The sequence below is a fragment of the Ovis aries genome, chromosome 24, assembly GCF_016772045.2.
Source record: "Ovis aries strain OAR_USU_Benz2616 breed Rambouillet chromosome 24, ARS-UI_Ramb_v3.0, whole genome shotgun sequence".
NCBI lineage: Eukaryota > Metazoa > Chordata > Mammalia > Artiodactyla > Bovidae > Ovis > Ovis aries.
In genome coordinates, this window is record NC_056077.1 from 20,701,440 (window position 1) to 20,845,618 (window position 144,179).

The 144,179-nt window shown below is 44.2% G+C and overlaps 1 protein-coding gene across 1 annotated transcript; it reads left to right on the forward strand.

The window, feature by feature from the left end:
* The first annotated feature begins 9,252 nt into the window (after positions 1-9,252).
* On the forward strand, positions 9,253-93,391 carry OTOA (otoancorin). The gene is made up of 29 exons (XM_027961995.3): positions 9,253-9,409; positions 20,573-20,667; positions 21,002-21,030; positions 21,123-21,153; positions 21,269-21,296; positions 23,271-23,358; positions 27,080-27,211; positions 31,166-31,401; positions 34,732-34,835; positions 39,088-39,188; positions 41,439-41,578; positions 44,019-44,142; positions 46,965-47,180; positions 48,879-49,046; positions 49,887-50,027; positions 51,639-51,697; positions 51,873-51,990; positions 55,135-55,208; positions 61,024-61,159; positions 62,120-62,310; positions 64,367-64,460; positions 71,027-71,156; positions 74,773-74,960; positions 76,794-76,949; positions 86,339-86,481; positions 86,716-86,852; positions 87,359-87,456; positions 90,524-90,719; positions 92,821-93,391. The coding sequence occupies exons 2-29, from the start codon at positions 20,577-20,579 to the stop codon at positions 92,889-92,891; spliced, it is 3,420 nt and encodes a 1,139-aa protein (XP_027817796.2). The 5' UTR covers positions 9,253-9,409; positions 20,573-20,576; the 3' UTR covers positions 92,892-93,391.
* The last annotated feature ends 50,788 nt before the right edge of the window (positions 93,392-144,179 follow it).

The following is a 144,179-nucleotide window of genomic DNA, read 5'->3' on the forward strand; positions in this document are numbered from 1 at the left end:
TGTCCTACACTCAGAATTTTGCTTTTCTGGACAATCTCAGGTTCTCAGAATTGGAACATTCAGTTTTGTCTACTGAACACAACCTAATATTCTTTTAATTCAGCTTCTTAACTCTGTCCTTGTATACCTTTTTCACAGAACTTGGCTCTTCTTGAAATCCGTAACTGAGTTTATAGTTTGCCAGGAGTATGGTTTGAGAAAACCACGTCAGACTCATGCATTCTAGAATCCGTGAGTGCCTCCAACCATATATCCAGAAATGTTGCAACGAGGAGCTCATTACCAAGATCGATCAATAACCATTGTGGATGTTCCAAAGAGCAGAGCACTTAACCCAGAATCTAAAATCTCAGTAATCATAGAGATGCCAATTTGAGATCATGTCTATTAACAGTATGTTATTCTCACAACTTGATTTTGTCAGCCAGGTGTTTCATTAAATATTCTCATCTATATGCTCATAGAAGTCATCAAATCAGCACATTTACTGCAGCACCTGGGTATAAAGGCGAATTAAAGTCTTGAGAAGAATGACTGTATTATTCATTAAGAACCGCATTCCCACGTCCTCACACCAGTATCTTCCACCGTTACTGTGTAGTCATAATAAGAGTTGGATTATGTGATTTATGCAAAAGCGTTATTGGTGCTTTCTAATGCTTTCCACCCCCCCCCCCCCCCCCCCCCCCGGAATTCAAATAAGTGAAGTGCTCCTTAGATTGTAAAAATGGAGGAAATGAGTAAATTTAATGTAGTTCTTGTACAGTTCAGTTTTGCTTCTTTATAAGCTGTCGTCATCAGGGGTTGCTGTTTAGACTGCTGAACAAGAGTGCAAGAGTGACGACGGATGCTCAAAGAGGCAGGTTGCTCCAAAGTGATTCATTAACTTTGAAATTGAGAATTAATTTGATAGTCTACTTGGAAAAAAAAAAGAAACAAGCCTTCTTTTCTCCCCCAAATCAGAGAAAGCACATACATTTATGCATTTTAAAGACAAATACTTTCTCAAAATCTGAGGTTCTCTGAAAATCAGCTTCTCAAAAGTGCTGTTTTTTGGTGAAAATTTAAACCGACAAATCCGCTCACATTTCATGCCTGGTCTTGAAAGTCTTGGTGGTATATCATCATTCCACTAGATGGCAGTGTTTCTTACTGAGCGTCAATGACTGTTTTATTTCCCCTTAAACGGAATCATGTTTTTTCTCCCCAAAGTATTGATACAATAAACTGCCTTCTTGTCTGCACCATTCCTTGTGTAAGTGTTTCATATCAAGTTAAGGTTGTACTGGAGGAATTAAGACCTCTATTTGCAGTCAAAGCCAGCTAACCAGTTGACCTTAAAGGTCACAGAGAAAGGAAATGCAAGCTGCACCTGCGAGTCAAAGCTCTTTGCACCTGCAGCTGTAAGCCTCTGGAGTGTTTAGATCACTGATGTCAGCGAATGGAAGGGAAGAAGACACAATAGCCTTAGTCATTTCTCCCTTGTGCAGAGCTGTTGAGAGAGACAGTGAATTTTCTACCCTTCTCTTATGTCACGTCTGTTTTTACATAATTGACCTTTAACAGAAAAGCAGTTGGGCTGGGAAATAAAGTAAAACTTAGCTGTTTCAAGTCGTCTTTCTGAGTAAAGCTTTGTTTTCACTTAGTTCTGCTCTACCATGTTTCATTAACTTTGAAATCTACTCCTCAGAGCAGCATATTCAAGCAGACTCATAATGAAGCAAGATGTTTTTACCAGTTGTTTCCTACTGCTTGCTGCTGCTTAGTTACTGATAAAAGCATTTCATGATCTTTTTTCTCTAAAAGCTGCAGTACCGTCTGTCCATGTGGGCTTCCAGTGGCTAAAGTGACTTAGCACGTTTATGCGGATACCTAAATACTCCTCAAATAGGCTTATATCCAATGCATCTGTATTACAGCTGGAAGCCAGTGCACTGAGCCAGGGCTAGTAAAATGGACAGCCAGGGCTGTCCAGGTTGAGTTCTGCTGCGTAGGAATCCACTGAACACAAAACTGGGCTTGTCATTGACTGGAAACAACCAGGATGCTCACCAAGTAACACATCAAAGATATAAAATCATGAATTGGCAGAAGGAAGATCACACTGTCCCTGTCAAGATCTAAGTGAAAAAATGCAGCCAGTATCATGAAGGAAATATTACCACAATATAAAATTCAATAGCCTGCCCTTTTGCAATTGTATGATAAGACAGTAGCTAGGCAACAGTGAACAACACAAGAAAAATAATTTCACATCTCCTGTAGCTGTTTGTATAGGTGTTCATATTTTGGTGTCTACTTTATCAATTCGAATATATTTGTATTGTCTTTGTCTTCTGTGTGGGCTTCCCAGGTAGCTCAGTGGTAAAGAACCCGCCTGCCAATGCAGGAGAGGCAGGAGACATGGTTTTGATCCCTGGGTCGGGAAGATCCCCTGCAGGAGGAAGTGGCAACCCACTCCAGTATTCTTGCCTGGGAAGTCCCATGGACAGAGGAGCCTGGTGGGCTACCGTCCCTATAGTCGTGAAGAGTCAGACACAACTGAGCACATTTGCACTCGTATCTTCCATGTAGGAGTTGATTCTAACATTTTTAGTTGTTACTTTTATTTTGGAATAATGTTAGATTTCGAGAAACCTGTCAAAGATAGTACAGAGAGTTCCTGTGTACCCTTAACCCCCTAACTTTTGTCTTGCATAGTAGCCACATTATGTGTCTAAACTAAGAAATTAACATCGATACCCTATTATTAGTAAGCAAACTACTGACTACTGCAATTTTGCCCATTTTTCCATTTCCTTTTTCTCTGTTCCAGGAGCCTATTCAGCATACTACATCCCATTTAGTTGCTTACATTTAAAATTGCTTAGTGTTTATTGACACAGTACCATTATTTATATTTTTCTTCCAAATTTTTATTGTAAAATCACATGAAATTTCCCATCTTAACCATTTTTAGGTGTTCAATTCAGTGGTATTTAGTACATTCAAATTGCATAACCATCACCATAGTCCATTTTTACTGTTTTCACATTTTGCAAAACTGAAACTCTATAACCATTAACACTTAACTCCCTATTCCTTTCCCCCTTCCCCCACCCCCAGTCCTGGCAATCACCAGTCTACTTTCTTTGAATTTGGCTATTCTAGGTACCTCATATAAGTAGAATCATACAATATTATTTTGTGTATGACTGGCTTATTTGATTGAGCACAATGATCTCAAAGTTCATCCATGTTATAATGTGTGTCAAAGTTTCTTCCCTTTTTAATGCTGAATAATATTCCATTGTGTCTTTTGCTTATCCATTCATCTGTCAATGGACACCTGCATTACTTTTATTTGTTATTGAGAATAATGTGACTATGAACATGGGTGTATGAACAGTCTGTTTTGAGTTGCTGTTTTCGGGATCCTTACCCAGAAGTGGAATTTCTGGATCAGACACTAATTGTATGTTTAATTTGTTGAGGAATTGCCATATTGTTTTTCACAGTTGCTGCATCATTTTACATTCCCACTAACAGTGTACAAGGGTTCTAATTTCTCCACATCCTCCCTAACATTTGTTATTTTGTATTTTTCTTGATAGTAGCCGTTCAATGGATCTGAGGTGGTATACAGTGGTTTTGATTTGCATTTCTCTGGTGATTTGTTTTTCTAGTACAACTTGTATGGCATTGGGTTTCATTTACTAGTAACCTGTACTTTGTAGCTTGCTATCCATATTGATATCAAAGATTTGGAATCGGTGTACACTGATACCAAAGTACTTTTTCATTAAGAAATTTCATACTGCTGGAGAATTAGAATTATTATTGCTTAACTAGAACTTAAGATTTCCCTCTGGATTTTAGAGTCAATATGCTGTATTCACATGAATTATATACTAGTCTATTTTTTTGTGCAGGACCATTTAAAAATTACTTTCAGTAAGTATAAAATGAAAAGTAAAGATCCCCTCTTCATACCCTCAAATAAATAACCATGTAAATCTGGAATGCCTTATACACCTGCATTTCTTAAGTTGTGGAAAATAATTAAGAACAGATACGATGTCCAAATGCTATTTTCTTCTATCCTGTTCAGGAATCAACATAGTACATTGGTTTTATATTTTCATCTTTTTTCACTTTTTAAAACTATTTTGTATTCAGGTATAGCCAGTACACCGACTAAATGGACATGAGTTTGAGCAAACTGGGAGATAATGAAGGATAAGGAAGCCTGGTGTGCTGCAGTCCATGGAGTCTGTGGGGTCACAAAGAGTCAGATGCGACTTAGAGACTAAACAACAACAACAAATAGCCGATTAACAGTGTGTTAGTTTCAGGTGAACAGTGAAGGGACTCCGCCATACATATACATGTGTCCATTCTCCCCAAACACCCATTCAGGTTGCCACGTAACAATGAGCTGGGTTCCTACTATACAGTAGGTCTTTGTTGGTTATCCGTTTTATATAGAGCACCGTGTACTGGCAACCATAAGTTTGTTCTCTAAATAATTTTTTTTTTTTTTTTTTTGCTGTGGAAACCCTGGAACCAAGATGCAGGACACTGCTTTTAAACTTGGAACCCTCAATGCTTTTCAAATGGTAGAGTTGAAATGTTTGAGAATATGTTGGCAGTCTGTTTTATACTCAGCAGAACAAAAGTTTTCCCTCCACTTGACTTTGCCATCTTGTTTTTTTTTTATTTTTTATAGGGTAGCTGTGACTGATCATAAAGCACTACTGGTTTTGGCATTATAAGTAGCATGTTTGTTATAGAAAAAAGTAGAAAATACAGGTGTAAAGAACATGCAAGTAGATTTTAGCTGAACCATACCCTTAGAGGACCACTATCAACATTTTGGTATTACCCTTCTGGACTTTTATACATACCTGTATGTGTCCATGCATACACATTTACAAATTTTTAACATTAACAATTTTGACAATAAAAGATACCTTTATTCTTCCAAGATGAGTCATGTGAAACTCATAGACACCTATTTTCTAAATCAAAAATTGACAAAAGATGGAAGACATTTTCTATCATCTAGTGCTTGAGAGTAAGCTTCTTGTTTGAAGGATTAAACCAGGAGCCTAGGAATAAAAGGATGTTTTTGAGAATGCTGATAAATATTATAACTATTTATAAATAACTAATAAATATTTATAAACCATCAACTGAGCAACAGAGCAGCGGAGTCGGTCATTTTTGAAGAGTATATGTCATTCTGCCACCAACAAAGTAATGTCAGCATTATACATTTCAGTTTTTAAAAAATTTCAGGCATTGAGAGGTGTTTCATTAAATGTAAAGGATTTCGAGAAGATCTCTAGAGTTCACAATTAAATTCGTTGTTCAGTTGCTCAGTTGTGTCCTACGCTTTGGGGACCCCATGGACTGCAGCATGCCAGGCTTCCCTGTCCATCACCAACTCCCAGAGCTTGCTCAAACTCATGTCCATCAAGTCAGCCATGCCATCCAACCATCTCATCCTCTGTCATCCCCTTCTCCTGCCTTCAATTGTTCCCAGCATCAGGGTCTTTTCCAGTGAGTCAGTTGTTCACATCAGGTAGCCAAAGTATTGGAGCTTCAGCTTCAGCGTCAGTCCTTCCAATTAATATTCAGGACTGATTTCCTTTAGTATTGACTGGTTTGATCTCCTTGCAGTCCAAGGAATTCTCATGAGGCTTCTCCAACACCACAGTTCAAAAGCATCAATTCTTCAACGCTCAGCATTCTTTATGGTCCAACTCACATCCATACATGACTACTGGAAAAACCATAGCTGTGACTAGACGGACCTTTGTTGGCAAAGTAATGTCTGCTTTTTAATATGCTGTCTAGGTTTGTCATAGCTTTTCTTCCAAGGAGCAAGCATCTTTTAATTTCATGACTGCAGTCACCATCTGCAGTGATTTTGGAGCCCAACAAAAATAAAGTCTGTCACTGTTTTCATTGTTTCCCTGTCTATTTGCCATGAAGTGATGGGATTGAATGCTGTGCTCTTAGTTTCTTGAATGTTGAGTTTTAAGTCAGCTTTTTCACTCTCCTCTTTCACCTTCATCAGTTCAGTTCAGTTGTTGAGTCGTGTCCAACTCTTTGCCGACCCCATAGACTGCAGCACGCCAGGCCTTCCTGTTCATCACCAACCCCCAGAGTTCACTCAAAACTCATGTTCATTGAGTTGGTGATGTCATCCAGCCATCTCATCCTCTGTCATCCCCTTCTCCTCCTGCCTTCAATCATTCCCAGCATCAGGGTCTTTTCAAATGAGTCTGCTCTCTGCATCAGGTGGCCACAGTATTAGAGTTTCAGCTTCAGCATCAGTCCTTCTAATGAGTATACAGGACTGATTTCCTTTAGGATTGACTGGTGGATCTCCTTGCAGTCCAAGGAACTCTCAAGAGGCTTCTCCAACACCACAGTTCAAAAGCATCAATTCTTCAGTGCTCAGCCTTCTTTATGGTCCTACTCTCACATCCATACCTGACTACTGGAAAAACCATAGCTTTGACTAGACGGACCTTTGTTGGCAAAGTAATATCTCTGCTTTTTAATAAGCTGTCTAGATTGGTCATAACTTTTCTTCCAAGGAGTAAGTGTCTTTTAATTTCATGGCTGCAGTGATTTTGGAGCCCCCAAAATAAAAGTCTGTCACTGTTTCCACTGTTTCCCCATCTATTTGCCATGAAGTAATGGGAGAAGGGAAGGGAGTGGCAAACCACTTCAGTATTCTTGCCTTGAAAACCCCATGAACAGTATGAAAAGGCACCTTTGTCAAGAGGCTTTTTAATTCCTCTTCGCTTTCTGCCGTAAGGACGGTGTCATCTGTATATCTGAGGTTATTGATATTTCTCTTGGCAGTCTTGATTCTAGCTTGTCCAGCCCAGCATTTCGCATCATGTACTCTTCATATAAGTTAAATAAGCAGGGTTTCAATATACAGCCTTGATGTTATCCTTTTCCAATTTGGAATCAGTCCATTGTTCCATGTCCAGTTCTAACTGTTGCTTCCTGACCCGCATACAGGTTTCACAGGAGGCAGGTAAGGTGGTCTGGTATTCCCATCTCTTGAATTTTCCACAGTTCGTGATCCACACAGTCAAAGGCTTTAGCATAGTCAATGAAGCAAAAGTGGATGTTTTTCTGGAATTCTCTTGCTTTTTCTGTGATTCAACGAATGTTGGCAATTTGATTTCTGGTTCCTCTGTCTTTTCTGAATCCAGCTTGAACATCTGGAAATTCTCGATTCATGTACTGTTGAAGCCTGGCTTGGAGAATTTTGAGCATTATTTTGCTAGCATGTGAAATGAGTGCAATTGTGGGATAGTTTGAACATTCTTTAGCATTGCCTTTCTTTGTGATTGGAATGAAAACTGACCTTTTCCAGTCCTGTGGCCACTGCCGAGTTTTCCAAATTTGCTGGTATATTAAGTGCAGCACTTTCACAGCATCATCTCTTTGGATTTGAAATAGCTCAGCTAGAATTCCATCATTTCCACTAGTTTTGTTTGGAGTGATGCTTCCTAAGGCCCACTTGACTTCGTACTCCAGGATGTCTGGCTCTAGATGAATTATCACACCATCGTGGTTATCTGGGTCATTAAGATCTTTTTTTGTATAGTTCTTCTGTGTATTCTTGCCACCTCTTCTTAATATCTTTTGCTTCTATTAGGTCCATACCGTTTCTGTCCTTTATTCTGCCCATCTTTGCATGAAATGTTGCCTTGATGTCTAATTTTCTTGAAGAGATCTTTAGTCTTGACCTTTCTATTGTTCTCTATTTCTTTGCATTGATCACTGAGGAAAGCTTTCTTATCGCTCCTTGCTATTCTTTGAAACTCTGCATGCAGATGGGTATGTCTTTCCTTTTCTCCTTTGCCTTTTGCTTCTCTTCTTTTCTCAGCTATTTGTACGCCCTCCTCAGACAACCATTTTGCCTTTGTGGATTTCTTTTCCTTGGGGGTGGTTTTGATCACTGCCTCCTGTACAATATTATGAACTTCTGTCCATAGCTCTTCAGGCACGTGTCCATCAGATCTAATCCCTTGAATCTATTTGTTACTTACACTGTATAATAGTAAGGGATTTGATTTAGGCCATACCTGAATGGCCTAGTGGTTTTCCCTACTTTCTTCAATGTAAGTGTGAATTTTGCAATAAGGACTTCAAGATCTGAGCCACTGTCAGCTCCTGGTCCTTTTTGTTGACTGTGTAGAGCTTAGAAAAGATAGAAAAGATAGTTATGCATAATTCCACCATGCACACTCAACACTTCAGTGTATTTCCTGTTTTAATACACGTGCGTATATGTTGCACGTGTGCATGCTCAGTTGTGTCTGACTCTTTGCAACCCCGTGGACTGTAGCCTTCCAAGGCTTCTCTGTCCATGGAATTTTTCCAGGCCAGACTGCTGCAGTGGGTTGCCATTTCCTCCTCCAGGGCATCTACCAACCCAGGGATGGAATCTGTGTCTCCTGCATTGGCAGGCAGATTCTTTTTCACTGAGCCACCCAGGAAACCTTTACATAAACATATATGACTTCATGTTTGACTTTTTTAGATATAAAATTATTTCCTTGTGTGTTTATTACACAGTCTTTGTTCATACCCATTTAGATAGCTGTATAGCCCATGAAGTTGATGTAGTATAGTTCATGTAACCATTTCCTTAATGGGAACCCCAGTTGAATCTTTTCCCACCTGACTCTCCTTTTGCATTCATATGCAGTGCTGCTGCATTAAATATTTCGGTGCACAAACTTTTTTTTTACTTCTGAGGATTTTTTTCCCCTTTATATAAATTTGGTCACATTTACTGACCAAGGTGTCTGAATATCTTTACAGTTCTTTTGTTTGTTTTTTAACCGCTGTATTATGGAAAATTCCAAGCACATGAAAAAGAAGAAAATAGATAATAATAACCCCTGCTCGGGAGACAGCTAGTATCAACACAGGACCCAGATTGTTTCACCCATATTCCTGCCCCTCCTTGGTCCCTGTTATTTCCAAGCAAGTCCCAGACATCATGTTTCAGCTTTGTAAATATGTATCTGCAAAAGATAAGGACTCTAAAAAAAGAGCCATATTGCAGTTGTCACACGTAAAAAAAACTAACCAGAATACCTCCAGCGACCACATTGCTCCAATTGTTCCATCATTTTTAAAATAGTTTGTTTGAATTCAGATCCAAATAAAGTCCCTACACGCAATTGGTGGATGTGTTTGGAGAGCCCTTCAGCCTCTTTCCTCGCCGCTCTTTCGGAGAGGGGCGAGGGAGAGGGCGCGCTTTTGTTGGCGTCTTGCAGCTGCGGGACTGTGACCCCCACGGCTCTCGGGGCCCGGGTCTCCACTCCGGCCGCCGCAGGGACCGCCCGCGTTGGACTCGGAGCAGCGGCGCCGGGCACCGCAGGTGAGGCATGGGCGGCGGGGACGAGGCCCCCCTGGGGCCCGTCGCAGGGGATGCGGGCGGCAGCTGCTCAGGCGCTGGGGTGCGCGGGGGGCCAGGGACTCGCCGCGAGGAGCTGCCTGGAGAAGGGGCGCAAGGTACAAGGAGGGCGGCGGGGGCCAGAGGGAGAAAGGAGAGTGGGCAGAGGAGATTCGGCGACTTGAAGGGCTCGTGGGGAGGGCGCGTCCATGGGAGGGGAGGGGAGGAAATTTCTAAGAAAGGGATCCGAGCCCGCTTAATAAGAGCAGACATGAAGGCAAGGACTTTGTCATGATAATAGCAACAACAGAAGCATCAATAATAATAGCTACTATTTGTCCAGTGTTTATATGTGCCAGTGCTGGGGTCAGTTTTTTTTTTTTTTTTTTTTTACGTATTTTACATACAAGGAAATTTCTTTACATATTTTTCCAATTATATTTCATGGCTGTTGTGAGCAAGAAATGAGAATATTCAGGTAGAGCAAACCGTTACACATTGGATAAATTGATGAACTTTAAAATAACATTTACACAGTCTTTGTGCCTGCTTAGGGGTTTCAGTCATGTCCAACTCTTTGGGACCCCATGGACTGAAGCCTGCCAAGCTCCTCTGTCCATGGGATTCTCCAGGCAAGAAAATGGAAGCCGGTTGCCATGCCCTCCTCCTGGGGCTCTTCCCCATCCAGGGATGGAAGCTGCGTCTCCTGCACTGCAGGCAGATTCTTTACCATCCGAGCCACCAGGGAAGCCCCTGCCTTTGTGAGGCATTATCACCATCCGCATTGTACAAAGAAGGCAATGTAAGCCCAGAGAGGTCAAGGAGTTTGTTGAAGAGCACACGGCTAGTAATCAGTGGTCTAAATGAAAACTGGGGCTTCTAGCCCTGAGGTGGCACTGGCCATCTGGAGTTCAGGTACAGGGCCACTAAGCAGAGGCTGGAGAGCAGAACTACTCAGTGTTTGGAATCATTTAGCTCAGGGCTCGGGAGCTAAATGATTAGGCCCTGCCACCTAATAGTTGTGTGGTCCTCGGCAGGCCACTCGACCTTTTAAAACCCATTTCCTTGTCTGTGAAATAGAAATTGCAGTAATATTTGCCTCGAAGATTCTGCAAGGACTAAGTGAGGCCGTGTGTGTAGAGGGGTGCGGGCTTAGTTCTCACTCATTTAGTGATCGCTACAATTATGATTCCTAGAGAGCCAGGTGGCCCTGCGTCTGGGCCCCCCTTCTGCCATTTGCTCACTGTTTGAGTTCTGTGTGTCTGTTGAATTTGCCTGAGTGACCAAGTAAACCTTCAGGGCTGGTGGACGGAGCAAATGTTTTGGCCCAGCAGGCAGAGGATGCCCAGTGAGACAGCATCCTCCTCTCTCTCCTTCTATCACAGAATCCCAAGCCTTCCATGTTGCTTTCCTGAGACTCAAAGACAGGGAGGAGAATGACAGGCCAGAGTCTCACCGTTAGGGACAGAGCTGGGAGCAGCACTCAGGCCTGATGCCTCTAGTCTAAAAAGAAAGCACACGTTCCCTTGAGTCGGGGCTGTTTCAACACCACAGTTAGAAATGAAATCCAAATCCAGTTCAAATAGCCTGGTAGCCTACAAACCAGACAAGTTAGACCACTTTGCATTAATACTAATGAAAATGGTCTTGTGGGGTTATTTTTTTGCTTTCAGTAGAAAATCTTCAGGTTAGTATCTGTAGACCTGTATCTTTGTATCCATGATACGAACCTTAAATGGCACTGCTTTGCAGACAGTAAAACTCCATGTAATTGTGAATTGTTGGTTTCCGTCTGGGATGGGATGCCCCAGCATGGGGGATCCTCCCAGTATCTTTGCAAAATGTCTCTCATGCATTGAATGACCAGTTCATCCCAGTTTGCCTGCAACTTTCCAGGTCTTAAAGCGGAATCCCTCAGTCCCAGGAAACCCCGATGGTCAAGGTTTTTAGGAACCCACGTTCAGTTCAGGTTTGTGGTTATTGTTACGGGTTTCGTTTTGAGTTTCTTCAAAGCAGTCCTTGCCTGCCTGATTTTCGCCCATCTTGCAGGCCTTTGGGTGGGGAGGGGGCTGGATGCATGGAGAAAGCTATTGACCCCCAAATCACCATTGTCCAGCTCAGTCCTTTTAATCCTCTTGGCCAAGCTCCTGAAAGAGAGTGACCTGAGGGACTTTTAATTAAAACCAAATCCCATCCTGGCTTGGGACTGGAATTTCGTTGGAACGAAGACTTAATGTGCAGCAGAAAGTGGAGCTTCTATTTCAGTAATTGTAAACCCCTTGTAGAATTAATAGGGACACTGCAGCAATAAGCACAAGAAGCCTCATTGTCTGGGAAACTGGAGAATTGTGAATGAGGCCAATGCCCCAGGGCAGCTGACCAAAGGGAAGGGAGGGAAAAAGGGCCATAGGTTCCCCAAAGTCCCAAAGCATGTAAGAGCTCTTAGGTGAGCTGAACATCCCCGCCTGCGGGGTGGGATTGATGGGGCAGAAGGCGTCTACCAAGTGCTTTGAGATCAAGTTCGCTCAGAATCTATTAGAGTGCTCTGCCTTCCTTGTCTGGAGGTTTCCAAAATTTCAGTTTGTTTTTGCCCTGAGCAGTAAAATGAACGTAACTGTTCCCAAAGCTGGTTGTGGAAGTCCCCATGGGGGGATAGAGAATCTATTTGCATAACAAGCCAGACAATAGCAGGGAAATCTGTATTAGAGGATGCTGGGGCGCCTATAAAGTAATCTCAAGAAACCATAGACATGCACTGTGGGGCTCCTTTTAATTTCCCGAGAGGGTGGCATCTGGGGATCGGGTTGTGAGCTGCCTGGGAGTCACTTGTTTTCCTATCAGCCCTCTGGTCACTCCTTTTAGAACCCTTTCCTAGTTCCTCCACATCTCTCCACGCTTTTATAAAAATAAAAACATAGTTCCTTTTATTTTGTTTTTCTTTTAAAAATTAATTTATGTTTTGTATGTGGAAAATTTCGAACCCATACAAAGGTAGATACAGGAATATAATGGGCTTCAGCTTCAGTGCTCAACTTGTTTCCTCCATACTTATTTCCTCCCTCCTGTATTATGTTGAAACCATCTCAAACATCACATTTCTTCTGTTAAGTATATAAGAATGTAGCTCTAGAGGAGGCTTGGCAAACTTTTTCAATAAAGGAAAAGAGAGTAAGTATTTGTGGGGCCACACAGCCTCTGTTGCAACTTCCCAGCTCTGTCATTGTAGCTTGAAGGCAGCCATCAGTTCAGTTCAGTTCAATTGAGTTCAGTTGCTCAGTCATGTCTGACTCTTTGCGACCCCATGAATTGCAGCACGCCAGGCCTCCCTGTCCATCACCAACTCCCAGAGTTCACCCAAACTCACGTCCATTGAGTCGGTGGTGCCATCCAGCCATCTCATCCTCTGTTGTCCCCTTCTCCTCCTGCCCCCAATCCCGCCCAGAATCAGAGTCTTCCAATGAGGCAACTCTTCGAGTGAGGTGGCCAAAGTACTGGAGTTTCAGTTTTAGCATCATTCCTTCCAAAGAGCACCAAGCACTGATCTCCTTTAGAATGGACTGGCTGGATCTCCTTGCAGTCCAAGGGACTCTCAAGAGTCTTCTCCAATACCACAGTTCAAAAGCATCAATTCTTCAGCGCTCAGCTTTCTTCACAGTCCAACTCTCACATCCATACATGACCACTGGAAAACCATAGCCTTGACTAGACGGACCTTTGTTGGCAAAGTAATGTCTCTGCTTTTCAATATGCTCTCTAGGTTGGTCATAACTTTCCTTCCAAGCAGTAAGCATCTTTTCATTTCATGGCTGCAGTCACCATCTGCAGTGATTTTGGAGCCCCCCCAAATAAAGTCTGACACTGTTTCCACTGTTTCCCCATCTATTTCCCAGATGCCATGATCTTTGTTTTCTGAATGTTCCAGCTTGTGCTTCTTCCAGCCCAGTGTTTCTCATGATGTACTCTGCATATGGTGACTGCAGCCATGAAATGAAAAGATGCTTACTGCTTGGAAGGAAAGTTATGACCAACCTAGAGAGCATATTGAAAAGCAGGGACATTACTTTGCCAACAAAGGTCCGTCTAGTCAAGGCTATGGTTTTTCCAGCAGTTGTGTATGGATGTGAGAGTTGGACTGTGAAGAAAGCTGAGTGCCAAAGAATTGATGCTTTTGAAGTGTGGTGCTGGAGAAGACTCTTGAGAGTCCCTTGGACTGCAAGGAGATCCAACCAGTCCATTCTAAAGGAGATCAGTGCTTGGTGCTCTTTGGAAGGAATGATGCTAAAGCTGAAACTCCAGTACTTTGGCCACTTCACGTGAAGAGTTGACTCATTGGAAAAGACTCTGATTCTGGGCGGGATTGGGGGCAGGAGGAGAAGGGGACAACAGAGGATGAGATGGCTGGATGGCACCACCGACTCGATGGACGTGAGTTTGGGTGAACTCTGGAAGATGGTGATGGACAGGGAGGCCTGACGTGCTGCGATTCATGGGGTCGCAAAGAGTCGGACACGACTGAGCGACTGAACTGAACTGAACCTTGAGAGAGCAATGTGTTGCAGAGACCACCTGGACTTGACCGAGATCTGTTAAGTGCTCTATGTAACCTTTCCAGATTCTGGGGAGGTGAGGGTAGAGATCTACTCATCTTGGGGCCTCTCAAGACAAGCCTACTGTATAGCACGGGGAACTCTCCTCAATTTTCTGTAATAACTTTTATGAGAAGAGAATCTGAAAAAGAATGGTTATATGTATATGTATAACTGAATTACTTTGCTGTACACCTGAAACTAACACATTCTGCTTGGTAGTTAGAATAGGGAAACAGGGTCCCAGATGGCAGTCAGAGGCAGCAGCTGCTAGAAAAAAACAAAAGGGGAAAACTTCCCAAGGGACTAAGAACCTCGGGTGGGAAAACACACCCTTTTCTCTGATTGGTCTTGCACGTAACCAATCAGACCCCAGGAACAGTACGATATCTCTATTTGCAGAGGGCATAGCCAATCAGGGCCCAGGAATCTGCTCAGGGGCAGGAACAAGGGATATGAAAGAGGGGAGCCAAACTAGACTGGGTCACTCCAAGGCGGGACAGGTGTTGGTCCGCTCTTATGCCTGGAGATTGTACTGCTTACAGCATGCCCAGTAAATCTTGCCTGTTTGAGGTGTAACTGGTCTGTCTTTTCAGCCTTTTGCTAAGGCAAGACATGGGAGAAGGAAATGGCAACCCACTCCAGTATTCTTGCCTAGAGAATCCCATGGACAGCATGGTGGGCTGCTGTCCATAGGGTCGCACAAGAGTCAGACATGACTGAAGCGACTTAGCATGCATGCATGACAAGACAATAACATGGAAGAAGAACCAACCTGACAATTATAAGTCAACTATACAATAGAAAATAAAAAATTAACAAAACAAAACAAAATCCTCATAAAACATTCAACAACTAGCTTCCCTGGTGGCTCAGTGGTAAAGAATCCACCTGTCAGTGCAAGAGATGTGGGTTTGATCCCTGGTCTGGGAAGACCCACATGCCATGAAACAAGTAAGCCACACTATTGAATTTGTGCTCTAGTGCCTGGAAGCCAAAACTATTGAGCCCTTGAGCAGCAACTACTGAAGCCTGCAGAGTCAGTGCTCTGCAAGAAGAGAAGCCACCCCAATGAGAAGCTGGAATACCGGAAGGAAGAGTAGTCCCTGCTAATGGCAACTAAAGAAAATCTCAGGCAGCAATGAAGACCCAGCACAATAAAAAATAAAGAAATAAAAAAATTATTTTAAAAATATAACAGCAACAAGAGAAAAGACAAGCATTGTAAGTAAGTGTCCTTGCTTAGTACACCTGCCATCTACCAATCTGGAGGGGCTGCTTCTTTCTCCAGTCTCTCCTTACCCTACCTGTATGGGGGCCAGATTGTGAACCAACATCCTTCCTTTAAAAGATAAGTACTCCTTTAAAAATGTAGCCACATTTCTGTTATCAAAAGCATTAACAGTAATTCTTTAAAATGTTCAAATATCCAAGTTTCCACAGTTGCCCCATAGTTTTTGTTTTTCATGGTTTGCTTCTATTAGGATCCAAAGAAAGTCTATATGCTATGAATAATTGTTACAGCTCCTAAGTTTTTTAAGTTCCTAGTTCCTTCCTCTGTGTGTATGTGTGTGTGTCTGTGTCTATGTCTGTCTCTCTCTTTGCAGTGTGTTTGCTGAAGAAACTAGGTCATTGATTCTGGGGAATTTCCTACAGTCTTGGATTTGCTGATTGCACCTGGTCTACCTAACATTTTAACAAAGGAACGCCTGGGTCTCAGTCCTTAAAGCTCACTCACGTTCTCCCTTATGTTCATTTTCTTGGTGAACTCATCCAGTGGCCTGGGTTCAGGTATCTGCTGGCTGCTCTGTGTAGATAGCTCCAGTCTGAGCCCTGCTCTAACTGCAGACTCAAACGCCAGACTGCCTACTTGTTTTGTCCACTTGGGTGTTTTATGGTCATCTCAAGCTTAGCTTGTCCAGATCTCCAGGGCATCTTCCTCAAATCTGCCACTCCTATGGTTTTTTCCTATTTCTCACCTCTCTAGATGCTCAGGCCCAAATCCTTGGACGTGTCTGTGACTTGTCTTTTCTTCCTCACATTCAGTTTATTGGCTCTACCCTTCAAAAAATCAGCAACCTCAGATATGCAGATGCCACCACCCTTATGGCGGAAAGCAAAGAGGAATTAAAGAGCCTCTTGATGAAAGTGAAAGAGGAGAGTGAAAAAGCTGGCTTAAAACTCAACGTACAAAAAATGAAGATCATGACATCCGAGCCCATCACTTAATGGCAAATAGATGGAGAAACAATGGAAACAGTGACAGGCTTTATTTTCTTGGGCTCCAAAATCACTGCAGATGGTGACTTAAACCGTGAAATGAAAAGATGCTTGCTCCTTATAACAAACCTAGACAGCATATTAAAAAGCAGAGACATCACTTTGCCTACAAAGGCCTGTATAGTCAAAGCTATGGTTTTCCTAGTAGTCACATATGGATGTGAGAGTTGGACCATAAAGAAGTCCAAGTGTCAAAGAATTGATGCTTTTGAACTGTGGTGTTGGAGAAGACTCTTAAGAGTGCCTTGGACTGCAAGGAGCTCAAACCAGTCAATCCTAAAGGAAATTGATCTTGAATATTAATTGGAAGGACTGATGCAGAAGCTGAAGCTCCAGTATTTTGGCCACCTGATGCCAAGAGCTGACTCATTAGAGAAGACCCTGATGCTGGGCAAGATTGAAGGCAGGAGGAGAAGGGGACGATAGAGGACAGGATGGTTGGATGGTATTGCTGACTCAATGGACATGACTTTGAGCAAGCTCCGGGAGATGATGAAGGACAGGGAAGTCTGGTGTGCTGCAGTCCATGGGGTTGCAAAGAGTTAGACATGACTGAGTGACTGAACAACAACAACCCTTCAAAATATCCCCAACCACTTCTTGCCACCCTCACTGCCATCTGTGACTAAGTCATCACTGTTCATCTCTTACTGGTCTCCTTGCTTTGCCTGTTGCCCTTGTTCAGAGCATTCTCAACAAGCAATTGGGGTTATGGAGCTAGTGTTTTAAAAGTCAGAGCGTGGCTTTCACACTCAGGCTGTGCTGTGCTCAGCCACTTCAGTCGTGTCTGACCCTTAATGACCCCATGGACTATAACCCACCAGGCTTGTCTGCCCATGGGATTTTCCTGGCAAGTATACTGGAGTGGGTTGCCATTTCTTTCTCCAGGGGATCTTCCCAACCCAGGGATCGAACCCAGGTCTCCTGCGTCCCCTACATTGCAGGCGGATTCTTTACTGCTGAGCCACCGGTGAAACCCGCTCTCATTCTAATAACCCTCAGTGGCTCCTGTCTCCCTCCAAGTAGGAGTCAAGGTGCTTATGATGACCTAATCTCACCTACTGCTGTCATCTTCGTGTGATTTATTGAACATGTCAGTTGCATTCCTAACGTCACAGCCTTTGCACTTCTGATTCCCTTTTTCTGGAACATTCTTTCTCCACACTTTCCCATTATTTGGATTTTGAAAACATCAGTTTGGCTTGTTTATTCCCTAAACCCATATGTGGGGCTTTGTTCCAAGCGTTGTTCTAAGTGATTTACTTCAGTAACTAATTTTATCCTCATATGATGTTATGAGGTAGGTACCAGGGAAGCCCTTATCTTCTCTTTTTCACATTCTTTCCCTGTATACATCATTACAGAGTATTGAGTAGAGTTCCCTGCGCTATATAGTGCATCCTTATTAGTATCTATCTTATACATAGTAGTGTGTACATGTCAATCCCATTCTTCCAATGTACCCCACCCCCTCCCCTGTCCCATAACCGTAAGTTTATTTTCTATATCTGCAACTCTGCTTCTGTTTTCTAGATAAGTTCTTTTGTAGTCTTTTTTAACATTCCACAAGTAAATGAAATCATGTGATATTTGTCTGTCTCACTTCACTCAGTATAACAGTCTCTAGGTCAATCCATGAGGTTGCAAATGGCATTATTTCATTCTTTTTGTTTATGGCTGAGTAGTTTTCCGTTATATGTACGTACCGCATCCTCCTTATCCATTCATCTGTTGACGGAGACTTAGGCTGCTTCCATGTCCTGGAGGGAATGTAAGTAGTGCTACAATGAAGAGAGGGGTGCATGTTATCTTTTCCTGTTATGGTCTTCTGTGGCTACATGCCCATGAGTAGGATTGCTGAGAAGGCAATGGCACCCCACTCCAGTACTCTTGCCTGGAAAATCCCATGGACAGAGGAGCCTGGTGGGCTGCAGTCCATGGAGTCGCTAAGAGTCGGGCACGACTGAGCGACTTCACTTTCACTTTTCACTTTCATGAATTGGAGAAGGAAATGGCAACCCACTCCAGTGTTCTTGCCTGGAGAATCCCAGGGACGGGGGAGCCTGGTGGGCTGCTGTCTATGGGGTCGCACTGAGTTGGACACGACTGAAGTGACTTAGCAGCAGCAGCATGGTAGCTCTATTTGTTTTTAAAGAACCTCCACACTGTTCTCCAGAGTGGCTGCACCGCTCCTAGTTCTACCACTTAAGAATTTGCAAGGACTTAGGAGCCCTGTATCAGGGATGGATCAAAAACCAAGTATTAGAACAAGAGATGCTCCTCGTGCTCTTATCATTTAGGAAATTACGAGGGATTTAGTAGCCCTGTTGCATGAACTGGGGGCAGAAACCAATACATATTTTCTATTTTCTCACAGTTTCCCTTCTCTCAGGGGTCTCAGTCTTGTTCTACCTGTCGTCCGATGTCTGAAAACCTTTGTTTCATTTGTTTTCTAATTGTTTAAGGCAAGGAAATTTATCTGCTGCCATTTACTCCATCATAGCTGGAAGCAAAAGTCCAACTCATTCCTTATTTATTGATGAGTGGTGTTCCATTGAGTGGGTATACCGTATTTGTTTAACCTTTCATCTATTGTTGAACATTTGAGTTGTTTCTAATTTTTGGAATGGAACTCTACAAATCTTTGTATGGATGTATGTTTCAATTTCTCTTGGGTAAATACCTAGGGGTATAATTCCTAGATTGTAGAGTACTGTATATTTAACTTTATAAGACACTGCCAAACAGTCCTCCAAAGTGGCTGTATCAGGAATGTATGAATTCACACTGCTCCACATTATTGTCAACACTTAGTATTGTTAATCTTTTCAACTTTTAGCCATTCTAGTGCATATGTAATGAAGTTGTTACCACACCAAATTTGGGTCCACTTGCTTGCGCATGGTAAAGCCAATCTACAGACACCAGGGTGTGGTGAAGGAAAGTGTTGTGTTTATTGCAGGGCGCAAACCAAAGAGTCCAGGGCAACCGGTGCTTAAAAGGCTCCCCCAACTCCTCAAATTCTTTCAGGGAAAGGTTTTTAAAGACAGGGTGAAGGAAGGGGGGGGACTCGGGGTGATCAGCTCATGGACATTCTTCTGATTGGTTGCTGGTGAGGTAATCAGGAGGGACCATCTGGTTCCAATTGGTCTGGGGTTTATGTGCTTGTGGGCAGCATACTGGCTTCCCCGGGGGCTCAGCAGCAAACAAACTGCCTGTGATGCAGAAGACGCAGGAGACCTGGGTTCGATCCCCGGGTCAGGAAGATTCCCTGGAGGAAGGCGTGGCAAGCCGCTCCAATATTCTTGCCTGGGAAATCCCATGGACAAAGGAGCCTGGCCGACTACAATCCATGGGGTCACAAAGAGTTGGACATGACTGAAGTGACTGAGGATGCTCACATGCAGGGACAGAACACAGTTAACTTCTTCCACCTGTTGGGGGCTTTAGTATCTACAAAACAGCTCAAACGACGTGGCTCAGAATATTATCTTCAGTCCTTGAGGAGAAACTAAAAACAAACTAAAGGTCCTTGATGCTGTTTAATGGCTAAAGTATGATTATTTTGTCTTGCTTGACTGTTTCCCTTCCTTTCTGCATTTTCTCACTTCTCTGAATTTACTCTTTGGAACTTGGGGACGGCCTAGGAAGCTAAAGTCTTTCTTTACACAAGAGGCAGGCAAAGGGCACGATGTCGGGGGGGTCCATTCTGGGAAGGCTCCACAGGGTCTGACTCACTTACAGCGTCTCATTAGTTATCAACAGCATGTTCTTGAAAACTAATATTTGCCTGGCGTGTTGCAGTCCATGGGGTTGCAAAGAGCTGGACACGACTGAGTGACTGAACTGAACTGAACGACACCGATAGTCCTTGAGATGCGTATTGGCCATTTGTATTTTTTTAAAATGAAGTTTAGGTTCATATTTTTTCCCTGTTGGCTTGTTCATCTTCTACCTACTGAATTGTAAGAGTTCTTTTTATTTTCTAGATGTAAGTGCCTTGTCAGCTCTAACAGAGTCCATGCTTTTAACCACTCCTCTTTGTTCAATTGAGGGGAATGAGAGGTGGTTGTAAGAATATAAACAGGCCATTATAACTGAGGAGAGAGATGATTGTGTTTTACACCAGCAAAGAAGTTTAGATGGAGCAAGGTGGATGGAATTAAAAAAAAAGTCTTTAAGGGATTCTGGGTCTATCTGTTTTTCCCTTGTCTTCTGATTATTCTTAAATATGTCTAAAATATACAACCCTGAGTCATGTCTGTGCTTGAATTAACTGCAGGAGAATGTCTCAGGAACCTCGGAGATGCTCTCTTTGGCTGTTCCTTTTCCTGAGCCTTGGAGTGGCAAGTTACAGTGTTCCAGACTCCCGGCAGGGTAAGTCCCGAGGGAGGAGTCATCTGTCACAGTTTCCACACATCTCAGGGGATGGAGTGGGGTTAGGTCAGTTCAGGTATATGGTGCTACAGAGTGTTCTGGGATGTGTGCGTGCCTGTGTGCCCTGTATATGCCTGTATGTGTAGAATTTTCAGGGTTATTCTAAAAGGGTTTCTCAAACCAAGATTTCCTCACATTGGCACAAGTATAATAAAAATTCACTAAAAATTTCCGTCATGAGTAACCTTTTCTGGGGGATCTTTTCTTAACACATCTATATTTTTGAAGGTCACCCCATTCAATTCTGTTTATACATTCAATGGCTTTGTTGCAGATTTGCACCCATTGTTGCAAAAGATGGCGGTGAGTATACCATTTTCTTCTAAACAACATCCCCTCTGTTGAAACCGCCAACTCGTGGATGTTATACTTGATGTTATCTCTTTGCCTTTTAGGAAGAAATAATAGATGGAAGCTACCTGAATGGTAACATTCCCACTGTCCCCGCTTGTTGCGTCTAAGAATTTCAAACAGGAGGTGCCTGTGATCTCTCTGGAATGATTCCTTTTTAAGTTGTCTTTTCATTTTATTTCCATTGTAGCATTGCTGGATCTCATACAGTTTCAAAGGTAACTCATCCTAAAGGGGAGGTGGAGGGATGGAATAGATTTTTTTAAATGGAAGTCCCTTAACTATAAAAAGTACTATATACTCGTTTATCCAGTTTATCCAAAATTTAGCCAATGCACACGTGTTTTAGAATAGATGCATTGTTCCATAGTTTTGGCCCCCTCTGCTGTAACACAAGAGCTAACATTTACTGAGTGCTTACTATGTAGCAGGTACTATTCTAAGTGCTTTATGCATAGAATACACATATAATCCTCACAAACCTCAGTCTCCTCCCACCCAGGTATGTCCTTTTGTTATCTCATTGGATAGAATAATGAAACGGGGCCCAAGGAGGTGATTTAAGGCTGATTCCCTCAACTGGGAAGTGATGAAGCTGGGGTGTGTATCTAGCAGCCTGGCCCTTGGGTGCACCATCACTTTATTTTTTTAGAGTGCTCTATCATTTTATTTTATTTGGCCACACCATGTGGCATGTGGGATCTTAGTTCTCTGACCAGGAGTCGAACTGGTGCCACTTGCGATGGGAGTCTTAACCACTGGACCACCAGGAAAGTCCCTCACTGTCCCTTTATGTGCTGTTAGATGCCACCCTGTGGAGCAGGGCACTGCATAGTGTGGTGGCAAGGTAAATATTAACAGATGATTCTAATATAACAAGTACTATGAAGGACAGATGGGAGACTTGGGGCCCTATGACAGGAGCGCTCAATCATATTGAAGTGAAAGATCCCCATAAACACTCTTCTCCCTAAGGTAACTCCAGTTGACAGTATTGAATATATTCTTGCAGGCTAAAATTTTTTATCTGTCTCTAACTATCCATCTATCTAGCAGCACCTATGTATCTATCTATAACGAGAATGTGATTATAAAAGGCCTTCTAATTGTTTAAGGCAGGAGAATTTATCCACTGCCAGCTACTCAATAATAGCTGGAAGCAAAAGTCCCACTCATTCCCCTTTTCTGAGTGAGTGGCATTGCATTGAATGGGTATTACCACCTGTTGAACATTTTACCTGTTGTTGGACATCTGAGTTGTTTTCAATTTTTGGCTGTTATGAATGAAGGTGTGCATTTTCTGTGTGTTTGGCAATGTTTTAGCACTTTACATGTGTGGACAGATTTAATTCTCACAGTTAGCTATATTACATCGGAGAAGGCAACGGCACCCCACTCCAGGTAGGCTGCAGTCCATGGGGTCGCTAAGAGTCGGACATGGCTGAGCGAGTTCACTTTCACTTTACACTTTCATGCATCGGAGAAGGAAATGGCAGCCCACTCCAGTGTTCTTGCCTGGAGAATCCCAGGGATGGGGGAGCCTGGTTGGCTTCCATCTATGGGATCACACAGAGTTAGACACGACTGCACTGACTTAGCAGCAGCTATGTTACATAGAAAGGGAAACTGGGGCACAGGAAAACTCAGTAAATTGCCTGAGTCCACACAGTTGAGTGGTAGAGCCAGGATTCAAATCCAGGTTTTGAGCCAACAGTCTTAACTATGCTATTCCAGCCTCTCATGATATACACAGCATTTGTTTTGTAAATTGAATATAGTCAGGGGGCTTCCCTGGTGGCTCAGCTGGTAAAAAATCCACCCGCAGTGAGGAAGACCTGGGTTTGATCCCTGGGTTGGGAAGATCCCCTGGAGGAGGGACACCTGTCTAAGTCCATCTGTTTGGATTGTTAATCTGAGTGGATTGTTACAGGATTTAGAATATAGCACACAGCTCTGAAACTGATTATTGTCTTTGAGAGGCTGGTGTTTGGGTAGGTTCCTAATACTGGAAACTCCCCTACACTGTGCCAAGGCAACACATTGCGTTCCTCCAAGCACAGAGTTCCTAGCATCTTGGCCCACTCCCACTGTCCTCTCTGAACTTCCGTCCCCTGAGCTCTTAGCTAGCAGGGGGACTACCCATCCTAGCGGAACCTGTCATCATGACCTTCTCTGTCTGTCTTTGACTAAAGCTCCCACGTGTGGACGGCAGACCTGTCGCACAGAGTCCTGGCCTATCTGAACTCACGGCACGTTGCCTTCACCATCCCCAGCCTGAAGGTGTGTATCTGAGACCCTCCCCTGTGTTCCCTTCTCAGTGCACAGGGATTGCAAACTCAGGAGCCAGGTGAGTTGGAGAACTGGCGGAGAGCTAGTCTTCACTTCTGCAAAGAAGCATGTTCTGTCCAGTTTTTTTGGAAATGTGCTATAAGCTCTTTTGTCTTTCATTTTTCTACTTTTGATGGAGATATGGTGTCTGTATAGGGTATAGGCTGAGCTGCTGTCTCTCAGCAAAGCCCCCTCAAATTATAGCAGCTCAGCCATGAAATTAAAAGACGCTTACTCCTTGGAGGGAAAGTTATGGCCAACCTAGATAGCATATTAAAAAGCAGAGACATTACTTTGCCAACAAAGGTCCGTCTAGTCAAGACTATGGTTTTTCCAGTGGTCATGCATGGATGTGAGAGTTGGACTGTGAAGAAAGCTGAGCGCCAAAGAACTGATGCTTTTGAACTGTGGTGTTGGAGAAGACTCTTGAGAGTCCCTTGGACTGCAAGGAGATCTAACCAGTCCATCCTAAAGGAAATCAATCCTGGGTGTTCATTGGAAGGAGTCATACTGAAGCTGAAACTCCAATACTTTGGCCACCTCATGCGAAGAGTTGACTCATTGGAAAAGACCCTGATGCTGGGAGGGGTTGGGGGCAGGAGGAGAAGGAGACGACAGAGGATGAGATGGCTGGATGGCATCACCGACTCAATGGACATGAGTTTGAGTGAATTTCAGGAGTTGTTGATGGACAGGAAGGCCTAGCATGCTGTGATTCATGGGGTCGCAAAGAGTTGGACACGACTGAGTGACTGAACTAAACTGAACTGAAACAATTAAGCTTATTTATATTATGTGTAATAGTCCACACCACCCTTATGGCAGAATGTGAAGAGGAACTAAAAAGCCTCTTGATGAAAGTGAAAGAGGAGAGTGAAAAAGTTGGCTTAAAGCTCAACATTCAGAAAGCGAAGATCATGGCATCCGGTCCCATCACTTCATGGGAAATAGATGGGAAAACAGTGGAAACAGTGTCAGACTTTATTTTTGGGGGCTCCAAAATCACTGCATATGGTGACTGCAGCCATGAAATGAAAAGATGCTTACTCCTTGGAAGAAAAGCTATGACCAACCTAGATAGCATATTCAAAAGCAGAGACATTACTTTGCCGACTAAGGTCCATGTAGTCAAGTCTATGGTTTTTCCACTGGTCATGTATGGATGTGAGAGTTGGACTGTGAAGAAGGCTAAGTGCCAAAGAATTGATGCTTTTGAACTGTGGTGGTGGAGTTGCTGATGGACAGGGAGGCCTGCTGTGCTGCAGTTCATGGGGTTTCAAAGAGTCGGACATGACTGAGCGACTGAACTGAACTGAACTGAGGTGGGAAGTCCAGAGAGGAGAGGCAACTCTACGGCAAAAGGCCATCGGCGGGGCGGGGTGGGGGGCAGGTTCCTTCTGTCTGATTGCTTTATCATCATCTAGGGAGTTGCTGCTTGTGTGGTTGAAATAACATATCCATTCTCCAACCCAGAGAGGGTGCTGTGGGAAAGAGGAAGTGAAAGGTCAACAGCCTCTCTTTAAGGATGTGACCCGGAAGTTGCATACTTCCTCCTGCTTTCATTTCATTGGCTCACAGTCCACAGTCACATCTTACTGCAGAGGAATAAGATGAGAGGCCATGTACCCGGATAAAACTTGTGGGCTTCTGTTGCTAAAAGGAATTACAAGAGAGAGGATCTTTGGGTATAATTATCAGTCTCTCAATCGCAGGTCCAGGAAATATTTTTCTCCCCTTTAAATTCGATCATAAGAAAAACAGTTGCGCAAGTGCGTAAATAGATGGCAATGGATATTTACATTAGGGAACAATAGGGCATGGTAGGAACTGCAGTGAGCTGGCCAGCCTCTACCTCATTAGCGTAATTAGTAGACGGGGTGCAATGTTGTGCTCTGTGAAGAGCACAGAAAACTGAAAGAACATTCTTTCAGAATTCAAAGACTGTTACTTGATTCAGCAAAGAGGTCATATCATTTATGAATGAAGTTCCGACATACGTCTTTGTTGTTTCAACTTTTACTGACTTTATGGTGAAGATGAACATTCATGTGAGAGCTAAGCTGAGATTGCTGGTTGTTAACCACTTACAGCCACTAGACGGAGGTGGCTGGTGGCCTCACGGCATCTGCTTTCTTCGTCTTGTTCATCAGTCTGTGTAATCTATAAAGAAGTGGTGCTTGCCCTTTTCTCTCTAGCAGTAGGGCTCCTCATGAAATGTGTATATTTTAACCTGATTTGAGCTATACTCCCTCTCTTCCTGTTTGTATATTCATTTATTCATTCAGTACCTACTCATCCAGCCTCTAGTCTCTGCCAGGCACGGTTGTAGACACTGGAGGCTCAGAACAGGCAGTCACCTTACCACCCATGTGGGCCTTTCAGTCTAGAGGGAGAGACATTGAGTTAACAATTCTTCAACTCATTCAAGACAGAGGATAATGGCTGGCACTGATTGAGAACACTTTACGTACTCATTTACTCCTTGTGATATAGGATTAATCCTTACTTACATAGTAAGTTTGACTCTTGTCCCTACTTTTCAGCTGAGAAAACTGAGACCTGGAGATACTGTTGCCCATTTATCAAAACTCAGGCATCTCAGTTCAATTTGATTTGCAGATTAATAACAAATACATTTTTAGTATAAGTATGTCCCATGCAATATTTGACATATACTTATGCTAAAAATTATTAGTTGTTTATATTTAATTCAAATGTAGCCAGGCATCCTGTATTTCATCTAGCAATCCTAGTTAAGGAAATTGCGTGAGGCTGCACAACTAGTAAGTGGCAAGGTGGGGATTTGCACATGGGTTGTCTGGTTCTGCCATAAAGGTGGTGTCATCTGCATATCTGAGGTTATTGATATTTCTCCTGGCAATCTTGATTACAGCTTGTGCTTCTTCCAGCCCAGCATTTCTCATGATGTACTCTGCATATAAGTTAAATAAGCAGGGTAACAATATACAGCCTTGATGTACTCCTTTTCCTGTTTGGAACCAGTCTGTTGTTCCATGTCCTGAACTGTCTGGTCCTAGAGCTTACCTTTTGTCCATGATGCTTTGCTGCCTTTCTAGAGCATTTTTATTTAAGGAAGATTTAGAAAATAGCTCCCCAGGTAGCAGAGGAAATCTCCTCTAGGAGAAACTGCTGGCCTCTGCTCCTTACCCTGGAGGGGATGCCATAGCCAGTTCATGCTGCCTGAATGTTGCTCCTGTGCAGAGGGTTTGGAGCATGGCAGAGGGTTTGGAGCGTGGCAGAGAGTTTGGAGCATGGCAGAGGGTTTGAGCAGGGACCATCTGGGCATAGTAAAATATCTGGGTAGAGGTCAGCTGCTCTGGACTTGAAACCTCAATTGCCTGCAGGGACCAGGCAGCTATGGCTGGAGGGTGGTGATCAGGAAGAGTAATTACAGTGAGCGACTGCCGCTTGGCCTGTTGATTATTATACAGAAGGGGATATGTATCTAGCACTGCCACATCTTTGTGGATTTTTGTGAGGAATTTCCTGAATTTTAAATGTTGGCAGCTCATTAAAAATTTTGGAGTCAACTCAGCCAAACGCGTGCAGGCTGCCAGCTTACGGTCCCTGCAGGGAATTAGGTGGCTTGGCTGGGTGCTGGCTGTGTGATCCTGTCCTGTCCTCACTGACTCGCCCAGCATTCCGTGTCCAGGCAGCAATGGAAAACCTCCTGGAGCAGCGTTTGTACCAGCCCCAGAAGCTGCTGGAGGACCTGAGGGGGACAGATGCTCAGCAGTTCCACACCGCCATGAAATGCCTCTTAGAAGACAAGAAGGACCACCTGGTGAGGCTTTCTTGGCATCCTGGGAGTGGGAGAAGTCCCGGGCATTCAACTTGGTGCTTGTCAAGTTGAATGGAATTGTGTCATTCTGCCTTTCTTCATTTCCTCCCTGAAAACTCCTTGGGACCTAGATTTTCTGTCTTACTTCCTCCAGAGTTCAAATGAAATGCCTTATAATTCATATTCTTATGGTAACTCAGATAGTAAAGAATCCACCTGCTATGCAGGAGACCTGGGTTCAGTCCCTGGGTTGGGCAGATCCCTTGGAGAAGGGAAAAGTAACCCAATCCAGTATTCTTGTCTGGAGAAGCCTGTGGACAGAGGAGCCTGGTGGGCTACAGTCCATGGGGTCATAAAGAATTGGACATGACTGAGAAACTAACACTTTATAAGTACTAAGAAATGAAGGATGCCCAGACAAGCCAGTGTAGAAACTGGCAAGACAGTTCAGTGGGCTGTGCAGCTGGAGCTCTCCCAGCTCACTGCAGCTCTGAACCCTCAGGAATGCCACCTGGACACACTCACACTCTGTCCAGGGTCCTTGCCTAAGCGTTACCAAGATACCGGTCCTGGTTTGGGGGGATTCTGAAACCTCAAACGAACAGAGCTTTCTTCTTTTCTAGTAGGTATAATCCTTCCTCAGTTTCAACTCTGTAAAAAAATGCTTTGTAGTTAAAAGCAGTCTGAGGAAGGCTGGTATAAAAATATTTTGATCAAAAAAAAAAAAAAGGTATTGTAAAGGCACAGTTGTGGCAGTCAGCTTTTTGAAAGTAACTTGTGAAGCATTTACCATATCCTAAATTGCACTCTTTGCAGACTTACACACATATGCTCTGCTTTCAGAATAAATTTGCAAATTATACACAAAAAGGAGGAAGCTTTTAATATAGATATTGCATTTATAAATGATCTGTATTAGAATATAAAAATCTCCAGTTATATTCAATTACTATCCATGTTGTACAACAGGTACCTTTTATTTTAGTTGCTAACAAAAGGCTACACAACACACACACACACAAAGAAATGAGGGGTATTGAGGAGTCCTAGTAGTTTGGCTGCATAAATACCCATGAATGATTATTGTGTACCAGGAGACACTGGGTTCTAGATGAAAGACAGTCTCTGCCCTCAAGGAGCTTATGGTCCAGAGGAGACAGAAACAGATAATTTTCACAAAATAAGATTGGCTATGTAAGAGCAAAGCAAGGCCTCTGAGACACAGAGAATCACTGGGAATCAGAAAGGTGAGGTTTAGAGTTTTTCAGAGACAGTTGAAAGTGGAGCAGCATTTTCCTAAGGGAATTGAAGCATTTAAACATTTTAATAATCATAAAATAATTTCAATGTCTGTTATTAAAATACACATCAAAACTATGAGTTTGATGGAGATGTAGTTTTTCCTTTTGAAATGAATTTAAGTTTTAAGAAGAGTCAGTTTAAAGTAAAAAATTACGGAGAAGGAAATGGCAACCCACTCCCATAATCTTGCCTAGGAAATCCCATGGACAGAGGAGCCTTGTGGGCTACAGTCCATGAGGTGGCAAAGAGCTGGACATGATTGAATGACTGAACAACAGCAAAAAGTACCTAGTGTACAATCCTAACTAGCTAGCTGATCATTTAGAAGCTGAGTGTGTCAAAGCCACAGAGAACCTGTCTGTTAGAGCTCATTCAGTTAGTAACCTTTATCGAGTCCCATGTATGTTTGTTAAAAATAAAATAAAATTGAAAGCCTTTGTATTAAAAAAATAAAGTAAAAAATTAAATAATTATAAAGGTGATGAAAGATACGGCAAAAATGAGGATGGTGGCCTAAGAAAATGGTCTGGATTAATGTTTATTGAGGGTTAACCATGTGTCAGGTATTATCCTGAGGGAATGATCAGTGAGCTGTTTCTGATAGAAACAGGGCCTGATAAGAAATATTTCAGGCTTTGTAGGCCGTACAGTCTCTGTCACAACTACTAAACTCTGTGGTTGTAGTGTCAAAGTAGATGACAGGTGAATGAATGGATCTGGATGTGTGCCTATAAAACTTTATTTACAGGAACAGGCGGTAGGCTGAATTGGGCCCGTGGGCTGTATTTGCCAACACTCTTCTAAAGGTTTAACAAGCCAGGACTTTTTGAAATAAGGATAACTAGAATCTTACCATTTCAATATGCAGATGAGGAAACAGGCTTGGAGAGGTTGAGTAACTTCAGGTTACACAGCTTGAAAGTGGCAAATCTGAGGTAAGAACCTGGGTTCCTGACTCTTAGCTGTGAGCCCGTGGCAAGGCCCGCAGGCTCCTTCTCAGAATAAGGTGTTAACATCTATACAATGAAATACAAAGGATGATAAAGGAAGTTGATTCTATTGAAAGACATTTATCAAAATACATAAGACAAAGTTGGGGGTCAGTAATTCTTGAATACTTTCAATAGTAAGGTTTAGTGGTTGGTCTAACAGCTTCTGTAATTTTGAGGAAATGTTGAGTGTAAGCGAGATTTCAAGTCATTTACAACAACGGTAGTGAGTTATGAAAGTGTTTGTGATTTTTAGTGATGACACAGCAAAGCTTCTTGCTGGTTCAAAGCCACCTTGCTGGCTCGCTGCCTATGTTCATCCTTGAAGGAGATGCTGGGGGTCAGTTCCACAGCTGTGAAACGGAGGATGCAATTCCCTCCACTCCCCACCCCTAATACTATCCACAGACCCCTGCCTCAGAACCCCCAAGTTACACTCTTAACCATTGCACTGTTTGGCCCCAACTGGCAATGACGGAAGTTAGGAAACTTGTAGACGTGGTTAGATGAGTGGGCTTGGATTCAGTACCCTTGTTTCAGATCCCAGCTTTGTGTGCCTTTGGGCAGGTTGTCTAATCTGGCTTTTGCTTCTTGTCACCTGTGATAGTGAGTTAATTATAGCATGTAGTGTTTGCTGAGCGTTCACTAGGTACCAAGCACTCTCCATTCATGAAATCTCATTCGGTTTTTATAAATCTAGGAGGTAAGCACTGATTTTTATCTTCATGCAAGAGGAAGACATCGAGACTTAAAAATGATAAGTGACTTACGCAGGGACACACACATATAAGTCAAGGGCCTGGGCTTTGAACCTAGGAATATCTGACCCTCAGACCTGTGGGTGTCAACCTATAGGACTGTTGTGAGAATAACAGGAGAGTATGCATGGTTGCTCCATGCTTGGCACAGTGCCTGGCGTGTAGTGCATACTCAGTAAATTGTGGTTGTTATTTTTGGAAGGCATGTTGGGTGAAGGACAGAGTTGTGAGCAGTCAAATTTTGTGTAAACTCTGTCAGCATTCCTGAGGTCTGTGGTCCAAAGGATGTAGTCAGTCATCCTAACAGGCTATTTCTCAACATCTTCTGCGTACCAGGAATCCCACTGGGCACATGGCATGGGCCTCAGCATTTTCCTGGCTCAGCTTCATCTATACACTGAAATCAGATGCCAGGGCTCCACCAGAGCCTGGTGAAAGCAGGCTCTATGGTGGTGCTTGGGATCATCTCCCTTGTCGTTCTTATGTACAGCCAGGGTTGAGGTCCACTGGCTTGGAGGAAAGATAGGTTTGTAAGCATTTCTAATCCCGGAGTTTGGTTCAGGATGTTCTTGGAAGCCCAGAGTGGAGGGAGGTTTGATTTGACTAAAGTAGGACAACCGAGAAGACTTCACTGTTTCAATGATGACTGACCTTGACCTGAAAGAATCAGCTGGAATTCGCTGAGACAAGGAGGTGGGGATTCCAGCTAGAGCAAGGGCCTGAGGTGTGACAGTCATGATGTATCTGGAGAAGGACAAGGCATTCTGTAGGTGACAGAAAAGTCTAGAATATTTGACATAGCAGCATAGCGTTTAATAGTGGTCCTGAATTTCACCTCTGCTGCTAAGCGTGGTCCCGCCCAGTGTTTCCAGATTGAGAGGCAACCCTGACTTCTGCCACCCCTTTAGGAGCTGGACAACATCGTTATTGACTTGGGAGAGATTCGGAAACAAGCCTTGCAGAGCCCAGGTGTGAACCGCAGCCTGTTTCTCGTCACGCTGGAGAGGTGTTTCCAGGTGCTGAACCCCCTGGAGTGTGTGGAGATCCTGGGCATGGTGCTGAGGGGATCCTCAGGCTGCTTTCTCCACCCGGACATCGCAGAGAGTCTCCCGCATGACCTGCGTGAAGATGCCTTCAAGAACCTGTGAGTGTCCTCCCCACAACCCGCTGACTCCACTCGCTGCCCCTCAGAGTCTGTCCTGAGGTCAAGGAGATAACACATGAGGGAGGGGAGAAGGCAGGTGAGGATAGGTTAATATTCGAGGTCAGTTTAGAGATGGCTTGATTAAAACAGTCTCGCGCATTGTATCATCCTCATAATTTTTGCTGTATTTGTATACTGCCTGTATTTTTTTATTTCGTGTATTTAAAAAATAGTGATTCATTCTATTTGCTTAAAATATCTATATTAAAAATAAAAAATGATACATGCTACTGTATATAAAAGAGATAACCAACAAGGACCTCCTGTATAGCACAGAGAACTAGATTCAGATTTGGTAACAATCTATAAGGGGAATGAATCTGAAAAAAATAGATATATGTATGTATAACTGAATCACTTTGCTGTACACTTGAAACTAAGGTAACATTTTAAATCAACTGTACTTGAATAAAATTAAGTAAATTAATTAAAAAAAAGTAAATATGGTATAGTTACTATAAATGGGAAACCAGTATCATTTGTCTTTGTTGTTGTTTAATCACTGTCATGTAAGGAATCATAAAAATAAATACAACAGCAATTTAAAAAGTGTCATTAAATCCTAGCTAGATATATTGCTCTGAGCTTGGGACCTGTTCTCGGGTAAAAAAGGAGCTGAGTGTGTGTTGAAGACTCCCTAGCGCTAAATTGAGACTTTCTCCTTGAGAGGTAGCAGGACTGACAGACACAGTTGGATCCAGGAGCTCAAATGACACCATCAGCAACATCTCTGTTTTTTTTTTTATCTCTCAGCTCTGCCCTCCTCTGCGTTGGCCTTGCTCCCAGGCAAGCTCTCTCCACAACGGAACATGGGCAGTTCCAGGCCCCTCCTCAGAGTGCCTGGTCCAGAGGACTTTCCCAGCAATTCCAAGCAGAGTCCTAGACCTGATTCTCATTGGTCCAGACTAGGTCATGTGCCCATTCTTGAGCTGATGACTGTGGCCAATGGGATCTGGGGAGATGAATGGCTTGCACGTGGGTCACAGTTCCACCCAAACCACATGGATGTGGGAGAAACATCATTTTCCCAAGAAAAACTGAGGTGCTGTTAATGCAAGAGAGGGGGTGGATGCTTGACAGTCAAAACTCAGATGTCCAGCACAAAAGCTTTATAGAAACCCTGAATAAGAGTCCAGGAAAAGATTTTGGGCCCTACAGAGAGAAAGACAATAGAACAATACAGGTATAACCCTGCATGACTCCAGGTTCTCATCATCACTGGGGAGTCCAGAATATGCCCCCATTTCCTGTTTCCCAATGAGCATCATTTAATCCAACCTCTTCTTTCACAGATGAAGAAACTGAGGCCCAACAAGGGGACGGTATACCTGAAGTGACCCCACAGGGTTTGACTCAATCTGAACTCAAGCCAGTTCTCCTGAACCTCAGTTTTGCCTACTTCTTACTCTACCCTTCGACTTGTGAGGATGATGTCATTAACTCCATTCCCATTTTTCAAATGGGAAAGTTGAGGCAGTGAGATTGAATAACTTGACCTAGGTCATGATAGAAAGTGAAAGTGAAGTCGCTCAGTCGTGTCCGACTCTTTGTGACCCCCATGGACTGTAGCCCACCAGGCTCCTCCATCCATGGGGTTCTCCAGGCAAGAATACTGGAGTGGGTTGCCATTTCCTTTTCCAGGGGATCTTCCAGGCCCAGGGATCGAACTCAGGTCTCCCACATTGCAGGCAGACCCTTTAACCGCTGAGCCTTAAGTCCAGATCCTTAGGCCATGATAGAGCATTGTTACAAATGGGCAAGCTTTCCCTTAAATGATGTTTACCATTTTCTCAGAATTACTGAACATAGCTATCTCCTGTCCCTTCCACCCCCTCTGCTGTTATGAAAAACAAAACAACAGCTGAAAGAGAGAGAGAGAAAGAAGAGGAAGAGGAAGAAGAAGAACTGGAATAAGAGGAGAAAGAGGAAGAAAAACAAGAAGGAGGAGGAGGAGGAAGGGTGAGGAAGAAAAAGAAGAAAAAAGATACAGAGAGAAGACCCTACGATGGATTGAAAGTTTGTCTCTCCGCATATGAAATGACTGGGAGAGTGGCGGGGACAAACCTGAAGCCTAGGAAAGGCTGGCGAATTGCTCATTTGGTGAATTGATTTTCAGTGGTGGGTGGAATTGAGCGAAGTCTTCCGAGATGAAGAGACTCAACTGTTTTGCCAGGATGAGCCAGAAGGGTGATCAGTGCCAAATGCTGAAAGGTCAACTCATATTGGACCAAACGGAACTGCTGGGTGTGGTGACAAGGAGGTCATTTGGGATTTGGGCCACAAGGAGTAGTGTGGCAGCGGGGAAACCAGATGACCCTGACTTAAAAAGTGACCAAGACACTTTATACCCACAGGATGTCTGAAATTGAAATGTCAGATACCAACAAGTGTTGACAAGGAGGTGGAGAAATCAGAACCTTCAGACACTGTTGGTGAGAAAGTAAAATGGTGTAGCTACTTTGGAAAGTAGTCTGGCAGTTCCTCAAAAGACCAAGTATAGAATTGTCATTTAACCCAGAAATTCCACTTCTAGGTCTACATCCAAGGGAAATGAAGCATGCTATACAAACACTTGTACGTGAATAATTATAGCAGCATTATTCATAATAGGCAAAAGGTGGAAATAGCCCAACTGATGAGCAGATAAAGAAAATTGGTATATTTGTACAACAGAATAGAATTTGACCATAAAACAAAGTACTGATGCATGTCCCAACATGCATGAACCTTGAAAACATCATGCCATGTGAAAGAGGCCAGATACAAATGTGACATATTGTATGACTGCATTTATCTGGAATATTCAGAACAGAAAAATCTATAGAGACAGAAAGTACATTAGTGGTTTCTAAGAGATGGGGTGACTAGAGGTTCAGGGGTGATAGATAAGAGTACAGGGTTCCTTTCTGAGGCACTAAATGGGTTCTAAAATGGCTTGAGTGATGGTTGGAAATGTCCATGAATATACTGAAAATCATTGAGTTGTGTACTTTAAATGGACAAATTGTATGGTACACAAGTTACAGCTTAATGAAACTGTTATTAAAAAAAAATGACCAGGTGGTTGGGAAATGGAGATCAGTCTTTGGCAGATATTTAAATGTGATGGAAAGAGGAAAAATGGGGAAATAGCTACACATAGCAAGGGGATGGGAAAGGCTTAATGACGGCTTAACCAGTGACGGCTTTGGGTGCATTTGCTGTTTGGACCCTGCCTGCAGGCCTGCATCTGTTTGTTTCTTAACTGATACCCACATTTTCATCGTTTAGGTCTGCGTTATTCAAAGATCTCTATGACCAGACCTCGGCCCATGCCCAGAGGGCTGTCTACTGCTGGATGACTGGGATTCTGAAGACATCCTCCAATGTGACTGGTGAGCCCAGGCCTTGAGGTGGGAACACTTTTTAGGCGGAGTCCATCCTTAAACATGGTGGTGCTTCATCTCTATAAATAGGGATTTGATTTCATTGTCACTTAAGACTTTTACCTTTCTCAGCTTCCAAAAAGGACGTGATGTGGCTTGTGGGAAAACACACATACCCCATTTCATCAATGCATTTTTCACATGTTGAAGTCCCTGAAGTAACAATCATTTGTATCTTAGAATCAAAGGTGTGTCCTAGTTTCTTAGGAAATAATAACAAGTTTACAAGTTCAAAATCTGTGTTAAAAATCTATATCAAAATGGGACAATATAGTTCTTTTAAAGAAAATCTCGACAGTAAAGCCCAGAAATTCAGCACTAAGCTTCCTGGCAACCAAAGCAGAAATAGGCCAGGATTTATTTGACCGATGTTTATTTTTTTGTAAATTAATTAATTAATTTTAATTGGAGGCTAATTACTTTACAATACTGTAGTGGTTTTTGCCATACATTGACATAAATCAGCCATGGGTGTACTGATAGATGTTTATTAAAAACCTACTATTTCCTAGAATAGTCAAATTCATAGAGATGGAAAGTAGAGTGGTGGTTGCCAGGGGTTGGGAGAGGAAGGAATGGAGAGTATGGAGAGTTACTATTTATTTATTTCATTTTGTTTATTGGCTGTGTCGAGTGGCTTGTGGGATCTTAGTCACCTGACCAGGGATTGAACCCCAGGCCCATGGCTGTCAAAGGGCTGAGTCATAGCCACTGGACCACCAGGGAATTCCCAGAGTTGCTGTTTAATGGGTACAGAGTTTCAGTTTTGCAAGATGAAAAAGTTCTGGAAAGGGATGGTGGTGCTGGTTGCCCAGCAAAGTGAAGGTACTTAATGCCACTGAACTGTGTACTTAAAAGTGATTAAGATGGTAAATTTTATGTTATGTTTATTTTACTACAATTGAAAAAAAAAGAAAAGAATAGCGATGCAGATTAGTGATGCAAACAGTTTCACAGGTAATGTCAACTTGTTGAATCTTTAATGTTAGTAATGTAAACAGAACAAACTCAACACCTAAAAAGAGCCCACTGGACTTACCTGGTGGTCTGGTGTTTGGGACTCCAACATCCAGTGTAGGAGGCGCAGGTTCATTTCTTGGTCGGGTAACTAAGATTGCACATGCCATAGGGTGTGGCCAAAACTTTTTAAAAAAATCTCATTTATTAAAAAAAAGCCTACTATGTGTCAGCCACTGGAGATACAGAGGAACAGAAGACAAGTCTTTGCTTTATGGAGCTATAGTTTTATTGTGGGTGAGACGGTGGAGAAAACTTTTAGGCAAGTAAATAAAAAGAAGAGAGGGAGAGAGGGAGGATATAGATGTGAGTACGGCTCTGCAGAAAATAAAATTGGTAAATGCCATGGAGAGGGTTACTGCTTTAGACTAGAACAGGGCTTGGCCATGGTTTTCTGTAAAGGGCTAGAGTAAATGTTTTAGGCTTTGTGAATGTAACAGAAAAGCAGCCGTAGACAGCAAATAAGTAGGTGTAGCTGTAGCCCAAGAAAGCCTTATTTACAGACACTGACATGTGAATTTCATGTAATTTTCAAGTGTCACAAAATATTCTTCTTTTGATTTTCCCTTAACCATTAAACAATGCAAAAACCAAGCTGAAGTCTGTGCAAAAAGAGATGCTGGGTGGGTTTGGCCCACAGGCTGTAGTTTCTGACCCCCAGATTAAGGAGTCAGAGAAGAGCTCTCTGAGCAGGCGACATTTGGTTTGAAACCAAAATGAGAAATGGAATCAGACGTGTGAGGCTCTGGAGGAAAAGTATAACAGGCAGGGGAAGCAGCAGATAAAAGGCCCTGAGGTGGAAGTGAGCCTATGTGTGTGGGGGAGACAGAGAAAGCCAGTGGGTGGAAGTGGAGGGAGTGCCAGCCAGTCCTTTTCCTGGAATTCAGCTCTGAGATTTGTGTATAAAGAAACATTAAAGAGTGGAATAATAAATGTCTTCCATGTGCAGCAGAATTCCCTCTGCCTGGTGCATAATTGTGACCTCTGGGAAACTGAATCTCACACTATGTAACCTGGGAAATTCACTCAACTCGCCCACTAGATTCTTGTTGTTCGGTGGCTAGGTCGTGTTCAACTCTTTGCAACCCCATGGTCTGCAGCATGCCAGGCTTCCCTGTCCTTCACTGTCTCCTGGAGTTTGCTCAGATTCATGTCCATCGAGTTGGTGATGCCATCCGATGACCTTATCCTTTGTCATCCCCTTCTCCTCCTGCCCTCAATCTGTCCCAGCATCAGGGTCTTTTCCAGTGAATCAGCTCTTCACACCAGGTGGTATTGGAGTTTCAGCTTCAGTATCAGTCCTTTCAATGAATATTCAGGGTTGATTTCTTTTAGGATTGACTGGTTTGATCTCCTTGTTGTCCAGTGGGACTTTCGAGAGTCTTCTCCAGCACCACAGTTCTAGACTGTCGACTTCCCTTAAGTCCTTGTTGCCAGAATGTAATTAGAGACAGACTCTCCTAAAATCCCCATGTGGTATATTTCATTATTAAACTAAAGTGAATTAAAATGAATTCTATTTGGACTTAAAAATTTTTTTTTTCATGAAGTTCCTTGAGGTAACTTGAAATACTTTGGGTGTCAAAAATATCCTGAATTTGGGGATCATTGATCTTCAGAAATATAGTTCATGCTTAATAATTAGTTAAAAATGGACATCTCAGCTTAGTTCTCGGTGAATTTAATGGCTCCCCCACAGAATTATCTAGCCTTTGGGGCCACCCTTTCTTCTAATAACCAAGTCAGGTGTTCAGAGTTCCCATCTAGAGGCTGTTTACCTGTGCTCACAGCAACAGCTGTGATTCCTGGGTTGGGGAGGCACCCTCTTGTTCTTGTGATGTGGTCCACAGATCAGCTGACCCCACCATCTCCTTTGGGCATCAGCCGTTGGCCAAGGCTTCTTGCAATAGCTTTTGGTGACTGATTCACGGCACCCTAAAAATGCTCCCTGCTTTTTTCATTTCCCTCAAATGCTGCCAAAGCAATGTTGTACTTTGTAAATCTTTTACTGGAGGTGGAGGATTAGGGGCAATGGCAGCCAATCCTAGTTCACTGAAACGTAAAAAAAAAAATTTTTTTTTTGGCCCCACCCCACAGTTGGGAAGATCTCTTGGAGAAGGGAATGGCTACCTACTCCAGTATTCTTGCCTGGAGAATTCCGGAGACAGAGGAGCCTGGTGGGCTATAGTCCATGGGGTCACAAAGAGTCAGACAAGACTAAATGACTTAACACTTTCACTTTTACTTTTTCACAGCCTGTGGGGCCTTAGTTCTCCAACCAGCGATTGAACCCTTGCCCTTGGCATTGAAAAGTGGATTCTTAACCACTGGACTACCACAGAAGTCCCAGTTCACTGAAATTTGAATTTGGATCCTGGCCATGATTGTTCCTAAAGTCCCACTGACATTCGCTGATGGGGAATTTCAAATGTCTGAACAGATGATCAAGTTCTCTGGGAATTCAGAGAAGAGAGAAATTATACTGCTGGCTAAGGAGATGAGAGAGGGCTTCAAGGAAGAGGAAATATTTGAGCTCAGTTTTTAAGGTTGGGTTTGGAGAAGGCAACGGCACCCCACTCCAGTACTCTTGCCTGGAAAATCCCAAGGACGAGGGAGCCTGGTAGGCTGCCGTCTATGGGGTCGCACAGAGTCGGACACGACTGAAGTGACTTAGCAGTTTGAAGCAGAAGGGTTAGGGGAAAGGCAGTCTAGCTGTTGGGAAAGTCCCAAGAGAGGAAAGATTTGGAGACCATTAGGGGTGCATACAAGAAAGGGCAAATGGTTTGGGTTGGCTCATGTATGCAGTGATAATCAATAAGGAAGATAAGGATTGTTACTGGCAGTAATAAAAGAATCAAATATATTTCAAGTTAGTAACTAAACTAAAAATGAAACTATATTTTGTGGTCTTAGTATTAAAAAATAATCTGCATTTCTAACTAGTTCCCAAGTGATGCTGAGGCTGCTGGTCCAAGGAGCCGAACTATGAGTAACTATTGGCAATCCATCATTGCCTATGTATAGTGTAGCATCTCGTAAGCAGAGGGCTCTCAAAAAATGGCTGTTGAATGAATTCATGGATGCAAAAAGAGGTCCTGATATCAAAGATATTTCTGACAGTCATTTACCAGTGCATAGGCTTTTATTTATTTACTTTTTAACCCATGTTTTGTCTTTTTTGCAGATGACTCTGTTTCATGGGTCAGTGCAGAAAACTTATGGATTTTGGGCAGATACATGGTTCACTTACCCTTTGAAGAAATTATGAGAATTAGTCCCATAGAAGTAAGTTTGAAAAATACGTTTACATGTCTCCATCACCAATACATCTGAAGTAAGGTGTGTTCTGGACTTCCCAGGTGGCGCTAGTGGTAAAGAACTTGCCTACCAATGCAGGAGACCTAAGAGACGTGGGTTCTATCCCTGGGTTGGGAAGATCCCCTGGAGGGGAGGGCACTACAACCCACTCCAGTATTCTTGCCTGGAGAATCCCACGGACAGAGGAGCCTGGCGGGCTCCAGTCCATTAAATCACAAAGAGTCAGACACGACTGAGTCGACTTAGCATGTACACAAGGTGTGTTCTAAACCTCTCATGTTCAGCCAGCCACTCACCTTAGCTCAATATAACTTGAGCATCTAAAGAAAACTCCTCGAATAAGGCCTCAAGCAGTCAGTTGCTGGGTTGTGTTCTAGTGTAGAAGAGCCAAGAAAACAAAAAGAATTGTGGACAACTAAGACAGTTCTGATGTCAACAATAGGATCTAAAGAGAAGGTTGACTATGAACCAAAGGTCGTTTAAGGGTATTTTTGAAGTCAAGAAATGCCAAGGATCGTAGCTATAGAGTTTACAGTCACTGGAAGCACAAACCCAAGTCAAAAGCAACATGGATCGATTGCTACTTCTATTTATGGCAACTTCTATTGATAGCTACTTCAGCATGAGCGATGATTGGACTTTAAAGTTTACAGTGGAGAAGGGTACATATTCATGGTGCTCAACTCACTGCTCAGGAATTACTCTCCTTTTCCTAATGTTGTTCTGATGATACTAAAATCCCTTGGGAGGCATGATGCTAGAACTCAGCCTCCAAGGAATACTGCCAACAGGGAGGCTTTCATAAAGAGTTTGGGGCTTGCTACCAGTTTGTACCCTGTGTGCCCTAACTTTCTCCTGGCCAGTGAAAGAAGTGTTTGCATCAAATGACTGGCCCGTTCAAGGACTGACTGACCCAACCACGTCTGGTTATTATGAAATCAGAGGCAGAAGTAGGTTCCTCTTTCTTTAAAACAAATATTTCCTTATTTGGCTGTGCCGGGTCTTGGTTGCAGTATGTAGGATCCTTAGTTGTGGCACGTGGGTCTAGTTCCCCGACCAGGTTTAGAACCTGAGCCCCCTGCACTGGGATCATGGAGTCTTAGCCACTGGACCACGAGGGGAGTCCCTAGGTTCCTCTTTTTACCTGACAGGCTGGGAATATTTCAGATGTCTCTCAGTTTCATAACCCTCAGTTTAAAATGGATTAGACCTCCATTTTACTTTTTTAAAGTTGAGTGAACTTCAGAAAGTCGAAAGAGGTTAAATTCTCAGAAAACTGGGCCCCTAGCAGGGACTTCTTGAGATCCAGGGGCTGTTCACAACATTTCTTCATCTTCTAAACATGTAGAGAAGGGAGGTGAAGCCACAGGGTACCAACACTCAGAGGGAATTTCTTATGGACGTAGAGCACAATCCATGAGGGAGAGACAGCTTTATGAAATCTTTAAGCGAAGAATAACAGGGCCTCAAAATATAGGAGACCTCAGTGCGACACTCTTGGACACACAGGCAAAAAGTGAATAATAATAGAAAGAACCTGAAGAGTATATTTAATAAAGTTGAATGCATTATGTGTATATTTACATAAGTGTGTGTTAAATATTATGTAAACATGTATTTACATATATATTGTATACATATATCCAACTTTATATCTTACAGAGAGAACACACATTCTTTTTTTAAATCACCTGTGGGTCATTTACAAACCAATTTATCTATTTTAAAAATTCTGATTCCCCAAAGCAAACAATTTGTGGACCACATTCTCTGACCTCAATAAAACAAATCTAGAAATAAATATGCAAATATTAGCTTGAAAAAAGTTCAGCTGCTCATATATTAAAAAAGAAAAACTTTCCTAAATAACAGGCGGATTGTAGAAGAAACTGAAGCATCGGTTACAGACCATTAGGAAATCAATGTCACTTAGTTACCAAAGAGGAAATGGGATGAGGGACCGATCAGTTAGGAGTTTGGGATTAGCAGATCCATGCCTCTCTATATAAAAAAGATAAACCACAAGGTCCTACTGTATAGCATAAGGAACTATATTCAATATCTTGTAATAAACTATTACGGAAAAAAAAGAAATCAATGAAAATGAGGAATGGGCATCTCCAGGGGTCTGGGGGCGGGGCGCAGCACAGGCCACCGGGGCGGGGCTTCACAGGGCTCCTGCAGCCCCCCACTGATCTTCCTGGCCTCCTCCACCAGATTGGGCTGTTTATCAGCTATGACAACGCCACCAAGCAGCTGGACACGGTTTATGACATCACGCCTGAACTGGCCCAGGCGTTTCTGGAAAGGATCAGCTCCTCCAACTTTGACATGAGGAATACCTCTACCATCCACAGGCAAGGAGTGTGGGCACTGGGCCCCCAGAGCTGTTTCCTACCTAAGCATCAGCTTCCTCTGAGCAGCAAAAGAGCTGGGGAGGGGAGGGAGGTGGTTGATCCATCTCTTTGAATTGTCCCACGTCGCTGTGCATGTGAGGGAGGTGTTTCCCCAAAGAGATCCCTTTAAAGAGGTTATGAAGGGGAGAAGAAAACAAAATGCGTTTAAAGCATCTTCTAGGTGCTAACATTTTATACAGCCTTACCTATTAAGTGCTAAGATTCCAGCTCTAAGCACAGAAGTGGAGCTTTTTACATTCTTGGTATTCCCTCCATTCCAAGTTGTAAATGTGTCATTTACAATTGGTTAGGTTGAGTATTGGAAATAGCTCACGGGCCTCATATTTGTGAACCTGTTGTATCCTAGACCCTCAAGCAGGGAGCCCTGGCGTGAGGTCAGCTCTAGAATTTAGTGATTGTAACTTGATCCCCAGGAACTGGAACCATTTCCAGCAGGGAAGGGCCAGGAGCTGTGTACTTGGTGACCGCAGAACGGGTTTGAATGTTGGGGGTAATTGTGCAGTGAGGAGGGGTGGTGGGCACCGTTCACCCATCTTCTCTCCATCTCCCAGGGTCTTACTGTCACAGATCTTCCTCTGACAGCATCACATGACCTTACATTTTCCAAAGTCACCTGCAGAGAATATTCTCATATAGAACCCTTACACCCTCTTCCTCTGTCCTTAGTAATTTTCACTCAGTAGCATGGGCCCTATTTTTTCTAGTCAGTTCAGTTTAGTTGCTCAGTCGTGTCTGACTCTTGCAACCCCATGGACTGCAGCAGGCCAGGCCTCCCGGAGTTTACTCAAACTCACGTCCATCGAGTCGGTGATGCCATCCAACCTTCTCATCCTCTGTTGTCCTCTTTCTCCTACCACCTTCAATCTTAGTAACACAAAAAATAGTGTAGTGATTAAGAACATGGGGCCTGGAGGCAGAAGTCCTGGGTTTGATCCTGGCTCTGCCACTTACAAGTTGGGTGATCTGCACCTCCCTGTGAATCTACTTCCCCATCTGTGAAATGGGAGCTAATAAACTGCCTATTTCATTAAGACCCTTGTAAGGATTAAGCACATTTGCACATAGAAAGTGCTCAGTAAATACTAGTTATTCTTAACATGGTTATTAATATTCAGTCTTCACTTCCTCTGAGTATTTTTTTCTCCTTAGACACACTTTAAAATCCTTTCCCTGAGCTGGTTGCTTTCCTGGGGACCTGTCTGAGAGTGTCACTATTTGATCATGGCCAACTAGGTGGTCCAACCACGCTAAGTCAAGTAGATTTCATACTAATGCTAAGAGCATCCATTTCAGAATAAGTGCTTAGCATCTACCAGGAAGTATGCTAATCACTTGGTATGCATCTTCTCATTTAACCCCCACAGTACTCCTTATTCTTTCATTCATCATATTTATTATGACGTGCTATGATGGGCGGAGAAGGCAATGGCACCCCACTCCAGTACTCTTGCCTGGAAAATCCCATGGATGGAGGAGCCTGAAAGGCTGCAGTCCATGGGGTCTCTAAGAGTCGGACACGACTGAGCGACTTCACTTTGACTTTTCACTTTCATGCATTGGAGAAGGACATGGCAACCCACTCCAGTGTTCTTGCCTGGAGAATCCCAGGGACGGGGGAGCCTGGTGGGCTGCCGTCTATGGGGTCGCACAGAGTCAGACACGACTGAAGCGACTTAGCAGCAGCAGCAGCAGCTATGATGGGCAAAGGAAACCTCCCCATTAAAAGCTTAGAGAGGCAGGGTTATGGTAGAGTGTGCGCTGCACAGCCGTGTGTAGCTTGCAGAGAAGTAACTTGCTGGAAGTCAGATGTCTCACAGAGCTGAGCTTCAAATTCCAGTTGGGGTGAAGGTGTGTTCTTAACCGATAGATGCAGTGCTTCCAGCTAGACCAGGGGTCAGATCTCATCTCTGCTCCTACATTGTTCTGACTCCTATCTTTTTATTTTCTTTTGAAGCATCATCATCTAGGCGTGTTGGCTGTAAATAAATATCCTGGAAAAATCCTGGAAATAAACTTCTGCTTCAGAGAATCCCTCAGGGTGGGCAAATCCCTTATCTCTGTGTGGATAAGGAATGCTTTCTTTGTATCCCTTAATGCCCCAGGAGGAGAGACAGCATAGTTGGATGGATCTAGATTTAAGGCCTGGTACCACTTGCCTTGATCTGTCTGAGGCTCAGTTTACCCTTCTGTGAAATGGGGCTAATGAGAGCACTCACCTTGCAGGGTTGTGATGAAATAATCCAGGTTAAAGGGCTCAACACGGTTCCTGGTGCTTAGCAGCTGCTATGATTGTGACCTCTTGGTTCTAACTGGAGTGGAGTCTTGGTTGTGGCCCCCTCCTCTCTGCCCTCCACCAGCATCCCTTTATCTTCTTTCACAGGCTGGGGCTGCTGGTTTGTTTCTACGATGACCTGGAGCTGCTGGATGCTGCTGTGGCCCAAGTGCTCCTTCACCAGATGATCAAATGCAGCCGCCTGCGGGGCTTCCAGGCTGGTGTTCAGAAGGTGCAGAAGTGCTGTGAGGCCCCGCACCCTTGGCCTCAGTTTCACTAGCCAGAGAAAAGGGAAGAACCGTCTTGTCTGCCCTTTGCAAGAAAGGGTGAATCGTGATCTAGGTCCAGCCACAGCAGAAACCCCAGCATGAACTTAAAGTAGGGAGAAGCAACAACCAACTGTAGGACGAGCTTGAATCAGTTTAATCAAAGTGGCCACCTCAGACTGAAATGCCGTGCGTGAGGTTATTTGGGTATCTCAAATGCAGATTTAAGGTCTGGGTGGGGCCTGAGACTCTGCATTTCTAACGAGCTTCCAGGCGATGTTGAAGCTGCTTGGCTGGTGACTGTGCTTGGAATAGAGAGGAAGTAAAAGAACTCAAATCTGGTTCTACTAGTGGCATATCCCTTCCCCAGGCTCTGCCCTCAGAGATTCTCAGGTTATGGTCTGGGGTGTGGCCTGGGTGTGGTAGGTCTTCAAAGCTACTCAGATGATTCCGATGTAGCCAGGGGAGTTACTGAATTCCTAGACCAAGGTTTTGGGCAAATCAGCACATGGGGACTATCTCATTTCCCTCCCGACTTCATCTCTTTCTCTCCCTTCTTCCCTTGAAGTCTTAATTTTGCCCGGCTTCTCTCCCTTCTTCTTTTTTTTTTAAGATTTTATTTTTATTTATTTGTTTATGGCCATGCTGGGTCTTTATTGCTGAATGGGCTTTCTCTCTAGTTGTGATGTGCAGGCTTCCCATAGCTGTGGCTCTCCTCTTGTGGAGGACGGGTTCTAGGCCCGTGGGCTTCAGTAGCTGCGCCATGCGGGCTCAGAAGTTGCAGTCCCCAGGCTCTAGAGCACAGGCTCAGTAGTTGTAACACATGGGCTTTGTTGCTCTGCAGCTTGTGGGATCTTCCCGGACCAGGGATTGAACCCTGGTCTCCTGCATTGGTAGGAGGATTCTTTACCACTAAGCCACCAGGGAAGCGCCTCTCTCACTTCTTTTTGTTTTTCTCATTTTTCAAATGGGAACGATAATATGAGAACAATATTCAAGAAAATTTTGGTCACCTCATCAGTTATTCCACAGCAGTGTTTCACACATCACCAAATCCTCAGGAAAAGAATCCTTCCCAAGCAAGCTCAAGCAAAAATAAAATAAGTGTAGTTTAGGGCCACAGGGACAGTTGTGACCAAGAAGAAAGTTAGGTGTGATTAGATATGAGAGAATCCTTTGGCTCATTTGGGTCAATAGTTCTTACTGGGAGGGTGCATCAGAATCAGCGGGAGGGCTTGTTGGAAACAGCCTAATAAGATACCCTCATCTGATTCAGGGGCTTCCCTGGTGGCTCAGATGGTAAAGCGTCTGCCCGCAATGCGGGAGACCTGGGTTCGATCCCTGGGTCGGGAAGATCCCCTGGAGAAGAAAATGGGCAAAAGTACCCACTCCAGTACTCTTGCCTGGAAAATTCCATGGACAGAGGAGCCTTGTAAACTGCAGTTGCAAAGAGTCGGACACAACTGAGCGATGTCACTTCACTTCATCTGATTCAAGAGAGCTGGGGTGGAACCTGAGATGTTGTATTTCTAACAACTCTCCAGGTGATGCTGAAACTACTGGTTAAGCCCCACACTTTGGGAGCCACTGCTGTAGGCATTTTGCAGATGTGGAAGCTGATCTCTAAGGAAGGGGAGCTGCTGATTTTGGAGAAAACCAGCTGTGATAGCTGTCTCTTTCACTTTACTCTGCTGCCCCCCAGTGGCCATCTGGAATACTTGCGTACACGCCTCTGACATGATTCTATATATATCTAAGTTACTTCAGTCGTGTCCGACTCTGTGTGACCCCATAGACGGCAGTCCACTAGGCTCCCCCGTCCCTGGGATTCTCCAGGCAAGAACACTGGAGTGGGTTGCCATTTCCTTCTCCAATTCATGAAAGTGAAAAGTGAAAGTTAAATCACTCAGTCGTGTCCTACCCTTAGCGACCCCATGGACTGCAGCCTACCAGGCTCCTCCATCCATGAGATTTTCCAGGCAAGAGTACTGGAGTAGAGTGCCATTATGGTTCATGCAAACTCAGGTGTTAAAATACAAACCGTTCTGTTGTTGTTTTGGTTTTGTATAGAGGTCACGTTACAACAGATAAATCGATTGCCTTCTTTACTGAAAACAGTTGGGAAACACACTTGACTATAACTGGACAGGCATGTTATAAAAAATAAGGGAATCACAAAAACGTGAAAACTTGTAAGACGTAATTTTAAATGAAAAATTTTAAATAGAGCAGGAAATTGCATTTCTGTTCATGTTACATCTATATAAAGACTAGATACCATAGTTTATTTATATAGGCATAAGAAATTTTGAAACATAAACAGTTACTAACCACAGTAATTTTTTTGAGGTATAGTTTTCAGGAGACTTTTACTTTCTTGTTACTGTTGAGAATTATTTTTACACATTTATATATTATCGTAAAGCTTCCCGGGAGATTTCATAAAAGAAAAGCAGCCATATAAACAGGATGTAGAGTTCAAGGTCACAAAAGAAATAGATGCTACAGGAATGGTGGTTATGAGTGAACAAAATTTCCTTCTGCCATGCTTTAAGGTTGATTTAATAACAAATTAATATTTAAATGAAGCATAGAGTGAATTTGCAGCATAGGAAGGTCGAGGCCAGAGGAGGTGGCATTTTCAGCAGCGTGACTCGTGGTCTGGTCTCAGCAGGAGCCCCCTTCTTTTTGATGAGCAGGGAAGGGGAAGGCGCATGCTGGGGTATAGTCCGGAGGAGCCGCCATCCTGCTTGCTGTCAACTCTCACCCTGGCTTGCTCCCTTTCTAGCTCAAAGCTGAGCTCCTGGAAATTGCCACGGAGAACCAGACCCTTAATGAAACTCTGGGCTCTTTGTCGGATGCGGTCATGGGCTTGACCCACAGTCAGCTGGAATCCCTCTCCCCCGAGGCTGTGCAGGGCGCCATCTCAACCCTCAACCAGGTCTCTGGCTGGACCAGGAGCCAGGTCATCATCTTGTCTGCCAAATACCTGGCCCACCAGAAGGTCAGTTGGAGCGTTGGACTCTGTTTTAATGGCCCAAGACCGAAGGGCTGGTTATAGACCTTCAGCAGGGGCAGCCAATCGGTAAGAAGATGGTGCCAAGGAAGGCTACCTGGGTGCAAATCCTTGTCTTCCATGTGTGACAGTGTCTGCTGCGTGACAGTGGGGAACTGACAACTTCTCCTTGCCTCAGTTTCCCTCTGTAAGATGGGGATAACAATAGCTCCTATTCCATAGGTTTATGTGAGTTGTTCCACAGGAAGAGGTTGGATAACACGTGACCTAGAGTCCAAGCTCAGTGAGTGTTAGCTATCACTGAGTTAATCATTTAACCTTCCCAACAGCCCTATAAGGTCAGTAATGTTATAACCTCCATTTTCCAGGTCGTTCATATGAGGCACAGAGCGTATAAGGGAATTGCCAACGCCACGTGAAAGGGACAGGGCTGGGATTGAACCCAGGGCATCTGGCTTCAGAGCCCACTTGCGTCATTCCCATGCTGACTGCCCATGGCACCATGACCACTGCCCACTCATTCTTCTTTCTGACTCAAAGCTAAGGGTAGACCATCCATCTTGTCCCTTCAGGACTTCTGGTGACTTTAGTTTGAAGGCTTTGCGGACCTTCTGTTTTGACGGGGGCCGCCTAAGTCCACTCTGTGAATGTGATTTTAGAGCACTGCAGGAGACAGTCTTGTTCCTCCCAGCCCTGGACCAAGTGGCTCTTCTCTTTCCTGGCGTCCAACTCTTCTTAAAGAGGAATGAGGTGACTTTTGCTAAGAAGCCAAGTGCTCAAAAGTCTTTGCCTTTCTTAAGGACAGTAAGAGGCTGTTCATTCTACAGGGAATAGCTCAAGGAAACCACTCAACTGGTTTTTAAAAAAACCAATAAATTTTTCTGATTATATTACATTTAGCCTCTTTACACCAAAGGAGGGGTTGGGAAACAGTCATGATTTCTGTTAGGGTGTCCAGCTACAGTCATATATATTTCACCTCAAAGCTTCCACGTGAAGATAGATGAGTGTGAGGCTTTGCTGTGTCAGTTGCCTGATGGGTGATATACGGAGGACAGCAGGCTTCTCCTGGTCCCATGAGAGGGGTGTGCAGGGCAAACAGAGGCGCCATGACTCACCCCAAGGTTCTTGCCCATTGTTGCCACTGTGGGTACTGACTGATGTTTGGGTTTTTTTTTTTAAATAAAGCAGAAACTCTAATTTGGATTTTTATAGGATCCCCCCAATTTTTAAATCTCGTCTGCCAGGTCAGATTACGCACAGAAGAGCCCGTTGCCTGGTCAGCGGTGGCATATGGGTCACTGTGCGGTGCTTAGTCGCTCAGTCGTGTCCAGCTCTTTGTGACCCTGTGGACTGCAGCCCACCAGGCTCCTCTGTCCATGGGGTTTCTCCGGGCAAGAGTACTGCAGTGGATTGCCTTGCCCTCCTCCACTGCTCTTTATTAATTCTGCTGTGGCCTTGGATGGCATAGTGGTTACCCCAGCGGCATGGTTACCTCTGTGTTGTGTTTTGATATTTAGGTCTCTTTCCTGATGGAAGGAGGGGGGTCTGGGAGGGCAGCTTGTGTCTTGCTCACAGTGGTGCCCCAGCGCCCCTCCGGATGCCCAGCCTGCAGTGGGGCCTGGTACACGCCCTTGAGGTGCAGCCCCGAGGCTGGTCCTCACCCTCCCTTGCCGGCGCCCCCAGGTGCTGTCCTTCTACAACGTCAGTCAGATGGGCGTGCTGCTGACTGGGGTGGGCACGCAGGCCTTCCACGCCATGGACCGCAGGGACCTCATGCAGCTCCTAAGAAGCGCCACCTCCCTGCATGTGTCCGACTTGTCACCTGCCCAGCAGCACGGTGTCCTGAGCAAGGTGAGAGGAAGATGTCTGGTCCGCAGCCCCTGGGGCTCTCAGGCGTGTGGTTTTGGGACTTTGTGAGGGGGCTCTGTCTTTGGGTGGGGTTGTTCTAAGCCTGGAGAATGCCTTCTTCTGATGCCCACCTCCCTTCCTTTCTGGAAAGTGCCTCTGGGGTCGAACCTGATTCTCCCCAGACTCTGGTGCTGTCCCCAGCAAGCTGAATCCGGAACACTTTTCTTCAGTTGGATTTCTTGCTGTCATAATGTTTTAGGGGTTTGGTTTTCAAATGTGGAAATGAATCCTGAATTCCCCTGCTGCTAAGTCGCTTCAGTCGTGTCTGACTCTGTGCAACCCCATAGACGGCAGCCTACCAGGCTCCTCCGTCCATGGGATTTTCCAGGCAAGAGTATTCCCCTAGTGCTTCAGAAAGGCCCCCCTTTCCTGTTCCAAAGCCATGTCCACATTTCTCGCCCTCACTTGCAGTGGGTCTTCTGGGCATCATATCCCGTTGGACCTGCCATGTCTAATTGCACAGTCTGCTAAGAAAGCAACTCAAAGGGTTGGGCCTAAAATACCAATACCTTGCAGATCGCTGTAGCTCTTATGGTTAAAGGGTGTGGGTTTTGGAATAAGACAGAGTTGGGCTTGAATCTCACGTTATCAAATTTCAGCCAATTACTCGTTAAGCTTTGGTTTTCTTACCTGTAAAATGGGGATAAGGACTGTCCCCACCTCATTGGGTTGCTGAGCAGATCTGGTGGGACTTATTGCCCATGAAGCACTCGCCTGGCCCTCACCCAACACTCAGTCCATCCTCTGCAAACTTGTTATTATGCTTCTTTCCACTTTTGACAGGTGATGGAAGCGGGCGATACTGTCTCTGGCATTGTTGAAATACAGGGCGCTTTCTTTAAGGAAGTGTCTCTCTTTGATTTATGGAGGGAACCTGGATTCAACTCCACAGTCCTGAAGGCAAAGGAGATCCGGAGGAGTCAGGTATGACTGCAATGCCCAGAGGTGGTGCCTGGACTTCTGATTGTCTTATGGGAAAGTCTGTTCTAAGGTTAACTTGGTACTTGGTAAAACAAACTTATTTCTGTGTGAGTAAACTCATGAACTTGGGCATACTCCGGGAGATGGTGGTAAAGGACAGGGAAGCCTGGTGTGCTGTAGTCCATGGGCTTGGGAAGAGTCAGGCATGACTTGGTGTCTGAACAACAGCAACAAACTCAGGAGGCAGAATAGTGTTAAGTTAGATGAAACCCAAGTGTGAATTCCAGGGCTACTGTTGATTAACTTTGGGGTCACTGCTTTGCCTCCCATGGCCTCAGTTTTCTCATCTGCAAAATGGGGCTCATCTCTCATGAGACTCTGCTGGGCATGCACTGTACATGAGAGCAGTTACTACTGGGGCCGCCTGGGAAGAGTTGTGCTCTGGAGGCCCTTGAACTTCCTCTGACTTGCATTCATTCATTCATTCATAGTGTTAATGGAGCCCCTGGCCGCTTCTCTCCCCTCTCAGGTGCCAGGTGCTGTTCGTAGTCCTGGGGACACGGAAGTGAAGGGAGCTTCCTTCCTAATAAGGGAGATAGTACAAAAGATCAGTAGTTAAATGTATGCCCTGCTACCTGTTTTTTTTTGATCCCTCTGTAGGGCTTGTGGGATGTAAGTTTCCCAACCAGGGATCGAACCTGGGTCTTTGGCAATGAGAGCATGGCATCCTAACCGCTGGTACTCCAGGGAATAAATGTGTGCCCTATTAGATGATAGATGCTGATGAGTGGTAAGGAGACAGTAAGCCAGGGGAGCAGGCAGGGGTTCCAGGGGGTGGGGAGTGAGCTGCTTAGACAGGCAACTTGCTGAGCTCAGAGAGGTTGAAGGGGCCACAAAATCTTAGCTGCAGCATGTGGGATCTAGTTCCCTGATCAGGGATTGAACCCAGGCACCCTGCACTGGGAGTGTGGAGTCTTGACCCCTGGACCACCAGGGAAGACCCAGGAGATTCTTTATCTATGGAACTTTCTAGCCCATCCTGGTCTAGTCATCATCAGTTTTACTTCCTGGAATGCTGTGTTCAGGAACCAGCAGGTGGGCATGAAATAGGGGCTGCAGGGGGTCCTCAACTGGGCAGCGGCTTCTCTGAGCACAGGAAGCAAACCTCCCTCCTCTCTGTCTTGACTTTGCTCCTCGTTCACCTCCTGGACCACCTAGGGTGTGAGAGCTCTGCAATCACTGGACACCAGCTCAAATTCCAGCCCGGCTGCTTAGCGACTGTGTGAAAGTGAAAGTGAAGTCGCTCAGTCGTGTCTGACTCTTTGGAATGCTGTGGACTGTAGCCCTCCAGGCTCCTCCATTCATGGGATTTTCCAGGCGAGACTACTGGAGTGGGTTGCCATTTCCTTCTCCAGGGGGTCTTCCTGAACCAGGGATGGAACTCGGGCCTCCTGCATTGCAGGCAGACTCTGAGCCACCGGGGGATTCCTACAATTGTGTGATTCTAGGTAAATAACAAAGCTTCCATTTTCCCATCTGTGAAATGGGAGCATAGGACTCATGATGATGGCCCATGAGTGCTCCATCAACGTGGCAATCATCCTCTTCCCTCAGGCCTTGTTCCTGTTTGAGCTTCTGTCAGAAACGACCAGGAGACCTGAGGAGCTCCTGAGGTGAGCCTGGGACTGACGCGCCCACTGCAGTCTCCCTCTCCTGGAGCCTGATTCCCCAGGAGGGAGAGTCGAAGTCCCGCCTGCCGTGGGTGTCGGATCAGATCTGCCGGCTCTTGCTCCTTCTTTCTTCTTCCCTGCCACCCCTTTCTCCTGGGCCCCTTATCTCGTTTTCTAGTGCAGGGCAGCTGCTCAAAGGTGTGACGTGCCCCCACATTGACGCCATGAGCGCTGACTCCTTTCTGGCTCACTTCCAGTATTTCGAGAACAACTTCTCTCTGCTTTCACCGTATCAGGTACCATCAAAGCCCTTCCCTGCTTCTCATTCTCTCTCCCTACCCCGGTCACCGGGTGGATTAACTGTGGTGTCTTAAGATACTCGTGCCAGGATCACTGATGCAGGTGATGATATGGGGCCAGGTATTGAGCCAGCTTTTCTCTAATTTCTCTTTTAAAAGCTCCACACACCCATGCCTCTGCAGCCAGAGTCTCAGCAGACGGGCTATTCTATACCCAGATGCGAACCTCAGATTTCAGCTGGCAAGTAGACCATTTTTGCATGTTCACAATTATGCTCCTGGGAGTGCTCCTCACACCCTCATCTGCCTTCCTACCCTTTCCAGGGGTAGCCTCTTTAACTCTTTGGGGAGACCAGAAGCAGTGCCTGATTTTCACTGTATCTAAGCAAGGTAAAGCAGGCCTGGGGAGCAGCGTTTGGACTTGGAGTGTAAGCAGCGAGCTGTATAGTGTCTGAGAGGGTGAGCACATGGCCTGTGCATTTCAGATCTGAATGAAATGTTTCCAAGCAATAACATTTTCTTTTTTTCCCCTTCCATATATTTTTATTTTTTATTATTTTAAAAAATCTTATATTTTTTCTTTTTCTTTTTTAAATTATGAAAGTATGATAACACATTTCCAAGGAGACTTGGAAAATACAGAACGAAGTCACACACAGCTCCACTATATATTACAATTATTTTTTTAAGTAGATAATTTCAGATTGGAGTTTCTATATCAAACTCTCAAAAATTAGTAGAATGAGTAGGCAGAAAGTTTATAGTAGACCTGAAAAGCATTATGAACCAATTCAACATAATTAAGATTTATACAATTTTCACACAACAGCAGGATATAGATTCTATTCAAGTTCTTGTAGACCATAACTCAGGAGACACTGGAACATATCCAGGGACATAAAAACAAAGTGCAAACATTTCCTGGTCTAAAGGCATTGAAGCCATACAGGGTCTGTTCTCTTATCACTGTGGAATTGTGTTAGAGATCAATATTAGAAGATATTTGAAAATAACCCACATATTTTCATGTGCAATGTAACATTTACTGAGAGAGCTCTTTGACTTAGCCATTGAAAACCTCAATAAAGTTAAAAGACTGAAAAAACAAAGAGGGTGATTGCAGAGAAGAAAGCATTTAAATGAGAAAATTAATATCAAGGATACTTAAAAACACCCATGTATTTGGAAGTTAAATGTCCCACTTTTAAATGTTGGGTGTATCTAAGCAGCCATAACAAGGAAAATTAGAAAATATTTGCAACAATTTGCAAAATATTTGCAAAATGAAAAGAGAAATTTCTCCCCGAGAGCCAGGAAGGGTAAAGCCAACTATATAATCCTTTGAAATCATTAGAATAATGTGCAAAATTTTAATGAAGTCTGTCATTCCCTCGGATCGTTTGTTCTCTCAGTGGTTCTCAAAGCCGAGCTTGCATCAGCACTGCTGGGAAGGCTTGTTTGCTGTGCAGCGCGTTTCAGTTCTGCTGGGTGAGTGAGCTGTGATGTGCTGTACCACACAGCGGAGAAGGCGATGGCACCCCACTCCAGTGCTCTTGCCTGGAAAATCCCATGGGTGGAGGAGCCTGGTGGGCTACAGTCCATGGGGTTGCTAAGAGTCGGGCACGACTGCCCGACTTCACTTTCACTTTTCACTTTCATGCATTGGAGAAGGAAATGGCAACCCACTCCAGTGTTCTTGCCTGGAGAATCCCAGGGACGGGGGAGCCTAGTGGGCTGCCGTCTATGGGGTTGCACAGAGCCAGACATGACTGGAGTGACTTAGCAGCAGCTGTTAGCAGTACCACACAGCACCTGCAGTTCACAGTATGGTATCTGCACTTCACAATTTGCTAAGAGGGTTGCTCTCAAGTTATGTGCTCTTTCTAAAGAACCAAAGCAAAGGGACAGAAGGACACTTTGGGAGATGCTGGGCACGCCTATTACCCTGACTGTGTGCTTGCCATCACGGGTGTTTGCCTGTGCTCGTCTCATCAAAGAGTATGCATTAAATATGTGTAATTCTCTGCATATTGATTATACCTCAGCAAAACTTGAAGAATACAGAGCCCCACTTGTGGAGTTTCCCTGGGGCTCCTGGTGTGAAGCCTGATACTTTTCATTTTAACAGTTCCCTGGTGAGAACCACTGAAATCTACAAAAAGCCTTGCCCGGGTAGGGCGGGAAGCAGGTAATTTCTGTAACCTGGACCTTGGCGTGGCTGTCTCCTTCCACTCATCCAACTGATGCAATGGATGGAGTTCAGGCCCTCTTTGAGGAATACCTGCACCTTCAAATAGGAAGAGATGTCTCCATAAACCTCCTTACCTGACTCTGCCCAGTTCTAAGAACCTTCAGATACCAGTAATTAGAAAATTTGCCTTTATTGTTTATCTTTTTGCTGAAAACACATAATTATTATAAAACAAAACAATAGAGAGAAAGTAAAATTTCTCCTAGAGCATAGTTCTCAATAGGGAACCGTTTGGACATATCTGGAAACACCTGTTTTCATGACACCTGGGGAAGATGCTACTGGCATCTAGTAGGTAGAGGCCAGGGATGCTACTTAACCATCCCATGATCCTGAGGACAGCTCCTGCAACGTGGATTTATCCTGCCTCAAATGTAAGTCATGCGGCTTCAGAGGTATAACTACAGAGGAAGTTTGCTATTGACTTGGAGAATTTTTGGTATATCTAAAGCATATCTACATGTAATTTAAAAAACACAAATAAGCTCATACCATACACAACGTTCTGTTTAAATTTATATGATACACACACACAGAAATCTACCATATGGAAACAAAATGGTTGTGTAATATTCCACCATATGACTATACTATAATTTACTTAGTTCCCTAGTGCTGTATCTTAAGGTCACATCTCATTTGTAGTTATAAAAGAAACTGTGGTGAGCATTCTCAGACTTAAATTTTTGTGGGCATCTTGTTCTTGCCCCAGTTTCCTCATCCATAAACTTGGTGTAATACCGTTACCTACATCTTAGGGTGTTAAAGTGAACATATAAGTTAATAAGTGAACGTATTCAAAGCACTTAGAACAGTGTCTGACCCTCCGAAAGCACAATCTGTGTTTGGTCTTATTGGGCTCAATTTCTAGAACTGCTTTAATCTTTCAGGTTAACTGTTTGGCGTGGAAATACTGGGAGGTTTCCAGGTCCTCTATGCCACCCTTCCTCTTGGCTGCACTTCCGTAAGTGAACACCAAGTCCCCCTTTTCGGCAGTATGATTGGCGGGTGTCCTCCAAGCCAAAGTGACTCTCTTTCCCTGGGTGTTGGTGACGAACTGGAAGCAAGTAGGGAGTGCCTTCGACTGTTAAATCCTTGAGGTCCAGCATATAAATTCTGAGCCCCATGTTGATGTTTCAGGCAGACTCTCTTGCTTTTTCTTGTTATTGAAAAACCAAAGCCAAGGCAACCTGAGCTTGAATGAGTGAACGCCAGTAAAGCAGGTCACATCTGAGCTGGCTTCATGGCTGGGTCCAGGCAGGGGAATCAGGACTAATGTGGACAGTGGGATTTCTCCTAAGATGAGTGGGTGTTCAGGCCTGGGGGGCAGCCCTGCTTTTTAAATATGGTCTGGACACAGTTTCTCTCTGTTTCTCTTTATTTCCCTCTTCCTTCTTTTGCTGCCATTGTCTTCACTGAATTAAAAATATTTGTCGAGTACTTACTACATACTAAGTTTTAAGAGGTAAGTCAATTTTCCCCTTATAAAAGCCTACATTCTCATGGAGGAAAAACAGACAAGCGTTAAGCCAACTATAATATCAAGTTGATATTTGATTGAAAGTAACAGAACCTTAACTCAAACTGGCTTAGACAATAAAAGGTAATTTTGTGTTCAGGAAAATCCAGGGGTGGACTCCAGGCATAGCTGGATCCAGGGGCTCAAATGAGAAGGCCAGAGAGGTCAGGGAGGGCTTGTGTGACACTCCGGGATGTTTTGTATTCTGGGCACAGTTCTATGTTTCAGAGAGATCATCATCACGGTCCATAGAGAGGATGGAGTGCGGGGGGCCTGGCTGGAAGAAGAGAGACAGTGGCGGCTTATTTCTATAAACTTGACCTTGGCACGGTTGTCTTATTACACATACCCCTGTCTCAGCTCAAACAGCACTCCCTTCAGAGGGGTTCCCCTGGCTGTCCCCACATCATCCTCCATGATAGAGCCATTTAATTTTCTTCCTTCCATTCATTACTAGCTGAAATAATCTGTTTTATTAATTGGTCTCTGTGTTTCTTCCCCCTAGAGAATCCTGACGGTAGGGACCTGCCGCTCATGTCTTATTCATGTTGGTAGCTGGTGCCCAGCACAGTGCTTGGCATACAGCAGGCATGCCTGCTAAGTCACTTCAGCTGTGTCCAACTCTTTGCTACCCTATGGACTGTAGCCCACTAGGCTCCTCTGTCCATGAGGTTCTCCTGGCAAGAAGACTGGAGTGAGTTGCAATGGCCTTCTCCAGGGGATCTTCCTGATCCAGGGATTGAACCCATGTCTCTTTACATCCTCTGTGCTGGAAAGCGGGTTCTTTACCACTAGTGCCACCTGGGAAGCCCTGGCATGCCACAGATGCTCTTTATATATTTGCTGAATGAGTAAAAGTAAAGTGTGAAAGTGAAAGTGTTAGTCGCACAGTCATGTCCGACGCTTTGTGACCCCGTGAACTGTAGCTTGACAGAATGTGGTCCACTGGAGAAGGGAATGGCAAACCACTTCAGTATTCTTGCCTTGAGAACCTCATGAACGGTATGAAAAGGTAAAATGATAGGATACTGAAAGAGGAACTCCCCAGGTCTGTAGGTGCCCAATATGCTACAGGAGATCAGTGGAGAAATGACTCCAGAAAGAATGAAGGGAAGGAGCCAAAGCAAAAACAATACTCACTTGTGGATGTGACTGGTGATAGAAGAAAGGTCCAAAGCTGTAAAGAGCAATATTGCATAGGAACCTGGGATGTTAAGTCCATGAATCAAGGCACATTGGAAGCGGTCAAACTGGAGATGGCAAGAGTGAACGTCGACATTCTAGGAATCAGCAAACTAAAATGGACTGGAATGAGTGAATTTAACTCAGATGACCATTATATCTACTACTGTGGGCAGGAATCTGTTAGAAGAAATGGAGTAGCCATAATGGTCAACAAAAGAGTCAGAAATGCAGTACTTGGACACAGTCTCAAAAACAACAGAATGATCTCTGTTAGTTTCCAAGGCAAACCATTCAATATCACAGTAATCCAAGCCTATGCCCCAACCAGTAATGCTGAAGAACTGAAGTTGAATGGTTCTGTGAAGACCTACAAGACCTTTTAGAACTAACACCCAAAAAAAGATGTCCTTTTCATTATAGGGGACTGGAATGCAAAAGTAGGAAGTCAAGAAACACCTGGAATAACAGGCAAATTTGGCCTTGGAGTACAGAATGAAGCAGGGCAAAGGCTAATAGAGTTTTGCCAAGAGAATGCACTGGTCATAGCAAACACCCTCTTCCAACAACACAAGAGAAGACTCTACACATGGACATCACCAGGTGGTCAACACTGAAATCAGATTGATTATATTCTTTGCAGCCAAAGATGGAGAAGCTCTATACAGTCAGCAAAAACAAGACCGGGAGCTGACTGTGGCTCAGATCATGAACTCCTTATTGCCAAATTCAGACTTAAATTGAAGAAAATAGGGAAAACCACTAGACCTTTCAGGTATGACCTAAATCAAATCCCTTATGATTATACAGTGGAAGTGAGAAATAGATTTAAGGGACTAGATCTGATAGATAGAGTGCCTGATGAACTATGAACGGAGGTTTGTGACATTGTACAGGAGACAGGGATCAAGACCATCCCCATGGAAAAGAAATGCAAAAAAGCAAAATGGCTGTCTGAGGAGGCCTTACAAATAGCTGTGAAAAAAAGAGAAGCAAAAAGCAAAGGAGAAAAGGAAAGATATAAGCATGTGAATGCAGAGTTCCAAAGAATAGCAAGAAGAGATAAGAAAGCCTTCCTCAGCAATCAATGCAAAGAAATAGAGGAAAACGACAGAATGCAGAAGACTAGAGATCTCTTCAAGACAATTAGAGATACCGAGGGAACATTTCATGCAAAGATGGGCTCGATAAAGGACAGAAATGGTATGGACCTAACAGAAGCAGAAGATATTAAGAAGAGATGGCAAGAATACACAGAAGAACTGTACAAAAAAGATCTTCACGACCCAGATAATCATGATGGTGTGATCATTCACCTAGAGCCAGACATCCTGGAATGTGAAGTCAAGTGGGCCTTAGAGAGCATCATTATGAACAAAGCTAGTGGAGGTGATGGAATTCCAGTTGAGCTATTTCAAATCCTGAAAGATGATGCTGTGAAAGTGCTGCCCTCAATATGCCAGCACATTTGGAAAACTCAGTAGTGGCCACAGGACTGGAGAAGGTCAGTTTTCATTCCAATCCCAAAGAAAGGCAATGCCAAAGAATGCTCAAACTACCGCACAATTGCACTCATCTCACATGCTAGTAAAGTAATGCTCAAAATTCTCCAAGCCAGGCTTTAGCAATATGTGAACCATGAATTTCCAGATGTTCAAGCTGGTTTTAGGAAAGGCAGAAGAACCAGAGATCAAATTGCCAACATCCACTGGATCATTGAAAAAGCAAGAGAGTTCCAGAAAAACATCTATTTCTGCTTCACTGACTATGCCAAAGCCTAGTCTTGACTGTGTGTATCACAATAAACTATGGAAAATTCTTCAAGAGATGGGAATACCAGACCACCTGACCTGCCTTTTGAGAAACATATATGCAGGTCAGGAAGCAATAGTTTAAACTGGACATGGAACAACAGACTGGTTCCAAACAGGAAAAGGAGTACGTCAAGGCTGTATATTGTCACCCTGCTTATTTAACTTATATACAGAGTACATCATGAGAAACGCTGGGCTGGAAGAAGCACAAGCTGGAATCAAGATTGCCAGGAGAAATATCAATAACCTCAAGGTTGCCAGGAGAAATATCAATAACCTCAGATATGCAGATGACACCACCCTTATGGCAGAAAGTGAAGAGGAACTAAAAGCCTCTTGATGAAAGTGAAAGAGGAGAGTGAAAAAGTTGGCTTCAAGCTCAACATTCAGAAAACGAAGATCATGGCATCTGGTCCCATCACTTCATGGGAAATAGATGGGGAAACAGTGTCAGACTTTATTTTTGGGGGCTCCAAAATCACTGCAGATGTTGATTGCAGCCACGAAATTAAAAGATGCTTACTCCTTAAAAGGAAAGTTATGACAAACGTATATATCATATTAAAAAGCAGAGATATTACTTTGCCAACAAAGGTCCATCTAGTCAAAGCTGTGGTTTTTCCAGTGGTCATATATGGATGTGAGAGTTGGACTTGGAAGAAAGCTGAGCACCGAAGAATTGATGCTTTTGAACTGTGGTGTTGGAGAAGACTCTTGAGAGTCCCTTGGACTGTAAGGAGATCCAACCAGTCCATCCTAAAGGAGATCAGTCCTGGGTGTTCATTGGAAGGACTGATGTTGAGGCTGAAACTCCAATACTTTGGCCACCTCATGCAAGGAGCTGACTCATTGGAAAAGACCCTGATTGGGAGGGATTGGGGGCAGGAGGAGAAGGGGACGACAGAGGATGAGATGGCTGGATGGCATCACTGACTCAATGGATGTGAGTTTGAGTGAACTCTGGGAGATGGTGATGGTCAGGGAGGCCAGGCATGCTGCGATTCGTGGGGTTGCAAAGAGTCGGACACAACTGAGCAACCGAACCGAACTGAACTGAACTGTAGCCTGCCAGGCTCCTCTGTCCATGGAACTATCCAGGCAAGAATACTGGAGTGGGTTGCCATTCCCTTCTCCAGGGTATCTTCCCAACCCAGGGGTTGAATCCAGGTATCTTGCATTGCAAGCAGATTCTTTACTGTCTGAGCTACCAGGGAAGCCCTCTGATGGAATGAATGAAAAAATAAATAAGACAATGACATTAGGAATGGAGAGACAAGAACAGATTTGAGTATTATTGAGGAGTCAGCAAAGGAAGATTTAAGGATAAAGAAATGAAGGAGTCTTGGATGGCAGAGAGAAGGCAAAACATGTTTGAAAGGAGGAGGTTGAATGTGGTTTTGGAATAGTGAAGTGGCAATGATGCCACATGGATCTTTCTCAACCTTTATTTCATTATTGCCTCCCAAAGGAGAAAAATTTAATTTCTCCATAATGACAGAAATTATAAGGAGTAAGATTGTGTTAAGTAGGATCGAGCTTTGGCAGGTCACAAATCACTGTAATAATGAATATTCCCCACCCCCATTCCCTCTTTCTCCCTGAACCAGTTTCTCCCCATTGGGGGAAATATTGCTTATCTTGAGAATATAAGGTCAAGAGCTTGGAGGAGAGTTCTCAGCTCAAACAGTACTCCTTTCAGAGGGGCTTCCCTGGCTGGTCCCCATATCATCCTTCATGATAGAGCCATTTAATTTTCTTCCTTCCATCCATTACTAGATGAAATAATGTGTTTTATTAACTGGTCTCTGTTTCTTTGCCCTAGAGAATCCTGGAGTTGACGGAATTGGGAGTCATTTCTCTCCCCCTCTCTCCTCATCTTTTTCCCTCCACTTTCTATTTCATTTTTTTCTCCTCTTTGTCTCTTTCTTCTTCTGGTTTTTCATTTCCTTTCTCCTCATTCCCCCTCAACCAGTCCAGCAGGCAGCTTCTGTCTATGGAGAGCCTGTTCTCATATCTTGCTGTTGGGTCATGGAAGAGGAGCATGATGGGAAACTTGTTTCCACCTGTGAGAGAAGAGCATTATGGGAAGTTTGTTTCCTGCCAGTAAAAAAGAAAAATGATGAATGGGAGGCTTGCTCCCTGCTCAAAGGAGCCAGGACATCACTGGGGAGAACCAACACTTAAGGATCAGCTCTGTGATAGGCTCTTGGGCAAATACAGAGCAGCCCCTGTTTTCCTTCCCTCATTCTCCCGTCTCTCTCCAGGGCTCGCTACCTGGCTTCTCTCCCAGCTTCTCAGTGTGTGCCCTTCCTGATCAGCCTGGGGAAGAGTCAGTTGGACTCCTTGGTTTTGGATTCCCACAAAAAAAATTCCGTCCTCAAGAAAGTGCAGCAGTGCCTGGTAAGGAAACTCTTCCTGGGTGACACTTTGACTCGTGACCCTTCCCCTCTGGGGCCTGAGGGCATCCTGGGGAGCCCTCAGGGGAGCTGGCTGGGTTCTCAGGTCTGATGTGAGGGCTGGAAGTTTGATTTGTGGGTCTCAAAGCTGGCTCTGAAACCACTGGGTCGACACTCTTGGCCACTGGTTCTGGGGACTTCCATTCTGGGGCCTGAATGAGGGGAGGCTGCCCTGGAGGACTGGAAAGAGCACAGTACACAGAGCCTGGGCTCTGGACGAGTCTCTGCCAGTGGTTGGTTTTGTGGCTTTGGGCAGGTCACTTCCCGTCCTTGAACCTCAGTCTCCTCATCTGTAAAATGGGTACAGTAGCACTTTGTTCATAGAGCTCTTGAGGACATGAAATAGGTAATATATTGTTTAATGCAAAGGCTCAAAGGGCCAAGCTGGCAGTTTCTTTATCTTGAAAAAGTGGATGATATTAGTACTTGTACAGTTACTTTGAAGATGAAGAGAGTAAGACCTGGAAACACTTACAACAGTGCCGAGCACACAGTAACCACTGAATAAATGTTAGCGATTTTTATCATTTTGAGAAAAAGCTTTGGAGGCTTCCAAGGGCCTACAAACTTGAAAGTACTGTTACTGCTGTACTCTCATCATAATGGGTACTGAACAGTGGGGTGTCCGCAGAGCAACACCAGCGACAGTGACCGCAGCCTCAGTGAGTGAGTGAGTGCTCACAATAGACACGTCTTCTGCCCACACTTGCCCCCACTTCGTGTGGTCGCCCAGACTTCTGAGGCCTACTCCCTTGGGGTGAAATTAGGCCTTGTGTGAAGCCACGGTAGGGTAGGTGGTTCGGATCCTGGAACCTTGGTGAGGTTTGGGGTCAGGAAGTATTTTATGGGATCCTGATCTGAAACCCCACAGGCCCTTTCCACCAACTCCACTTGTCAATTTCAGAGCTACGTCATTGCTGACGAGTATACCGTGGACATCCTGGGGAACTTGCTCTGTCACCTGCCAGCAGCCGTCATCCGCCACGAGTTGTCCCCCAGAGCCTGGGCCACCGCCCTGCGTGGTCTCAGAGACTGCCTGGACCTCAGCTCCCAGCAGAAGGCGGCGGTGAGGCTGAGGCTCCTGGAACAGCATGGGTGAGGAGGGCCCCAGGCTCGGCTCTGGGGCTGGGGTGGGGCTTCTGGCCAAGGGGCCCCCGGCCCTGGCTCTTCCGCCTCAAAGCAGAGTCTCTAACTTGTGATGAGGTCAGACCCTGGGATTTATTCTGGAAACTTGACCTTTCTTCTTTTGGACTCAGGTGAAGGTGAAGTCGCTCAGTCGTGTCTGACTCTTTGCGACCCCGTGGACTGTAGCCTACCAGGCTCCTCCATCCATGGGCTTCTCAGATTCCCTATAAAGTGAGAATGATAGCTTCTCTTCAGGCCTCACGTGGTTGTCACCAATACATCTTGGCTTATGGGAAGGGAAGGAGTCTCGAAAAAGATGGCACTTTATGGGACTTCTCTGGTGGTCTAGTACCGTGCTTTGAAGGCAAGGGGAGTGGGTTCAATCCCTGATTGGGAAACTAAGATCCCACATGCTGTGAGATGCAGCCAAAAAATAAATTTTGAAAAAAAAAAGATGGCACTTTACAAATGCAAGGAGGTGTTATTATTATTGTTGTTAAAACAACAACAACAATGATAATACAAATAACTGAGGCACTGTCAGCTCTAGGTGAGTGAGAACTCCCTGGGGGAAAATAGAGCTGTCCTTTCCCATGCAGAATTTTCTGAAGTTAGGTCAGATTTGATTACGGCCTAGACGGAGAAGCCTGGTAGGCTGCAGTCCATGGGGTCACTAGGAGTTGGATACGACTGAGCGACTTCACTTTCACTTTTCACTTTCATGCATTGGAGAAGGAAATGGCAACCCACTCCAGTGTTCTTGCCTGGAGAATCCCAGGGACGGGGATTCTGGTGGGCTGCTGTCTCTGGGGTCCCACAGAGTCAGACATGACTGAAGCAACTTAGCAGCAGCAGCAGCAGACATCAGTTAATGGTAAGACAACAAATGTCTTTGGAGTAGTTACTGTGGCCCAGGCACTTAATATTATATACAGTTTAAGAGCCGGGACTTGGGAGCCTGAGTCCCTAGGTTAAATTTTTCTATCATCTACCACCTGTGTGATCTGGGAAAAGCTACTTAGTCTTTTCACATTTTATTTTTGCATCTGCAGGATGGGGGCAGCGAGAGTCCCCACAGGGCTGTTGTTGCAATTAGCTGAGTTAATGCATGCAAAGGACTTACAACAGTGCTCGGCCCATAGAACTGAGTATTTGACAACTGTTTTATCAGAAGGAATGAAGATTCAGTTGTTATTACATGTGTTATTACCTGTTGTCATGGAACTTACAGTCTAATGGGATATTATTGTTAATGAAAGAGATAAAGGGAGGTTTTTTGGCCAGGGATGGTTTGCCTTGGTCCTAGCAGAAGGATAATCACTGCTAATTAGGCAGATCTCCTTTAGAGATATCACCAGACATCCTTTAGGGATAGTGTGGGGTACGTCCCTGTAGACATTTGTGTCTCCTTAAGAATAACAGTGGATCCTGGGTTAGTGCCAGGATCCTGGCAAGTTATTATTCTGCCAAGTTTGAGAGGAAATTTTATCTTGCTATAGGATGAGACTTATAATGGTAATTATAAAAGGAACAAATATAGCATTACTTTTCTGTTGAGGAAAGGGAGGAAGGAAACACTCTGATGCAAATGAAAGAAATTCAGGAGCTCAATTCACACTAAAAAATGGGAGTTGGTCGAGTTTAGAAGTGAATGTGACTTCAGTCATGGCTGGATCCAGGGGCTCAAATGATGTCATCAGGAAAATGTTCCTCCCACCTCTCAGCTCTGTGTTCTCGGATGTGGCCTTTATTTTCTCCATTTGGTGATAGTATTCGCCTGCAATATCCTTTTTATTGCTAGAGATACCAGAAGAAAGAGAGCTTCTTTCATAGTTCCATCAAAAATCCCCAGGATGATTCTCATTGGTCAGCCTACATCACATGTCAGTTTTCTTGGTTAGGGATGTGGACCGCATGATTGACAGCTTCTCCAGGTATATAGATAATCTTTTCCTAAAAGAAAAAGATGCTGCGGGACAAGGGCAACAGCACGACCTTACCATTTACTGCTTATTCTCTCTCCTAGACTCCCCCAGAACTGGACAGCCGAGACAGTGAAGGATTTAGGATCCTTTCTAGTGCTTTTCTCAGGAGATGAATTAAGCTCTGTTGCCACAAAGGTACCTCAATGTTCTATCTTAGAGAAGGCTGAAGGAGTTTGAAGAAGAGAAAAATGTGGTTAGTTATATTCCCTTGGGTTTGCTGTCAGTTTGTCTTTCTGGAAACCTCTTCCCTGCCTCAAAGAGCTCGGATGTTTCCAGCTCCACTTCAGGATGCCCAAGGTTCAGGGAAAGGCAGTGAGGCAGCAGCTAAAGGTCCTCTGAGCCTTTCACGTGGCTTCTAGGCAGATGTGTGTGACCTGGGAGCTGTCATTTGGCTGCCACTCTGCTATCTATGTGCTTCCCACATGCATGTCCGTTGGAGGGCTTACACGCATCAGCACAATATGTACACAACACGTGTGTCCAGTATGTGGAGTCACATGGGCAAACATATTTGATCTAAAACCAAATCTTAATTGAGCATTGCCTTTGGATGTAACACTCTCCTTGGAGCAACTCCCCAAGAGTTCGACAAGGCTAAGAGGTGTGCCAAATGGTCATGTACTAGTCATCTCCTGCTGTGTAACAAAGCTGCACACTCTCAATGGCATGCAACAGGAAACATTTATTTTTTGCTGACTGCTCTGTAGGTCTGGGACTATGAGTCTGCCTCTGGGGCTAGGCTACCTGGAACCTGTTTTTCTTGCTGTGGAAATTTGAAACTCTACAAAAGGGAGGGCAAAGTGCAGTTCTCTTTAAAGCCTGGGCTTACGTTTCACTAGCCAAAGTAAGATATGATCAAGCCCACCTTAGTGGGGCAGGAAATTTCCTCCATGCAGGTGGAGGGTGTGGTAGGAGGGGATGTACTGAACAAGAGTCAGATAGACTGCAAAGCACCTCCACACACTTTCATTCTCTGTATGCACACATGTAAGATGTATGTTGTCATACTCGCTCAGGGTACCTGAATACCTGGCATGTCACCCAGATTTAAGAACAGCAACATTCCGGTGTCCAGTCATGGTAAAATCTTCTCTTTGGGTGTCCAAACCTAGAGTCATAAGCAGCAGATGCATGTGTCTTGTAGGTTTATCTAACTTTTTTAAAAATCAATTTTCAGAATTGAAAAAGTTTTGTATCAACATAGTTAAAATCTCAGAAACATAATGTGTGATTAAAAAAAAAGTTGCAAAAAATACATACAGTAGGATACTAAGTAAATAAATACTAGTTAGATTAATTTTAAGCACATTCAAAATAATTCCATATGTAATAGAAGTTTAAAAGTGCATGAGAATGGTTAATTATCAAATACTGAATTTGCAGTGAGAGTTACTTCTGGGGAAGGAGGGAGGCCTAGGATGAGCTATCGGTTATATTTGTGATGTTTTACTTTTTAATCTGGGTTGTGGGCATGTGGATGTTTTGTTGTATTATTCTTTTTTGTTTTTGTTCTATTACTCAGTCGTGTCTGACTCTTTGTGACCCCATGAACTGCAGCATGCCAGGCTTCCCTGTCCTTTACTGTCTCCTGGAGTTTGCTCAAACTCATGCCCATTGAGTCAATGATGCCATCCTACCATCTCATCCTCTATCGTCCCCTGCTCCTGCCTTCAATCTTTCGCAGCATCAGGGCCTTTTCCAGTGAGTTGGCTCTTCACATCAGATGACCAAGGTATTGGAGCTTCAGCTTCAGCATCAGTCCTTCCAGTGAATATTCAGGGTTGATCTCCTTTAGGATTGACTGGTTTGATCTCCTTGCTGTCCAAAGGACTCCTGAGTCTTTTCCAACACCATAGTTCAAAAGCATCAATTTTTTGGTGCTTGGCCTTCTTAATGGTCCAACTCTCACATCCATACATGACTACTGAAAAAACCATAGCTTTGACTAGGTGGACCTTTGTCAGCAAAGTAATGTCTCTGCTTTTTAATATGCTGTCTAGGTTTGTCATAGCTTTTCTTCCAATCAGCAAGTGTCTTTTAATTTCATGGCAGAAGTCACTGTCTGCAGTGATTTTGAAGCCCAAGAAAATAAAGTCTGTCACTGTTTCCATTTTTTTCCCCATGTATTTGCCATGAAGTGATGGGACTGGATGTCGTGATCTTCGGTTTTTGAATGTTGAGTTTTAAGCCAGCTTTTTCACTCTCTTTCACCTTCATCAAGAGGCTCTTTAGTTCCTCTTTGCTTTCTGCTATTAGTGTGGTATAATCTGCATATCTGAGGTTGTTGATATTTCTTGCAGCAGTCTTATTCTACTTTTAATTTTAATGACTGAAATGTTAATAGAACAAGAAATACATACTTGGGTTAGAAAAATCCCAAATACATCAAAGGCTACAGGATGTGAAGTTCCTGGCTCTGTGTTTCTGAGTCCCCAGCCTCTCCCATCAATGGTAGTTGCTCTTCCTAGATTCTTCTGCATCCTTTATGAAAAATCCTCCTCCTCCCTTTAAAAATACAAAATGGAAAATACTCTGCTGTGTAATCTCCTCTTAAAAGTTTATCTTAGAGCAGCCGCTCGTGACCTTAGCTGCATATGGGAACCCCTAGGGTACTAAAATGGACAGATACATGGCCCCACCCCAGACCAATGGTCTCAGAATCTCTAGGGTAGGGCCCGAGTGTCTGTGAATTTCCCAGGTGCTTCTAACCTACAGGCTGGACTGGGAACTCCTGGCTTAGGCTGTGACTCTGATTCTGAAAATTAGAATAGAAGGAGGAAATACATGTAACCTGGGTGACTTTTGGGACACACGCAACTTCAGGGGAGAGTTTGATGAATTCTCTGGACTCTTGGACAGACTTACCAATAATATTCTGAGTCTTGAAAAAGTGTATCAGCTCTGGATAAGAAGTGGCACCTTTCTTAGGGCAACTAGAAGCCCCCTCATTGCTAGTCTTTACCTCGAACTCAGAGAGAACTCTTTACTCCTCCTTTTATACATATATATTTTAATGCAAATTGAAAAATAGTACAACCTCCAAAGAGACAGGCATACATACATTTTTATAGATATTATCAGGCGGTAATGATGCACCATCTAATAGTCCCATAAAGAAATAAGTATACATAATTCCTACATCTTGGCTAGCATTAGGTATTGTCACTTATAATTCCTTACAATCTGATGGGTGAAAGCAATATATACTTGAACATGTATTGGATTAGCACTAAAGTTGGATATCATTTTATACGATTCTTTGTAGAGACTAGGTTAGTTGGGCTAGGAATTAAATTTATATGAGAAGCTGCTACAAGCACACCTCAGAGATATTGTGGGTTGGTTACTGACCACCACAATAAAGTCAGTATTGCAATAAATTGAGTCACATGAATTTTTCTTTTTTTTTTTTGGTTTCCAAGTGCATACGAAAGTTATGTTTACACCATACTATAGCGTGCAATAGTATTATGCCTAAAAAACAATGGAAATACATTAAATAAAAAATACTTTACTGCTAAAAATGGTAACTATCATCTAAGCGTTCAGTGAGTTGTTAATATTTTGTAGATGGAGACTCTTGTCTCAGTGTTGATGGCTGCTGACTGATCAGGGTGGTGGTTGCTGAAGACTGGGGTGACTGTTTTAATTTCCTAAGATAAGACAGCAACAAAGTTTGATGTGTCAATCGACTCTTCCTTTCACCAACGATTTCTCTGTAGCATTCAATGCTGTTTGATAGGATTTTACCCACAGTAGAACTGCTTTCAAAATTGAAATTAATCCTCTCAAACCTTGCTGTTGCTTTATCAACTAAGTTGTGATTCTATAATATTCTTAATCCTTTGTTGTCATTTCAATAATCTTCATCAGGAGTAGATTCCATCTCAAGAAACCACTTTTGTGCTCATCCATAAGAAGCAACTCCTTCTCCATTAATGTTTCATCATGAGATAACAGCAATTCAGTCACATCTTTAGGCTTCACTTCTATTTCTAATTCTCTTGCTATTTTCACCACATCTGCAGTTACTTCCTCCACTGATGTCTTGAATGCCTCAAAGTCATCCATAAGGGTTGGAATCAACTTCTTCCAAATCCCTGTTAGTATTGATGTTTTGACCACTTTGCTTGAATCACAAGTGTTCTTAATGGCATCTAGAATAACCATCCTTTCCAGGAGGGGTTCAATTTATTTTCCCCAGATCCATCAGAGGAGTTATTACCTGTGGCAATCATAGTCTTAGGAAATGTATTTTTAAATAATAAGGCTTTAAAAATAATAATAATTTAATTGAATAATAAACATTTAAATAATAAGCCAAAAGTATTCCTTGATCTATGGGCTACAGAGTGGATGTTTTGTTAAGTGTGAAAACAACATCAATCTCATTGCACATCTCCATCAGAACTCTTGAGTGCATTGTCAATGAACAGTAATATTTTGAAAGGAATCTCTTTTTCTGGGTAGTGGGTCTCAACAGTGGGTCTCAAATATTTAATACACCACACTGCACTCAGATGTGCTGACATCTAGGCTTTATTGTTCCATTTCCAGAGCGCAGAGAGTATATTTAGCATAATACTTAAGGACCCTAGGATTTTTGAAATGGTAAATGAGAACTGGCTTCAACTTAAAGTCACCAGCTGAATTAGCCACTAAAGAGAGAATCAGCTGGTCCTTTCAAGCTTTGAAGTCAGGCATTGACTTCTCTTCTCTAGCTATGTGCATCCTAGATGGTATCTTTTTCCAATATAAGGCTGTTTAGTGTAGCCATCTTTGTTAATTAGCTTAGCTAGATCTTCTGGATAACTTAATGTGGCTTCTACATCTGCACTTGCTGCTTCTCTTGAAATTTTATGTTATAGATGAGAGAGTCACTTCCTAGGCAGGTTGATAAGAAGTCTAGGGGACCCTAAGGAGAGAGGGGTCTGGAATTCTCAAGGAGGAAGAAAGGACAAACTTTCTTTTCCCTCTACATTCCTTAGGATTATAGAACAATAATGTATCCTGCTTGAGGACAGTCTCTGGAAAAAACCTTCTGGCTAACCCTGTTATCTTAAAATGTAAATTACAGGAGTAGGTCTAGTGAGGTCTTTACAACCTCCAGATATTCTTTTGATTCACTGTAATAACTAATTATGAGTTTGAGTGAACTATGGGAGTTGGTGATGGACAGGGAGGCCTGGCGTGCTGCGATTCATGGGGTTGCAAAGAGTTGGACATGACTGAGTGACTGAACTGAACTGAACTGAACTGAACTGAATAACTAATTAGAGAATATATAACTGCATTGCTAACACCAGCAAGGGGGTACTCTCTCTGCCCCTTCTGATGCCTATGTCAGAAGCTTTCTCTATCTCCTTTATACTTTAATAAAACTTTATTACACAAAAGCTCTGAGCGATCAAGCCTCGTCCCAGATTGAATTCTTCTCTGGAGGCCAAGAATCCTGGCTTTTTTGCATGGTTCACCAACAACCTTTCATAGAGAAGAATTCTTTTCTTAAACCTCATGGATCAACTTCTGCTAGCTTCAGTCTTTTCCCCTGAAGCTTCATCACCTCTCTCAGCCTCTCAGTTCTTCATAGAATTCAAGGTTGGACTTTGCTCTGGATTAGTCTTTGGCTTAAAAGAATGTTGTGGTTGGTTTGATCTTCTATCTGGACCACTAAAGGGCTTTCCAGGTGGCGCTAGTGGTAAAGAGCCCACCTTCCACTGCAGGAGACATAAGAGAAGCAGGTTTGATCCTTGGGTCAGGAGGATTCCCTGAAGGATGGCATGGTGACCCACTCCAGCATTCTTGCCTGGAGAATCCCCATGGACAGAGGAGTCTGGTGGACTATAGTCCATAGGGTTGCAAAGAGTTGGACACGACTGAATTGACTTCATGTACACACCAGACCACTAAAACTTTCCACATCAGCAATAAGACTGTTGTGGTTTCTTATCATCTGTGTGTTCACTAAGTAGGACTTTTTATTTGCTTCAAGAATTTTTCATTTGCATGCATGATTTCATTTAACTGTTTGGTGCAAGAGGCCTAGCTTTCAGCTTGTCTCAGCTTTTGACATGCTTTCCTCACTAAGCTTAATCATTTCTAGGTTTTAAAGTGAGACTTATGACTCTTCCGTTCACTCTGACACTTAGAGGCCATCATCAGGTTACTAACTGACCTGATTTCAGTATTGTTGTGTCTCAGAGAATAGGGAGGTGTGAGGAGAGGGAGAGAGATGGGAACAGCTCATTGGTAGAGCAGTCAAACACACACTACATTTATCAGTCAAGGTCACTGTCTGATAAGGGTGTGGTTTGTGGTGCCCCAATTATAATAGTGATATCAAGGGTCATGGATCACAGATCACCATAACAAATACAGTAATGATGCAAAAGTGAGAAATATTGTGAAAATTACCAAAATGTGACACAGAGACTTGAAATGAACAAATGCTGTTGGCAAAATGGTGCTGATGGATTTGCTCATCACAGAGTTACCACAGACCTTCAACATGTAAAAATGCAGTACTGCAGTGCAATAAAATGAATGATGCATGGATGAAACGATGCATGTGTGTATAAAGAAAAAACAAAACAATGGAGGCAATGCAGCAGTGTTCCACTTTAAACTCTGATTTAAGTCTCTGTTTAATGTGCTTTAATTATTATTCGTTCCTCGTCGGCCATCTTTTCTGCCCCATATAGTTTCCTGACATCCTGCAACAAACAGCTTCCAAGATGGCCGGGACTTTGCCCCCCAAAGAATTCCTCCAGACTGTCTTTGAATCTGTTCGGAACATCAGTGTGGAGAACCCCAGCTCTGACCCCAGTCCTGGTGAGTGTTTCTGGAGTATCTGAGTCTGTGCCTGGCAGCGGTGAAGGCTGATTTCCTGGTATCAAGCGGACTCCTTGTCCCAGGGACTGGATGCCATGTCTGCAAAACAATGAGTAGCAAAAATCCACAGGGCAAAAATTACATCTTTGTAAAGTGATTTGAAATCATATCTTGTTCTCCTCGGTTAGGCCAGTAAGTTTAATGGGTGAACATATGAAACAAACATTTCAGAACAATTGATTTAAGGGCCAAAATGTCTGTGTGACTATGAATTGCTGTGCTGGGACCAGGCTGACTGGGTTTGAATCCTGGGGCTGCTACTTGTGGACTGTGTGACTTTGGGTAAACTCTCTAACCTCTCTGTGCCTCAGGTTTCATCCTCTGTAAAATGAGGATAATGAAAGTCCCTCCCTCACTAGATTATTGTGAAGACTGGTGGGTTTAAACCTAGGAAAGTGAAAGTTGCTCAGTCGGGTCCGACTCTTTGCAACCCCATGGACTATACAGTCCATGGAATTCTCCAGGCCAGAATACTGGAGTGGGTATCCGTTCCCTTCTCCAGGGGATCTTCCCAGATCCCAGGGATCAAACCCAGATCTCCTACATTGCAGGTGGATTCTTTACCAGCTGAGCTACCAGGGAAGCCCCTTAAACATCCTATAAACCTATAAACATGTTCACAACAGTGCCTGGCACATAGGAAATGCTCAGTAAGTATTAGATATTAGTAAGTGTTATTGTACACTTATTAAGTGTAGACTTGCGCCCAGCAGGAGGAGACAAAGTTAACCAGACCAAAGAATAATTGTAATAATGATAGTTGACAATCCATGTTTACTTTGTTTCCTGCAGCAAATAATATTTGAGCACCAACTATGTGAACAAAATAGAAATCCCTGCCCTCATAGAGCTTATTTTCAAATGGTGGCAGGGGCGGGGTGGGGGTGGGGTCGCTAGACAATAAATTGAAGGCATAAGTGAAATACGAAGTGTGTTGTGTGATAACTATCGAGAAGGAAAATTTGTTTGTTCTCTGTCTATGTCTCTATTCCTGCTTGCAAATAGGTTCTTCTGTACCATTTTTCTAGAACCCACACATGTGTGTTAACACATGATATTTGTTTTTCTCTTTTTCACTCTACACGACAGTCTCTGGGTCCATCTGTGTCTCTGCAAATGGCTCAATGTCATTCCTTTTTTATGGCTAATATTCCACTGTATATATGTGCTACATCTTCTTATCCATTCCTCTGCTGATGGACATGTAGGTTGCTTCCAAGAGGAAAGAGGGGCTAGGAAGAGTTGAGAGATTGGGCTTGACATATATACACTCCTCTGTGTAAAACAGATAACTAATAAGAACCTACTGTGTAGCTCAGGGAACTCTGCTTGGTGCTCTGGGGTGACCTGAATGGGAAGGAAATCAAAAAAAGAGGGGAGATAAATATATATGGCAGACATGCATCTCAGATTCATTTTGCTGTACAGCAGAAACTAACGCAACATTTTAAAGCAACTATCTCCAATAAAATTTTTTTAAGAAGGAAATTAAAGCAAGGACAGGAGTCAGAGAGTGTGGGGTGCAGGGTTGTAATCTGAAAGGAGATGGGCTAAGGAAGGTTTCACAAGGTGACATTTGAGGAAGGACTCAAGGGAGTTGGGAGCGGGGCCAGTGGACATGTGAAGCTACGTCTGCAGACAGAGGAGTGGACAGGACTGGGGGAGGAAGGAGAAATGGAGGGCGGTGTGGCTGCAGTGGAGCCTTGTCTCCCTGTAAAGGAAGTCTTAAGGCGAGGGTTTCATGGGGCAGCAAGCCCAGCAGCATCACAGTCGGATTGATGCTCATCTTGGGTACTCACCTCTGTCCTGTGGGGTGGGTGGTATGTTCCTCCCACTTTCTTGACAAAGGAAATGGAGTTTCAAGAGACTCAGAGATTCAGCCAAAGTCTCAGAGCTAGTAAATGGCAGCTCTTGGAATTGAACCCAAAGCAGGTGAAGATCACCACTAGCCCCCACGGCCCTCACAGCCCAACAGTCCAGCTGTCATAAGCTCCTCCTGTGCCCGTGGCGATGAGAAAGTAAGACTTTTCTCACCCGGGGAGGAGGCCCTTACCTCCAGTGCTTAGTTGGCGTTTTCTTTGGTTGGTTCTGGGTATTAATTTCTGCTGTGATTGTAGTAACTAATGGATTAGCAGAACTACTACTTGGTTTCACTTTGGTAAATTGTGTGTGTTGATTCATTCAACAAACATTTGCTGAATACCTACTATGTGCCAGGCCCTATTCTAAGCCCTGGAAGCACAGCAGTGATAAGCCCAAATCCCTGCTGCACTTTAAAACCATTCTTTTCTCCTCAATTCTGTACTTTTACTGGATCCTGTTTTCATTGGAAAGTGGGGCCAAGGTGGTCTGGGAGAGACGGGTCTTTTACATTCTACAAGTGGGCTGTGATAAAGATGTTTGAGCACCAGACGTGTATCTTCGACCTGGTCCAGTTTTGCCTCTTGATTGATGTCCAGTGAATTTCCACTGAAGATGCAGTGAGAGGGGTGTGGCCACAGGGCTCTTGAAATGTCCAGCCCTGGGTGGTGCTGGCGAGTCTGTCAGTATCAGGGGCTGTCAGCTACTAAGACAGGAAATCCAGGACTCTTCTTAAGACAAGGGGCCTGGTTTCCTCTCAGACGGTGCACATCTGGGCCAGCTGAGACAGTATCTCATTTGTGTATTGGTGAGTAAATGGTTTGACTAGGTAAGGTTAAGCTTATTCAAAGACTGACGCAGATGGGTTTCTGCTGTTGCCAAGGAAAATGTAACAGACCCATTTCTATTCTCTCCTGGGATGGGAGGGCCACAGCCTCCACCAAGACTTTTATGGCAGGCAGGTCATCTTCCCTTTCCACACTTAGATAGGAGCACATCTTCCTCATAATTCTGGAAGCCCTAGCTCTAACTCTGGGTTGCAAACTCAAATGCATGGGGTGGCTATGACAGGTAGTATAAGTAATAAAAATGGCTAACATATATTGAGTGCTTACTGTATACTTGGCTTTATATGTAATGATATGTTTAGTCCTCACAAAAATTCTGTAAGGTATTCAAAATTTTAATCCTCATTTTATAGACTGGGAGTATGAGGCACAGAGGGGTTAAATAGCTTTGGATTTGAATCTAAAGCCAGAGTGAACAGCTCCTACTGCCCAGTCAGAGTGATGCAAAGCTTCTACTGTGTGCACGCGGCTTTGTACAGAGTTAGTAAAACATAGCAGAAGTTTAATTCAAACTGGTCCCTGGGTGCCTGAGCTCAGCTTCTACCCTACACCGCTTCTCTTGGGTAAATCTGCTTGGAGAAGAACATTACTCACTTCAATAAAGAAGTAGACTCAGGGAATTCCCTGGCAGTCGAGTGGTTGGGACTCTGCACTTTCATTGCAGGGGGCCTGGGTTCGATCCCTAGTCAGGGAATGAAGATCCCACAGGCCTCACAGCCAAAAAAAAAAAAAAATAAAAAAATAAAGTTACTGCAACCAGTGATCACCGGGGGCGGGGGAGGAGGAAAGACTCACATTTACTGAAATTCTCTTTCCGCTGTTCCTTCTCCACATCATCCATTCCTCAGGTTGCCATGGCATCGTGGCTCCCTCTTCCGATGACATCATCAAGCTGGCCGAAGCCAATGCCTGCTGGGCCCCCGAGGACCTGCTCTGCCTGGAGGAGGACACGTTCCTCAGGAGCGTGGAGCTTCTGGGGGCCGTCAGGAGCTTCAGCCTGGCTCAGCTGAGGAAGCTGAAGGAGAAGGCAGTACAGGTGAAGCCCGAATCAGGGAGGAAGCCCTCACAGAGGGAGACCCAGCCCAGGGTCCCAGCCCTGCTGAGCACAGACCCATCTCATGGAGTCTGCACTTGGGTCATCTTGTTGGGATCTCACTGCGCCCGCTCCGAGCCAGAGCTGTGACCTGTGAGCCTGAGAGAGCCCTAGCTCCTCCCTCTCAGGACTCTGTAGAGGATGGGATGAGATGTCTTGGCATCTAAAGGGTGCTCCATAAATCAAATTTTGGGGATACCCTGGTGCCTCTGACGGAGGTGGTTTCCAGGAAGCATGCCTTTTCTTTCCCCACTTGGAGAGCCCCACTGCTGCTTGCAGGAGGCTTTCTCAGAATCTGTTGCAAAGTCACCTGAGAACAAAGCAGAAAGGCATAAAAGGAGAACTCGAAGTAATTTGCCATCTTTATAAAGGTTCCCTTGAGTGGCTTGTTTCAGCTGTTAAGACTGTCCATGCACTATGTAGTTATGGTTGTGGAGTTAAGACATTAAATTCCTTGAAATGATACGTCTGTTTTGCATATAAGTAATCCAAGTTTATTGTAGACAAGTCAGAAAATAATAAAGAAGAAAATCAGTCAATCTTTTACCTGGAGATAACTGGGTGGCTCAAATGGTAAAAAATCCACCTGCAGTGCGGGAGACCTGGGTTTGATCCCTGGGTTGGGAAGATCCCCTGGAGAAGGGCATGGCTACCCACTCCAGTATTCTTGCCTGGAGAATTCCACGGACAGAGGAGGCTGGCGGGCTCCAGTCCATGGGGTTGGAAAGAGTCAGACACGAGAGACTACTGCTTTCACTTTCAAGCACTCTTAATATTTTGGTATGTTCACCCGAAGCTTCCCAGACTTCTGTGTATTGCATGTAAAATATATTTATATATTTCATACATGTATTTCATATACCTCACATATATATGTTACAAAAAATAGTATCATACTCACTAACTCTTCAATAGCTTCCTCTCCACACTAACAGTGTAGAGCACATATTATTATATATCAGAAATATAAATATATATCAGCATTTTAAATAGCTACATAATATCCTACTTTATGGTTGGCCTTTATTTATTTATCTAGTTGGTATACTTTAAGACTTTATTTTTTTTAATGCCTCAATATTTATACATATTTCTTTGGGCACTTGTCTTATTATTTACTTAGGCTAAGTTCTCAGAGATGGAATATCTGAATCAAAGAGTATAAATGTTTTAAAAGGTTTTTATGCATGTAGCCAAATTTCCCTCTAAAAAGCATGTACCAATTTACATTCTTAATATCAACAAATGAGGGCATCCTTTATCCCATATTTTTCTGATACCATAAGTGATCATTCTTTTTACTCTTTGTCAGTTCGGTCAGCCTACTTACTATTCTTTGATTGTTGTTAACGTACATTTCTTTAATATGACTGAGACAACTTTTCTCATATGTTTGTTTCTTCTTTTGTGAATTTCCTATTCATGTTTTTTGTCTGTTTAAAAAATATAGTCATCATTTTCTTATTGATTTGTTTGAGAACTTTATATATTAAAGAAATTTACCCCATGTCAGTTTCAAATACAGTCAGTAAAAGTGAAAGTGAAAGTTGCTCAATCGTGTCCGACTCTTTGAGACCCCACGGACTATACAGTCCACGGAACTCTCCAGGCCAGAATACTAGAGTGGGTAGCCTTTCCCTTCTCCAGGGCATCTTCCCCACTCAGGAATTGAACCGGGGTTTCTTGCGCTGCAGGTGGATTCTTTACCAACTGAGCTATCAGGGAAGCCACAGTCAGTAGAGGTCAGTCTAATCTGGCTTTTTTTTCCACCTGAAGGTTTGGGACAGGCCTTCTCACTGGAGAGACTACCATATTGTTTCCCTGGGGCGCATTGCCCTGGCTCTTAATGAGAGTGAGCTGGAGCAGCTGGATCTCAGCTCCATCGATACCGTGGCTTCCCTCAGCCAGCAGACAGAGTGGACCCCAGGGCAGGTAAGTAGACATGCTGGATCTCTTAAATATTCGATTTCTGCCTTAATAGTGTGTATATTTTCCTTTACATCCTAGAGCATACTTAGTATAGTCATTATAGCAGCTTTAAAAGTCTTTGCTGCTGGGGACTTCCCTGGTGGCCCAGTGGTTAAGGCTTTACTTTCAGTGCATGAAATGTGGGTTCAGTCCCTGGCCAGGGGGCTAAGATCCTGTATGCCTAACAGGAATAAACAAAACAAAACATGAAACAGAAACAATATTGTAACAAATTCAATAAAGACTTAAAAAATAGCTGTAAAAAAATGAAAGTCCTTGCTTCTAATTTCATCATCATTGTCATTCCTATTTATTTATTTTAGCTGCACTGGATCTTCACTGCCGCTCATGGGCTTTCTCTAGTTGGGGAGCGGGGGGGGGCGCTACTCTTTCCTGTGGCTTCTCTTGTTGCGGAACATGGGCTCTAAGCTCTTGGACTTAAGTAGTTGGGGTGCACGGGCTTAGTTGCTTCTAGGCATATGGGGATCTTGCCAACGTAGGGCTCAAACTGTGTCCCCTGCATTGGCAGGTAGATTCTTAACCATTGGACAACCAGGGAAGTTCATCATTGTCTTTTTGTTAGCTAATTTTCCCCCTAATTATGGTCCTATTTTCTTATTTGTAAGTCTAAACATTTTAACGGGCTAATGGGCATTGTGAGTTTTACATCTTTGAACACTCAGTTTAGTTGTTCTCCTTTGAAAAGTACTAGGCTTTGTTCTGGCACACACTTCAGTTACCTTCAGATCAGTCTGATGATTTTGAGGCTTCCCTTTGAGCATTATAAGGGTGAATCTAGAGTGAGCGTCCAGCCCAGCATTTCTCATGATGTACTCTGCATATAAGTGAAATAAGCAGGGTGACAATATACAGCCTTGATGCACTCCTTTTCCTATTTGAAACTAGTCTGTTGTTCCATGTCCAGTTCTAACTGTTGCCTCCTGATCTGCATACAGGTTTCTCAAGAGACAGGTCAGGTGGTCTGGTATTCCCATCTCTTGAAGAATTTTCCACAGTTTATTGTAATCCACACAGTCAAAGGCTTTGGCCTAGTCAATAAAGCAGAAATAGATGTTTTTCTGGAACTCTCTTGCTTTTTCGATGATCCAGCAGATGTTGGCAATTTGATCTGTGGTTCCTCTGCCTTTTCTAAAACCAGCTTGAACATCTGGAAGTTTACGGTTCACGTATTGCTGAAGCCTGGCTTGGAGAATTTTGAGCATTACTTTACTAGCGTGTGAGATGAGTGCAATTGTGCGGTAGTCTGAGCATTCTTTGGCATCGCCTTTCTTTGGGATTGGAATGAAAACTGACCTTTTCCAGTCCTGTGGCCACTGCTGAGTTTTCCAAATTTGCTGGCATATTGAGTGCAGCACTTGTGGCCACAGCAATCAGAGCAGAAAAAGAAATAAAAGGAATCCAAATTGGAAAAGAAGAAGTAAAACTCACTGTTTGCAGATGACATGATCCTCTACATGGAAAACCCTAAAGACTCCACCAGAAAATTCCTAGAGCTAATCAATGAATATAGTAAAGTTGCAGGATATAAAATCAACACACAGAAATCCCTTGCATTCCTATACACTGATTATGAGAAAATAGAAAGAGAAATTAAGGAAACAATTCCATTCACCATTGCAATGAAAAGAATAAAATACTTAGGAATATATCTACCTGAAGAAACTAAAGACCTATATATAGAAATCTATAAAATACTGGTGAAAGAAATTAAGAAAAAAAGGATTTGAAATAGCTCAACTGGAATTCCATCACCTCCACTAGCTTTGTTCATAGTGACTCTTTCTAAGGCCCACTTTATTTCACAGAAACACAAGCTGGAATCAAGATTGACGAGAGAAATATCAATAACCTCAGATATGCAGATGACACCACCCTTATGGCAGAAAGTGAAGAGGAACTAAAAAGCCTCTTGATGAAAGTGAAGGAAGAGAGTGAAAAAGTTGGTTTAAAGCTCAACATTCAGAAAACTAAGATCATGGCAATTGGTCCCATCACTTCATGGGAAGTAGATGGGAAAACAGTGGAAATACTGTCAGACTTTATTTTTTTGGGCTCCAAAATCACTGCAGATGTTGATTGCAGCCATGAAATTAAAAGATGCTTACTCCTTAGAAGGAAAGTTATGACCAATCTACACAGTATATTTAAAAGCGGAGACATTACTTTGCCGACAAAGGTCCTTCTAGTCAAGGCTATGGTTTTTCCAGTGGTCATGTATGGTTGTGAGAGTTGGATGGTGAAGAAAGCTGAGCGCCAAAGAATTGATGTTTTTGAACTGTGGTGTTGGAGAAGACTCTTGAGAGTCCCTTGGACTGCAAGGAGGTCCAACCAGTCCATCCTAAAGGAGATCAGTCCTGGGTGTTCATTGGAAGGATTGATGTTGAAGCTGAAACTCCAATACTCTGGCCACCTCATGAGAAGAGTTGACACATTAGAAAAGACCCTGATGCTGGGAGGGATTGGGGGCAGGAGGAGAAGGGGACGACAGAGGATAAGTTGGCTGGATGGCGTCAATGACTTCATGGACATGGGTTTGAGTAAACTCCAGGAGTTGGTGATGGACAGGGAGGCTTGGCATGCTACAGTTCATGGGGTCGCAAAGAGTCGGACATGACTGAGCGACTGAACTGAACTGAGAGTGAGCTTTATTCAGTGGTTAATTTATCCTCATCACTGAGACGTGATTCTTCTGAGGACTCCATCCAATGCTCTGTGTAGTTCAAGATCTCTTCTCTAGGGCTGGTGGGAATATGAACTCTTCCCAGCTCCGTGTGAGCTCTGAGAATTGCTCGGCCTCCTGCTTTCTGATGCCTTTTTGATATTTATGTGGACTTCCATTCCTTGCGTGTGATAGTGCTCAGCCTGACTTGATAAAACCTCTCTGTAGATGTCTGGACCCCTTCCCCTCTCTGTGCAATTTCTTCCTCCCCAATACATCACCTGACATATTATAGGATCTCTGGCCTCTCTGGACTTGAATCTCTGTATCCTCAATGCAGCCTGACCACTGGGCTTTTTTGGGTTCCCTTTCCCGCTCCATAGCCTGGAACCTGCCTCTGGGCAGACAGTAAGGGCAATTGTGGGGTTCACCTGATTTGTTTTCCTTCTTTGAGCATTATAGGCTTGTGCTTTCTGTTGTCCAGTGTCTAAGTAGAGTCATTTCATTGACTTTTTTTCAGTTTATGGTGAGAGGGCGATTCCTGTGTCAGTGAATCCTTCATGGGCGAAAGAAGAACTTCTGCCCAGAAAATGTTTCTGTTGGGTAGGAAGTTAATCCACTGTATTGCTGAATGGGGTGTCTTAGCTGCTCTGTGTTCACTTGGTTCTCAGGTGGCCCTCCCCTCAGCTGTCATTTTTCAGCACTAGGCTTGCGTATCATGTAATTAGCAACCCCAGAAAAAAGCGCTTCTTTCTCATTAATTTTTGAAACAGCCTCAGCATTGAGTCCAATCATGTAATTGCCCAGTCCTAAACAATCTGGTCAGAAGTAGAATATGTGGGTTGGCTTGACACACATCAGAGAGTAGAATCCATCTCATCAAGACCATCTGAACTGAGAATGGGGAACACGTGTGTGATAGGCTATGTGATGACCCCCAAAGATGTCTACTTCCTCATCGCTGGAACCCATGAATAGGTTCCTTTATGTGACAAAAGGAACTTTGCTGATGTGATTAGGTTAGGAATCTTGCAGTGGGAGATTATCCTGGTGGGCCCAACATAATCACAGGGGTCCCTAGTGATGGAGGTGGGGGCAGGAGGGACCCAGATACAGAGGGCAATGTGACAGGGGGAGGGGGAGGCAGGGGGACACACTGAGAGATTTGAAGGTGCAGTGCTGCTGGGTTTGAAGATTGAAGACAGGGCTCTGAGTCAAGGACTTCAGGCAGCCTCCAGAAGCTAAAACAGTCAAGGAAATGAATGCAATCTAGAGTCTCAAAAGGAACACATCCTGATGACCCATTTTAGGACTTCAGATCCCCAGAACTATAATAGAATATATCCGTGTCATTTCAGGCCACAGAGTTTGTGGTAATCTGTTATAGCAGCAAAAGGAAACGAATACAGGTGGTTCACAAAGGGAAAAGCATCAAGGGGAGGGAGCATGGATACTAGGCAGGCAAAACCAAGGCATGTCCCCTACTCTCATGAGCTTCTTGCAATCAGGATTGCCATGTCACATGACTGAGTGGCAACATTCAAATAGAACACGGGGTGAATTGTGCCCCGCTGGAGCTGGGCAACATGGAGGCCCTGGCCCTAAAGGTGAAGTAAGTTAATACATGTTAAATATGTGAACAATGGGCTTGCCTGCTGGCTCAGACATTAAGAATCCGCCTGCAATGAGGGAGAACTGGGTTTGATCCTTAGGTTGGGAAGATCTGCTGGAGAAGAGGATGGCTACCCATTCCAGTATTCTGGCCTGGAGAATTCCATGGACAGAGGAGCCTGGTGGGCTACAGTCCATGGGGTCGCAAAGAGTCGGATATGACTGAGCGCCTTTCACTTTCACTGTGAACAATGCCTGGCACCTCGTAGTCCAAAAAATTAGTTGTTTTCATTGTTGCCATCAGTATATTGTCATCATCACACCCCCTCTTTCTGGCAGTTTAACACTTGCCTCGTTTGCAAGATGAGAGGGTGGGCCCTCCCCCTGCCCCACCAGTCTGCACTTCCTGCCACTCCGACATTCTATAATCCTGGGGTTCTGTGACTCTAAAACTGGTTTTGACTGACTTAAGAAGTGCCGCATCACACTTCCAATATTAAAATCATTCTATTTGCAGTCTGGGAGAAAACAGGAAAATATCTCCAAGTTAGAAACTACAGTATCTCTGTCCCTTTGTACCAATTTTCAATTCCCATGGATGGCAGTGAGATTTATCAATATGTTTGAAGGGGATATGAAAACCTAACATTTGCATATATCATTTGCAGTCAGTTCCTCAACTTTAGCTCCCAATCAAACCCTTAAATGCATGTTTCTAGATTAATAGTCAGACCTGGTGGAACTGCATTAACAGATAGTTCAGCTTAAAAACCAATATAAAGGAAAAAAACTATTATAGAAGCCAGAGGGATGAACAGAGAGATTGAAATCTTACAGCTATTCACTTTTGGCGGTTAATATTGCCTAAAAGTGTTGGTATTAATTGTCTTGGAATCATTACAGATACACTGGCCCAGTCATTCAAGGAAATATATTTTGGCTTATCATCTTGCAGGCTGAGCTTGCATTTTCCAGGTTCCAGTGGCAAAACAATTTAATATCGCATCTTCAAAGTAATTTTATTTGAATTGTATTTTTGCACTTTCATTTTAAAATGGGCATGCCTGATAGTGGGGGAGCACAGACTGCTATGAGTCAACAAGTGAAACCGGATTATGAAGACTTAATAAGAAAAGTTCAAAAGCCAACGTGAATCTTTACCTCTCCTTCATCCCCAAACATCTTCAGTGGCTTAGAGTAGAGGCTCTGGAGTCAGACTGCCTGGGCTGTAATCCTAGAACCAGTCATTCAAGCCATCTTGGCATACTTGGCATTACCTTGGCATCTTGGCTTAACCTTGGCATAGTTACTTAACCTCTCTGTGCCTCAGTTTCTGCATCTGTGAAATAGAGATAATATTAATATTTAGTTCCTAGGGTTGTGGGGATTAGGAAAGATAGTATGTGTAAATGGTCAAAAGAGTGTTGGCATACAGTAGGCATTCAATAAATATTACCTGTTATTATTTGGGATGCACATTTCCATTCAGTCAAGGACATTTAAATCTAAGCACAGTATTAACTGAAATTCCCTTATAGCACCTGTGAGCTTTGTAATCATTGAGGGAAACTTCATGAAGACATTGATCAACCTGATTTGCAGAAATGTAGGAAATCTCTCTGAAGCCAATCCATCATGTGAGAAGCAGTAATTCAATGTCATTTCAAACGAATATATATTGCCTATGCTGCTGCTGCTGCTAAGTCGCTTCAGTCGTGTCAGACTCTGTGCGACCCCATGGACTGCAGCCTACCGGGTTCCTCCGTCCATGGGATTTTCCAGGCAAGAGTACTGGAGTGAGTTGCCATTGCCTTCTCCTATATATTGCCTATGGCTTCTGTAAATCACTTACTTAGATGTTCATCCATTCATTCATTGAAAAAGTACTTATTATTCAGAATGTACCTTACTGTGGGCTATGCATTGTGCCAGGTACTGGGAATATGGTAGTGAACTAGCTGGGTAGGGTCTTCATCTTTGGAGATTCTGCTTGGTGATACAGACAAAAAGTTGAGCAATCAAGAGGAAACATTTAACACATTTTGATAAGGGATAAGCAGAAGATAGACAAGGTTCTCATGGAAATAGTAGGGAGGGAAGCTACTTGGGATGGGAGAATCCAGGAAATCTTCCCTGAGCAGGTAGCATTTAAACAGACCTGAGGGATAGAAAGGCAACAGCTGCGTTTAAAAGTGGAATCCCATTGCAATGTTTCACCATGTTCGCTAACACTTTCTCTTAACACTAGAGTGATCCATATTGTGTGACAGGCTGGACTGACATTAAAGGGAGATGGGAAGATTCACTGTGACTCTTCCACTTCCACTCAGGAGATGTTCGTCCTTGGATGTCCCCTCCCTACCTTTGCCTTGTGAGCGCTGGTCCTTCTGTAATCTTTACAATCTGTCTCCATGATCCCTGACAATCCACATTATTATGCAGCTCATCTTTGGGGGATTGACTTGGGTTCTTCCTCAAGTCCAACATAGGCAGATGAAATTAATCAGGATCCATCCAGTTACAAGTGACAGAAAACCCAACTCAAAGAGACTTGAGCAAGAAGGGAGTTTGTTAGCCCAATAAAAAACTAAATGGAAGATCTAAATAGACAGTGCTTCAAAGAAGACATACACAAGGCCAAAAAGCACATGAAAAGATGCTCAACATCACTAATTATTAGAAAAATGCAAATCAAAGCTACAGTGAGGTATCACCTGACATTGGTCAAAAAATCTACAAACAATAAATGCTGGAGAGGGTGTGGAGAAAAGGGGACTCTCCTACCCTGTTGGTGGAAAGTAAATCGGTGCATTATAGAGAACAGTATGGAGATTCATTAAAAAATGAAATATGAATTTCCATATGATCCAGCAATCCCACTCCCGGGCATACGTCCAGAGAAAACCATAATTCAAAAAGATACATGCACCCCAGTGTTCGTTGCAGCACTATTTACAATAGCCGAGACAAGGAAGCAACCTAAATGTTCATGGACAGAGGAATGGATAAAGAAGATGTGGTACACATATATAATGGAATACTACTCAGCCATAGGAGACGGCGATGGCACCCCACTCCGGTACTCTTGCCTGAAACATCCTATGGGCGGAGGAGCCTGGTGGGCTGCGGTCCATGGGGTCGCTGAGGTTCAGACACGACTGACAGACTTCACTGTCACTTTTCACATTCATGCATTGGAGAAGGAAATGGCAACCCACTCCAGTGTTCTTGCCTGGAGAATCCCAGGGATGGGGGAGCCCGGTGGGCTGCTGTCTATGGGCTCGCACAGAGTTGGACACGACTGAAGTGACTTAGCAGCAGCAGCAGCACTCAGCCATAAAAAGAGTGAAGTAATGCCAAAATATCATATGATATCGCTTATATGTGGAATCTAAAAAAACGGTGTAAATGAAAGCACATTTACACAATAGAGTCACAGATGCAGAAAACAACTATGGTTACCAGGCGGAAAGAGGAGGAGGGATGAATTGCGAGGCTGGGCTTGACATATACACGCTACCATATATAAAATTGATAACTGAAAGGAATTACCATAGGGAATCTCTCAGGGCTCAGATGGTAGAGAACCTGTCTGCAACGCAGGGGACCTGTGTTCGATCCTTGGGTGGGGAATATCCCTTTAAGAAGAGAATGGCCCATTCCAGTATTCTTGCTTGGAGATTCCCATGGACAGAGGAGCCTGGTGGGCTGTAGTTCATGGGGTCACAACGAATCTGACATGGCAGAGCGACTAATACTCACTTTTCACTAAGGACTTACTGTGTAGCACAGGGAACTCTGCTCAATGCTCTGTAAAGACATATATGGGAAAAGAATCTAAAAAAGAGCGGCGATATGTATATATGTGTGTATATATGTGTATGTGTGTGTGTGTGTGTGTGTGTGTAACTGATTCACTTTGCTGTGCACCTGAAACTAACACAGTGTTGTAAATCCACTAATTTTTATAAAAGAATGGAGTTTATTGCCTCCTATCACAGAGGAGGTCAGGAGTGGAATCAAAGCATGGCTGGATCCAGGGGCTTCAACCCTGTTGTCAGGACTGTCTCTCACCATTTTTGACCCTGCTTTCTTCTGCGTTGGCTTTGTTCAGAGGCAGTTTCTTTCCATGTGGAGAGTTCTAGCAGATTCAGGTGTTTGTCTTCCAAGGTCCAGTCCAGAGTAAAGAAAGCTCAGCTCTTCTAATTGCTCCAGCCAAAGTCCTGGTTGGTTTTGACTGGGTCATATCCCAAGTCTAGAACCAATCACGACAGTCAGGCTAAGAGGCATTCTGACCGGCCAGGAACACTCCTGGAACTCAGAATGCAGTTAGCTCCAATTGGACCACATGAAGTAAGAGTGTGGGAAGGCTGGCTCACCAAGGAAAGTCATGAACAATGAATAGCCACTATGTTAAATTAAGGGGACCCTACACTACACATCAGCCCCTAAAAGCAAAGCTAATTGGGAAGATTCCCGTGTGGTTTTAAATGCCAGAGCATTTAATGTTCTACCCTCTGGAGCTGAAGAGTGAGAGGCAAACGTATTTCAGGGTAGATTTCACGGAGGTAACATCTGACTTGAACTCCCAAATAAAAGGATGGATTTTAACAGTTGGGAATGTAGGAAGGGCATTTCAGATTGAGGCACTGACTTGAGTAAAGGTGTAAAGGCAGAAAACTACAAGGTTTTATTGGAAAATTGTGAAAACATACACTGAAAAAGTTTGGATCCTAATGCAGGGAACTTAAATGACCAAACTATCTGAAAGTCATGAATGATGAGGGGAATAAGCCAGCGGACCAGACCCAAGGTACCGGTGTCTTTAATGTTGAAGGGTACAAGAACTTCATGGCCTTTATAGATCAGGGGACACACTCAGTAGAAGAGGCACCATCGGGAGGTTAAACTGGATGAGTGGCTAGGATGGTTTGGAATGGGTAATGTGTCCAGAGGAGAAGCGTGAGCAATCAGTCAGGAGGCTGGCTCCATTATCCCTTTGGATCTTGGGGTCTTGATCATCCCTGCATGGTTCATTTCTTGTCCTTCCACATTTTTATAGGCTAAATCCATTCTGCAAGGGTTTCTGGAGGATTCAGGCTATAGGGTCCAGGATCTGAAGAGCTTCCACTTGGTAGGACTTGGTACAGCCCTGTGTGCCATGAATATCACCGAAATCTCACTTATAAAGATCTTGGAATTCAGGTAACCAAAATACTAGTGCATAGAGGGGCAAATGATTGATTTGTTGGTTTATTCATTCATTCATTTATGCATCAAGGTGCTCTCTGCTTCCTGCTGCTTTGCAACCTTTCTGGGATAAAATAGGGAGTGAGATTAGCTGGATCCTTTCTTGGTGCTGGGCCTACCTACCTTTTGCATATCTATTTTGGCTGGAGAGTCTCCTAGGCTCACACCATATCCCTCCCTTGTAACCAGGGTGGTGGTGGCCAGAATCGGGACCCTGCTCTGCAGTACCCAGATCTTGGCAGAGTTTAAGAGGAAGGCGGAAGTTGTGTTTGGGGAGCCCACCAAGTGGTCCAGCTTTGTCTTGCAGGAGCTTGGGACCATTGCAGGTAAGAGGTACCTTGAGCATGCCTTTCTCCCCCTTTCCAACCTTAAATCTGGGGACAAAAACAAACAAAATCCTTGGCCACGTATAGTGAACATCCATAGAGTTATGATAGAACCTAGATTTCATGACTTTCAGTTGCAGAAGGTGGGGATCTGCAAGTCTGCTTTTTAAACAAGCTCTCTTGGTAATTCTGTGTAGCTAAAGTGGTTTAGAATGTTATTTAATTGGCTCCAAAATAGACTTATACACAATTTAAAATTTGTGTAAAGTGAAGCTCCTTCTGGGCATAAATTTCCTTGTAGGAGACCAATCAGGGCTAATGTGACCCACATATTTTTTTCCTGAGTTGATTAAGGAACCTAATTCCCCAGTGTGACTTTCAGGGCCTTTTGTAAGGAATGATGTTTGCCTAGAACATGCAGATCTGTACATTACGCAGTGCCATTAATAAAACAAACGGAGTTCTGATGGCTTGAATTAAACCCTCTGATTCCTTTTTCTCCCCAGCTGGATTAACTAAGGAAGAGCTCCAAATGCTTGATAAGGATTTGATGCCATATTTCCAGCCATCAGCAATCAAATGCCTTCCTGATGAGATATTCAAAGTAAGTACTCAGTTCCTCAAGGAGAATGGGAGCTGACCCCATTTCAAATCACACAGGGAAGCAGATGGTGGGTGTTGGATTCTAGGGACCTGCAACCTGCTTCTGCTAATAGGGCCAGAGGAGAGCTATATGCCAACAATGGATGGATCACAACATAATTTTAGCTGCTTTTGTTTTTAAAGTTTTTTCTTCTGTTTTTATCTTTTAATTGTGTCTATTTTTATGGTTTCCTTCTCTTCACAGCCACTGGTGCTAATTTTCTATTTATGATGGTATGACAGGTGTATATTCCCTTATCCCAAACCCTTGGGATATTTCAGAATTTGGAATTTTCCAGAGTTTAGAAAGATCACTCTGTGAATCTACAGTATTGTAACTGAACACCTTCAGCAGTGTCTGGGGGCAGCACCTTGTAAGCAAGTACATTAATATTTCTGTGAAGAAATCTGTGACAAATCACACTAATTGGAATAAATAGAGACTATAAATGGCTTCACATCAATTCAGGTCAGATTTTGCTGGCAAATGAGTTTGTCTTAAACTTTGGAAAAAGCTTACAGGTTTCAGACATGTTTTGGACTTCAGAATTGTAGATGAGGGATGACATTTCCATTAACATTTCCTTTTAAAATTAATTTAAGTGAAACATTTACATTGATTTAAAGAAAAGTATTAAGAAAGCCACAATAGGATAGGTGGTAAATAGCTATGGAAAAAATTGAGAGGGTTGAAGGGGATCTGCTGAGGATAGGGAAGCAGATGGATAAGATTAGGAGAGAGTTTGGTGGGGGAGTCTGCTCTGATAAAGAGTGACTCTGGTGTTCTTGTTTGCTGGGTAACTTGGAAACATATTCTGTCCACCAAAACTGGATAAGGCATACCAGGCTAGACAAGCTCCCATGATGCCACGTCATTGGTTCTCTTTAAGACAAGAGAACAGAGCTTGAACCACTTCAGGACCAAGAACAGTTCCCAGCACAGACCAGGTGTGAGCTCTGTTTGAAAGTCGCTCAGTCCTGTCTCACTCTTTGCGACCCCATGGACTGAACAGTCCATGGAATTCTCTAGGCCAGAACACTGGAGTGGGTAGCTGTTCCTTTCTCCAGGGGATCTTCCCAACCCAGGGATTGAATCCAGGTCTCACATTGCAGGTGGATTCTTTACCGTCTGAGCCTCCAGGGAAGCCCAAGAATACTGGAGTGGGTAGCCTATACCCATCTCCAGAAGATCTTCCTGACCCAGTAATCAAACTGGGGTCTCCTGCACTGCAGGTGGATTCTTTACCAGCTGAGCTACCAGGAAAGCTGTTTAAGGGAGATAAACAAGTAGCTATCCTTAAAGCCCATTCAGCTTCTCTTCTGGGGGCTCTGCCTGGGGTAGGCAGCTTGGTCCTTGAAGTTAGCATGTTGCTGAGCATGCTCTCCTGGTCTTGTTTGGAATGTACTTTGCAGCTTAGCTTTTCTGGAAATTCCTAGCGGCCACTTACATTGTGGTAGGCTTCAGCCTAGCTGCTAGGGTGTAGGTACCAGACTAGGTTTACATGGCATGTACCAGTGAAGGCATATAATGCAGTGCCTTCAGGGGCTTGAAAAAGTAACAAAAGAATGTAGTGGCCTGGGTAGGGACTAAGGTGAACTGGAGAGCCAGTCTAAAGCTGGGAAAGCTGCTTCTCATCTCTGGCACAGGATGTGATGCAGTGTGACAATGTGGGCCTAGCATTGCTGCCGGATCTTCCTTTTTTTTAAGAATCCTGAAGTCTCATTTTCACGTAACATCTCCTGATAATTAAATGTTGGAACTGCTTTAAATTCATTTTTAAAAAACAGTTTAATAGACCTAGGGTTGCAAGGAGCAACATTGAAAGAATAGATAATTTTTATAATGCAGACTCTGTGTTAATGGTAGATGTGAGGTATAAGCCAGAACTGCATGTCTGCTGTGTGTGTGTGTTTGGTGAGAGGGAGGAGGTGATGCTGAATTTTGCAGGACAGGTTAGCTAGGTGAAAGGGAGGAACAGTGTTCCAGGCAGAAGTATGTAGTGCCTCCCGGGGGCTACACATACGACTGTCCATTCTCCAGGAGCGAAGTGTGCCAGCAAGGAGTGAGGGATGGGGTGCTGGAGAGGTGGGCAGGACTCGGAGCTTGAAGGCCTTATTACTATGTAAAGTGCTTGAACTGCATCCTGGAGAGGGGGCAGAAAGGGTTCTAAGCAGGGGAATCACATGATTCCAGGGAAGCACCAACCTGGACAAGAAAGAATAATGTGAAGGAGCAAAGACAGGGTGAGAGAGCAGAACCCCCTTTCTCAGAATCTTTGGGGCCCTTAGAAAATGAGCAGGATGACTTTAGAGGCACCGGACATCCCATCTCATTTCACACCCACTGGAACTGATCACTGAGTCCTCTAAGCCAGAAGTGATTGCAGAAAACATCTTGTTCAGGGCCCTTGAGCAGAATTCCCACTGCTGTGTGTCTATGGCACACATCACTAATAGATTACTGCACTTACCCTTTGTAGAACCCTTACCGGACTCACCTGCGATGAGTTGAGAATCCACACGGGAGAATCCACAAGTTCTCTGTGTGATCCCACATCTAGTCCAAAAGCACAGAGAGGCTGTGAAACTTGCCCAAGGTCACACAGCTAGTGTGTGGCGGAGCTGGGACACAGATTAAAAGCTTTGCCCTTTAGGTGTGTGTTTTCTCTACCATATCAGAGTTTCTCCGGTGGGGGACTTGAAGCACTGTGGGCAGGGTAATTTGCACTGCATTAAACAACATTAAGTCACCTTATCAACTGTCTTTTACTACTGATTACTTCAAGGAGGAAATCTCAATTTGGAGCTTATATATATATATGGAAATTGCCATTAATTTTTTTTCATTTTATAATACATCTATATTAGTAGTGAAAGAGTGGTCGGATTTTAAGGAAAAATCTTGAAGAGGAGCACAGATGAGAGATGCATGGGTACCGCAAAGTTGCGCGGGTCCAGGGAGGATGCCCGAGCTTTGGGAAAGTCTCGGAGGGGCGCCTCTGAGGGCGCTGTCCCCTACTCTCCTGCAGGAGTTGTCGGCCGAGCAGATCGCCTCCCTGGGCCCTGAAAACGCGGCGGCAGTGACCCCTGCCCAGCGCCGGCAGCTCAGCATGTTGCAGCTGCAGAGCCTCCAGCGGGCGGTAGATGGCGCCAAGGCTCGCTCCTGGCTGGACGCGCCTCCGAGCGCCAGCCCCGCCCGGACCCCCTCCTCTCTTTCTCCTCCAGGTAAGCGGGACGGACCCAGACGCACTTCCCACTCCCAATCCCCCTTCCTCGTCTCTCGGTCCGCCTCGCCTGACGGGAGACAGCGAGAAGGCTCCTAAAATTCAGGGTGGGGTCTCTGACGGTCCTTGAAGATTCTGCATTCAGAGAAAAACCCACAGTCCGTACCAAGCATATGTAAAGAATGGTCAACTCCGGAGCACTTGCAAGTCTTGAGATGGGGGGAGCTCTTAAAAATGGGCAGCCCCACGGACCCCACCCAGAACCCACTGAATCAGAATTTCTCAGGCCCTTTCAGTGGTTCCTTTGCTCCTCCGTCCTTCTCACCGTCCAGGATTAATAAATTCAGTCGATATATTTTGGGTACCTACTGTGTGCTAAGCCTGCTGTAGGAGCTGGTGAGTAAGGCAGGTGAGGCTCTCTCGTAATGAACAAGGAGATTTCAAATCTGATTAAGACCAGGGAAGGAAAGCGGCAGAAGGAAGTGGTGGTGACGAAGAAATGAGCTGAGCAGAGGAGTCGGGGGTGGCGGTGGCTTTCTTTCCCGGTTTTTTTTTTTTTCCCCCTGTCTGTCTCACCTCCCCTCCCCTCGCCCTCACACTTCTTTATGACTCCTGTCTTTAGTGAGCACGGTCTTTGGACAAAGTATGGTGCTCGGTTCTGGGAGGCAGCTGTGAACAAGCCAGGTGTGTCCTCCGTCCTTGTGGAGCTCCCAGTCCAGGGTGGGGGTGACGGAAGCCCCAGCACCCAGGCGACCATGAGGCAGTACGAGGGGTGCTGTGAGCGGGGGACACAGGGAACGCTGGGGAAAGGCAGCTTCCTGGGCTTTGGGGAGGGGAAGCCGCTGTGGAAACCTCCTGAAGACTGCTTTCTAAGCTGCAAACCCAGCTGGAGAGATACCCAGGCCACGTGGGAGTATCCCAGGTAGAGGCAAGAGCAGATGCAAACACCTGGAGTTCAAAGAGAGCTGGGGCCTCACCATCTCCAGGTACCCCCCCCCCCCTTCTCCCCACTTGGGGATGGGAGGATGCCCAATTTCTGCAGATGGGAGCCATGTCCTTTGATTTATTACTATCTTTAAACTTTTTCATCGAAATATAATCTGCATACATGTAAAAGTTATTTGAAAATGTTGCAGTGTTTTGGGTCTTATATAATGCACACAGTAGACCATGCACATGGTTTAAAATACAAAAAGTCTGAAAAGCTGTGAAGTGAAACATCCACCCTCCACCCCTTGTTCCATAGTCACCCAGTTCCCCTCCTCAGTGTTACCAGCTTGTGTATCTGTCCAGAGGTATGCTATGCATATCCATAGATTATTCCTGCACTTTTACAAAAGCTTATTATATACTTTGTTCTGCGACTTGCATTTTTCACCTGAAAATTTACCTTAGAGACAGTTCCATGTCCATATCTAGGAGCCGTGCAGTTCTGGTTTTCTGGCTATGCTGTAACCGTCTTTAATTAGATCTCTATAGACGATAATTCAGTTGTTTCTATTTTTATACTGTTACAATCAATGCTGCAGCAAGTGACTTTATATACTTTGCATCTGTTCAAGTTTATCTGCAGGGTAAACTCTTCCAAGTGAGACTTTGGGGGGGGGGCACGGGTCAGAGGGTCAGTGCATCTGGAAATTCTGATGCAGGAGCAGCCTAGATCCTCTTTCCTTCCATTCACCCCACCGGGCTGAGCTGGTCCTGGCAGCGGGATGAACCGTTCCTGGGGGCCAGGCATTTAATCTTGTTTCCTAAACTTGCTTTGTTATCTGAACCACCTGGGTGTGATACTTAAAATCCAAATCCCCTGTCCTGGTACCTGCCTTGCTGAATCAGAATTTGCAGGGGAAGATCCCCGAATTTGCATTTTTAGCCATCTCCCCAGGTGACTCCTGTGATTAAAGGCAGTTCTGGTACTTGCTAATTCACGCAGTCTCATACACTTTGCCCTCCCACCCTTTGCTATTTGGGGTCATTATTCTTGTTTAGGGTTGAGCAAGCCAAGACCTAGTGGGGGGTGCAGTGCAGGGAGCTGGTGTGATGTGCCCACCCTCTGTGGGCTGCTGAGACCTCCTGTGAACTCTTGTTTTGTTTCCTTGTAGGAGCCTGGGTCTCCGGGGGTCTTGGGCTGGGCTACCCTCTCCTGGTCCTGATGCCCAAGCTTGTGTGGTGAGTGGTGTTTGCGCATCGCCCTGGGGCTCAGGCAGCTGGCCAAGGTGCTTGCAGACCCCGAGGACGCTGCAGAGGGTGGGAGTCCCCCACCTCGACTCAGAGCCTCAACAAGGGCAAGGAGACCCTGGGACTTTGGAACTGAAGAGGCACTAAAGGAAGAATAATTATTAAAATATGGCCTTGTACCTTCTTAAACTGGCTTGTATCCTCAGCAGGGAGACCTCATCTCAGCCTCCCTAGTTTTCCAGCTTGGAGACAGAGAAGCTGGGGAGGGGAGACCATTTCCTGTCAACAGCATGAAGACATTAGTACAAGTTAACACCCTCCCTCTCCAGGGAGATGCCAGCCAGCGACGGGTGCAGGCCAAGGCCCCCGGTCTCACCAAGGCCTGCTCTGGCTTCTCTTCTGGTTTTAATTTCCCTTCCTTGGAGATATAGGCCATATTGGATTTCTCCTTCTTAGATATTTAGCAGAGCTGAAATAAATGAATTCCATAACAGACGCCGATATTCCTGCCTGATTGTTGGGACTAATTGATGTTTTGGTGGGCATTGCATTGCTTGGAAATTAAAACATTTAACATGGCTCAACATTAAATCAATTTAAAACTACATTTTCCAGATACCTTCCACTTCCTTGGGAGTCAGCTGAATGAATGGCTGTTAAACTTTCAAAAATATACCTTTCTTGGTGGAGGTGGTGGCTCTTCCAGGTTTTAAGTGCCTCTGGGCTTTGGGGATGGGTTGAAATGAAAGAAAATACACTGTGTAAGTCAGTCACTCCTGCGATTATGGTGCAGCAGAGCAAATGCACCCAGTGGCTCAGTCCTTTTGGAGGCTGGGATGGAGTTACCTCTGGAAATTTGCAAGATGCTCGTGACTTTCGGCTCAGGAAGGCAGAGGTTAGGAAGGGGTGCTTTGCTGCCTCTCAGATGTTATGCCTTCTCAAATTCAGCCATCAGAGTTCTTTCTCATGACATAGCTTAAGGTGGCAAGTTTTCTTTTTTTTGTGTGTGTGGGGGGGTCAGTTCCCAGCCTCCATCTTCTGCAACTCCCCCAGCTGTTTGCAGAGATCATGGTCACTGGGGTGTGGGTCAGTGTGCTGGCTATGGCTCTGATTGGTCAGGATCTGTGCTGTACTGGTTGTTAATTCAGGTAGATATTGTGGTGGCTGGCGGGTCTTCAGAAGTCGTGTGTGGTTATTACAGAAAATTAGAAGACTGGGGTGTGGAGGGTGAGGTCCTGTGGGTATTACTTGGGGTCTGACCTGATTTTCTTTCATCCTGGTGGGGAAGTGGTCGCTAGTGCTGCTTCCTGAGCCCAGATCGTTTATCTCGTTACAAACTCCAGCCCCAGTGTAGCTGGGCGGGACCGGCTGCTTTGAGCAGGATGCTGGGTGAGAATGTGTCTGCCCAGATTCCCATCAGAGAGGCCTTGGACCTTGCTCAGTAGTCCCACTTTCTTCCAGCCTTGAATTATCCTGGGCAACCACAACTTCCTATGAGTCAGACTTCATGCTGCCAACGCCAAGTAGCTTTGCATCTCACTTTTGCTTCTGATCATTTGTTTTTGGGTTAGTTTCCGGGTTGTTCCTCCCATCGTGGATGACAGTAATGGCTCCTGTTCTGCAGGTCCAGTCTGCACCAGGCGCTGCTCTGAGGTCTTCACCTGTGTCATTAGCTCACGTCATCATCATCATGACCCCGCCAGGTGGATGCTGTTGGTTCCCATTTTCCAGATGAGGCGACTGAACCTGAGAAAGATGGAGGAACTCTCGTCTGAGGCCTCTCAGATAGCAAGGATTTGGATTCTGACTCTTTGTCTTGCCCTCTGCTGCCTCCTGGATGGATATTCTTGAACTTCTCTAATGAGTTAGATCAGAGAGAGGTTCTGTAGATCCCTTCCCCTCCTCCTCTGGCGGGAGGCCAGCCTGCCTCACAGCTCATATAATTGGTGATTGCCTCAGGCAGGAAGACAAATCCAGCTTATGCCCTGCAGGACCCCCGGGGTCTCGGGTTGAAGCGTGCAGCCTTCTGCACGCAGAAAAGCAGCAGTCACACCGCAGGTACGGCTCCCGCTCACCTTTTCAATGTCAGCGGTGCTGTTGGGTTCCCAGCCTCCAGCTTCTGCAGCTCCCCCCAGCTGTTTGCAGAGGTCACGCTCCCTGGAGCGCAGGTCACGGTGTGCTGGTTATGGCTCTGATCGGTCTGGGCCTGTGCCATACGGTTATTCAAATTTTTGAACATTGCTCGGCTAGATCCTTTTATAGATCCCCTACCATCAAGCTTGATGGGGGCTGGGAGTCTTCCTGCACCTTCAGTCTGTCATCCAGTGGGACTTAGATTTAAGCTATTCCCTCTAGTCCTGGTACCCAGGGGTTCAGCCACAGCGGCTGGGATGGGCTCCACTGCCAATGAAAGGTGGCTATGAGTTGGTGTGTGTGTGTGAACATGTGTGAGTGTGTGTTTACCTGGCTTTACTGAAGAAATGCTATCATGGAAGAGGCAGTAAATAACTTAATATTAAATATTAGGTATTTTCTTTGTCCTTAAAAGTTCTTTGTCCATCCTTGCCTCCTTTAAACACATCCATATTGCCTCCCTATAAAGCATATATGTAATAAACAGGGAGGTCTGGCAGAACTCCAGCCCACACGGTGTCTAAGTGGCACGTCTTCAAAGTGCAAATCTTGAAACCTTCTTAAAGTGAGTGTCCTTGCTACAAATCCATCCAGGACGTCCAGCGATTCCTGGGATTCTCAACCGCTGCGGGAGGGTCGTTGTCCACTGCTCTGCCTTTCCTGCCTCAGGAACTGATTACTTCAGAAAGGGACATAGCTTGTCTGATCCTTGAAATGTTGGCAACTCACCGTGGGTGAAGACCTTCTTTGCTTTCACCTTCATCCTGACCTTTTACGAGCCTAACAAAATGCCTGCTGATGAAATGTGGGGGAAGGGGCTGTCCTTTCCCAGGAGAACTCTGGCCCTGAGAAGTTCCTTCTAGTCTCCGAGACCCTCTGGAACACCCCTGTGTTGGGGGCAACTAGACAGTGGTTCCCAACTCTTCTGCTCACTCCCTTTATTAGGATGGAACAGCCAAGCTCTTGCCATGTGGCTTCATTGTGCATCTCAGTGGGTAGAGTCTGCTTCCCCACCTGTTAACTTTGGGTTTGGCCGCTGAGCAGACAGGACACCATCCCTCCAGCAGAAGTCTTACACGTGCTCGTGTGATTTGACCTCTTGGTAATTGCTTCCACGTGTGAGGAGACCTGTGGGTGAGGAGATGTGGAGCAGACCTGAGCCCAATGTACAGCTCGGAGCTGAGATGAGATCAGCAGGGCCCAGCTGAGCTCAGCCAAGCCCAGGAGAGCCCCAGCCAACCTGAATACTCATACGTGAGAAGTATGTGTTTGTTAAGGGAAGCCACTGAGATTTAGGGTTATTTGTTGCTGTAGCCAAAGCTGACTTGTACTCCATGACTTCCACTGCCTCCCTGGCACGGGCTGGTCACATGCTGGGGACAGGAAGGTGGGGCACTCTGTCCCTTTCATCACATTCCCATCATTTGCCCTGTAGATTGTGCCCATTAGGGAAGCTCCTTGTCTAATGCTGTGCTTCTTGATACAACACCATGGCCCCTAACTGCCGCTTACTTCCCATTTCCAAGACCAGGGGCTGTAGAAATCAGGTAACTGCTCCTCTGGGGTCAGAGCTTCTGCCCGTAACATCGTTGTTCCGTCTGCTCTGCCATGGCAGCCTTCATATCTAATGGCTCATCAACTATTTCACCTGGAGCACTCACCCATCCAACGTCATTGCCTCCATCTCTGCAGCTTAGCTCTACCCCCTGGTACCATCAAGGCTCTTTAGCTGGAGTTTCCCAGAGGGATATTCAGGTCAGGTAATAGCCTGTGGAATAGGTGCACTGGCCCATCCTCAGGGGAGAGCATCCCAGCTGGAGAAGGTGGCTCTCCTCCAGGTGTGTATCATCCCCACTCACACTGGAAGCTGGAAGCCCCACTGAAGTGGCTGAGGCCCACAAGTATGACCTTGAGCTACTCTCCCTTGGGGGTCTGCTGCGTCCGTCTTCTTCTGTTCCTTGCCATGTCAGGCCCACTGAGACCCCACTCTCTGCCATGATATCTTGGGTCAGGGATCCTGAGACTGATGGGCAGGCTGGTGGTTTTCCACTAGTGTCCAGTCAGCTTCAGGACCTCTCACACCAGGAAGGATTTGGAATGGGAGGAATGGACATGACCGGCATGTAGCCCCCCTGGAATGTAAGTTTCCATGGGCAGAAACCCTGACCGTCTTGTTCAATGACGTGTTCTTCCTGCTCAGCAGTCCCCAGTGGGCTGGGTCATGGTTGGTGTTCACTGCATGTTTGCTGAATATGTAAATGAAACTACTTTCCCCCATCACATCAGACTGAACTCAGTAGGACCTCTGGTCAGGCAAGTGTTGGTAAACTTTAGCTCCATGGGAGCTGGGGAGATGTGATAAGAATCTACTCATTTAACAAAAGAGCATATTGAGAACTCACTTTTTGCCAGCCCCTGTGCTGGTCACGATGGAGGCAGAACACACCCAGGCCTGTCCTCATGCAGGCCACGTTGTGTTGGAAGCTAGAGGAGACACATGATAGACACACGCAGACAGTGATCCGATGGTGATCAATACAACGGAGAGAAGTCACTCGCGTGATGGTGGGGGTGAGCGCAGAGAACAAGCTTTAGGTAAAAATCAAGGGGGCATGGAAAAGATAGTGATTGGGCAGAGACTGGAAGGCGATATGGGGCGGCGTGCGTATACCTGAACTTATACCTATATTTCCATCTACATTCACATCGGCACCCATATCTACGTCGATGTCATCATCTCTGTCTGTATCCGGTCCGGGTAGCAAGGAGGAGCAAGTGTGAAGTCCCAGAGTCAGGACTGAAGCGCTGGGTGTCTGAGGACCAGCAGGTGGCATGGTGGGTGGGGAGAGGCAGGCGATGAGGCTGGAGAGATGACGGGCCAGATCAGGCAAGTCCTCTGGGGCATCACCGGGCTTAGTCTCCTGGTTCTGAATGAATGGAAAGTGGAAGGAGGTGGAACCCCATGGGATCTTTGCCCTCTTGCCGTGACACAAGGGGAACTCAGAAAAGGTGGCTGTGGCTCCAGAGCTGCTCTGGGTTCTGTCTTGCCTCCTCTACATATTGTCAGGCTCCCTGTAGTTCTTATCCTGTTGCTTCCTCGTAAAGGAGTCTTTGCATCAGTTCAGTTTGGTGAGCATTACCTTAATCTTAGAAGATTTAACTCAGGACTTTGTTTCCAGGCCCCTTGCTGTGTCCTCGGTGTGGGGAGAGACCTGACCCTTCCCTCCCGCCCCATGCTGATGACCCCTGAGAGCACATCTCCTCCCCACACAGCCAGGCGAGCGGTCAGCCGCAGGAGTCTCTCCTCATCACTGTAGGTGAGATATCAGGACCCCCTTGACTTATATCCCTTCTGAGAGCTGGGAAAGTTTCTGGATTCAGGCCTGGCTGGATCCAGGAGCTGTGACAACATCCGCGGGAGTGGGCTTCCCTCTTGCTATCTTCTGAGTCTGCCTTTAAGCCTGGCTTCTTTCCTAGGCAGGCTCTCCTTTCACGGTGGCCACCATCAGCATTAGATTCATAGCCTAACATGTCAGCATTATTGAGAGAGACAGAGAGACCTTGGTCTTTCCTGGTCATGCCAGTGGAAGTCCCTGGATTCACTTTGATCGAGCCTGCCTGAGGCAGGCGGCATTGCTGAGCTGACCCCTATGGCCGAGGTGGTGAAGTACACCAGTTGGCCAAGGCTAGGTCAGGAGGCGACCCCAAATCCTACCCCAGATCACAGTGACCAAACAGCAAAGGGCAGATTCCAGGAGAGTTCAGTTACCAAACCGTGGTAGGCAGAATTCTAAGGTGGCCCCAAACTCCCTGCAATGCACGCCCCATGCAACCTCCTCCCCCTAAGTGCAGGCGTGCGTGTGGGTGGATGTCACTCCCATGACTGGGATGCTGATCGGCTGACTTTGAGTTCCTCAAAAGGGCGGTCATCTGGGTGGAACTGACTTGATCAGGAGTGCCCTTGAAAGGAACCAGGCCCTTCCTGATGACAGAGCTGTTCAGAATGTGAGAACCTGTGGGGAGACCACAAGACAAGGGCCCAGGGTGCACTTAGGAAGGCGAGAGAGGCCCTGGCTGATGACCAGCAGGAATACAGAGACCTCGGTCGCACGATCAGAAGGAACAAAGTCTGCGAAAACCAGCTATTCTGGAGGAGGACCTCAGCCGCAGACAAGACCCCAGCCCCAAATGCACCATGATTTCAGCCCAGTGAGATTCTGAGCAGAGAATTCAGCTGTGCCTTCTGACCTATAGAACTGCGAGATAATAAATGCATGTCATTTAAGCCACTCCATTTCTGTCAATTTGTTCTGTAGCAATGGAACACCAAGACACAGAATAAGGGGAAATGAACGCCGGGAAGGCAAAGTGACTGATGTGTCCGAGGAGCTGAAAGCCAGATGGTCATCTCTGGTTGAAATAGACCAGCTCTGGAGTTTAAGCTTAGCCTGGGAACATATCCTTGAGCATGAACACCCCCTACCTCTTTTGCTTCTTGGCAGGAGGGAGGCCTGGTATGTTTATTTATTTTCTGCACTTGTCATTGATAGTGATTGAGCATCGTTTGGACTTCCTTGGTGACTTAGCTGGTAAAGAATCCTGCTGCAATGCGGGAGACCTGGGTTTGATTCCTGAGCTGGGGAGATCCCCTGGAGAAGGGAAAGACTACCCACTCCAGTATTCTGGTCTAGAGAATTCCATGGCCTGTATAGTCCATGGGGTTGCAAAGAGTCAGACACGACTGAGCGACTTTCACTTAGCATCATTTCCTCCTTTTCCGCAATACTATGAATTTCCTTTGAGAACATTCCTTTAGGACTTTCACTCATGTGGATTAGGTGGGATCAATACCGCCTCCACTTCCAGTGCTGGGCTCTGATGCACTGAAATCAATAAGCCTATCCCATCCCCCAGGTCACACTAAATGATTCAGGGATGGGCCAATGAGAGCCAGGTCTGGGATTTTTATTCAACTCTTAGAAGAGAGAGGGAGAAGGAGAGGGGGAAAGCAAGGGGGATGTTCTTTTGTTCTGGACTCAAGCTGTTCAGCCATCTTGAAACTGTGAGAAGAGAGGTTGTATGAAGAAATGGAATTGAGAAATAGAATAAGGATGGAGTTAAAAGAGGATGTGAGAAACAACAAACAAAAACTTTTTTAAAAAAAGAGCGTGATGATGTAAGAAAACCCATGTTCTGAAATAAGTTTCTGGAGCCTGGATCAAACGATACCTGCACATCTGTCTTTGGACCATTCAGTTACAAGAACAAAATTGGGTTAGATTTTTTGATGCTTCCAATTGGTTTGAAGAGCTTCTCTGTTCTTTCTTTTTCTTGATTTCCGAATGTCTGAAAATTGTTTTTTATTATGGGTGTAGCAGATCACAAGGTGTCATTTCCTCTATAACAAATTGTTTATGGGTATCCTGGCTTCACAGGGCCCCTAAAAGCTTTGTTTTACTCTGAATTTGGCTCAGATGCGCCTGAGTGTCTGTTGGGTTTACAGGGGCCCTGTTTTTGAAAACTATTCTTTACATAGATGACAAAGTAATGATTTAATGTTCTTTGCCTTGAGCCTTGGTGTTGTTCTGGAGGTGACACTCATCTGAGGCGGGAGATTTGCTCCTCTCACCCTCTGGGGACCTTCCTTGTTGGGAATTTGGCCTCAGGTGGCTGAGTCATATCCGGCTGACTCCGAATACCAGTCTGGATCTGCTTGTCCAATGGGGCAGTGCCTCCTGTCCCCTGAGGGCAGCCAGTACCACCTCCTGCTTTTCTTCCTCCTGATTTAGCATCATGCATGGCACAAATTCTGGGTACAGCAGAGGGGTTTTTAGTTTTCCCGTGCAGCCTGGGTTTGCTAGCACAGCCTGCTCTTAGCAAGTCTGATTTTCTAACTGGCATCCAGCTGCATCTTGTATGATTTCCTGTGCAGGCCTCCCTGGTCTTTACACAGGGGGCTTTTCTCTTTGTTTGTATGGTCCACGACTGTCTCCATAGTCAAACACCCACGCCAGTCTTGTCAAGTACTGGGCTATAGCAAGGAAAGAACGGAGCTTAAGATGCAAGGCTGCTCATTGGATCCCTGGGAACATGATATTATGGTTCTTCACTCCCCGCTGCTCCCCAAGGACTGACACTCGTACAGCATCCAGAAGCAGGCTCAAAGCCCTGCTCTTGGTGCCTGTACTACACTTACCAATAAGGCCTCCAGTTCCGTCATGGCTTTATTTTAAAAGCTACTTTGTGTTTCTCCATGTTGGTTGGAATACCAGCTGTGGAGAGTCTTCTGATGTCTGCTCCTTCCCAGGAGAATTGCTTTGACTTCTGTGCTTTTTAGAAGCTCAGAACAAGCTGCCTGGTGTTTTTTTGGATATTTTTCTGCTCATACCTCCAGATCCACCTTCCACTCTTATCAGTTCCCCTCTGTCCGAGATCCTGGGTAGGCTCCACTGTCTCTGGTTTCCAGCTGGGTTGGGCAGTGGGGCGTGGCAGACGATTGGAAGGTCCTGACTCCCATTCTGTCAGCCTGAGGATCCCGTCCTCCTTGAAGGCCATGGTTCCTTTGGGGGACTGTTTCTTACAGCTGCAGCTCTCTCTGGATTCCAGAAGTCTCTCTCTCCATTTCCCCTTTAGCCCGGTGGTAAGGGCTTGCCACTGTTGACAATTCCAGGGTAATTTACATCCCGTATTTTCTCTTAACCCTGCCTGCAACTCTGCAATCTTCCCTTCATTGAACTTTCTTCAAATACCCCATTTGAGTGCGCCATGCCTTTCCTTCCAGGACCAGACTGATCCGTTTAGAACATCCAGTGTCAAAAAATGCACTCTCCAAAGGCTGCAAAGGGAGTCCCAAAGAAGCTGCTCCACTGCCCCTCTGATTGGCGTGGCTGTCCACCTCCAGTAGGGATGAATCAGGTCAGTTAATGCTGCCCTACTTTATCTGATCAAATTTGTTACTGATGTCATGAAGATGCATCCTTCTTACATTTGACTCAGGAATTGCTAGCTGGGCACTGCACCTGTTGTTAATGACCCTGAATACAATTCTCAAATTAAACTGGGGTCAGCCGAATCTATCTAGCCTGTGAGGAGCACTCCCAATTTCATGACCAGGGAAAAAACCGAAGCCCTATCTGGGTTTCTGTGAATTCCTGGTGAAGCAATGCCTCTGGGGTCCTCCTAAAAAGACTAAAATGTGCTCAGTGGTGTCTGATTCTTTGAGACCCCATGGACTGTAGCCCACCAGGCTCCTCTGTCCATGGGATTTCCCAGCAAGAATACCAGAGTGGGTTGCCATTTCCTCCTCCAAGGGATCTTTCTGACCCAGGGATTGAACCTGTGTCTCTTGTGTCTCCTGCATTGGCAAGCAGATTCTTTACGACTGCACCACCTGGGAAGCCCAGGATCCTCCTACGTGTATACTATTGATGCGTTCATTGCCTCGGGTGTAAAATATCTCAGATAACCCATTCACATAAGGCATTAGTGGGTAATTGTGGTGGGTGACTTCTAAGATAGCCCCCAACGATCCCTGCCTCTTGGTATTCACATCTCTGTGTAATCCCCTTCCCTGAGTGTGGGTTGGGTCCATTGACTTGTTTTAATCAGTAGAATGTAGCAATATGTTGCCCTTGAGATAGAGTTACAAAAAACTGGGACTTCCTTCTTTCTGACATGCTCCCTCTTGCTCACTCTGATAAATCAAGCCACCACGTTGTAAGTTGTCCTAGGGAGAGGACTGCATGGCAGGGATCTGAGGGCAGCCTCTGCCAACAGCTCACGAGGAACTGAATTCTGCCAACAACCATGTGAGTTCCCTACTCTAGCCTTAGGATAAAACCTGGCTGAGACCTTTATTGCAGCATGTGAGAGACCCTGAAGCAGAGGGCCCCATTAATCCAGGTTCAAATTCCTGACCCACATAAACCGTGAGACAGTAAATATGTGTTGTCTTAAGCTGCTAAGTTTTGGGGTGATTTGTTACACAGTGATATACATCTAACACAGTTGCTGTTCAGTTGCTCGGTTGTGTCTGACTCTTTGAGACACCATGAACTGTAGCACGCCAGGCTTTCCTGTCCTTTGCTATCTCCTGGAGTTTGCAGAAACCATGTTTACTGAGTCAGTGATACTATCTAATCATCTCATCCTCTGCCACCCTCTTCTTCAGGGTCTTTCCTAATGAGTCTACTCTTGGCATCAGGTAGCTGAAGTATTGAAGCCTCAGCTTCAGCATCAGTTCTTCCAATGAATATTCAGGGTTGATTTCCTTTAGGATTGACTGGTTTGATCTCTTTGCAGTCCAAGGGCCTCTCAAAAGTCTTCTCCAGCATCTAACACAGTAATCTAATCTAAACATCTAGCACAGTAAACTACTGATGATTTCAGTGAGGAGACCAAAGCGGGACTTGCATTGCACAACAAATAATGGAGCAGTCCAGCAGGCATTTTTCTGCATCCTCAGCCCCCTCAGTGCTGAGGGATCCTCTGTCTTGCTCTACCTTGATATCACTCCTTAGCTTGGCAGTGCCAGCTTGGCAGTGCCTAGCTTCATTGACTTTAGGTTTTAAATTCTTTCTCTATTTTGCAGAGAATTTTAATGCTTACTAACTTCTACTCCCTAACTTGTTGACAAACTCCCCCAAGTTTCCAGCAGAACAATGTCCTTTCTGTCAACACAGCCCACCTTTCTCGGGGAGCAGTGTGGGTTATAGATCTAAAAGATGTCTGTTACATAAGTCTCTTAGCTTTTTTTTTTTTTGCATATATTGTTATTCAAGAGCTTAAAACTATTGAAAAATGCACAAACAATATTTCCACTTAACAGAGATAATGCCCGTATGACATTCTTTGAGTCAAGTTCTCAGGTGGCATGTGAAGGAGAAGTACATGCTGCTGGAGAAAAGCCTTTTAAATCCTATGCTTTTTAACATTTCACCTTGTATGTTAGAAAAGACTATTGCAAGAGAAAAATAGTAACATTGTTGGAAAAATATGGGCCAGAAAAGAATTCCAGAATGCACACTCTTTGAACTTGAGATAGTTTTAGAGACTGTGTGCTAAGTGGCTTCAGTTGTGTCTGACTCTTTGTGATCCCATAGACTGTAGCCCACCAGGCTCCTCTGTCCATGGGATTCTCCAGGCAAGAATATTGGAGTGGATTGCCATGCCCTCCTCCAGGGGATCTTCCCGACCTGGGGATCGAACCTGTGTCTCTTACGTCCTGCATTGGCAGGAGGGTCCTTTACTGCGAAGGCTGTGAAATTACTACAGTGAAACTGTAGACTTCCTGTTTGGCACTATTTGATTTGGTTGGTTCATGTAGGCAATCTTGGGTGAGCTAAGACCTTGCTAAATACCTAACATATACTCAAGCAAGAAAGATAAATGTAGGTGTTTACATCAATGTTTTAAACATGTGATCCAATATGTTGGCAAAAATTCAGTGAAGGAATAGTAGTAATGATTAAAAAAAGAAAAAGGTACAGGGAAAACTTCAGGAGCAAACTATAAAAAAATACATCAGCACATGGCCTTTTCTGACTTTTTAAAATGTGTGAGGCACCGATAGCTCTCACCTGGATCCCTGTGAGAACTTCCTGGCTTTTCTTCTTGTCTCAGACTTGCCCCTTTGGGGTTTATTTTCAACACAAAAATCAGAATGATCCTTTGGAAAAGTCAGAGCGTTGTTCATACTGGAGAAACAACCAAATGTCCCTCAACTGATAAGTGGATAAACGAAGCGTCATATACCCATCCAGAGGAATGGAGCATGGATACATTTGACAGTATGGGTAAACCTTGAAAACATTAGGTTAAGTGAAAGCCATCAGTCACAAATGGCCACCTATTGTATAAGCCCATTTACAGCCAGCAACACATCATAGTGTTTCCGAAGGTAGAGAGCCTGATGGGGCCAAAGAAGGATGTTGTTTCAGGGATGTAGGGGAAAAAAAAGTAAGTCAGATTATGATGTTTCTCTGCTCAAAACCTTCCAATGTCTTTCCACATAAGTAAGAACCAAGTTTTTTAACTTTGTCTACAAGGCACATGCTCTCTCCCACCCCTGATTTCTTAACTTTGTCTACAAGGCACACGCTGTCTCCCAGCCCTGACTTGTCTGAGCTCCCCATCATTTCTCCTGCCATTTCAGTTTCCTCCTGGTCCCTCCAGTCCCCAGACTTGCACTGGCTGTTCTTCCTGGAAGGGGCTTACACCGCTGCCTCCATGCTTGTTCACTCTCTTCTTTTAGGTCTTGCTCAAATGTTACCACTTGGCCACCTCCCTGACCAGCTCATATAAAAGCATACTGTTGGACTTCCCTGGCGGTATAGTGGATAAGAATCTGCCTGCCAATGTATGGAACATGGGTTCGATCCCTGGTCAGGGAAGATTCCACCTGCCTCGGGGCAACTAAGCTTGTGCACCACAACTACTGAAGCCTGCATGACCTAGAGCCCACGCTCCACAACAAGAATGTGTGTGTGCGTGCACTCTCAGTCGTGTCCGACTCTTTGCAACTACTTGGACTGTAACCCACCAGGCTCCTCTGTGAATTTTCCAGACAAGAATACTGGAGTGAGTTGCCATTTCCTTCTCCAGGGGATCTTCCCACCCAGGGATTGAACCTGCATCCCTTGTGTCTTCTGCATTGGCAGGGAGATTCTTTACCAGTTGAGCCGCAGGGGAAACCCAACAAGAGAAGCCACCACAATGAGAAGTTTACTCACTGCAGCTACTGAAGCCTGTGTGCTTAGAGACTGTGCTCTGCAACAAGAGAAGCTACCACAAGGAGAAGGTCGAGCGCCACAACTAGAGAGTAGCCCCACTCACGGCAACTAGAGAAAGCCCATGCACAGCAGCAAAGACCCAGAGCAGCCAAAATAAAATAAAAAGCACACTGCTGTACACATTTCGTTTCATTCATCAGGGTCTTTTCTAATGAGTCAGTTCTTTGCATCAGGTGGCCAAAGTATTGGAGCTTCAGCTTCAGCATAAGTCCTTCCAATGAATATTCAGGACTGATTTCCTTTAGGATTGACTGATCTCCTTGGAGTCCAAGAGAGTCTCAAGAGTCTTCTCCAACACCACAGTTCAAAAGCATCAGTTTCTTGGCGCTTAACCTTCTTTATGGTCCAACTCTCACATCTATACATGACTTTTGGAAAAACCATAGCTTTGACTATACAGATCTTTGTCTGCAAAGTAATATCTCTGCTTTTTAATATGCTGTCTAGATTGATCATAGCTTTTCTTCCAAGGAGAAAGTGTCTTTTAATTTCATGATGCAGTCACCATCTGCAGTGATTTTGGAGCCCAAGAAAATAGTCTGTCACTGTTTCCACTGTTTCCCCATCTATTTGCCATGAAGTGATGGGAATGGATGCCATGATCTTCATTTTTTGAATGTTGAATCTTAAGCCAGCTTTTTCATGCTCTTCTTTCAGCTTCATCAAGAGGCTCTTTAGTTCCTCTTTGCTTTCTGTCATAAGGGTGGTGTCATCTGCATATCTGAGGTTATTGATATTTCTCCTGGCAATCTTAATTCCAACTTGTGCTTCATCCAGCTGGGCATTTCTCATGATGTACTCTGCATATAAGTTAAATAAGCAGTGTGACAATATACCGTCTTGACGCACTCTTTTCCCAATATGGAGACAATCTATTGTTCCACATCTGGTTCTAACTGTTGCTTCTTGACTTGCATACAAGTTTCTCAGGAGACAGGTAAGGTGGTCTGGTATTTCCATCTTTTTAAGAATTTTCCATAGTTTTTTTGTGATCCACACAGTCAAAGGCTTTAGCGTAGTCAATGAAGCAGAAATAGATGTTTTTCTGGAATTATCTTGCTTTTTCTATGATCCAGTGGATGCTGGCAATTTGATCTCTGGTTCCTCTGCCTTTTCTAAATCCAGTTTGAACATCTGGGAGTTCTCTGTTCACATACTGCTGAAGCCCGGCTTGGAGAATTTTGCTCACCTTAAAGACATATGACATTTTTATTTGTCACTTATTTGTATACCCTAATAAAGTTGGAAAAAATATTTTACAAAAAAGGAACAGGAAAAGAGTGGCTGACCAGTTGACATCCCAGGAGTTCTATTTGAACGCCTGCTGGTTTTCTGTATTGACAGCATCTTAAACTTTTATTTCATATTGGAGTCTAGCTGCTTAACAATGTTGGGGTAGTTTCAGGGGGACAGCAAAGGGACTCAGCCATATATACACATATATCCATTCTCCCCAAACTCCCTTCCCATCCAGGCTGACACATAACATTGAGCAGAATTCCCTGTGCTGTGTAGTAGGTTCTTATTAGTTATCCATTTTAAGTATAGCAGTGTGTGTATTGACAGCGTCTTGATGTATATGGGCCATGTCTCCTGATCTGAAAGGCTCTTACAAAACTCTAGCACCTAATGATCTATTTATCTGAGATCCTCCAGCAGCCCCTGAGGTGTATTCCCAATGTGCCCTGTTTCCTACATTTTAAACGAAAGCTATCACAAACATTCCCCCTAACTTTGTTGGCAATCTGTCCAGCCATTTTCACATGATCCTGTAAGACAGAAGCTCAATCTTAAATTTCCATGTACCGAGGTTCTTTGGTTTACCCACCTGGGCACCAGACTACTTTGTGTGCTCATCTGTAATGTGACATTTTCTTCATCTCTGAACTTGTATCGTGCGCTTTACTCTATATGTCTGTACATGACAAAGGCTGAGCATTCCAGGAAACATCTGTACTTGAACTTCTAGGTTAAATAAGAATCAGAAAGAATGGGTCTTGGAATACATGGAACTGTAAGCTAAATGTTTAAAATAAAGGTGAAAGGGGATTTCCCTGGGGGGTCCAGTGGTTAGGATTTTGTGCTTCCATTGCAGGGGGAGTGAGTTCTAAAATCTTACACACTGCACGGCCTAAATAAATAAGTGAACTGTTAAAAAGAAAAAGGAAGGTGAAGTCTGAGAGACAATAGCAGGGAAGAGTTGGATGGGGGTGTGGCGCTGTGCACAAAAGCCTGGTTCTCCCCACACATGTGAATGCATCACCTGGGGCAGTGGGTGGAGTCCAGGGCCATGGCTGGCATCTGCATTTCCTTTAGATGAGTTACAAGGAGGTGCCACTTCTATACAGGTAGATTATAAGAAGTTCCTCCACTGGGTAGAGTAGACCAGTTACCAAAAGGCATCCCTTCCTTTGGCTGAAGCCCTTTGGACCCGGCCAGATGGCTTACCTAGTGATCCGAGGGAGGGCTTGACTTCTGACCTCGTTCATTACCTCGGTCAGATGCTTTGTAAAGTGCACGTATAGTCCAACTGTGCTTGAAGGCCCTGAGGGTGCCTGCTATTCTTCCTTATTACAAAACTCAGCCACTCGGCCAGCTTGGAGAGGCATTTTAAAATCTAAGTGAAGTTAAGGTAAATTTGTGTATAAGTTATAAAGAACGCCATCCAGGTGAACAAGGTTAGATGGAACCCTGTACAGTCTACCTGAATCAGGGTCTAGAAGTTTTACTTGAATTTTCTTTTCTCAGAGAAAGAATTAAATTGTTTATCTGATTGAACCAGGGCTTGTGTGATATTTCAGCAGAATTTGAATGTATATGTGCATATTCTAAGGCTGATTTGGAAATTAACACTTGAATACTGTGTATGTAAGAGGGGCCCACTTGGTTTGAAATAGTCTTTTTCATTCTCTTTGGTTTATTGGTAACGATGAGTTGATTTATCCCTAAATACTTCAAAGCTTTTTCTGTTTTAGCTCTGGGAATAATGTTTTTCTTCTTTTCAAAGATGTAATATTTCTGCTAACAGTACAGAAAGATAGCAAAGATAAGAACCTTCAGGGTTCTTTGAAGACAAAAATGTTATTCTGAATTGGACATTCATTAGAGTGAAGGGATAAGTCTCTAAATCTTTATGATTTGGGGTTTGTTTGTTTAATGCATTTCTTTGCTTAAACTTCAGGTGCATGCATGATAATTTTAGAGAGCAGAGAGAGGAGCAAATGCTATTTGATTTATGAATCTTTTCAAAAGCATTCAAAATTTATCTCGAGTTTGGTTAAGTTTATTTTTCATAATCTTGGTTGAAAGAAAGAGTGATTGCTCCCCTCACTCCACATCTCAAAAGATGGGGTGTTTTTTACTTATAAGTTCTTTGACATTAGAGGAGGGGCCAGAAGTGTTAGAAATGAAGGTGGGGGTGGGGAGACACATCCTAATTACCATAGGAGCAGGAAACTGCATGGAAAAGACACTGGTTTAGGATAAGGATTGCTGGTTTCAATTCACTTCACTCGCTCAGTCATGTCCGACTCTGCTTACCAGGCTTCCCTGTCCATCACCAACTTCTGGAGCTTGCTCAAACTCATGTCCATCGAGTCAGTAATGCCATTCAACCATCTCATCCTCCGACTTCCCCTTCTCCTACTGCCTTCAATCTTTCCCAGCATCAGGATCTTTTCCAGTGACTCAGTTTTTCACATCAGATGACCAAAGTATTGCAGATTTAGCTTCAACATCAGTCCTTCCAATGAATATTCAAGACTGATTTCCTTTAGGGTGGACTGGTTTGATCTCCTTGCAGTCCAAGGGACTCTCAAGAGTCTTCTCCAACACCACAGTTCAAAAGCATCAATTCTTTGGTGCTCAGCTTTGTTTATGGTTCAACTCTCACATCCATACACGACTACTGGAAAAACCATAGCTTCAACTAGATGGACCTTTGTAAGCAAAGTAATGTCTCTGCTTTTTAATATGCTGTCTAGATTGATCATAGCTTTTCTTCTAAGGAGCAAGCGCCTTTTAACTTCATGGCTTCAGTCACCATCTTCAGTGATTTTGGAGCCCAAGGAAATAAAATCTGTCACTATTTCCATTGTTTCCCCATCTATTTGCCACAAAGTGGAGGGACTGGATGCCATCATCTTTGGTTTTTGAATGTTGAGTTTTAAGCCAGCTTTTTCACTCTTCTCTTTCACTTTCATCCAGAGGCTCTTTAGTTCCTCTTTGCTTTCTGCCATTAGGGTGGTGTCATCTGCATATCTGAGGTTACTGACATTTCTCCCAGAAATCTTGATTACAGCTTGTGCTTCATCCAGCCTGGCATTTCACAAGATGTACTCTGCATATAAGTTAAATAAGCAGGGTAACAATATACAGCCTTGATGTACTCCTTTCCCAATTTGGAACCAGTCTGTTGTTCTATGTCCATTTCTAACTGTTGCTTCTTAACCTACATACAGATTTCTGAGGAGGCAGGTAAGATGGTGTGGTATTCCCTTTTCTAAATCCAGCTTGAACATCTGGATTCTCGGTTCACATACTGTTGAAGCCTAACTTGGAGAATTTTAAGCATTACTTTGCTAGTGTGTGAGATGAGTGCAACTGTGCAGGAGTTTGAAGATTCTTTGGCATTGCCTTTCTCTGGGATTGGAATGAAAACTGGCCTTTTCCAGTCCTGTGGCCACTGCTGAGTTTTCCAAATTTGCTGGTGTATTGAGTGCAACACTTTCACAGCATCATATTTTTGGATTTGAAATAGCTCAGCTGGAATTCCATCACCTCCACTAGCTTTGTTTGTAGTGATGCTTCCTAAGACCCACTTGACTTCACACTCCAGGATGTCTGGCTCTAGGTGAGTGATCACACCATCTTGGTTATCTGGGTCATTAAGATCTTTTTTTGTATAGTTCTTCTGTGTATTCTTGCCACCTCTTCTTAATATCTTGTCCTTCTGTTAGGTCCATACCATCTGTCCTTTATTGTGCCCAGTAACTGTGGGCTATTTGATTTCACTCTTGATTGTGTTACGGGAATTAGGATACTGGATGTGCCCAGGGTTAGCTACTGTTATTCTCAGCACCTCAAGTGAGCTTACTAGACACACTTGAGGGCATTTGTACCAAGGGTTATGGGAGAACAAATTTGTGGTTGATCTTTCTACTTAGTGAACTTTTCAGGATTTAGGCTGAAGAAGGTGGGGAGGGCCCTGGGGCTGGCTGGCTTATGGAGGGCTCTTGTGTTGGGGTCCTGAAAGCCCCAGGATACAAGATAACCTTTGCCAGCAGACCTGGGGACAACTGCTACCACTCAGGATTTGGGATAAACTTGAGACTCAGACTCTGCCAATGAGGTATTTTTGTTGCCTTGTGTCTGTCTGACTTTTCACGTGACTTCCATCTGCTTTTGCAGCTCGGATGGTCTGTGAAGCATTTTATTCCTCCTCAGAGTGTGTGGAAGTACAATGGCAGGGTGTTTCAAAACTGGATTGCTGTATAATTTTTAAGCTGCATTTGATCTTTAAAATTATAATCTCCTATTTTAAAGCAAGGTAAGATGTACAGGGGCTTCCCTGCTGGCTCAGGGGTAAAGAACCCGTCTGCCAATGCAGGCGACACAGAGTCAGTCCCTGGGGAAGCAAATGGCACTCCACTCCAGTATTCTTGCCTGGGAAATCCCACGGACAGAGGAGCCTGGCAGGCTTGAGTCCTTGGAGTCACATAGAGTTGGACGTGACTGAGCGACTAAAAGAACAAAGATGTACCAGAGTTATAGATGTCCTGAATATTCATCACCCAGCTTCTCCCAGGGATATTTATATAATCCTATTATGTTGTCAAAAACAAGAAACTGATGTTGGCTTAATACTATTCCAATTGATTTTTAAGCTTTATTGATTAATTACTTAATTGGGGTATTGTCCAGAAGCAGCTACCACAAACTTTGTAATTCCTGGCCTGAGAAGTTGCAACTATCCTCTATAAGAACAGCAAACAGATTATATGTTAGAAATTTCCATATGACATCCCCTTGTTGTGAGGGGCCCGATGTGATTTTCCTCATCAAAAGGAAGAGAGGACTCTTCCTTGAGTACTCTGTGTGGGCCAGGAGCATATCCAGAATACCTTGTTGGAGGATATTTTATTCTTCATTTGGTTGTGTCAACGCCCTAGCAATCATGATGGGACAAGTCTAGCTAACCTACTTGCCATCAAAAATAATAAAAGATGCATGTATGCATGCTCAGTCATGTCCAACTCTGTAGGACTGTAGCCAGCCAGGCTCCTCCATCCATGGAATTTCTGAGGCAAGAATACTGGAATGGGTTGCCATTTCCTCCTCCAGGGATCTTCCTGACCCAGGAATCAAACTAGTGTCTCCTGTCTTCTGCATTGGCAGGTGGATTCTTTACAGCTTGAGCCACTTGGGAAGCCCCTGTTAAATAGATCATAGAACCTCAAGGATGTGCTGATAATAAAGGAGAGCCCAACTCTTTGCTCAGCATCCCAGAAAAAAATCACCTTGGACATGAACGCTGATAATGGGGGCACTTATGGATTGACATGAGTCTGAGCAAACTCTGGGGGGGAATGAAGGACAGGGAAGCCTGGTGTGCTGCAGTTCATGGGGTTGCAAAGAGTTGGACATGACTTAGTGACTGATCAACAACAATGGATTGGGAAGGGGTAACCTCAGTACTGCACAAAAAGAATAGAGAGAGGAATTTTTCTGGTTGTGCCAAGTGGGATCTTAGTTCCCCAACCAGGGATTGAACGTGGGCCCGCTGCAGTAGAAGCACAAAGTCCTAACCACTGGACTGCCAGGGAATTCCGAGAGGAAATTTGGGTGGAGGTGAGGGGATGGGCAAAGAGAAGACTAAATCTAGCCCACCTGAAGAATAGCAATATTATAGAGGGCAAAGTTGAAGTTATAGGGTAAAAAGGGGGTAATCATAAGAAAGCCATTTTTTGAGCATGGTGCTCTCCATGCGTTATCCCCTTCGATCAGCACAACCACGTGAAGAGGTAAACAGTGGTGTCCTCTTTCATAGAGAAGGAAATTGAGACTTGGATATGATGTTGGAGACAGTCAGGAAGACCAGTTTCTAAAAAGGGGATGTGTCAGCTGCTCTACTGACGTTCTCAACACTCTGCCTTTCATACTCCTCCGCCTCTGAACAGTCTCTGTCTTTCCAATTATTGTCTATTCCACTTTCAAAACATGCCTTTAGTTCCCCTACTTCTGTCCACTTCCTCCAACAGCCTGTACAGTACCTCATCCCCTCACTTCCTCTTTTGCCTCCTCCATAAGACTATGTTTTCTTTCAACAAAAGCCAGAGACACCTCAAACAAATACATATCTGCTAATGTGAGTCCCTTCATTTTAACCTTCAGAGGCTCCCTTAAAGTTACTGTAAAATTCCTAGACTCTTATTGTGGCCTGCAAAGCCCAGCCAGGTCCGTCCATCATCACCTCCATCGTTGCACCCCAGCCATGCTCACCTTTCTTCATATCCTTGACTACATCCTCTCTTTCTCTCCCCGTGGTCTTCACTTGCGTTGTTTCTTCTGCTTAAGCACTTTTCCCTCCACTTTGTACCAGTGAAATGACTTATTTTTCAGGTCTGTTATGGACTAAATGTCTGTGTCCAGCACTCATCCCCCCAGATTCATATGTATTAGGAGGTAGGGCCTTTGGGAGGTAACTAGAAATAGATGAAGGCAGGAGGGTGGAGCCCTCATGAATGGCATTAGTGCCCTTATGAGGGTCACAAAAAGCTTGTACTCTATCCCTGCTCTCTGCCATGTGAAGACACAAGAGAAGGCAGCCATCTACAACATGGAAGAGGAGCCGTATCAGAACTCAACCATGCTGGCACCCTGATCTTGGATTTCCAGCCTCCAGAACTATGAGAAACAAATTTCTATTGTCTATAAGTCGTTGTCTGGTATTTTATTAACCCAAACAGACTAAGACATGGTCTCACCTAAAATATCACTTTTCTAACATTCCAAATTTAAACAAGCCTCCTATACTCATTTAAGAGTGGTTTATTTTTCTCTGGACACTTTCCACAATATGTAATTATTCGTTTGTGTGATGATTTATTTAACATTTGTGTCTTCCTATAAGATAATAAGCTCCAGGATCAGGGCCTTGTTCTTATTGCTCACCATTGATTATATTTCCAGGGTCCCATACAGTGCCTGGAATGTAAAGAGGCACTTGATAAATACTTCTTGAATAAATGAATAAAGAAAGATATGTAGGATTGCTGACTATTCTAGCTTTTCAGTATCATTTTCCACTTACTTTCTTAAACAGCAAAATGTTTAAAGCTATGCTTTCACCTAGAAGGTATAAGAATTTGAAGCAATAACTCAAAATCAATGACTTGTGTTATGGATTGATGGATGTCCCTACAACCCAAAGTCTCTAATCTGGGATATGACATTGCCTCTGAGTTTGCCAGTGAACTTGACCACAAAGACGCTGAGTGCACTGCCAACCACAACCAGCAATCGAGTAGCGAGTGGTGGTGTCAATCTTAAAAGCATAAGATATTCTTAGATGCTTATTTTTATAATTGGTTTTATTATGGAAATGCTAAAATGGGCCCAAACCATATGTCTCCATCGAGAAAAGTCTGAGCACTGATTGCATGAAACAAAGGGCTTGCAGAGACATTGGAAGACCACTTGTGTGACTTGGGAGGCAAAGCGCTTGTGTTTTTTGCAACTCAAAAGAAGTCTTGGCTTGGAGCAGTACAATCAAACAAACAGATAAAAATTGCTTGTCTCTTCATTCAAGGTCAGTTTAGAATCACTGTAAAGGGTACATGTAATAATAGAAAACCTGGTGGAGCCTGGAGCTGTAGAAATGGTTGAAATTATTTTGGGTCAAAAAGAGGCAGCCAGGTTGAAAAAGGTGCCCTTATTGAGTGATATCATCAAATGGGTTCAAAAGACGCACTTGGGCAATTGGTGGAGAGACCCAGGGGCTGCCAGCTCTTTACGTGCGATGAAAGGGGAAATGTCAGTGGCTTGGCCATTTTACCATTTTATGTTTTAAAATGATGAAGGCCATGCCGGTGTGCTAATTTGCTCAGTGCTGAATGGGATAGCAGCTGGTGAACAATTTTCAGCAAGATATAATTTTTTTCCTTTTCTAGCAGTATTGATATTTGCCATGCGGTTCAGAAATGTACTGTGTCTCTGTTCCCGGAGTTCTCTGACCCTGAGAGAAAGGACAACCCTGAAGCTGTGATGTCCCTGCACCTGGACAGAGGCTGCATTTTCTGAAATGGAAAGATCAATATGACGGGATCTTGCTAATCATAATCTCATGGGGAATTATTCAAAGGTGTTTCCTGATGGCAAGTTATTTATTCATTCATGAGAACAATTAAACACCCTCTTTGATGCTGTTCTTTTTAGAAGGGGTGTAATTACACGCACATGGTAAAAATTTAAGCGGTACCAAGGGTATTCAGTGAAAATTAAGTCTCCTCAGCACCAGTATTTTGCAGCTCCTTCCGGAGATTGTCCATGCCTATCTGTGCACATAAATGCATTCCCTTTATTATTAGCACAATAGTAGCACCCTGCGTTCTCTCTCTTTCTTAAACAAAACACTGAGGTGAAATTTACAAAATTCAGGGGCGTTTAGTACATTCATGTTGATGTACAACCAAGACCTCTGTCTAGTTCCAAAACACTGTGTTTTCTTTCCCTCTTTATTGCTAATATTTCTCACTCAACGATACATCCTGGAGCTTGTTCCATGCTAGGAAGTGCTAGTTCCTCAATTTCTTCTTTATTCTATGGGCGACTCTTGTGCCAGACCTGGAGATGAGCAGCTCAGATCAGCTTTGGAGAAAGGGCTGGCTGACTAGTTGTGAGGAGGAGGGGAGCTGACAGCCTTAAGCTGGGGCTTTTTCAGGGTCCTCCTCAGTGTTGAGCTAGGGTCACATTCTTCTTGGGGCAGCCTCCAACCTAGAACTGAGTAAGGCGGTGCTACAAGGGCCTGGCTATTTTTCTATCAGTCAGTCTTGGCTTTCCTCTGGGCTGGTGGGGAACTTCTTCGCTCTAAATTGGGCTCTAATGGCACCTCACCCTCTCAATCATATTTCCTTTCCTTTATAACTGTTACTCCCTCATGAACCCTTCATATTCCATCTGATATCTGCTTCTCAGAGAACCCATCTAGAACACACTGCCACACACCCACCAACACACCACATCGCATGTATCCAGTCTTCTATTGATTGACAAGGAGGCTGCTTGAGGTTATTTGCTACTATAGGTAGTGCTGAATGAAATCCTTGCACATGTGTCTTTGTACGCATATGCAGGAATATCTGGAGAAAAAGTTCCCAGGGGTTGAATTTAAATTTTGCATTTAAATTTTTGATACATAATGTCTAACACCCCCTCCTCCCATGCAGCTGTGCCAGCCTACAGCCCCACCAGGCGGGGAGGAGAGAATTGTTTTCTCACACTCTTGTCAACAGAGTGTATGATCACATTTAATAATGTACCCAATTTTATAGGTGAAAAATACTGTCATCGTAATTTTAATTTGTTTTTCTTCTTGTGAGTGAGGTCGAATGTATTTTCAACAGCTTTAAAATGATGGCAAGCAAAAGAAAACACTATTTCATATTAAAACAAGCAGACTATGTAAGCAATTTGCATTGCAATTTAAAAAGATAAAATATAACACTTCAAAGAAATCCCCTATTTGTGGAGGGCTACTTTGTGCTAAATCCCTAAACATTTTTGGGTTCAAATTCTCTTCCTGGTGCAGTTTGAGGAGACTGGGATAGAAAAGTGTGCAGAATCCTGACACTGGTGTGATGAGATTTTATGAAAGTTCAGGAGACCAGTCCTCCACCTGGGTAAGGAATTTCCTGGGTACAGAATCTGTTTAGGTTAAGACTTAAGGACATTTTCATTTTAAATGTATAATGAATTATATATATATATTTTTGGGTGTGAGTCATCATGAGTTGATGATTAGAATGCTCTAATTCCTACCCCTGTTAAACTCTGTCAGCCTCAGCAAGATAAAGTGTTGTTTGTACCAGAAATATTTATGTTTCCTACTTTTCTGAGTGAGTCTGAGGAGGACCCAGGCAGTGGAGGCTAAGCTCTTATTCTAAAGTAAAATCTGTGATGGAAAAAGATCGTGGGAATTTGTCCTATCTGATGACAGGAACTAGGTGGAAAGATGTGGAGAAGGAATACTGTGAGATTCTGAGCTCTGGTCACCCACTAGAGGCTGGTGGAGTCGATGTTTTATATTTACTTCCCTTTCCTGAGCCCCCCAGGAACAGGAGACTTGGTGAGGCGTATTGGTTAGACCACCAGTGAAGCTGCTGTAACAAAGAAGCCCTAAAATACAATGCCTCAAAAATATGATTAAAGCCTACAATTCCTTTCCATATTCTGGTCCAGTTTGATCCAGGGTTGGGTAGCAGGCTGATTCCATGAACTCAAGCTTCTTCTGTCTTATTGCTCTGTCACCCCCTGGGTGTCACCTTTATTCGTGTGATTAAAGTTGACGCAACAGCCCCACATCGTTGATCCAGCCCATAGGGAGTGTGAGAGGAAATTGAGGACCAGTAATTTTCTTTTAAGTAAAATGGTAAAGCTGCTGATACATCACTTATACTCACCTGTCCTGGTGAGAATTTACTCATGTGGTCATACCTACTTGCTGAGAAGTGAGACTCCATTAGAACCCTAATACACTGAAGGGGAGTCTGGAAACCCTTCCTCCTGTGGGCTTCTGTTCTTAGTAAGGACACAAAGAAGAATCTAAGGTCATACCTGTTGCAAGAAAGTTGATTACTAAGGAAAGAAAAACAAGTAGAAAAGAGTTGGACAGTACTGAGAACACACAAGGAAAGAACAGAGGAAACACCTCAGGAGAGAGGTGGGTCTCACCAAGGGGGGCAAATAGCCCTGAAGGGCTGAGTTACAGAGCTGTTAAGGCAGGTCATTTGCACATTGAGGGGTGTCACTGATTGATAGCCTTTATTGACTGCTGCAGGTTATATACCAAGGCATTCTACTGTGCATGTCTTTCCCATAATTCAGTCTGTTATAATTAGATGTATACATTCGCAAATCTTTATGAGCACTTCATGAGTCCAGTGGCTGCCAAAGGTTGCCTCAATACAGAATAGTGGGAAATGTGCACATGTGCTAAAGTAGGGAAGGTTTTTCTGGGCCCGCTGACTATTTTTGAAATGCTGACGGGCATATTAGGGGCAGGACTGGTAAGTTGCTTGTTGGATTTAGGCAGCTATTCCATGGTTAACTGAAGGGCCTGTGTCTCCTTGTTCTCAGCTAACTCCCTGCCTATCAATTAAATAGGGTGGCCATGCACCCTGTTAAAACCCCATAGGGGAGTATAGAAGGAAGGAGGGACAGCTGGGTTTGTGGAGAGTTGGGTTCAGAGTCTGGCAGAATCATGGTCCAGTAACGGCAGTAATTCTGCACCTGTTGTCAGTCACATCCATTCCAAGCAGCCTGACTTGGTGACACGAATGGGAAAAACAGTGAGGAAGAAGAGATGCCACTTTCTGTTTTAATCCTTCAAATAGGCTTCTTTTTTTTCCTTAAGAATGTGGTATGAAGGGTTCTCAGTTGTTTAACTTGGAAGACATCAATGATTCATTATTGAATGAATGGAGCACCTCCTATGTGTGCCAGGTGTTGCCTAGGTGCTGGGTACAGAGAGGTCCTCATGAAGCCTCCAGGAGACTGGAGGATGTAGACATTAAACAAAGAATCCCACAGGTAGATGTATAATTACAAATCATGATGCATCCCCTGCAGGAAAAAGTAGAATATTCTGTGCAAGAGTATAAGACATGGATCTAATTTATATTAGAGGTTGAGGGAGGTCTTGGAGGGAGGAATATTTAAACTGAGATCTAAATGTGTTGGTATTGGGTGGTGGATGAGGGAGAAGAAAGGGTGGTCTAGGTAGAGGGATTAGAATAGTGAATGAGGGGGAGAGAAATGAAATACGTGGCTGGAGAGAGTGGCGGGAAAGGTTCTTCTACTGCCTGTTGGCCATGTTTAGCAGTTAGCTATTGCTGCCTTTAAAACTACTCCAAAATGTAGCGCGTTGACACGGCATTCATTTACTGGTTCATGATTCAGCAGGTTGGCAGTTTAGGTTGGACTCAGCTGGTGGTTTCTGAGATCTAGGCTGAGGCCCCTTTTGCATCTGCAGTCAGCTAAGGACCCGCAGGTGCTGGGGCCTCTGAGGGTCGGTGGGCTGTTGGCTGGGACACCTGGCCTTTCTTCCATCTGGTCTCTCATCTTTCTCCTAGGCTAGCTCAGGCAGGCTTGCTCACCTGGTGGCGGAGTTCTAAGAGGAAAGTGGAAGCATGCAAGACCTCTGTTCAGAACTGGCACTCTATCCTTTCTGCTACATTCTATTGGCCAAAGCAAGTCACACAGCCAGCCCAAACAAGGGCTGAGGAAATATGTTCCAATTCCTGATGGGAGGAGCTGCAAAGTCACATGACAGAGGGTGGGATGTAGGGAGGGGTGCACAATTAAGGGCGGTTTTGCAACCGAGTGAGGAGATTTTAAAGCGGGAACTGGCAATAAATGGGCGCATGCCAAGGTGAGCTGGGCTGCACTATGGTGGAAACTTCTGAGAATTTGTCTTGTCTCACCACATGTGTGGTGGGCCAGGGCTGGACACAGCATCCATCTGCCAGCTCAACCCCTGTGGCTGGAAACAGGAACAGAAACTTCACGTTTTCAGCAGCTCCAGGCTTTCCAGTGAGGTGCTGCTAAGGGGCTTTCATACAGACAGCTTAGCTTGTTTGGAGTTGCGAAGCTAATATCCTCACCGCAAGCTGAGCTGCGAAGAATCCCAGACTTGTCTAAATTATAATTTGTTTGTTGGGCCTCGAGGGGGTCTGAAAAGCCTGTTCCAACTTGTCTCTCTCTCACAACACACAAGCATATTTGCCCAAACAGGCATTTCTCTTCTGAGCACTTTTTTTTTTTTTTGTATGGAAGTATTTTGCCAAGTGTGGCGTGCTGGTTGTTAAGCTATTGTCTCTCAATTAACCCATCCTTCTAGACTCCACTCTGCGATGCTGGGGTGGGGACCTGGGAACCACATTTCTCCTTTGCCCGCCGGATGCTCTGTGAACAGGGTGACTGGAAGGAAGGAGGAGAAAGGGTGCCTTCCTTCTTATTTGCTTTCTTTTCTGGCCAGTATCACTCCAGTAATGATTCTACACCTTGGCAGTGGCAGTTGATTACACTGGCAGGTGTTCCAGTTTCTGATTTCATCGCCCACGTTCCCAGAACCCGAATCGGGAGCCCTTTCATGGACACCAACACTGTCTGGGCATTAGCTCCTTCTCAGAGGTCTGAGTTCCAGCTTTCAGGGGCTCTGCTTCAAGCCTCTAGGTGCTAATAACCCCATATGCTCCCCTCTGTTCCTTCAGGATGGTAGCTGCGTCCAGCATTTATTATTTCTGTGTTAACGCAAGTGTTCCCTTTTTGCATTGTTAGTTCTGTTTCAATAATTCTGATAAAATAAACGTGCGCAGTTTCTGTCATCCTGCCTGAATCTTGACTGTGACATATGGTAAATGAGTATGTGTTTAGTCACTAAGTCGTGTCAGACTCTTTTGAGACCCCATGGATTATAACCTGCCAGGCTCCTCTGTCCATGGGATTTCCTAGGCAAGAATACTGGAGTGGGTTGTCATTTCCTTCCCAGGGGATCTTTCCAACCCAAGGACTGAACCCACATATCCTGCATTGACAGGTGGGTTATTTGCACTGAGCCACCTGGGAAGCCCTACCTATAGTATATAAGATTATCTTAAATAGTACTATGTTAACATTAAAAAAAAATTTGAATGGGTATACAATACTTTGGCCATCTCATGCCAAGAGTTGACTCATTGGAAAAGACCCTGATGCTGGGAGGAATTGGGGGCAGGAGGAGAAGGGGACGAGAGAGGATGAGATGGCTGGATGGCATCACCGACTCGATGGACATGAGTTTGAGTGAACTCCGGGAGTTGGTGATGGACAGGGAGGCCTGGCGTGCTGCAATTCATGGGGTCGTAAAGAGTCGGACACGACTGAGCGACTGAATTGAACTGAACCGTGTATTAGGAAAAGAAATATATAACACATCAAATTCATTATCCCTTAGATATTATAACTTAAGATTAAAAAATAAGTTACAAGTGACTTAAGGAACAAGGCTAAGCAAATAATGAGACAAATGGTTGTTGTTCAGTTGCTCAGTCATGTTGCTCAGACCTTTTGTGACCCAATGGACTGCAGGACACCAAGCTTCCCTGTCTTTCACCGTCTCCCAGAGTTTGCTCAGACTCATGTCCATTGAGTTAATGATGTCATCCAACCATCTCATCCTCTGTCATCCCCTTCTCCTGCCTTCAATCTTTATCAGCATCAGATACTTTTTCAGTGAGTCAGTTCTTTGCATCAGGTGGCTGAAGTATTGGAGCTTCAGCTTCAGCATCAGTCCTTCCAATGAATATTCAGGGTTGATTTCCTTTAGGATTGACTGGTTGGATCTCCTTGTAGTCCAAGGGATGCTCAAGAGTCTTCTCTGACACCACAGTTCAAAAGCAGCAATTCTTCAGCTCTCAGCCTTCCTTATGGTCCAACTCTCATATCTGTACCTGACTACTGGAAACACCATAACTTTGACTATACAGACCTTTGTCAGCAAAGTGATGTCTCTGCTTTTTAATATGCTGTCTAGGTTTGTCATAGCTTTTCTTCCAAGGAGCAAGCTTCTTTTAATTTCATCACTGCAGTTACCACCTGCAGTGATTTTGGAGTCCAAGACAGTAAAGTTTATCACTGTTTCCATTTTTTCTCCCATCTATTTACACAGCCACAATAGTGAAGGTGGTATGTAGCGGAAGTTTGAAAACACTGAGTTAAGCATGTGCACCTTGCCCATTGCCCTAAGAAAACAGCTCTTTAAGCAGGAAAATTACCTTGGTTCCAACGAAGAATCAAGATAGAGAGAAGATTAGAAAAGCCTTTAAGTCAGATTTCTTGCATCTCTTACAGTCCCTTGTGTGCTGGGTTCCAAAGGTAGCTGCCAAATCTGACCTTGCCCTTGAAGGACAGTCAATAGCTGACTTTTTGTTGGATCTGGAGATGAGGTTTACATATGCAGATCAACCAATGACTGAGAAAGGTGGCCACCATTAAAAACATTGTTCATATGTTCTTGCGGCTGGTCTTAGTCGCATCATGTGGACATTTTGTAGTGGCGCGCACTCTTGTTGCAGAGCATAGGCTGTGGAGTGTGTGGGCTCAGCAGTTGCGGCCTGTGGGCTTAGTTGCTCTGCGGCATGTGGGATCTTAGTTCCCCGACCAGGGATTGAACCCTTATCCCCCTGCATGGCAAGGTGGATTCTTAACATCTGGACCAACAGGCAAGTCCCTTTGGCTGCCATTTTGCAAGGCCCTCTTTTGGTTATGTGGGAGCAGAGCTGCACAAAAGAAGCCAATGGAATCACTTAAGCTGGGGCCTCAGATTCCTGTGTTTTAGCCTCATGAAGTTGCTGGACTCAAAGGTGGCATTCTGGAGGTCAAACACCAGATGTGGGCAGAGTGTGTGGCAAGGTCAGTGGAGGGAGGGCCGCTCCAGTGTCCTACCTTAGCTCAGAAGGGAATGATATCCTGTTCGGAGAAGCCGGATGCCATTTCCTCTCACTTTAGTGCCGAGGTGTTGAGGTAGTTATTTTTGTTCCAAGCAACCCAGATGGGGGAAAACTCAACCCACACAGGCTGGAGAGGGGGAAACAAACCTTTAAATAAGAGACTGCTCAAAGAATTACAGAGGTGGCCAGGCCTAATGAGGTCGCCCCAGTGGAAACGGTGAGTCTGAAACGTGACTTTTGAATTATGTGAAAATGAGTAGCAAAGAAGTGCGGTGGAGGCTCTCTGTGAGACAGGTGTCTCTGGAAACGCTTCAGCAAAGGGAGACTTGGGCACATGTTCCCTCATGACTGACACTCAGTGTCATGGGCTTTAATTTTATTTCACTTCTGTGAGGAAAGTTGTCATAGGTGAACTACAGACAGAAAAGGAAAGGGATGTGAAGAACTATTTCACTTCTACCTGAATGTGACAGGAAAAACTTTTCAATTTAGACAGTCAGTCTTTCACAGAGAATTCTTCATCTTTAGAGAGACTCTGATGTGCCGAAATTTTCTGGTTGAATGTTTTCCTTTAGGAAACAATCCTTTAGGAACAGAGGTTCAGAGGAAGAGGCAAAAGCAATTCAGAACCACAGTTTTTCTAAGATAACTAACAGTTCCACTTGGAATGATCAATATGATATAGAAAAAATGGTTCCTTGGTTTCTGCACTGATTTTCATCTTTTTGGAATTATTTCTACACAGTGTCTTAAAAAGGACCAGGCTTGCTATTTATTGATAGGTTTTTCTGAATGTCTCACCACCCAAACATTGTTTTTTTTTTTGAAAACCATTGTTCTCTTAATCACTAAAGTGTGCCAAGTGCAGGGATGAGCACCTCAGGGCAGTTTTCTCATTCTTGATTTCTGAAATATTTTGACTTGTTCCTGTTCTCTGCCTTGTATCTAATCAGTTCTCAAATCCCACTCACTGGGCTCATCTATTCATTCAACAAATGTTTACTGAACACCCAAATGCGCAGCTTTCCCCTTCAATCTGGAGATGTTTATCCTTCAAGTTTTCATTCAGTGTGTTGCATTTTGGGTTCTCAGCATCCCAGGGCATGAAGCGTCTGCCACTGGCACAGACGGTCTCTGACATCTTTGGCATCAAGGGTAACACTTAGATTCATACACTGACTTTCTTGTATCCAAGCATAAATATGGTAATGATCAGGTTTCCATATATCCATCCACTTAAATGGGGAAATGAAAATAACACTAATTTCCAGTTTTGTTGTTGCTGTTGTTCAGTCATGTCCGACTCTGCGACCCCAAGGACTGCAGCACGTCAGGCTCCTCTGTCCTTCACTATCTCCTGGAGTTTGCTCAGATTCATGTCCATTGAGTCGGTGATGCTATCTAACCATCTCATCCTCTGCTGCCCGCTTCTCCTTTGGCCTTTAATCTTTCCTGGCCTCAGGGTCTCTTCCAATGAGTCAGCTCTTTGTATCAAGTGCCCAAAGTATTGGAGCTTCAGCTTTGGCATCAGTCCTTCCAATGAATATTCAAGTTTCCAATTACTAAATGTGTAATGTGATAGGTATTATTGTGGCCATCCTGCCAAAAAGACAGGGACTCCCCATTCCCCAATTTAGTTCAGATATCAAGAGTGATGCAAAAGGTTTATTGCTCACACATAATGAAACTTTCTAGGGTGAGCAGGACAGGTTCCCAAGCAGGTTCAAAAATGGCTTGAGGACAGGGAAAGGTGACTGCCAGTGTTTACAATGGTTTGGGGTGGCACTGGAGTGAGGGATCTTGTGTGAGGGTTAAGGCTGTGAATTACGTGCTGGCTCCAAAAAGACAGTATCAAGTCTTTCTTATCAGCCTGCTCAGATGTGGGGCAGAAGTGGAAGAGGGAGGGGTGGTTTGGAATACGTCAGAAATCGAACCTCAAAAACAGAGACAGACACTTTATTACAGTTCATCCTTGATGTTTGACTAATGACTGAAATGTGTTATATTTCATTTAATTGAGTTTGAACTTGTTTAATTAAACCATTGTGGTTGTCTGTGAGCCTGTATCTTGAGATCAGTAAGGGAGATGAAATTTCCACTGAATGACTCATTAAGGAGCCCAGCATTCTGTGTGTCAAGAAGTGAAATGAGAGTTTGGTCGAAACTCCAAAGGAGATAAGAAGTGTCTTGTGGAGGCCTTGTACTCTGGCTTTAGTTTATAAGGAGAGGTGGGACAAGGGCTTCCCAGGTGGCACTAGTGGTAAAGAACCCACCTACCAATGCAAGAGTTGTAAGAGACATGGATTTGATCCCTGGGTTGGGAAGATCTCCTGGAGGAGGGCATGGCAACCCACTCCAGCATTCTTGCCTGGAGAATGCCATGGACAGAGGAGCCTGGTGGGCTACAATTCAGAGGGTCAGAAAGAGTCAGACATGCCTGAAATGACTTAGCCCACATGCATGTAAGACTTACATTTATATGTTTTGGGGATCTGTGAGGCAAGAGATTCAGGGCAAACATACCAAGGAATCATTTCTGCCATCAGTAACACCAGATGGGCAGAGTGTTGGCAGTGGTCTGTGAGTGTAAAACTGTGCAGATACTGCTTGCAGCACTGGGATAAGTTCCTAAACTTGGGTACTGATCCTTGGGTACCATCCTTTTTCAGGGATATCCTGGAGTGAAGTGGAGACCAGCAGCTTTCTAGCACATTCCATCACAACGTGATTATGATCTTTCTTGCAAAGACTGTGCACAAAGGCAGGGCTTTGAGATACCCACAGGTAGCCAGGTAAAGCTGTATCACATTCATTTGATGGTGATGACGAACTGCAACTGAGAAGCTGTTAAAATAGGCACTGAATAGAAGAGATTAAGCCAAATCTATGACTGCAAAGTGTTTATGAGCTGCTGATCAGACAAAGTCAGCAATTTAAATAATACCTGGTGTGGGGGGCCACAGTGCGTGGGATCATGGAATTAAGATTGCAGTATCTGTGGTGAGATGCCATTCATTCCTTCCTGGGTTAAGAAAAGGCCAAATTGGCCTATTCAACAGAGCAGTAGTGGGGATAATCACCCCCTTCTCTAAATAGGCTTGCATAATGGGTTTCAATCTCAAATGCCCTGTTTTGATTTATATTGGGTCTTATTAAATATTTTATCCAGCAGTGGAGAGGTCTATGGGTTCCTATTTTTGTTAAAATGATTGTATATATCGAAGACTTAACTTTATCACAAATTGAGTCAGAACCTCCATGTCCATTATGGGATATTTTTGGGCAATGGCCCTTTGACTATTGGGAACTTAGGAAAGGCAGTATTTCTGAGGGTTAAGAAGAGGCACACTTTTTTGTCTTCTATTTTAGGTTCAGTAACTACCCTAAGATTACAGGGAGTACCTTCTTTAAGTTAAATGGGATCCCCAGGTATAACTATAATTTGGGTCTCGATATTGATTAAGGCTGTGAAGTCTGGCCAACTAGTGCATCTCAGTAGGTGTTACAGTTAATTCAGAGCCTAGGCTATACGGCTGCAAAACCCAAACTGCGCATGTTTATCTTCTTATTGTGCAAGGGGTGTTTTTTGCTTTTTTTTTTTTTAGTGAATTTTAGGTTTCCAGTTGAGCCAGACTGTGGATCTCTGTTCCAGTTTCTTTGTCTCTTCCTCCCCAGGAGTGTTTTTATTATTATTTGGTGGTGGTTACTAGCTCTACTTTAGGGGCGGGGGTCCTCTCTATCCTGCTCATATTTAGAAATTTCTTCCTCCAGAGAACCTCCAAATAATATCATCAGTTTTAGGGGCTTCCCCCCAAGAAAGTGGTAGCTTTATTGAGTTTTAGGGTTCACTGATTAAGTCAGGTTTGAATAAACCCTTTGGCTGTGCCATGTGGGGCCACGAATGTTTTTTCCTATAATCATGAGGACAAAAAGTTTTGTTATGATGAAGGCACAGATGGCAGCAAAGGCATTTTGAGGGTCCTAGTGGGCCATCTGCTTTTAGGAGTGTGACCATAGTCTGTTCTTCCATGTGAGTGATCACCCAAAGGGCACGCACACTGCATAGGGCCTCAGTCTTTCCCCTGAGCACTCTATTAAATGGAGACTAAAGCCTAGTGGAGACACACACAGTGGTCACGAGATGAGGGTCATTCCTTGCAACCTAGTGACAGTCATGGCTTAAGCCGGAATTGAGATGTGCAGTTCAGTCGGAGACATGCAGATGGGTCCAGGCCAAGACACATGTCCCAGTGTCATACTCCAGCTGCTAAATGCCAGTTATGGAAATTCCTGACTTGAAGTTGGTTAAATATAAGAGAGGCTTGAAAGAACTCAGCAATTGCAGCACAGCTCAGTGTGAGCTAGCCAGCAGGCAGCAGCTCAGCTCAGGAGCAGGCTGGCCAGGAGCGGTTCATGAGGCAACCTCTCCAGCAGGCAGTTGAGCTGGAGAGCGGGTCAGCGCGGGTGAAGGCAGACCCTCAGTGGTGGTTGTTGTCTAGATATCCCGTGTCACCCTGAAGACTTGGGATGAGCTCCATCGCCCCAAATTTGGTTCATACACCACACACACCCCAAGAGGGTCTGACAAGGCTTATTACCCACATGATGAGGGTTTCTGGGGAGCTGGGCAACCTTCACAAAGAGATGCTCGAGAGTAAAGAAAGGCTAGTTTGGCTTTGATGGTAATTTGAGGGGAGGGCTGGGATGAAGGTTCCTGCCCACGCGTCAGGGCTGGCGTAGTTTGAATTTCTCTTTTTATTATTACTTTTGGCTACACTGGGTCTCGGCTGCAGCACATGGCCTTCTCTAGTTGTGGGGCATGGGCTTAGCTGTCCTGCGGCAGGTGGGATCTTAGTTTCCCAATTGGGGCTCAAACCCATGTTCCCGTGCAATCAAAGGTAGATTCTCAACAATTTGACCACTAGGGAAGTCCCAGTTTGAACTTCCTGCCATCACCAAAGAAAGGAACAGTCAGGCTTTCTTAAGGGGACTGAAAGAATGGAGCTTGAAAGCTATTGGCACTCAGAGTAAAAAAATGGAGTCAAACTCTTTATCACAGATACATCATCTCCTTCAATCTCATTTTACAGATGAGGTCAATAGCCTTGTTGCTGCTGCTAAGTTGCCTCAGTCGTGTCCGACTCTGTGCGACCCCAGAGACGGCAGCCCACCAGGCTCCCCCGTCCCTGGGATTCTCCAGGCAAGAACAGAGGAGTGGGTTGCCATTTCCTTCTCCAATGCATGAAAGTGAAAAGTGAAAGTGAAGTCGCTCAGTCGTGTCCGACTCTTCGCGACCCCATGGACTGCAGCCTACCAGGCTCCTCCGCCCATGGGATTTCCCAGGCAAGAGTGCTGGAGTGGGGTGCCATTGCCTTCTATGAAATAGCCTTAGAAGGATTAAATAGGACACATAGCTATTAAAGAAATAAAATGAATAGTGGAAATAGGAGTCAAACTCAAGCCCATGTGACTTCCCGATCTGCTCACTTGACCACAAGGCTACACTGACTCTTGGGAGGAAAGAAGAACTTGCAGCTGTGACAATCTGGGCTCCTCCAATGTCACAAAGGGCACCTCAGTTATCAGTGGAGGGCCCTGTCTATAAACAGGGGGCTGGGCACTATTAAAGCATAAAAACGGCGGGAAGGTGGGAAGTATGGGCCAATGCGGGTGTGAAATACATGTCAACTGTAGATCTTGGTCCCTCAGTCTGGTTGCCCAGAACAGTTCACTGCAATTCTGTTTGATTATCCCTCCTTGAAATGCATATCCTCTTACACTGTACAAGCATCAGTGGATTAGCCAATATGAATAGCAGAGTAGCATCCTTCAGTGCAAGTGTATTTCCTGAGAAGGTGAGATTTGGAAAGGATGAAACTTCACCTGGACTTACTTGCCTTTGCCTCTGCCCAAAATCACATCTTGGAAGACCCCACAACTTCGTCTCCCATATCGCCAAACAGCAGAGAATCTGCACAATAGGGGACGTCTTGGAGAAGACCCGTGTCCTAGCAATAGCCAGACTGTATTAGGACTTGGAGAAGAGATGACAATCCAATGCCTTTATCAAATAACCTCACCCACTCTAAGAGATGAACATTATTTCCTGATGTTGTATAGCAGGAGGTAAAATTATCCCTCTTCCCTTAGGCCTGCAATTGCATTGAAACTGCCTATAATTTTTAGCATGGAGCTATGACTCTTTGTTATGTGTATTCTGGTGCCATCAGAAGAAAGGCTTTCTTTTAATGGGTTCTTTTGGAAACATTAATGACTGCAAGTTTATTTTTTTTAAGGCACGACTTTAATTGGCACAACCATCTGGGCATGGAAGGGAGCATCTGGCATGCTTGACAACCCATGGCTTCCTTGCTTGGGTGGAGATGCTGCACGCTTCATTGCTGTCTACGTTGGCATCAAAGATTCTGCCAAAATCTTGAAAGAAGTCTTGTCTAGTGCCATAAAAGCTAGTCGTCGGAGGAGTTTCTGTCACAAAATGGATGCATAATATTATGTTCTTATTTCAACACAAACATGTGGCCTTTCCAGAAAACAAATCCACAAGCTCTTGATTGAACACTGGACAGATTTTTTACCTCTGTAAGGGAAGGAAAAGCCGCCTTATGAAATAATTTGGCAGCAGTCTTGCACCACTGGTCTTTCTTAGGGGACCTTATTAGCCATCTGAATGAAGTACATGTTTCCATTTAGGGTGCTTCAGTTACCACGATGGATGTTGCAGAGAAACCCTGAACTCCTTGGCCAGTTACCTGCGGGAGGACAACTCTCCAAACTTGAGAAAATTAAAAGGAAGAGCTTCTGAAGACTGGAGCTGAGAATGATAGAGCCTTATCGATTTCTTGGTGTGTTAAAATCTAAAGACACTGAGGAATTAGACAGACTCTGGTACCAGTTCCAATGAGGAGGGGGGTTTTCCCCACACCAGTTCTCCAGACACCTGTTGGGTGTCCTACAATTAATTTAGTTCCAACACTCTCTACCTATAGACAGCATCCGATTCCATACGTTAAGTGTTTGGTCCTATAGGACTCCTGTCCACCCATTCACTTCAGATGCCAGTGGCAAGTCCAGCTTGTTACCTGGCTCCTGACTGACTGGCTATATATCAGAGGTTCCTATGACCTTCTCCTTGGGTTCCATTTATTTGCTAGAGTGGCTCACAGAACTCAGAGAAACATTTGGGAATGTTAATCTTTTCTTTTCCAATGCATTTTTGGGGTCCAGGATTTTTGATCATTCAGGTTCCATTTAAATTCAAATTTAAAATAGATTTTGTATTGATATCAAAGACCACTCCACAATTCCAACTTTTTATTCAAGCCAAGAAATCACAGCAATCTCATTAACATGTGATTTGAAGAAGAATTGAAAATTTTTGTTTTTTGTGCAGTTTTAGATCTATTCCCTCTACCACTCAAATAGACCTTGAATCTTAAAATAAGTTATAAAAAATGAGACCAAGCCTTTTTTTCTAAAAAGATTACTTTTAACTTCTCTTCATGTGCAGGAAATACATTTCCAATGTAGAAAAATCTAAATGCAAAAGTTTTGGTATATGTATTTCTGTGCATTTTTTCCTGGGAAGATGGGGCACAGCTTTCTCCAGCTTTTTAAAGAAGTCTGTGATGCTCATAGAGGAAAGGACTGTAGCACAGGCCAGGTTGGGTGAGCGGGCCTCGGCTCCACCTGCTTCCAATTATTCTTAATCATTGGTCAGGCTGGTGAGTTCTCAGCACTCCTTTGCATCCCAGCCAAGATACCCGTTAAAAACAAACCAGGAAGGTTAATCAGTCCCAGTCCCTGGTCCTTAAATCAATCAGTACATCATTGAAGTTATGCATAAATTTCCCAAAGGTAAACAGATTTCTATTTAAATGTTATTGCTCTCATTAGCATCAGCTGTTTTCATTATAAATGTGCTGAGATGTTCTTTTCTAATCTAGTTTATAAATTATGCTTATTACTTTGAGGTGTGGAAAAGAATTATTTTGGTTCCTAGGGTCCTTTTGCCTTTATGCCTTCATTTTCTCTGTCATCTGAGGAGCCTTCCCTGCCTTTCTCAGTGGTCCCTTTGCCTGTGTCGCCTCTGATGCTCTGCTCTTTTAAATCCTGGTTCTCCTTCTGCCCAGAGCATTTCTGCTTTGACTCATTTACTGGTGTGTTCTTCTTCTTTCCACACGATGACATGGGTGCCTTACAAGATTCAGTATTGAGCCTTATGATTTAATCTTTCTATATTTGTTCCTTTAGAGAACTCAGCCACCAAGTTTCCACCATCCGTCACCTCCACCATGACCTATTCTGCTTGCTCCACTATAACTTAGTTTCCTGAGGTATGGTAGATACTTCTGGCTCGCATGTGGTTTAATAGTTACTTATGTATGTGATACTGTTCATGATTGGGGAAAAAGTAGAAGCACTGACAGATTTCATTTTCTTGGTCTCTAAAATCACTGCAGATGGTGACTACAGCCATGAAATTAAAAGACGCTTGCTCCCTGGAAGGAAGGCCATGACAAACCTAGACAGTGTGTTAAAAACCAGAGATGTCAGTTTCCCGACAGAGGTCCATATAGTCAGAGCTATGGTTTTTCCAGTAGTCATGTACAGATGTGAGAGCTGGACCATACAGAAGGCAGAGCACTGAAGAACTGATGCTTTCAAACTGTGGTGTTGGAGAAGACTCTCGAGAGCCCCTTGGACTGCAAGGAGATCCAACCAGTCAATCCTAAAGGAAATCAACCCTGAATATTCATTGGAAAGACTAATGCTGAAGCTAAAGTTGCAATATTTTAGCCACCTATGCGAAGAGCTGACTCTTTGGAAAAGAGCCTGATGTTGGGAAAGATTAAAGGCAAAAGGAGATGAGGGTGGCAGAGGATGAGATGGTTAGATAGCATCACCGACTCAAAGGACATGAATTTGAGCAAACTCTGGGAGATAGTGAAGGACAGGGAAGCCTGGCATACTGCAGTCCATGTGGTCACGAGAAGTCACGCACTACTTAGCGACTGAACACACGCACAGAATACACACACACTTCTGTGATTATGAAAATCCATCTATGGCCGGGAATACTGGTTTCCAGTTATATTAGTTACATGAGGTTTCCTATTTAAAAATGCATCTTAAGTAAAAATGACTTGATTGAAAGCAGAGGTCAACATACTTTCTTTGCAAAGGGTTAGATAGTAAATATTTTTCAGTTTTTTGGGCAAAGAACTCCATTGCAACCACTCATTTCTGCTGTTGTAGCTTGAAAGCACCACTGACAACATGTACACAATTGTGTGTCCAGATCTGGCCTGTAAGCTTTGTTTGCTGATCCCTGATCAAAAAAAATCTTTTATGATAACTAGAATTCAGGGAGTAAGTGGATATAGTAGAAACCATAAAGCTGAAATATAAATGCCTCAAGAGTGAGACACTTTGGTTTAAGCTATCACTTTGTTCAATATGTGAACAACTACTTTGTCCATTCAGAATGCTGGGAACACACATCCCTTTTTGTAAAGAGCTTAGTCTACACAGACAGACTGAAGGACAGAAAGTTACCGTAGGCTGCTGGCCTCAGAAGCACTACCAGAGATATGTATGTGTGTGATTGTGTGTGTATGTTTAGGAGGAGGAAGAAGAGGGGCTATGTTGGTCCTGAAAAAACTGCCCTTTCTCACTTCCCCTAGACTATTCACTTGTACATGATTACATAATTTATGCCAGGCTTTGTCCATTTTATAGATGAGGAAACTGAGGTTCAGAGAGGTTAAAGAGTTACTGAAGGTCACAGAGCTGGTAAGTAGAGGGAACAGGATTTGAACCAGCCAGTCTGACTTCAAGACCTGTGTATGTAACCGCAGTGCTACCCAGGTCCCAATTACTTAGGCTAAGAAATTGGTCCCTCCCTTTGGGATGATTTCGTGCAACAGAAACCAGATCCGTCTTTGGAAAGTCGTCAACTTACACAAGTGCCCTTGGCGTCCTGCTCACATTGTCACCCTGCTAAGGTGACTCTTGCAACGTGGACCGGGGAACTGGGTCTCTTCACCTGCACTGGAGGTGGACATAGAACTTACCAACCAGAAACTCTAGGTTTCTGTGAGGATGGGAGGCATCTAGTCTATTTGTCAGCTGTTACTCAATGTGCTGGGGATTCCCAGGTGGTAAAGAATTTGCCTGCCAACTCAGGAGATGCAAGAGACGCAGGTTCAATCCCTCGACTGGGAAGATCCCCTGGAGGAGGAAATGGCAACCCACCCCAGTATTCTTGCCCGAAAAATTCCGTGGACAGAGGAGCCTGGCTGGTTACAGTCCATGAGATCGCCGAGTGGGACACGACCGAGCGGCTGAGCACGCACGTCCACTCAATGTACTGAGGGGTGCTTGCTTGCTTACAGGACAGAGCAACCACAGCGACAATAATAGTAACAATTAGCAATGAGAATGATGCTACACCTCTGTGTGACTTGCTAGACATTAGACACTCTTATAACTACTTTGCATGGCTTGCATGTATAATTAATTAATCCTCATAACAAGGTTTTGAGGGTGTGTGTTAGTTTCCTGGGGCTGCCATAACAAATTGCTGCAAACTGGGGGCTTGCGACGACAGAAATTTACTCTCTCGCGGCTCTGGACTCTGCAAGTCTGAGATCAAGGTGTCAGCGGGGCCACGTTCCCTCCAGAGGCTCCAGGGGAGGGTCTGCCCTTGCCTCTTTCATCCTCTTCGCTTTTAGTTTCATCACTCCAATTTCTGCCTCTGTCCTCACCTGGCGCTCTTCCCTGTGAGTCTGTCTCCATGGCTCCAAGTCTCTTCCTCTCTTCATAAGGACAGAAGTCACTGAGTTTAGGGCCACCCTAATCCAGGAGGACCTAAACAAATTTTTATTGGAGTATAGTTGCTTTTCAATATTGTATTAGGTTCTACTGTACAGTAAAGTGATTCAGCTAGATGTATACAGATATCCCCTCTCTTTTGGATTTCCTTGGTATTTAGGTCACCACTGAGCATTGAATAGAGTTCCCTGAGCTACACAGTAGGTTCTCATTAATTATCTATGTTCTACATAGTATCAGTAGCGTATAAATGTCAATCTCAGTCTCCCAATTCATCTTCCTCCTTCTCTCCTTGGTGTTCATATGTTTATTTCTCCATATCTGTGTCTGTATTTCTCCTTGTAAATAAGATCACCCATACTATTTTCCTCAGATTCCACATATATGCATAATAGGCAATACTTGTTTTTCTCTTTCTGACTTACTGCAGTCTGGGTGACAGTCCCTGCTGCTGCTGCTGCTAAGTCGCTTCAGTCGTCTCCGACTCTGTGCGACCCCATAGATGGTAGCCCACCAGGCTCCCCCATCTCTGGGATTCTCTAGGCAAGAATACTGGAGTGAGTTGCCATCTCCTTCTCCAATGTGTGAAAATGAAAAGTCAAAGTGAAGTCGCTCAGTCGTGTCTGACTCTTAGCCACCCCATGGACTGCAGCCTACCAGGCTCCTCCATCCATGGGATTTTCCTAGGTCCATCCATATCTCTACAAAGGAGGATCTTATCTTAATCACATTTCCAAAAAAGAAGGTCACATACACAGGCCCTATGCCAGTGGGGAGCAGATAGGACTTCAACTTTGAGGGGATAAAATTCAATCCACAACAGGGAGGTACTATTATTATTTTCATTTCACAGCATGAGGATTCAAGGTGCTGAGAGGTTAAGAATCTATCTGAGGTCACACAGCTTTATTAGCAGAGCCAGGATTTGAACTCAGATATTCTGGGAGGCTGTAACCCAAACCACTGTGTCAACAACTGCTTTGCCTGCAGAGTTGCCGTACCTGGTACTTCAGACATGCCACAGCCTTGCTGCAGCTTCTGGTGAGAACAAACACGTACTGAGTTAGCTGAGTGCGTGGAAAGCCTTGTGGCTGTGTTGGGTGACTCCCGAGGAGCCCGAGGACAGGTGAGGGGCTGGGCTGCTGGTGGGGATTCTTGTTTATCTCAACAGGGAATCAGGCTCTCAGTGTGGCAGACTGGGCACATGACCAGCTCCTGCCGTCACCTGGGTAATTGGTTTTCTGTGTTCATTTCAATAATGAACAATATTAAAGGAGGCTAGAGATGCAGTGGAGATACAGCATTGTGGGAAGAACAAAGAGATTTTAATGTGTTGGGTCTCAGTTGTGGGGAAGATGAGGGATATGATAATAGGGTATGAAGGCAGCAGCGATTATGCAGCAGCCTTCGTGCCATCCATCATGGCTCACGTCTGGGGTTGGTGGCAGAACAGGAGTCTTCTCAGATCCGGGCATTATCTCTGCTGTTTATTTACATCTCAAATCAGGTTGTACTGACAGGGAGTGAAAGGGCTTCCAGGGAAGAAATGTAACTACATGATATATTTCCTGCAGAAAGTGCAAACACAATACAGACTATCTGGTTAAATATATCATCCCAGAAAGGATCCAACTGCTGAAAGCTTAAGCCTGCACTTGATATTTCTTGGCGTGAGATCACTACAACAGTTCCCCCCTTAGCCATGTGGGATATGCCCCAGACCCCCTGTAGATGCCTGGAACTGTGGATAGTACTCAACCCTCCATACCGTGTTTTTCTCTTTACCTACATCCATAGGTATTATAAAATTTAATTGATAAATTAGGCACTGGAAGGGGTTAACAATAATAGCTAACAATAAAAAATGATAGTAATGTACCATAATAAGAGTTTCGTGAATGTGGTTTCTCTCTGTCAAAATAGTGTACAAATTTAATGCCTTTTCCATCTTAATTAAACATGTATCCTTCATTGTGGCTGTAACTTTTTCAGCTTGAGGTGCGATAGCAAAAGCAGCATGGGTTTCTTTTTCTTTCTCACAGTCTCATGGATAGAAATTTGTTCTTACCATAGGCAAACTTAGCATATGGGCTTGTCTTTTTCCCTTATTAAGTCAAGAACTTTAACCTCTTCACTTAAAGGGAGCACTTAAAGGGTTCTCTTAGGCACATCTGTATTGTCAGCATCACCACTGTTGTGTGCTGGGGCCAGTGTTGGGTAAAATCAGGGTTCCTAGAATGCAAGGACTAAGGTACCAAGACAGGCAACCTGATAAAATAAAGGACTACCAAATGGCTAACAGGGCAGCGAGTGGCATGTGCTGGGCAAAGGGATGTCACTCAGGATGGAGCTGGAAGGCGTGAGATTTCATCATGCTGCTCAGAAGAGCCCACTGTTTAAAATGTATAAACTCTTTATTTATGAAATTTCCCTTTTAGTATCTTTGGACTGTGGTTGACCACAGGTAACTGAACCTGCAGACAGGGCAGAGAAACTTTGGATAAGCAAGGATGACTGTGTGCCCTCCAAGATGACCGGCCTCCTCTGTTCTCTTTCTGATTGCTCTGCATGACCTCTCCCGGCCCACTCTGTGTCCCGAGTCCCATTTCCTTCTTTTCTGGAAGGACAGCCTGCCTGGACTACCTCATCTTTTCTGCGGCTTTGATTCACGGCTAGTTATGTGCTGATGCTTCCAAACTGTATCTTCCCACTGTTCTTCCCTTCTCAGCTCTTTACAAACTTTATGAACAGATCCTACATTTCCATAGTTAAAACCGAGACAGTATAAACAATCAGTATAAATTCCTCCTTCCTTCTTGGTCTTGCATCTGCCTAGTTTTGTTTTTCCTAGAAGGTTATTCCTGGTTTCTTATGACTCCTTCTCGAGGTGCTCCTGTACCAGAAGATAGAAATGGTAGTTTTTCCTCCTTCTTCCTTCAAATGTGCCATATTATACACATTCTGAATTTTTTTCACTTTTGATCTTTCCATGACAAGATTGAGAGAACTTCATTTTTTCTTTTCTTTTTTTAAACTTACAATTGCCGTGTTCCATTGTCTGGCTGTCCCATTATGATTTAACCTGCCTTCTATCAAAAGACATTTGAGTTGTCACCAGTCATTTGCTATAATGGTTAATTTTATGTGCAATTGGTTTGGCCATAAGGTGCCAAATATTTGGTTAAATATTATTTCTGGGTGTGTTTTTGAGGGTGTTTTGTATGAGCTTAACATCTGATCCAGTGGACTGAATAAGCACATCACCTTCCCCAAGGTGGATGGGTCTCAGCTAATCCACTGAATGTCTGAAGAAATAAAAGGCTGAATAAGAAAGAATTCTCTCTCTGCCTGATTGTCTCTGAGCTGGGAACTGGTCTTCTCCTGCACTTGGTCTCAGACTCAGATTGGAACCATGCCATTGTCTCTCCTGGATCTGGACTTCTCAGCCTCCATAATCATAAGGACCAATTCCTCAAAACCAGTCTCTCTGTCAATAAATATGGAAAGCTATAGAGATATATAGATTTAAGTTCCAAAGGGGATCTGGATCTCTTGTCATGATTTTCCCTCAATACATGCATTTCTAGCACCTCTGACAGGTAAGGAGGAATCCAGTCAGAGAGAGTATGGGGGGAAGAGGGTGGAAAACTTTCTACCTTTAGCAGGGCAACAGAATCTCCTTAGGGAGAGAAATGATCCTGCCAGAGAGAAGGAGGAGAGAATGCTAAGGGAGGAAGATAAAACCTCTGGCTGGGCCTCCTGATCTCAAAAACCATCATGACTGTGACCTTTCTCCTGGATTTTAGGAAGAGGAGCCTATGCATATTATTATTAAAGGGTACATGTCTTGACCCACTGTTACAGACTGACTTGTGTTTCCTTAATATTCATATGTTGAAGGCCTAAAGCCCCCAGTGTGACTGTCTGTGGAGGTAGGGCCTTTATGGAAGTAAATAAGGTTAAATGAATCACTGTTGTTCCTGTTCAATCCTTCAGTCATGTCCAACTCTTTGTGACCCCATGGACTGCAGCAAGCCAGGCTTCCTGTCCTTAACCATCTCCCTGAGCTTGCTCAAACTCATATCCATTGAGTCAGTGATGCCTTCTAACCATCTTTTTCTCCATCATCCCTTTCTCCTCCTGCCTTCAATCTTTCCCAGCATCAGGGTCTTTTCCAATGAGTTGGCTCTGTGCATCAGGTGGCCAAAGTATTGGAGCTTCAGTATCAGTCCTTCCAATGAATATTCAGGACTGATTTCCTTTAGGACTGGCTGGTTTGATCTCCTTGCAGTCCGAGGGACTCTCAAGAGTCTTCTCCAACACCACAGTTCAAAAACATCAGTTCTTTGGCACTCAGCTGTCTTTATAGTCCAACTCTCACATCCATATGTAACTATGGGAAAAACCATAGCTTTGAGTATATGGACCTTTGTTGGCAAAGTTATGTCTCTGCTTTTTAAAATGCTGTCTAGGTTTGTCGTAGCTTTTCTTCCAAGGGGCAAGCGTCTTTCAATTTCATGGCTGCAGTCACCATCTGCAGTGATTTTGAAGCCCAAGAAAATAGAGTCTGTCACTGTTTCCATTGTTTCCCCATCTATTTGCTGTTAAGAGATGGGACTGGATGCCATGATCGTAGTTGTTTGAATGTTGAGATTTAAACCAGCTTTTTCACTCTCCTATTTCACTTTCATCAAGAGGCTCCTTAGTTTCTCTTTGCATTCTGCCATTAGGGTGGTGTCATCTACATATCTACAGTTATTAATATTTCTCCCGGCAATCTTGATTCCAGCTTGTGCTTCATCCAGCCCGGCATTTCTCATGATGTGCTCTGCACTGAAGATAAATAAGCAAAATGACAATATGCAGCCTTGACATACTCCTTTCCCAGTTTGCAACCAGTCCGTTGTTCCACGTCTGGCTCTAACTGTGGCTTCTTGACTTGCATACAGGTTTCTCAGGAGGCAGGTAAGGTAGTCTGGTATTCCCATCTCTTTAAGAATTTTCCACAGTTGTGATCCACACAGTCAAAGGCTTTAGCATAGTCAATGAAGGAGAAGTGGATGCTTTTCTAAAATTCTCTTGCTTTCTCTATGATCCAATAGATGTTGGCAATTTGATCTCTGGTTCCTCTGCCTTTTCTAAATACAGCTTGAACATCTGGAAGTTCTCAGTTTTCACATATTGTTGAAGCCTAGCTTGGAGAATTTTGAGCATTATTTTGCTAGCATGTGAGATGAGTGCAATTGTGTGGTAGTTTGAGCATTCTTTGGCATTTCCCTTCTTTGGGATTGGAATGAAAACTGACCTTTTCCAGTCCTGTGGCCACTGCTGAGTTTTCCAAATTTGCTGGCATATTGAGTGCAGCACTTTCACAGCATCATCTTTTAGGATTTGAAATAGCTCAACCAGAACTCTATCACCTCCTCTAGCTTTGTTCGTAGTGATGCTTCTTAAGGCCCACTTGATTTACAGTCCTGGATATCTGGCTCTAGATGAGTTATCATGCCATCATAGTTATTTGGGTCATTAAGATCTTTTTTTGTATAGCTCTTCTATGTATTCTTGCTACCTCTTCTTAATATCTTCTGCTTCTATTAGGTCCATACTGTTTCTGTCCTTTATTGTGCCCATCTTTGCATGAAATGTTCCCTTGGTATTTGTAATTTTCTTGAGGATATCTCTAGACTTCCCTATTCTATTGTTTTCCTCTATTTCTTTGCACTGATCACTGAGGAAGTCTTTCTTATCTCTTCTTGCTATTCTTTGGAACTCTGCATTCAGATGGGTATATCTTTCCTTTTCTCCTTTTGCTTTAGCTTCTCTTCTTTTCCCAGCTATTTATAAGGCCTCCTCAGGCAATCATTTTGCCCTTTTGCATTTCTTTTTCTTGGGAATGGTTTTGATCACCGCTTCCTGTATAATGTTACTAACTTCCATCCATAATTTTTCAGGCACTGTGTCTATCAGTTCTAATACCTTGAATCTGTTTGTCACTTCCACTGTATAATTGTTAGGGATTTGATTTAGGTCATACCTGAATGGTCTAGTGGTTTTCCCTACTTTCTTAAACTTAAGTCTGAATTTGGCAATAAGGAGTTCATGATCTGAGCCACAGTCAGCTCCCAGTCTTGGTTTTGCTGACTGCATAGAGCTTCTCCATCTTTGACTGCAAAGGATATAATCAATCTGATTTTGTTTTCAACATCTGGTGACGTCCATGTGTAGAGTCATCTCTTGTGTTGTTGGAAGAGGGTGTTTGCTATGACCAGTGTGTTCTCTTGGCAAAATTCTGTTAGCCTTTGCCCTGCTTCATTTTGTACTCCATGACCAAATTTGTCTGTTATTCTAGGTGTTTCTTGACTTCCTACTTTTGCATTCCAGTCCCCTATAATGAAAAGGACATCTTTTTTTGGTGTTAGTTCTAGAAAGTCTTATAGATCTTCATAGAACAATTCAGCTTCAGCTTCTTTGGCATTGATGGTTGGGGCATAGACTTGGATTACTGTGATATTGAATGGTTTGCCTTGGAGATGAACAGAGATCATTCTGTCATTTCAGATTGCACCCAAGTACTGCATTTCAAAGTCTTTCATTGACTATGAGGGCTACTCCATTTTTTCTAAGGGCTTCTTGCCCACAGTAGTAGATATAATGGTTATCTGAATTAAATTCACCCATTCTGGTCCATTTTAGTTCACTGATTCCTAAAATGTCAATGTTCACTCTTGACGTCTCTTGTTTGACCACTTCCAATTTACCTTGATTCATGGACCCAACATTCCAGGTTCCTATGTGATATTGTTCTTTACAACACTGGACTTCACTTTCACCACCAATCACATCCACAACTGGGCATTGTTTCTGCTTTGCCTCAGCCTCATTCCTTCTGAAGCTATTTCTCTGCTCTTCTCCAGTAGCATATTGGGCACCTACTGATGTGGGGAGTTCATCTTTCAGTGTCATATGTTTCTGCCTTTTCATACTGTTCATGGGAGTTCTCAGGGTAAGAATGCTGAAGTCGTTTGCCATTCCCTTCTCCGGTGGACCACATTTTGCCAGAAATCTCCACCATGACAATCTTGGGGGGCCCTGCACGGATTGGCTCATTGTTTCACTGAGTTAGACAAGGCTGTAATCCATGTGATCAGTCTGGTTAGCTTTCTGTGATTGTGGTTTTCATTAAGCCTGCCCTCTGATGGATGAGGATAAGAGGCTTGTGGAAGCGTCCCATCTGATGGGAGGGAATATAATCATAAGGATGATCTAATAGACTGATGTCCTTACAAGGAGAGGAAGGGACACCAGTGAGCTCTCTCTCTCCATGCTCACAGAGGAAGGACCACGTGAGAACACAGCAAATTTGCTAGCCAAGAAGAGAGTTCCCACCCCAAGCCAACCCTGGCAACTTGATCTTGGACTTCTAACTTTCAGAACCATACAAAAGTAAATGTTTGTTAAGGTGCTCAGTCATGGTATTTTATTATGAAACCTCAGCAGACTAGTGTCCCCATATATTGTTTTTAATCGATTTTATGAGTAAAAGATATGAGTAAGAGATACTTCCATTCTCCTTGTAAACAAAAGTAAACATTAAAGAGTCTTTAACCAACACCTCCCATCTTAATTCTCTAGTGCAGAGGTTGGTAAACTATGGCCCACAGGCCCAATCTGACTCTCTCTATGTTTTTGAAATAGTTCTATTGGAGCACACCTCTTTCATTTATATACTGTCAGTGACTGCATCTAACTCCATTAGAAGAGTGGATTAGTCACAACAGAGACAGTAAGACCTGATAAGCCTAAAATATTAACTCTGTGGCCCTTTACAAAAGGATATTGCTGACCCCTGCTCTAGACCATGCCCACAAACAAACACTGTTGCAGTTTGTGTGAATTATTTTTGCTTATATAGTTCTGTATTATATAGCACTGTATGTGTTACAGCAATGGGGGTATCTTTTTCTGTATCTCTTTTTCAGACAACAGTAAGCCTTGGAGATTTGTCCATGTTGGTAGACATAGGTCTGTCACTTCATTGTTTTAACTGCTGCATAATATTCCAAAGTTTTAACATACCATGGTTTATTCCATGCTTTTACTAATGGAGGCTTCCCGGGTATCTCAGTTGGTGAAGAATCTGCTTGCAATGCAGGAGACTCCGGTTCTAGTCCTGGGTCAGGAAGATCCGCTGGAGAAGGGATAGGCTACTCACTCCAGCATTCTTGGGCTTCCCTTGTGGCTCAGCTGGTAAAGAATCCGCCTGCAATGTGGGAGACCTGGGTTCGATCCCTGGGTTGGGAAGATCCCCTGGAGAAGAGAACGGCTACCCACTCCAGTACTCTGGCCTGGAGAATTCCATGGACAATACAGCCCATGGGGTTGCAAGGAATCAGACACAACTGAGTGACTTTCACTTTCACTGGTTATTTCCAGTTTTTTCCACTACAAAAAACATACCAACAGAAAAACAAATACCTTGTATGACATCTCCTTATACGTATGTTTGAGTGACTCTCTGTGACTAAACCAAGAAGGAGATTGCTAGGCCCTGAGGCAAACACATTTTAAAATTTAGTCCTATTTTTCAAGTAGGTGATACATTTACATGATTCCAAAAAATTTAAAAAATGGTATACAAGTCATACACTGCAAAGCGTCACCTCTCCCTGTTTTCTGCCGTCTCCCATCCCTAATAAGGTATCAGTTTCTTATTCATCCTTTTAGGGTTTCCTGATGAAAACAGAGCAAAGGAGCCTATGTACTCCTGCATACTATATGTGTATTTCTTTATTTCGCTATCTTTTCACTTGACAGTATATTGTGGCGTTTACAGTTATCTTCCCATAACTGTAAATCTTCTTATAGAAGTGTCTAGAATGTGTACTCATGCCTTTTAAACATAGCATTTGGTCTGTGTAGTATTCTTTCCATTGACATACCCTACTTTATTTAACTAGGTCCTTATAGGGGATCACTTTTTTTTCTCTTTTCTTTCATGATGACAGTAAGGAATGCACATTTTAAATGTTAATAGATATAGCCCCATTGCCAGTTTAAGGGGCTTTGTTGTTTGCATGCCCACCTGGGTGCCTTTTTAAGAAGCCAAAACAGAGCAGACACTTGCTTGCAATTTAAGCTGCAGCAGTTCCCAGAACACAGCATGTTTTGCCACGTGTCCTTACTATTCTCTTTGTTGGACCTTCCCTTTCTACACCTTGTCTGTCTAGCTGACTCTAAAATCTTCCTCTAAGTTTTGCCTGGAAAATCTGTGAAGCTACCAACCCCTGTGGTAGAGTTGATTATTCCCTCTCTTGGGCACTTGCCTACATCTCTATTTTTGCTCTTCTCACATGGTTCATTTTCTTTCTTTCCCAGTCTTGTCTCCTTTCCCTCCTGGTGGACTTCTTGAAGGATGAGACCACTTCTTCATTCATGCTTCATTCCTAAAACCTAAGACAGGTCTGTTGTGCAATAGGTGCTCAATAAAAGTTGGCTGAATGAATAAATTAGCGAGTAAGTGATCAGTAAAAACACAGATGAACCAACGAAATTGAATTTGGACAATGAATTCATGGGTGTGTTTATCCACTAGTCTGCCAATCATGCAAATGAGCTTATCTGCATCTGCCGATGGAATTTCGACGGAATTTGCATGCTGGAGGGGGAGGCTGCCAGTTCACAGAGGATTCTTCTAGGCATTTGTCATTCATTATAAAACATAAGCTTGCATTGGAGTTTATGCAGCACAGTGTCAGCCAATTAGAGGAGATTGTAGCTTTGGAAACAAACATCTGCTTGGTGCTGGGTAAATAATAGTTAGAGTCTGGTGTTTTACGACTATGTGATTAATTTGAATCTCATATAATTTAGTATTTGACCATGTGGGACTCACAGAGATCATGCCCATAATCCAAGTTACAGCTGCAAAAATGATATCTGGGATTTCCTACTATTGGCTGTAAGTACTTAGAGATGATTTCTGGTTGCTGTGACAACTGGGACTATAGGAAAGAGTATGGGTCAGTGGTAGCCACCTCAGATAAAGGATCATAGAGAGGGACACCTGTCTTCCTATTCTATCCTGGATGTGAGTATGTGCTTAGTCGCTATAGTCATGTCTGACTCTTGCGACCCCACGGACTGTAGCCCACCAGACTCCTCTGTCCATGGGATTTTCCAGGCAAGAATACTGGAGTGGGTTGCTATGTCCTCCAGTAGGTTGCTATGTCCTCCAGGGGATCTTCCCGACTCAGGGACCAAACCCACGTCTCCTGCATTGCAGGTAGATTCTTTACCACTGAGCCACCTGGGAAACCCTTTGCGCTGGATGCATGAGTCCTCAGTCATCTCAGTCATGTCCAACTCTTTGTGACCCCATGGACTGTAGCCCACCAGGTTACTCTGTCCATGGAATTCTCTGGGCAAGAATAGTGGAGTGGGTTGCCATTTCCTTCTCCAGGGGATCTTCCCAAACCAAGGATCAAACCCAGGTCTCCTGTACTGCAGGCAGATTCTTTACTGACTGAACTACAAGGGAAGCCCTCTATAATTCCATCTTGGATAATCCTCCCATAGACAATACATGGAGTACTGGGAAAATATGAATGCACTCTGTTGGCCTTTGATCATTGTTTCTCCTTTTCCCAGGGGGAAGAAAGTTAAAAGAAACATGGTAAGGAAAGTACCATCAATCAAGTTCCTTCTATGGTAGGTCCTTTTCCAGATGCTTTTCTCCTCTTTTTCCCATTTGCAACTTATAACAGCGTGAGGCTAGGATTATTAATTACTATTTTACAAACA

What these genes read in the sequence shown, in the direction of transcription:
- OTOA (XM_027961995.3), top strand. Translation starts at nt 20,577, where the DNA reads ATGTCTCAGGAACCTCGGAGATGCTCTCTTTGGCTGTTCCTTTTCCTG. An exon ending in AAGACAAGAAGGACCACCTG is followed by an intron (nt 27,212 to 31,165) that starts GTGAGGCTTTCT and finishes CCACCCCTTTAG; the next exon opens with GAGCTGGACAACATCGTTAT. An exon ending in AGAAAGTGCAGCAGTGCCTG is followed by an intron (nt 61,160 to 62,119) that starts GTAAGGAAACTC and finishes TGTCAATTTCAG; the next exon opens with AGCTACGTCATTGCTGACGA.